The 144,179-nt window shown below is 48.5% G+C and overlaps 3 protein-coding genes and 1 pseudogene across 7 annotated transcripts in view; 3 read left to right on the top strand and 1 right to left on the bottom strand.

The window, feature by feature from the left end:
- Nucleotides 1–25,528, bottom strand: part of yrk (Yes-related kinase) — a 108,377-nt gene extending 82,849 nt beyond the window's left edge. Inside the window, exon 1 of one of the 2 annotated variants that reach the window (XM_078423303.1) lies at nt 25,461–25,528. The gene's annotated coding sequence lies outside the window, so the exon portion shown is untranslated. Of the gene's footprint in view, nt 1–25,321; nt 25,383–25,460 lie in introns of those variants that run through there. The other variant, XM_078423305.1, reaches the window with a different exon arrangement.
- Nucleotides 25,529–46,534: 21,006 nt separating this feature from the next.
- Nucleotides 46,535–68,845, top strand: LOC144606712 (digestive cysteine proteinase 1-like). Its single transcript, XM_078423026.1, has 11 exons — nt 46,535–46,589; nt 47,629–47,688; nt 54,420–54,512; nt 55,410–55,582; nt 56,481–56,721; nt 57,594–57,792; nt 60,289–60,482; nt 61,950–62,041; nt 65,177–65,338; nt 66,564–66,753; nt 68,485–68,845. The coding sequence occupies exons 1-11, from the start codon at nt 46,538–46,540 to the stop codon at nt 68,670–68,672; spliced, it is 1,644 nt and encodes a 547-aa protein (XP_078279152.1). The 5' UTR covers nt 46,535–46,537; the 3' UTR covers nt 68,673–68,845.
- Nucleotides 68,846–74,123: 5,278 nt separating this feature from the next.
- On the top strand, nt 74,124–105,510 carry LOC144606939 (digestive cysteine proteinase 2-like; annotated as a pseudogene). Its single transcript, XR_013549011.1, has 11 exons — nt 74,124–74,249; nt 81,392–81,451; nt 92,213–92,305; nt 92,976–93,148; nt 94,452–94,692; nt 95,864–96,062; nt 99,137–99,330; nt 100,925–101,016; nt 102,201–102,362; nt 104,241–104,430; nt 104,957–105,510. The product of XR_013549011.1 is annotated as a digestive cysteine proteinase 2-like (transcript).
- Nucleotides 105,511–109,960: 4,450 nt separating this feature from the next.
- Nucleotides 109,961–123,127, top strand: LOC144606836 (interleukin-10 receptor subunit beta-like). Of its 3 annotated transcripts, none has more exons than XM_078423246.1 (7): nt 109,961–110,093; nt 113,899–114,004; nt 114,947–115,122; nt 116,429–116,592; nt 117,594–117,753; nt 119,274–119,416; nt 121,612–123,127. In XM_078423246.1, exons 1-7 carry the CDS (start codon nt 110,024–110,026, stop codon nt 122,293–122,295), a joined length of 1,503 nt encoding a protein of 500 aa, XP_078279372.1. In that variant the 5' UTR covers nt 109,961–110,023; the 3' UTR covers nt 122,296–123,127. The 3 variants fall into 3 exon arrangements, with proteins under 3 accessions (XP_078279372.1, XP_078279371.1, XP_078279370.1); XM_078423245.1 differs by having other exon boundaries at nt 109,971–110,114; nt 117,597–117,753; XM_078423244.1 differs by having other exon boundaries at nt 109,971–110,114.
- The last annotated feature ends 21,052 nt before the right edge of the window (nt 123,128–144,179 follow it).

Below are 144,179 nucleotides of genomic sequence, written 5' to 3'. Positions count from 1 at the left end.
TGACCTTGATCGTTGTTGCAACAGTGAACTCCACCTCTGTACGACCACAATAACGTGACCCAACCTCTCCCCTAGTGCCCCCTGACCCACAGCCACCTCACCCCTAGTGCCCCCTGACCCACTGCCACCTCACCCCTAGTGCCCCCTGACCCACTGCCACCTCACCCCCAGTGCCCCCTGACCCACTGCCACCTCACCCCTAGTGCCCCCTGACCCACAGTCACCTCACCCCTAGTGCCCCCTGACCCACTGCCACCTCACCCCTAGTGCCCCCTGACCCACTGCCACCTCACCCCTAGTGCCCCCTGACCCACTGCCACCTCACCCCTAGTGCCCCCTGGCCCACAGTCACCTCTCATCCAACATAGACCCAACCATCTCACAGTGACCCAACTTCTCCCTTAGTGCCCCCTGGCCCACTGCCACCTCACCCCTAGTGCCCCCTGACCCACTGCCACCTCTCCCCTAGTGCCCCCTGGCCCACTGCCACCTCACCCCTAGTGCCCCCTGACCCACTGCCACCTCTCCCCTAGTGCCCCCTGCCACCTCACCCCTAGTGCCCCCTGACCCACTGCCACCTCACCCCTAGTGCCCCCTGACCCACAGCCACCTCTCATCCAACATAGAAACATGTTGAACACAGAGACCCACAAATTGAACAGAGAAATATAAAGAGTTCAGAGAGGGCAGGAAGTGGTTTGGAAGATCAGAGGAGTAAACAGGAAGTATTTCCTTCCCCAGCAGAGAGGCCAATAGTTAAAGGTCAGAAATTTAAAGATTAAAGAAACATAATCAAATGCCAGATTTAATCAGCAATTGAAAGGGCTTCCGAGGTCCAGTGGAGATAGACATTATCACACTCTTGGTGAGATCTTGGTGGGATCTTGGTGAGATCTTGGTGGGATCTTGGTGGGAGCCAGCGCTGCCGTCGCAGCTGCAGCTTGCCTTCAGTCCGTCTGTCTTTTGTGTTTTTTGTTGTTTTTGTATGAATTTGTATGAATTGTAGTTTTAATATGGTGTAGTGTTTGTATGTTATGTGGGGGGGAGGGGGTGGGAGGGAACGGGAACTGTAAAAAATTCTCTCTCCCGAACGGAGACGCGAACTTTGTTTCTGTGTCGTGTCTCCGTTCCCAATGCGGCCTACCACCGGCCATGCACCTGGGACCACCTGGGGCCCACCTACCACCGGCCATGCACCTGGGACCACCTGGGGCCCACCTACCACCGGCCATGCACCTGGGACCACCTGGGGCCCACCTACCACCGGCCATGCACCTGGGACCGGCGGGCTCCACCTACCACCGGTCTTGCACCTGGGACCACCTGGGGCCCACCTACCACCGGCCATGCACCTGGGACCACCTGGGGCCCACCTACCACCGGCCATGCACCTGGGACCACCTGGGGCCCACCTACCACCGGCCATGCACCTGGGACCACCTGGGGCCCACCTACCACCGGCCATGCACCTGGGACCACCTGGGGCCCACCTACCACCGGCCATGCACCTGGGACCGGCGGGCTCCACCTACCACCGGTCTTGCACCTGGGACCACCTGGGGCCCACCTACCACCGGCCATGCACCTGGGACCACCTGGGGCCCACCTACCACCGGCCATGCACCTGGGACCGGCGGGCTCCACCTACCACCGGCCATGCACCTGGGACCGGCGGGCTCCACCTACCACCGGCCATGCACCTGGGACCACCTGGGGCCCACCTACCACCGGCCATGCACCTGGGACCACCTGGGGCCCACCTACCACCGGCCATGCACCTGGGACCACCTGGGGCCCACCTACCACCGGCCATGCACCTGGGACCACCTGGGGCCCACCTACCACCGGCCATGCACCTGGGACCACCTGGGGCCCACCTACCACCGGCCATGCACCTGGGACCACCTGGGGCCCACCTACCACCGGCCATGCACCTGGGACCGGCGGGCTCCACCTACCACCGGCCATGCACCTGGGACCAGCGGGCTCCACCTACCACCGGCCATGCACCTGGGACCGGCGGGCTCCACCTACCACCGGCCATGCACCTGGGACCGGCGGGCTCCACCTACCACCGGCCATGCACCTGGGACCGGCGGGCTCCACCTACCACCGGCCATGCACCTGGGACCGGCGAGCTCCACCTACCACCGGCCATGCACCTGGGACCGGCAGGCTCCACCTACCACCGGCCATGCACCTGGGACCACCTGGGGCCCACGGCCCGGACTCACCACCTGCGGCGCTGGCTGCCTGCGGATGCTGTGGGAGCGGCTGCGACTCGTCTCCGGAGGCTCCGGCGTGGGCCGCGTGGATGTCGGAAGCCCACAGGCCCCTGGGTGGGGGCCGACATCGGGAGCTCCGGCAGCGGCAGAGGCAGCGTGTTCGCCCGCCCCGAATCGCGGGGCTTGGGTCGGTCCGCCGCGGACCTTTCACCGTCCGGCGCGGCCTGGAATAGGCCGTGGACCTTTCACCGCCCAGCGGGCGCTCCAATGTCGGGAGCCCCGACCGCCCCGACGTGGCAAGTTCAACAGCCTGACCTCTGGAGAAGACGGCAGGGGAAGAGAAAAGACATTGTGGCCTTCCATCACAGTCAGGAGGGACTGGAGGAAACTCACTGTGATGGATGTTTCTTTTGTTTGGTGTTAGTGTATGATTGTATGTGTTATTGCATTTTTATTGATTATTCTTATTGGTCTTAGTGTTTAACTGCGGGTAATGTTTCATTTCACTACACATTTATGTGTATGTGACAAATAAACCACTATTGACTATTGACTATTGACTCTGGTGGGGAGCCAAGTCCTACAAGGGGGCTGACCTGGAGAAAGGGATTAACCTCGTGTTTATCCTTCGTCATAGAGCCATACAACAGTCTTCAGTCCTTGTCTATGTCGACCAACTTTAATTTAGTTTAGTTCAGAGATGCAGCGTGGGAACAGGCCCTTCGGCCCATCGAGTCCTTGCTGACCAGTGATCAACACCGTACACTAGCACTATCCTACACACAAGGGACAATTTACACTTTTTAACCGAAGCCATTCAACCTATAAACTTGTACGTCTTTGGTGTGTGGAAGGAAACCGGGGCACCCGAGGGAAACCCACGCAGGTCACGGGGAGAACGTACAAACTCCGTACAGACAGTGCCCGCAGTAAGGATCGAACCGGGTCTCTGGTGCTGTGAGGCAGCAACTCTACCGCAGCGTCACCGTGTCACCCTCTGTGGCTAGACCGAGTTACCTGCATTTCCCTCTAAACCCTTCCTATCCATATATCAGCCCAAATGTCTATAGCTTCCTCTGGCAGCTTGGCCAGATATATCATATATATACAGCCGGAAACAGGCCTTTTCGGCCCTCCAAGTCCGTGCCGCCCAGCGATCCCCGTACATTAACACTATCCTACACCCACTAGGGACAATTTTTACATTTACCCAGCCAATTAACCTACATACCTGTACGTCTTTGGAGTGTGGGAGGAAACCGAAGATCTCGGAGAAAACCCACGCAGGTCACGGGGAGAACGTACAAACTCCTTACAGTGCAGCACCCGTAGTCAGGATCGAACCTGAGTCTCCGGCGCTGCATTCGCTGTAAAGCAGCAACTCTACCGCTGCGCTACCGTTAGATTACCCTCTGTGTAAAATCATTGCTTTCGAGCTCCCCCTTAAATCTCGACCCCTCTCACCTTAAGCCCGTGCCCTCTAGTTTTAGAATCCTCTACCCTGGGGACAAGACTTTATCCGTGCCCCTCGTGATCTTGTACACCTCAATAAGGTCACCACTCAGCCTCCTAGGGTGCAAAGAATAAACTCCCAGCCTATCCAACCTCAAAAAGTCAAGTAAAAAAGAAAGTAAGCTCCTTGCCTTTTTCCCCACTCCCTAGTGCTTGCTGTCTCACACTAGCCTCTGTTTACGCAAGAATCCATTTCAAAATTCTCACCCTTTGTTGCAAATATCTCTGTGGTTTTTATCTAGAATATCTAGCTCTGAGGCTCTATGAGGCACTGGTCAGGCCACATTTGGAGTATTGTGAGCAGTTTTGGGCCCCATATCTGAGGAAGGATGTGCTGGCTCTGGAGAGGGTCCAGAGGAGGTTCACGAGAAGGAGTGGGTTAACTCATCATGAGTGTTTGTCGGCAGTGGGCCTGTACTCGCTGGAGTTTAGAAGGATGAGGGGGGACCTCATTGAAACCTATCGAATGGTGAAAGGCCTTGATAGAGTGGATGTGGAGAGGATGTTTCCACCAGTAGGAGAGTCTAGGACCAGAGGGCGCAGCATAATAAAAGGACGTTCCTTTAGAAAGGAGATGAGGAGGAACTTCTTTAGCCACAGGGTGGTGAATCTGTGGAATTCATTGCTATAGACGGCTGTGGAGGCCAAGTCAAGGGGTATTTTTAAGGTGCAGATTGATAGACTCTTGATTAGTGCGGGTGTCAGGGGTTATGAGAGGGGACAGGAGAATGGGGTTGAAATGGAATGTCAGATCAGCCATGATTCAATGGCGGGGTGAACTCGGTGGGCTGAATGGCCTAATTCTGCTCCTATAACATGAACAAATGGGTGGAATCAGCAGTTCTGAAGACAAGACCGTCAACATTGCCTTCCAGCCAGAAGTATAAGACCAGCCCAAATCCTTAAAGAAACTGAATGAGTTTTAAGCCGAGATCAGCAACTATCACCATCAGTGGGAGAACAGTGAATAAATTGGATGAATTGTAACAGTAAGCAGTGATAGTGTAAGAAAATAACTGCAGATGCTGGTATGTAGGTTAATTGGCTGGGTAAATGTAAAAATTGTCCCTAGTGGGTGTAGGATAGTGTTAATGTACGGGGATCGCTGGGCGGCACGGACTTGGTGGGCCGAAAAGGCCTGTTTCCGGCTGTATATATATGATATATGATATGATATGATATTAAATCGAAGGTATTTATTCACAAAATGCTGGAGTAACTCAGCAGGTCAGGCAGCATCTCGGGAGGGTCTCGACCCGAAACGTCACCCATTCCTTCTCTCCTGAGATGCTGCCTGACCTGCTGAGTTACTCCAGCATTTTGTGAGTAAGCGGTGATATATTCATTGTACCTCCCACCTAGTGGTTGCCAACTTCCTCACTCCCAAATACGGGACAAGGTGACAACACCCAGCCAGCGGCCACGTGCTGCCATTCCACCAATGGCGGCCGCCCAGCCCACATAATAAAAGGACCTTGTCCTGTATTTGGGAGTGAGGAAGTTGGCAACCCTACTAATACGGGACAAGGGCAGTCCCGTACGGGGACAAACCAATTTAGCCCAAAATACGGGATGTCCCGGTTAATACGGGACGGTTGGCGACCCTAGTCCCACCTCACTCACCCAGAACCTGACTCGAACTCCAGTCACTCAGGCAGACCACACTAGAGCCTCTGGCCCTGGCTCACAGCTCCACAATAACTGCAGTCACTGTGTGGGCAGCCACGTCGTGAAGAATGGCTCCATTCATCGCACCCCACACACACACACACACACACACACACACACCTCCCCATCCAAGCATGCCGAAGCTCCTCCGAGCTGCCTGTGCCTTCCAGCTGTGCAAGTGTGGACGTGAAACACATCTGTATCTCAGCAACAAAGGAGCAGTCACACCCCATCACCCTCCAAATCTGGCTGTCCCCCCCCCCCCCCCCCCCCCCCCCCCCCGGGTCTCAGTCCATAAGTTACTCGGCCCATCTAGTCCACCCCGCCATTCAATCACGGCTGATCTATCTTTCCCTCCTAACCCCATTCTCCTGCCTTCTCCCCATAACCCCTGACACCCGAACTAATCAAGAATCTATCTATCTCTGCCTTATAATATACATTGACGGCCCCCACAGCCGTCTGTGGCATATAGACATCGAGTAATACAGCATGGACACAGACCCTTCGGCCCAACTCACCTATGCCGTCCACATTCTACATTGTCAACAGGAGGGCGGTCCAGTGAAGGATTTACAGCAGAATCCTTCACAAGGCAAAGCCTGCTCATCATTCAGATGGGAGCTAGAGTCATACAGTGCTACAGAACAACTGGCCCTTCGGCCCACTTTGCCCATGCTGACCAAGCTTAGTTTAGAGATACTGCGTGGACACAGGCCCTGACCAACTCTTAAAACTCTACTCCTGCAGCAACATTTCTCGTTACCTTACACTAAACATTATTCCCTTATCGTATTTCTATGCACTGCAAATGGCTTGATTGTAATCATGCATTGTCTTTCCGCTGGCTGGTTAGCACACAAAAGCTTTTCACTGTACCTCGGTACACGTGACAATACACTAGACGGAAAGTGATCCTGGAGTGGGACTTGAACTCACAACCTACTGAAGCTCCGAGCAACTTGTCCAGCCCAATGTTAGCTGCATGAAGGTGGAACTCGGGGAACATTCAGAACAGTTTCCTTCCCCTTCTGCTGCGCGTGACAATAATGAACCTGAACCTGAATCTGAGTGAATGAGAGACAGGTGGGAAGGTGGGCGACTCCTGCCCCTGGTATCTCATGATAAACACCAAGACCTGGAGTAACTCAGCGGGTCAGGCAGCATCTCTGGAGAACATGGATAGGTGACGTTTCACAGAGTGCTGGAGTAACTCAGCAGGACAGGCAGCGTCTGTGGAGAACATGGATAGGTGACATTTCATAGAGTGCTGGAGGAACTCAGCGGGTCAGGCAGCATCTGTGGAGAACATGGATAGGTGATGTTTCACAGAGTGCTGGAGTAACTCAGCAGGTCAGGCAGCATCTGTGGAGAACATGGATAGGTGACGTTTCACAGAGTGCTGGAGTAACTCAGCGGGTCAGGCAGCCGCTCTGGAGAACATTTAGAATTTTCCCGAAGCCAATTAACCTACAACGTCTTTGGAGTGTGGGAGGAAACCGGAGCGCCCGGAGAAAACCCACGCAGGCCACGGGGAGAACGTGCAAACTCCGTACAGACAGCACCCGCAGTCAGGATGGAACCCGGGTCTCCAGCGCTGTGAGGCAGCAGCTCTACCCGCTGTGCCACTGAGCCGGTTAGAATGGATTTGACAGACTTCAGCTGGAAGGTCACGTTAAAGGATCGTGTTCCAAGCTGTGCTGGAAATGCAGTAAAATCAAATCAGCTCTTTGTAAACATTTCCTTTGATGACATACACACAGGAACTCTCCTTCTAGCAGGATGCACATGGTTCCAGATGGGGGAGATTAACGTTCTCTTTAGTCCCAGTGACCATCAGGCTGTTGAACGTTGCCCAACACTGAACGCAGCAACCGTGATCTAACACGGACTGTGCCTTCGGTTCCACTACCGACCTGTGGTTACCTGGTATTCCGGTTATTGATTTATTGAATCGTTGATTATTGTACGTTTATCGGTGTTATTGTGTTTAAGCTGCAGCAAGTTAAAAATTTCAAGGTTCCACAGATGGTACATTAGACAATTAAACACTCTTCACTCATGAAGTTAAAACATGATTTGGTAAATTTTAGTTTAGAGAAAAAAGGGTGGAAACATGCCTTTGGCCTATCGAGTCCACACCGACCATCGATCCAAAACCTTGAGTCCGAGTCGGAAGAAGGGTCCCAACACGAAACATCATCTATCATTTTCTCCAGAGATACTGCCTGACTCACTGAATTACTCCAGCAAATTGTGTCTATTTAGTTTAGAGATACAGCACAAAAGCCAGGCCCTTTGGCCCACCGAGCCCACGCATTCCCTATGCACTAGTACAATCCTACACACCAGCAACAACTTACACACAGAGGGTGGTGGGTGTATGGAACGAGCTGCCAGAGGTAGTTGATGCAGGGACTATCACAACGTTTGAGAAACATTTGGACAGGTACATGGATAGGACAGGTTTGGACGGATATGGGGCAAACGCAGGCAGTGGGACTGGTGTAGATGGGGCATGTTGGTCGGTGTGGGCAGGTTGGGACTAGTGTAGATGGGGCATGTTGGTCGGTGTGGGCAGGTTGGGACTGGTGTAGATGGGGCATGTTGGCCGGTGTGGGCAGGTGGGACTAGTGTAGATGGGGCATGTTGGCCGGTGTGGGCAGGTTGGGACTAGTGTAGATGGGGCATGTTGGCCGGTGTGGGCAGGTGGGACTGGTGTAGATGGGGCATGTTGGCCGGTGTGGGCAGGTGGGACTGGTGTAGATGGGGCATGTTGGCCGGTGTGGGCAGGTGGGACTGGTGTAGATGGGGCATGTTGGCCGGTGTGGGCAGGTTGGGCCAGCTTCCGCACTGTAAAACTTTATGAAAGTGATACAGTGATAAGCACTGGGTCATCGCTACCCTGAGCAGTGAAGCTTGTCACCAAGGGATGAGCTCAGCATGATCCCCACTCACTCACGTAGCAAGCATCCGTTCTCAGGCTAAACTCAACACTTCCTTCCATAACCACACTGGCCTTCAGCCACCAGCACACAGAATCTACACACAAGGATCTGCAGATGCTGAGTTACAAATGAAAGGCACAAAGTGCTCGAGTAACTCAGCGGGTCAGGCAGCATCTGTGGAGAACATGGATAGGTGACGTTTCACAGAGTGCTGGAGTAACTCAGCGGGTCAGGCAGCATCTGTGGAGAACATGGATAGGTGACGTTTCAGGTCGGGACACTTCTTTCAGATACTCGAACACGCTGGTCTCGTAGTTCAGACAACCTGGCACTGATTTAAGACCACTCCAGACATTGGGAGTTGAAGCTAAATACCTCACCTTGGACACTGAGCTGCCTGCTGAGTGTTGGCCATGCCATCGTCCACGATTCCGATCCCCGTCTCCACAAGTTACTCTGCGAATCCGACCACTCCTCAGCCAGAAGTGCGTGTGGCAAGTCTAAGTGCGTCTGTCAAGAAGTGCGTGTGGCAAGTCTAAGTAAAGTCCAGCTCCAACTCTAACCACGTTACCGACAGCTGTCGCTAACACATCCTTGGCTGTTTAGGTCAGGAGGCAGCAGAACTGCGAGTCCATCGTGGTTTGCATCAGAAGCATCATCACTAGGAGTGGCAGGAAGCAGTTCATGCCCCTGCTGCCTCCACTGTTAGTTAATAAGATGCAGCTGATGTGATTCTCAGCCACTCTGCCTTCCTCCCCTTCCCCTGTGACCTCGCACTCCCCCGCGAGCAAGAATCCATCTGCCTCTGCTCCAAAAGATTCAAAGGCTCGGCTCCACGGTCCCACAGTGGGAGAGTTGCAGGAATCACGGAATTGCTGGCTGAGGAACCTTCACCTCATCTCCATCTTGTAGAGCCTGACCCTTTTCTTTTTAAACAGGGGTCACTAGTTAGAGCCACAGCCTCACACAGCACAAAAACAGGCCCTTCGGCCCAATGCTGACTATCCAAGCTGGTCCCCTTTGCCTGTGTTTGTCTCCAATCCCTCTAAACCTTTCAGTCATACAGGGAGATTTAGTTTAGATTAGCTTATTATTGTCACGTGTACCGAGGTACAGTGAAAGACTAAACATGATAAATGTCCATCCAGCGGGGCATATTGTCAAGATGGTGAGGTGGGATTGTTCAACGTTGCTTTATTTGTCACATGTTCTCAGTACAGGTGACAATAATAAGCTAAACTAAACTAAACCCCCCTCATGTAAACAAACCCATGTGGACCCTCGTAAAACAACCACAGATGAAATGTGTAGTAAGGAACGGCAGATGCTGGATTAAACCAAAGATATGCACAAAAGTAACCTGCCTATATTCTATATTCCTGGCTCATTTGTTCTATATCTCCCTATATCACCCTCTATATCTTTCATTCCCCTCTCTCCTGACTCTCAGACTGAAGGGTCTCGACCGGAAACATCACCTATCCATGTTCTCCACAGATGCTGCCTGACCTGCTGAGTTACTCCAGCACTCTGTGAAACGTCACCTATCCATGTTCTCCACAGATGCTGCCTGACCCGCTGAGTTACTCCAGCACTCTGTGAAACGTCACCTATCCATGTTCTCCACAGATGCTGCCTGACCCGCTGAGTTACTCCAGCACTCTGTGTCGACCCGTGGGATGATCTTGTTTCCGGTGTCGTGGTTGGAACAGAGAGATTGACGATCTGTTGCTCAAATGGTTGGAACACAATTTCAATTTGCAATTAAATGCCGGAAGAAATGTTTTTCTGCTTGCATCAGCTCAATGAATAGGAATGTTCAAAATGACTTTTCATCATGAACCAGAGTTTAATGTCGTTTATTATTATTGTCACGTGGAATTAGACACAGAGAGAAGCTTTGTCCATGTGCCACCCAGTCACATCATACCATCCTCGAGCACAATCTCGCCATTCACAAGTCTGACAGATAGTGCAAAGAGGAAAATACCACAGTGCAGGACACTGTGTATTATATCATTACAGTTACCCAGACAAAGTGCAGCGTTTGTAATAAAGGTAGGTTGGAAGATTACACCCTAGCTTATGGGAGGACCATGGTGGTCTGATAACAGCAGGCATGAAGAAGTTCCTGAATCTACTGATGTTCCTGCATCCCCTCTCTCTCTCTCTCTCTCTCTATCCCTCCCCCAATCTAGTTACCGTACTAGTCTCACTCTCGTCCCGTTAAGTTTCACTGTCTGTGTAAGTCGTTATCATCTACCCCTCAGCCAACAATGGACCATTGTGGGCCCCAACTTACCTTGATCATCATTGCTTTTTGCATCTCTTTCATTCATTTATCCAATGTACGGTCTATGCCTCTCATTTCCATCGCCCCTGACTCTCAGTCTGAAGAAGGGTCTCGACCTGAAACGTCACCTATTCCTTTTCTCCAGAGATGCCTCCTGACCCACTGAGTTACTCCAGCTGTTAGTGTATATCTTCAGATAATGATAATGGAAGAGAAAATGTGTGCCCCCGCCCTTACACACGACAGCAAGCTGCTGTCCGGGGGGGTCTGAGATGTCCACATGTGCAGGGGTAGCGATTGCTCTGTGGCAGTGGCCTGCTGCAGACCGCAGTAGACAGCAGATCACGGCTATGTAGTTTCCTCACAAGATTAATACAGATTAGGAGCAGTGGGCAGGTCATTGCAGTTGATTGATTGTGAAAGTATTTACATCCTACCCCCCCCCCACACCGGGCCATCTGCAACACCTTGTAATATAGCATGCAGCTGCCTGCTGTCCAGTGACTACAGACATAGTCCTGGAGACATGGGGCAAGCAGTGTGGGAAGAGGCCCTTCGGCCCAACTTGCCCACACCGACCAACATGCCTCATCTACACTCGTCCCACCTAACTGCATTTGGCCCATATCCCTCTAAACCTGTCCTATCCGTGTACCTGTCCAATTGCTTCTTAAATGCTGTCTCAACTACCTCCTCTGGCAGCTCGTTCCATTCACCCACCACCCTCTGTGTGAAAACATTACCCCTCAGATTCCTGTAAAATCTTTCCCCCTTCATCTTAATCCTATCAGCAAACCATCCAACACAACATAGTTAACTCAACAACGCATTAACCCTCTCCTCTCCACACTAAACCGAATGTTGTCTACTTTTTTTGTTTGTGAAGAACTTGGATGGTACAGTGAGTCAGCAGGTAAAGCCACTGGTTCAATCCCCATCTCCAACGTTGTCTGTGTGGAGTCTCCCGTGACCGCGCGTGTTTCGTCCGCGTGCTCTTGCCCACCCCTCCCCTCTCTTCATATCGACTATTTCTTCTCTACTCCCTCAGTCTAGATTTTAGATTTATTTTTAGATTTAGAGATACAGCGCAGAAACAGGCCCTTCGGCCCACCGGGTCCGTGCCGCCCGGCGATCCCCGCACACTAACACTATCCTACACCCACTAGGGACAATTTTTACATTTGCCCAGCCAATTAACCTACAAACCTATACGTCTTTAGATGAAGGATCTCGTCCTAAATTGTACATCGTCTTTCTACTGACTGGTTGGCACGCAACAAAAAGCTTTTCACTGTACCTCACGACATGTGACAATAAACTAAACTCATACAAAACGTTGACTGTCCATTTCTCTCCAAAGACGTGGCCTGTCCTTTGTGAGTTACAACAGCATTTTTTGCAACATTATTTCATTACCTTTTGTCTAGAAAGAAATAGATCTTGCCGAAAATAAAGTATCAGCTTCATTCTATTTAAAGATAGAACCGAGTTGCTTCTGCTTGCTGAGTCCTGCATCCCTATGGTGATGCACAGAGCAGAGATGGGTCTATTTCATCTGTTCTACTGAAGTCAAGTCAAGTCAAGTCAACTTTATTTGGCACATGCACATACAAGATGTGCAGTGAAATGAAAGTGGCAATGCCTGCGGATTGTGCTAAACTACAAAACACAATAGAAAAACATTTTTAACACAAAAAATAAATTAATACAGTAAATTAAATGGTGATATGAGAGTTAACAGTCCTGATGGCCTGTGGGAAGAAACTCCGTCTCATCCTCTCTGTTTTCACAGCGTGACAGCGGAGGCGTTTGCCTGACCGTAGCAGCTGGAACAGTCCGTTGCTGGGGTGGTAGGGGTCCCCCATAATGTTGCTGGCTCTGGACCTGCTCACAAAGACCTGGTTGGACGTGTTACCTCCTAAACCTCTTGGATTTCAGCACCTTCTCCCCTCAGCCACTTCATGGGCTTGTTGTTGTAATAAAATAATAATGCAAAGTGCATCCAGTTTGGAATGAGGTGGGCTACCTTCAGGTGGAAACAAGTGAGTGGAACTCTCCAAACAACTCGCTGGAAGGAACAGCTACGCAAGGGGAACGGAAGAGGAGACAATCACCTGGCTCTCTTAGATGTTCCATAGAACGCGGACATCAACCCAAGGAATATGTCCAACTCATGCTGTAAGTGTCCACAGACCAGACCAAGTATCTCCACCTGGGCCAATGGCCAGCCAAGTCTCCCCTGCAATGTCCATTGGAAATCTTCTTGGCAAAACCATCGTGGTGACTTTATCGTGGAGTCAAGGGTCAAGGGCCAAGCATCAAGGGTCAGCAGTCAAGATTCAAGAGTCAGAGTTCAAGAGTCATAAGGTATAGGAGTAGAATTAGGCCATTCGGCCCATCAAGTCTACTCTGCCATTCAATCATGGCTGATCAATTCAATCATGGCATAAACCCCATACTCCTGCCTCCTCCCCATAACCTCTGACAGCCGAACTAATCAAGGGCCAAGACTCTTGGTCAAGTGACAATCTGAATTTCTCCAACAAGCCCTTCCCAACTTGCCCTTGAGAACATGGAGGTGAGGCACCTTCTGAACACTGTAGTCTTCCCCACGAAGGTGCCAACAGTGGCCAGCGATTTGGACAACGCTCTCTGCCTTCCTCGGCCATTTCAGTGCAGGTTTACAGTCCCAGAAACGCCAAGCTGTCTATGTTGAACAAAAAGGCTTGAAAGCTGAATTGACAGCAAGGATGATGTACAGCAGTCACCACCAACAGACATGTTCCACTTGCAATGTGAACCGTGCAGGAGGTGCGTTTACAAAAGGCCCTGTTGGGTTTGTATTATATTTACACTTGCACCAAGTACAATGTACCAGGTTTTACAAACCACACACGATTAGTTTCAAGAGTTCCCGCACTACAATTGTACGAAACTCACCAGTGCCAATTGCTTCCGGTACCACCAGCCCCCAACTAAACTGCAGCTGAGAAGTGGCATTTTGCGCATTTGTACAATTATATAAAAGCTTCCGATCCGCCCACACGACAACTACGCCCAATCTCTCACCGGGAAAGACGTGCAGATAAATTCCACCAACTGCAGTTACTAGGTTTGGATGTTGCAAGTTACTGAACCGACAGCCCAGGATGTGTGGGAAGGAACCATCGAAAATAGACACTAAATGCTGGAGTAACTCAGCGGGTCAGGCAGCATCTCTGGATGACACCCATTCCTTCTCTCCAGAGATGCTGCCTGTCCCGCTGAGTTACTCCAGCATTTGGTGTCTGTCAGCAACCTAGTGTCCTGGGCTGAATGACTTGATAGTTGAATAATTGCAGTGACCAGAAACAACCAAAAAACCTTTTCTAAAAACCAAGACTGTTCACCCCCATCGCCTGCAGGAGAAACGCCACTGTTCTTGCCCTTGGTGGGGTGCATCCAACAAAGACAGACACAAAATGCTGGAGTAACTCAGCATCTCTGGAGAGAAGGAATGGGTGATGTTTCGGGTCGAGACCCTTCTTCAGACTGAGTCAGGGAAGAGGGAGTCGCAGAGATAAGGAAGGACAAGGTGTGAAAACGCCTACTTCACTGTATCGAACTCTGACCCATAGTCATATAGTTGATGAGCAAGGGATGGACCATACGTTCTAGGAGCAGAATTGGGCCATTCGGCCCATCAAGTCTACTCCACCATTAAATCATGGCTGATCAATCTTTCCCTCTCAACCCCATTCTCCTGCCTTCTCCCCATAACCCCTGACACCCGCACTGATTAACAATCTGTCAATCTCCGCCTTAAAAATATCCACTGACTCGGCCTCCATAGACATCTGTTTCAATGAATCCCACAGATTCACCACCCTCCGACTACAGAACTTCCTCCTCATCTCCTTTCTAAAAGTATGTCCTTTAATTCTGAGGCTGTGCCCTCTGGCCCTGGACTCTCCCACTAGTGGAAACATCCTCTCCACATCCTCTCTATCCAGGCCGCTCACTATTCTGTACGTTTCAATGAGGTCCCCCCTCATCCTTCTAAACTCCAGCGAGTACAGGCCCAGTGCCGACAAAGTTCAAGGGAAAGTAGACAGGGGCAAGAAATATCAGCCGCTCAGTAACAATCTCAGCTTCACTAACTGGGATGAGTTAGTGAATCAACCGTCTGCACTCTGACAGGTTGCATCATGGCCTTGTTCAGTAACTCGAACACGAGTGGCAGACACAGTGGTGCAGCGGGTAGAGCTGCTGCCTCACAGCGCCAGGGACCCGGGTTTCACCCTGACTACGGGTGCTGTCTGTATTGAGTTTGTACGTTCTCCCCGTGACCATGTGGGTTTTCTCTGGGTGCCTCTGGTTTCATCCCACACTCCAAAGACGTACATGTTTGTAGGTTAGTTGGCTTCGGTAAAATTGTAACTTATCCCTAGGGTGTGGGGGACAATCGTTGGTCGGCGTGGACTCGGTGGGCCGAAGGGCCTGTTTCCTGCTGTAACGGCGTGAGGGCAACGCCATGAGGGGGGAGGGGAAGAACAATGGAGGACCCGGCCTGGGGGTGGGGGGACTGCCGTGAGCGGGGAGGTGGGGGGGAACAATGGACAATAGGTGAGGGGGGGGGGGCAAAGAACAATGGGGACCCAGCGTGGGGGGGGGGGGGACTGCTGGGGGGCGGGGGACAAAAGGGGGGGGGCCGGCATCTTCTGTAACTTTGTCAGTGCCGTAGGTGGCTGCTATCTGTATACATTGTGTATGCAAGTAAAGAATTTCACTGTGCCTAGTCACACGAGGCAATAAAGTAATCCTATTCCTATTCCTAACTCTAAAGTTTAAAGATAGGTGGATATAGGTGGTTGTGGTTTTTGATTGTCAGATGGTTGGACAAAGGCCAGAGATGCTATTGCTATTGAGGGCGTGCAGCGTAGGTTCACTAGGTTAATTCCCGGAATGGCAGGACTGTCGTATGTTGAAAGACTGGAGTGACTAGGTTTGTATACACTGGAATTTAGAAGGATGAGAGATCTTATCGAAGCATACACGATCATTAAGGAGTTGGACACGTTAGAGGCAGGAAACATGTTCCCAATGTTGGGGGAGTCCAGAACCAGGGGCCACAGTTTAAGAATAAGGGGTAGGCCATTTAGAACGGAGATGAGGAAAAACATTTTCAGTTGTAAATCTGTGGAATTCTCTGCCTCAGAAGGCAGTGGAGGCCAATTCTCTGAATGTATTCAAGAGAGAGTTAGATAGAGCTCTTAAGAATAGCAGAGTCAGGGGGGTATGGGGAGAAGGCAGGAACGGGGTACTGATTGAGAATGATCAGCCATGATCACATTGAATGGTGGTGCTGGCTCGAAGGGCCGAATGGCCTCCTCCTGCACCTATTGTTTATTGAAGAGACAAAATATGTGAGATAAGGATTAAAGAGGTGCGAAATGTGAAGCCAGAGGGGAGTAAGTGTAGGGGGGAGAGGACAGGGGGTTGATGGGCAAAAGCCCTGAAGATAGACACCAAGTTCTGGAGTAACTCAGCGGGTCAGGCAGCATCACTGGAGAAAAGGAACGGGTGACGTTTCGGATCGAGGTCCTTCTTCAGACTCTGATCAAAGCCCTGACATGCTCTTTGTAATCATGATGTTCATAGTTTAGTTTAGAGATACAGTGTGAAAACAGGCCCTTCGGCCCACCGTGTTCGCGCCGACCAGCGTTCCCTGCACACTAACACTATCCTACACACACTAGGGACAATTTACAATTATAGCTAAGCCAATTAACCTACAGGAAAAAAAACTGCAGATGCTGGTTGAAATTGAAGGTAGACACAAAAAGCTGGAGTAAGTCAGCGGGACAGGCAGCATCTCTGGAGAGAAGGAATGGGTGGCATTTCGGGTCGAGACCCTTCTTCAGATTAATTAACCTACAAACCTGTACGTCTTCGGAATGTGGGAGGAAACCCACGCAGGTCACGGGGAGAACATACAAACTCCGTACAGACAAACACTAGGGATCAGGATTGGCTAGAGTGCAAGAAAAATAATTTCATACCCCTGGTGAAGGGAGCGAAACCGTGGGGAAAGATTCACGGTCGTCAGTGTCGGAAGCACAGCTTCGTCAGTCTGGAGGGCAGAGCACGTTAGCAGAGGGATTACAATTCAGATAAAATGTCTCTTTGAAATGGTGTTAGACGACGCAATTTAAATGGTAATGACTACTCATTTTTCATTTGTCACTTGCCCCACGCACACATCCACGCCGGCAACAGAAGGCAGACAGTAAACGGGATGTGCAACACCATGAGCAAGAATATCAAACAGCTCTGCACAAATACTGCCATTATGGAACGCGATTGTCCAGAGCATCAGACTAGGATGCAACCTGCTGCTTTTGCAGAAATGAAGTGTCAACAAAGCATTGCTCATCAGAGTGGAGAGGTCATCGTGCAGCTCGGTCACTTTGGCCAGGCTATGTTTGGAGCGTTGCGTGCAGTTCTGGTCGCTCTATTACAAGGAGGGCCATTCAGCCCATCAAGTCTACTCCACCATTCAATCACAGTGGATATATCTCTCCCTCTCAACCCCATTCTCCTCCCCATAACTCCTGACACCCGCACTAACGCTGCCTGGGATTAGAGGGCATCAGCTATAAGGAGAGGTTTTTTCTGGAGCTTTGAAGGCCGAGAGGAGACCTAATGGAAATATATTAAATTATGAGAAGCATAGATAAGCTCAGATCTTTTTGTCCCCGGCATGGAAATGACAATAGACAATGGGTGCAGGAGTAGGCCATTCGGCCCTTCGAGCCAGCACCACCATTCAATGTGATCATGGCTGATCATTCTCAATCAGTACCCCGTTCCTGCCTTCTCCCCATACCCCCTGACTCCGCTATCCTTAAGAGCTTTGTCTGGCTCTCTCTTGAATACTAGACTAGAGGGCATGGATTTAAGATGAGATGGGGAAAGTTTAAAGAGGATGAGCGAGGCAAGTTTTGTTTTTACACAGAGGGTGGTAGGGGTCTGGAACGCGCTGCCAGGGGGGGGATGGAGGCAGGTAGGGGATAGTGGTGTTGAAGAGGCTTTAGGGTCGGCATATGGATATACGGGGAATTGACACATGGATGATGTGCAGGCAGAGGAGATTAGGTTAACTTAGCATCACCTTCGGCAAAGACATTGTGGGCCGAAGGGCCTGTTCCTGTGCTGTGCCGTTCCATGTTCTATATTTTAGTTTAAGTTTTTAGTTTAGTTTAGAGATGCAGTGCGGAAACAGGCCCTTCGGCCCACCGTGTCTACTCCGCCCAGCGATCCCCGCACACTAACACTATCCTACACACACTGGGGACAGTTTTTACATTTACCAAGCCAATTAACCTACAAACCTGCACGTCTTTGGAGTGTGGGAGGAACCGGAACGGAGAAAACCCACGCAGGTCACGGGGAGGACTTGCAGACTCCGTACAGACAGCACCCGTAGTCGGGATCGAACTCTGGTCTTTGGCGCTGCAAGCGATGCAAGGCAGCAACTCTACCGCTGCGCCACCGTGCCGCCCTATATGTTCCATGTATGTTCCATGTTCTACTTTGTTCTACGGTCTGTGTGTTATACTGGCCGGTGATCAAAGGGTGAGTAACAGCGAGGAATAACAGCTCCACTCAGCTGTATTGCAAGTGGACACGGCTCCCCGACTTGAATAAAACCCAAAGCCCATTGCAAATTGCTTGGTTTTATTTTCCTGTTTTCTTAACACAAAGACGGCAGCCTAAATGGTGCCACGAGTGGTGAGGATGGCTTTTGGTACGCTGGCCTTAATCAGTCAGGAAGTTGAGCGTAGAAGTGGAGATGTGATGTTACAGTTGTATAGGGCGCTGGTGTGGCAGGGTTTGGAGTATTGTGTTCATATTTGGTCACACTGCCGTGGGAAAGATGCCATCAGGCTGGAAAGAGTGCAGAGAAGATTTACAAGGATGTTGCCAGGTCTCGAGGGCCTGAGCTACAGGGAGAGGTTGGGCAGGCAAGGACTTTATTCCTTGGAGCGCAGGAGGTTGACAGATGATCTTATAGACAGTGAGGGGAACAGACAGGGTGAATGCACAGATTCTTTTACCCAGAGTAGGGGAATCAAGAAGTAGAAGGGTTAGGTTTAAGGTGAAGGATAATGATATAATTGGAATCTGATGGGCAACTTTTTGAAACAGAGGGTGGTGGGTGTAGGGAACAAACTGCCAGAGAAAGTAGATGAGCTAGGTACGATCACAACATTTGAAAGACATTTCAACAAGTTGGACACAAAGTATGGGGAGAAGGCAGGAACGGGGTACTGATTGAGAATGATCAGCCATGATCACATTGAATGGCGGTGCTGGCTCGAAGGGCCGACTGGCCTCCTCCTGCACCTATTGTCTATTGTCTATTGTCTAAAAATAGACACAAAATGCTGGAGTAACTCAGCGGGACAGGCAGCATCTCTGGAGAGAAAGAATGGGTGACGTTTCGGGTCGAGACCCTTCTTCAGATTGAGAGAAGAGTTTCGACCTGAAACGTCTCCCATTCCTTCTCTCCAGAGATGCTGCCTGTCCCGCTGAGTTACTCCAGCATTTTGTGTCTATCTTCAGTTTAAACCAGCATCTGCAGTTCCTTCCCTATACATTGGGTTGATGGGACATGTTGGCTGGTATGGACAAGTTGGGTCTAAGGGCCAATTTCCACACTGCAAGACTCCGTAACTCTCTATAGCAGGAACAGAACAAGGGAATTCTCACTTGCTGTGGCTTTACAGGCTGCTAAACGCAATAACACAGAGATAAATATACAACTGTCAGTAATACTTGAATGTGGAGTCACAGGTAGTTGGGGCAGTCAAAAAGGCTTTTGGCACATTGGCCTGCATCAGTCATGGCATTGAGTACAGAAAAGTTGGGAGGTCATGTTGCAGTTGTACAAGATGTTGGTTGGTGAGGCCGCATTTAGACTATTGTGGATGTTGTCAAGCTGGAGAGGGTACCGAAAAGATTTACGAGGATGTTGCCAGGACTCGAGGGTCTGAGTTTTTTGGGAGAGGTTGAGTAGGCTGGGACTCTATTCTTTGGAGGATGAGGGGTGAACTTTTAGAGGTGTGAAAAAATAATGAGAGGAATAGATCGGGTAGATATACAGAGTATGTTGCCCAGAGTAGGGGAATCGAGGACCAGAGGACACAGGTTTAAGGTGAAGGGGAAAAGATTTAATAGGAATCTGAGGGGTAACTTTTTCACACAGAGGTTCGTGGGTGTATGGAACGAGCTGCCAGATGAGGTAGTTGAGGAAGGGATTATCATAACGTTTAAGAAACAGTTACTCCAAAGACGTACAGGTATGTAGGTTAATTGGCTGGGTAAATGTTAAAAAAAAAATTGTCCCTAGTGGGTGTAGGATAGTGTTAATGTACGGGGATCACTGGGCGGCACGGACTTGGTGGGCCGAAAAGGCCTGTTTCCGGCTGTATATATATGATATGATATGATATGAGTTAGACAGGTACATGGATAGGACAGGTTTGGAGGGATATGGGCTGAATGCAGACAGGTAGGACTAGTATAGATGGGACATGTTGGGCAAATTGGGCCGAGGGGCCTGTTTCCACGCTGTATGACTATGACTCCAATACAATAATAATAATCAGTGGTGCTCGGTAAGAGAGAAAGTTGAGAACCCAGAGAGTTGTGAATCTGTGGAATTCTCTGCCACAGAAGGCAGTGGAGGCCAATTCACTGGATGTTTTCAAGAGAGTGTTCGATATAGCTCTTAGGGATAATGGAATCAAAGGATATGGGGAGAAAGCAGGAATGGGGTACTGATTGTGGATGATCAGCCATGATCACAGTGAATGGCGGTGCTGGCTCAAAGGGCCGACTGGCCTCGTCCTGCACTGTTGTCTATGTTTCTATGTTACTGCAGGTACAGCCGTGTTGCCTCTGCTGATGGTCACTGAGCTGGCCAGGCAGGGGTTAAAGCGTCATCCCCTCCCCTCCCCCCCCCCCGATGGTGCATGTCTGCCTAGCCCCAGGCTGCTGCATCTTGAACACGTTTATGTTCGAGCATTATCTCACTCCTGACAGGATGCACTGCCACTTCCCGTGATTCACTGGAGCCAAACCACAACCAGCCTAGCTCCCCGCTCCCCTCCGCTGCCATTAGTGCCCGACCTGCCTCCATGCCTCTTACCACAGTGACAGGTCTCGCTTCACACGACAGCAGCCAACACCACCCCTTCAGTGTTAGTTTAGAGATACAGCGCGGAAACAGGCCCATCAGCCCACCGAGTCCGCACCGACCAACGATCCCCGCACACTAACACTATCCCACACACACTAGGAACTATTTACAATCATACCAAGCCAATTAACCTACAAACCTGCACGTTTTTGGAGTGTGGGAGGAAACCAAAGATCTCGGAGGAAATCCGTGCAGGTCACGGGGAGAACGTACAAACTCCGTACAGACAGCACCCGTAGTGGGGATTGAACCCGGATATCTGGCGCTGTAGGAGTGGCCAGGCAGCAACTCTACCGCTGCGCCACCGTGCCACCCTTCTGCCACCCCAGGTCATGCAACTGGCAGGACCAGCTAAGCAACACCTTACAGCTGATAACACATCTTATAAAGGTGTATAAAATCATGAGAGGGATTGATCAGGTAGATGCACACAGTCTCTTGCCCAGAGTAGGGGAATCGAGGACCAGAGGACATAGGTTTAAGGGGAAGGGGAAAAGATTTAATAGGAATCGGAGGGATAACCTTTTCACACAAAGGGCTGTGGGTGCATGGAATGAGCTGCCGGAGGAGGTAGTTGAGGCAGGGACTAACGCAACGTTTAAGAAACAGTTAGACAGGTACATGGATAAGACAGGTTTGGAGGGATATGGGCCAAACACAGGCAGGTGGGACTAGTGTAGCTGGGACATATTGGCCGGTGTGGGCAAGTTGGGCTGAAGGGCCTACCTCTACAGTGTATCACTCTATGGCTCTATCTATCAGACAACAGGAACTGCTGATGTTGAGATTTGGTATAGAACACAGAGTGCTGGAGTAACTCAGCGGGTCGGGCAGCATCTGTGGAGAACATGGATAGGTGACGTTTCACAGAGTGCTGGAGTAACTCAGCGGGTCAGGCAGCATCTGTGGAGAACATGGATAGGTGGCATTTCGGATAAGCAGACCTCCCTTCCATTGACTCCGTCTACACCTCACGCTGCCTCGGCAAGGCCAGCAGCATAATCAAGGACCAGTCTCACCCCGGCCACTCCCTTCTCTCCCACCAGGCAAAAGGTACAGAAGTGTGAAAATGCACACCTCCAGATTCAGGGACAATTTCTTCCCGGCTGTTATCAGGCAACTGAACCACCCTATTACCAACTAGAGAGCGGTCCCGAACTTCAATCTGCCTCATTGGTGACCCTCGGACAATCCTTAATTGGACCTTACCTTGCACCAAACATTATTCCCTTATCGTGTATCTATAAAATATGAACGGCTCAATTGTAATCAGGTATTGTCTTTCCGCTGACTGGTTAGCACGCAACAAAAACTTCTCACTGTACCTTCTGCCACAGAGGGCAGTGGAGGCCAATTCACTGGATGAATTTAAAAGAGAGTTAGAGAGAGTTCTAGGGGCTAGTGGAATCAAGGGGTATGGGGAGAATGCAGGCATGGGTTACTGATTGTGGATGATCAGCCATGATCACAATGAATGGCGGTGCTGGCTCGAAGGGCCAAATGCCCTCCTCCTGCACCTATTTTCTATGTTTCTATGTACCTCGGTACACGTGACAATAAACTAAACTCAAACTCTTGTTCTTATCTATGATTGAGCTTATCTCAGTTTGACTTTCCTGTTTTGAATGCAAAACAAAGGTTTTCACGGTGCCTGGGTGCACAGGGTACAAGTGACAATCAAGCAACATAATTGTCATCATTAAGCCACCGCTGGCTCACTGACTGGAGGATGAGACTCGCACGGAACATCAATTGGATTCTCCATCAACCCAATGAGATTGTTACTGTGAAACTCCAGCTCCACAGGCCCACAAACGCATTCACACACAAGTAGAAGGTAGACACAAAATGCTGGAGTAACTCAGCGGGTCAGACAGTATCTCGGGACAAAGTCCCGTCCCGCTCCCGCCCCCTCCCCTGACAGCAGTCTGAAGAAGGGTCTCGACCCGAAACGTCACCCGTTCCTTCTCTCCCGAGATGCTGCCTGACCCACTGAGTTACTCCAGCACTTTGTGTCTACCTTCGATCTTAACCAGCATCTGCAGTTTTTTTTCCTTAACACACAAATAAATAAACAACAATCAACAATACAATAAATCAATAATCAGTAATGCTAGGTAACCAGGCCATAATAATAACACAAAAACTAAAGTGCACAGTTGAAACAAAACAAGGTCCATCTAGAACAGAGATCATGGAACAATACCCGCCCCGTAGACCGAGTGGGTGGAAGGGCTTTGGAAATGGCGTTAAAACATGGTGGGGCCCACAAGTGTAAATATGCAAGAAGAATATCACTGTGCAGTTACACACCTGACAAATAAATCACCACAGAACATTCAACACCAAATAACAAGAACATTTACAAAGTCTCCTTGAATAAACAGTGGTGCCACATTGTGCACCCGGAACAACAGGAGGCCTTGCAGCCCATCTGCTTTGTGCTAGCCCTCATTGAACATTTCCCCCAAAACACCCTCTTCCTCTCTCCTTGCTGAAACCTATTCTCCAACACGTGCCCGCAACTCCAAGTTTACTCGTTTCGCCACCGGTCGACAGCAGCCACCCAACCAACCAGCACCTGTCTGAGATGTCTAGAGTCCTTAGTCCATCTCAGGCAGGACTTAGCACCTGGACAGAGTGGATGTGGAGAGGATGTTTCCACTAGTGGGAGAGTCTAGTCCATAGGGCACAGCCTCAGAATTAAAGGACGTTCCTTTAGGAAGATGAAGAGGAATTTCTTTGGTCAGAGGGTGGTGAATCTGTGGGATTCTTTGCCACAGACGGCTGTGGAGGCCAAGTCAATGGATATTTTTAAGGCAGAGATAAATGGATTTTTGATTAGTACGGGTGTCAAGGGTTACGGGGAGAAGGCAGGAGAATGGGGTTGAGAGAGGGAGAGATAGATCAGCCATGATTGAATGGCGGACTAGACGTGATGGGCCAAATGGCCTAATTGTGCTCTTGTCACACGAGTCTTATGAACATGCAAACTCCACACAGGCAGCACCCAAGTTGGATATTGAACCTGGATCTGTGAAGCAGTGGTACTAACCGCTGCACTGCTCGAGAGTGAGACTCTGGTTACTCAGAATTGGGAAGCGTTCAGGAAGCCACTGAGCAGATCCCATCTCCAGCACTGGATCATGTTGAGGGCTAGCAGATACGGATGGAGGAATGGCCCTCCTCTCAGACAGCCCAGCCTGTCCCACTAAGCTCCCACCCACCTGCCCAGGGTTCTGCAAGTCACCATTCCCCTCAGACCCCACTCAACCCCAGATACACTCAACGTGCTGGAGAGGTTCAGACCCAAACCGTCCCTCCACGGATGCTGACCGACCACTGAGTTATTCCAGCACTTTGTGTCCACCTTCAGCATGAACCAGCGTCTGCAGTTAGATCTTTGTTCCTCCCTCACAACCGAGATACTTCCTTGGGTGGTGGAGCTGCTGCCTCACTGCTCCAGCTGTTCAACCCCCACCTCTGCTGCTGTCTGTGTGGAGTTTGCAAGAGGCAAGGGAATCCTACGCATCCGGAAATCAGATTTTGGGGGGGGAGGGGGAGGGGGGGGGGGGGGGGGGAGAGAGGCAGTTGGTGGGCTTGAGAGATAATGAGAGCTGGGGGAATAAGGGGGGGGGGGAGATCACAGGGGTAGAGATTGGAGCAGGCGGGTCAGGTTGGGTGGTCTGGGAGGAGGCCATTCCCCCATCTCTCTCTGCTTGCCCTCAACACGATCCTGTGGTGGAGATGGGGTTGATCTGTGGGCGAGCATTGGCTCGATGGGCCGATTGTCCTCTTTCTTTGGGGAGGGGAGCTGGGTTTTATGGGGGGGGGAGGGATTGGTGATGGGCCGGGGCTGTGGTCGGTCACCGGGTAACAGGGGGCAATGTATCCCCACTTTGCGGATTGTGGGTGTGAATTGGGGGGGGATGGGTGTGAATGGCCTGGGGGGTGGGGATGGAGGAGGGGGGGGTGTGGAGGGGGGGTTGGAGGAGGAGGAGGTGGAGGGGGGATGGGTGTGAATGGCCTGGGGGGTGGAGAGAGGGGGGGGGTTGGGGTGAGGGTGAGGGTGTGGGGGGTGGGAGTGAATGGAGGGATTGGGGGGGTTGGGGGAGGTTGGGAAGGGGGGGGGGGGGGAGGTTGGGAAGGGGGGGGGGGGGAGGTTGGGAAGGGGGGGGGGGGGAGGTTGGGAAGGGGGGGAGGGAGACCCGGAGCCTCCAGTGTTCTCCCCGCTCCCCGACCCGGTGGGTCCCGGTCCCGGTGGGTCCCGGCGCGGGGAGAGCGAGGGCCGGTTCCCACAACCTGGAGCTGCCGCCCGTCCCGTCCCGGCCCGGCCCGTCCCGTCCCCCGCCCGGTGGGGTAACCTCGGCCCCTGGCCCGGTTTGCCGGCACCGGGAGCGGGGATGGAGGGAGAGAGAGAGAGACTCACCCGCCACCGACACCGACACCGACACCGACACCACACGGGACCAGAGGCGACAGGGCGGAGACACAGAGAGAGAGAGAGAGAGTCACAGACACAGAGAGAGAGAGAGTCACACAGAGAGAGAGAGAGAGACGGGACTCACCGCGCCGTGTCCGTGTCCGCGATGGAGCTCACAGCCCAATGACTCATCCCCACACAGCGCCCTTCGGCCCACCCTCTCCCTGCTAGCCCACACCCACATCCCCCTTAACCCTTCCTGTCCACATCTCTTGTTAAAGTCATAATGCATTCAAGAGAGAGCTGGATGGAGCTCTTAAGGATAGCGGAGTCAGGGGGTATGGGGAGAAGGCAGGAACGGGGTACTGATTGAGAATGATCAGCCATGATCACATTGAATGGCGGTGCGTACAGGCTCGAAGGGCCGAGTGGCCTCCTCCTGCACCTATTGTCTATACCCGTTTCTCTCGCTCCCTCCGGCAGCTCGTCCCAGACACGGGTCAGACCGGCAGGGTTGGTTGGTTGGTTGGAGGGACTGAGTGTGTCGGAAGGAACTGCAGGTGCTGGTTTAAACTGAAGGTAGACACAGAGTGCTGGAGTAACTCAGGCAGCATCTGTGGAGAGAAGGAATGGGTGACGTTTCGATCTGAAGGAGGTTCTCACCCATCCCTTCTCTCCACAGATGCTGCCCGACCCGCTGAGTTACTCCAGCTTTATTGGGATTGTAATTATCATTAATTTATTAGCCAAGTATGTAAAAACCTACAAGGAATTTGATTTCCTTCTCCCATCGCTTCTCTTCGCTGAGTTAAGGATAGCGGAGTCAGGGGGTATGGGGAGAAGGCAGGACAGGGTACTGATTGAGAATGATCAGCCATGATCACATTGAATGGCGGTGCAGGCTCGAAGGGCCGAATGGCCTCCTCCTGCACCTATTGTCTATTGAGTTACTCCAGCATTTTGTGTCTACCTTCGATTTGAACCAACATCTGCAGCTTTTTTTCCCTAGAATTAGATTTTGCCACACACAGCCAAAAAAAGCACCAAGACACACAACTAACTACACCACCCTTTGTGTGAAAACGTCACCCCCTCAGATTCCTAGTAAATTCTTTTCCCCTTCCACCTTGAACCTATGTCGTCTGGTCCTCCATTCACCTACTTTGGCCAAGAGACTCTGTGCATCTACGGTCATTAATTTACTAGACCAAGTGGACCCCGTTGGCCCCAAACCTCTCCTGCATTGGTGCAGCACCCTCTCCTCCCCACTTCCGCCCTCCCCCTCCGCCTTCCTCCTCCCTTCCTCCCCCCCTCATTTCCTCCCCCCCCCTCCTCCCCCCCTCCTCCCTTCCTCCTCCCGCCCCTCCCTTCCTCCCCCCTTCCCCTCCCCCTTCCCCTCCCCCTTTCCCCTCCCCCGTCCCCGTCCCCCTTCCCCTTTCCCTTCCACCCCCTCCCTCCCCACTCCATCCTCCTCAACCCCCCCCCCCCTTATCCTCCCTCCTCTCCCCCCTCCCTCTTTCCCCCCCTCCCTCCCCAGGAGATAGATTTAAACTTTAAAATGTGAGTAACATTAAAAATATGACACCGATTTCAATGAAACTTCCTCCATTGGCACCAAAGGGACGACGGTGAGTAAGGTGGGCCTAACATTGGCACCAAAGGGACGACGGTGAGTAAGGTGGGCCTAACATTGGCACCAAAGGGACGACGGTGAGTAAGGTGGGCCTAACATTGTCGCGCTGTCATGCATCGCTTTGGCTTGTCGTTCAGGAGACAAACAAACGAACAAACGAGAGTTTTAGTGCATAGATTGTAATATTGTTTATTGAATATTTATTTGCAATTAATTACATTATTGGGCTAAGTCGCAACACGTGAAAATGTAATTGTTTCGTTGCCGATACAAATGACAATTAAACATTTTAATTCTTCACCTCCACTCATCTCCAATACAACCAGTAAACTGAGGCAGGGAATAAATGTGGAAATTACTGTGTCGTTGAACAAATGTGCCATTTGATTCAAGATGGCGCCCAACCCAGGTGCCTCTTGTGTGCTGGGCCCATAATGGATCTGCAATCACGCAATACAATCGCTCCCCTCTTAAACCTCTACCCCCGACAGCAGCGTTTCCAAATAACGTTATCCCCTTTATCCTGTATCTGTGACCAGCTTGATTGTAATCATGTATAGTCTTCCCGCTGACTGGTTACAAGGTAACAAAAGCTTTTTGCTGTACCTCGGTACATGTGACAATAAACTAAATGAACTAACTAACTAGAAGGGTCTCGACCCGAAACGTCACCCATTCCTTCTCTCCACAGATACTGCCTGACCTGCTGAGTTACTCCAGCACTTTGTGAAACGTCACCCATTCCTTCCCTCCACAGATACTGCCTGACCCGCTGAGTTACTCCAGCATTTCGTGTCTACCTTCGATTGTAACGAGCTAACTAAGTGTGTTGCACCTGCCTTGACAGTGGTAAACACAAGGGTTGTTTGGCACGTTTGGCTCTGCTGCCCCACAGCTCCAGTGATCTAGGTCCAGTCCTGACCTCTGGTGCTGTCTGTGTGGAGTCTGAACCCTCTCCTGCAATGTCTGTGTTCCTCCAGCTACACCAGTTTCCACCCACATCACAAAGATGTATGAGTTGGTTAAATGGCCACACCAGGGACAATTTTACATTTCTCCCAAACCAATTAACCTGAAAACCTGTCCGTCTTTGGAGTGTGGGAGGAAACCGGAGCACCCGGACAAAACCCACGCAGGTCACGGGGAGAACGTACAAACTCCGTACAGACAGCACCCGTGGTCAGGATCGAACCCCGGGTCTCTGGCGCTGTGAGGCAGCAGCTCCACCTGCTGCACCACCGTGCCGACCTAAATATGAAAGTTTTTGTCTACATCAAAAGCACAGGTTGCAACAAAACTTATAGGAGATTGAGTAAACAATATCGATCCCTCGGTACAGAGGGACCTGGCGACAACGATGCATTTTGCCACGATCCGCATTTAAAATAATTTGTCATTGTTAACAGTTCCGTTCAGAAGAACAATATATCAGGCAGTGTACCTCCAAGAATAATCTGCAATGGTCCAAAAAAATTAAATGGACGATCAATAAATTGTTTATTGGCATCTCTTGTCACTCAGGGGAATTGTGTGGCATTTCCCTGCGGTTCCAAACAAATTATTTCTGGCTTCTCCAGTGTCGATCACTTTCAATGTTATGGTTTCTTTGTTTTCAATATTACTGGTAGTATTGTTTGCCAACATGGAGTTGTAAGGGACAGATATTTCAAAAGTGTATTTAAAGGGAGATTGGTTGGTTTGGTTTTGGGGAGAAGGCAGGAGAATGGGGTCGAGGGGAAAGAGAGATCAGTTTAGTTTATTGTCACGTGTGCCGAGGTACAGTGAAAAGCTTTTGTTGCGTGCTAACCGCCTTGATCAGCCATGATTGAATGGCGGAGTAGACTCGATGGGCTGAATGGCCTAATTCTGCTCCTATGGAATGATGGTCTAGGGTCTTTGGGACAATTTACATTTATACCAAGCCAATTAACCTACAGATCTGTACAGCTCTGGAGTGTGGGAGGAAACCGAAGATCTCGGAGAACGTACAAACTCAGTTTGTCCTGTAATATTACAGTAAACAGGTATTGGACAATCACAGTGCACAGATATTGCCAAATATGCCACACAGGGCAAGCTTGGTTTCGTTATGTGTATCCATTTCCTCATTTGGTCTTTGCTGTTGAGCAGAACGAGTTGAACGTCATTAAAATCCAACTGCCTCAGTGCAAGGTCCATCAAGAGGTGATGTTGCAATAGACAATAGACAATAGGTGCAGGAGGAGGCCATTCGGCCCTTCGAGCCAGCACCACCATTCAATGTGATCATGGCTGATCATTCTCAATCAGTACCCCGTTCCTGCCTTCTCCCCATACCCCCTGACTCCGCTATCCTTAAGAGCTCTATCTAGCTCTCTCTTGAATGCATTCAGAGAATTGGCCTCCACTGCCTTCTGAGGCAGAGAATTCCACAGATTTTCTAACCAAATCACCTGTGAGAATGCACCAGGAAAGTAGTTCCTAACACAAGCGGAAAGCATTAGGAGAAGGGTCTTGACCCAAAACGTCACCCATTCCATCTCTCCAGAGATGCTGCCTGTCCCGCTGAGTTACTCCAGCTTTTTGTGTCAATCTTCAGTTTGAACCAGCATCTGCAGTTCCTTCTCACACACGGAAACATTACATTTGCACAACAAGCAGTGTGAATGTGTTGCCTTCTGTGAATGACCACGTTACTGCCTTCAGTACCTGTGGCTTGGTGTCTGGCTGCTGGGCTGCTTAGTCACAGAGGCATACAGCAGTGAAACAGGCCCTTCGGCCCAACTTGCCCACACCGACCAACATGCCCATCTACACTAGTCCCACCTAGTCATAGTCATAGAGGCATACAGCAGGGAAACAGGCCCTTCGGCCCAACTTGCCCACACCGACCAACATGTCCCATCCACACTAGTTCCACCTACCTGCAATTGGCCCATATTCCTCTAATTCTGTCCTATCCATGTGCCTGTCTAAATGTTTCTTAATCGTTGTGATACTCCCTGCCTCAACTACGTCCAGGGAGGCATGGTGGCGCAGCGGGTAGAGCTGCTGCCTCACAGCGCCGGTGACCTGTGTTCGATCCTGACTACGGGTGCTGTTTGTTTGGAGTTTGTACGTTCTCCCTGTGACCACGTGGGGCTTTCTCCGGGTGCAATAAAGATTGTACATTGCTCCCATCGTGTAGGATAGTGTTAGTGTACAGGGATCGCTGGTTGGCCCAAACCCAGTGGGCCGAAAGGGCCTGTTTCCGAGCTACATCTCTATACTAAACTAAACGAAACCTCCTCTGGCAGCTCATTCTATTCACCTACCACCCTTAGTATGAAAAAGTTACCCCTCAGGTTCCTATGAATCCTGATTCCATTAGCTGAAGGAATAAACCATTAATTGCCATTGCCAGTGAACACTGCTACCTCTACAAGGGAATATTGCTGTGGGTAGGGTTGCCAACTTCCTTACTCCCAAATACGGGACAAAGGGTGACGTCACCGCCCCGCGCCCCACGTGCCCTCACCCAGCCAGCGGCCACGTGCTCCCGCTCCACCAATGGCGGCCGCACGGGCGCGGGGCGGTGACGTCACACTTTGTCCCATATTTGGGAGTGAGGAAGTTGGCAACCCTGCTAATACGAGACAAGGGCGGTCCCGTATGGGACAAAGCAATTTAGCCCAAAACACGGGATGTCCCGGCTAATATGGGACAGTTGGCGACCCTGCTGTAGATAATCTAGGGGGAGAATTCAGGCTGCGTTTCTGACCTGTAAATTAAGACGGTATAATTTGTCTGGAAACAGAGTGATTTCTATCAGTCCCAGGGACTCATGTATTGCACTGCTAACTCGAAGATAGACACAAAATGCTGGAGTAACTCAGCAGGTCAGGCAGCATCTCTGGAGAGAAGGAATTGGTGACGTTTGGGGTCGAGACCCTTCCTCAGTTCCTTCCGCCTGGTTGTGTATGGATTCATGACCTCAATTGCAGCCATTGTGTGCATTTAGTGTGGAAAAGGAAGGGGAAAAGATTGAGGAAAGATCTATTATTGCCACATGTGCAGCCCAGTCAAATCATACTGTACCTGGGTACAATCACGCCACACAGCAGATGGTACTTTAGTTTAGTTTAGAGATAGACAATAGACAATAGACAATAGGTGCAGGAGTAGGCCATTCAGCCCTTCGAGCCAGCACCGCCATTCAATGCGATCATGGCTGATCACTCTCAATCAGTACCCCGTTCCTGCCTTCTCCCCATACCTCCTCACTCCGCTATCCTTAAGAGCTCTATCCAGCTCTCTCTTGAAAGCATCCAATGAACTGGCCTCCACTGCCTTCTGAGGCAGAGAATTCCACACCTTCACCACTCTCTGACTGAAAAGTTCTTCCTCATCTCCGTTCTAAATGGCCTACCCCTTATCCTTAAACTGTGGGCCCTTGTTCTGGACTCCCCCAACATTGGGAACATGTTTCCTGCCTCTAATGTGTCCAATCCCCTAATTATCTTATATGTTTCAATAAGATCCCCCCTCATCCTTCTAAATTCCAGTGTATACAAGCCCAATCGCTCCAGCCTTTCAACATACGACAATCCCGCCATTCCGGGAATTAATCTAGTGAACCTACGCTGCACGCCCTCCATAGCAAGAATATCCTTCCTCAAATTTGGAGACCAAAACTGCACACAGTACTCCAGGTGCGGTCTCACCAGGGCCCGGTACAACTGTAGAAGGACCTCTTTGCTCCTATACTCAACTCCTCTTGTTATGAAGGCCAACATTCCATTGGCTTTCTTCACTGCCTGCTGAACCTGCATGCTTCCTTTCATTGACTGATGCACTAGGACACCCAGATCTCGTTGAACTCCCCCTCCTCCTAACTTGACACCATTCAGATAATAATCTGCCTTTCTATTCTTACTTCCAAAGTGAATAACCTCACACTTATCTACATTAAACTGCATCTGCCATGTATCCGCCCACTCACACAACCTGTCCAAGTCACCCTGCAGCCTTATTGCATCTTCCTCACAATTCACACTACCCCCAAGCTTAGTATCATCTGCAAATTTGCTAATGGTACTTTTAATCCCTTCGTCTAAGTCATTAAGAGATATAGCACGGAAACAGGCCCTTCAGCCCGCCAAGTCCATGCCGACCAGCGATCACCCCTTCACACTAGCTATATGTTATTCCAACTTTACATCCAACCCACTCTACACTCTGGTATTTCTCTCTTAATGCGGCACGGTGGCATAGCGGTAGAGTTGCTGCCTCGCAGCACCAGAGACCCAGGTTCGATCCTGGCCACGGGTGCTGTCTGTACAGAGTTTGTACGTTCTCCCTGTGACCGCTCCGGTTTCCTCCCACACTCCAAAGACGTACAGGATGTAGATGAATTGGCTTCGGAAAAATTGTCCCTCATGTGCAGGATAGTGCTAGCTTACAGGACTCGGTGGGCTGAAGGGCCTGTTTCCACGCTGTGTCTCTGAACTGAAAAACGAAACTATAACTTTTTGATATCCTTCCTTGATGCTGAAGCTTGTATTCAGCTATTTTTGATACACCGACTGATTCAGACGCACCATGTGATAAAGGCCGTTGTACTGAATTCTCATATTCTCCACTCTGTGGTTACTGTGAACAAATGATACGTCCTTTATCTTTACTTCAAACATCCTCAAATTCGTTACCAAAAAAACTATAAAAAGAAAAGTGAAGTAGAACAGAATAGCTGATAGGGCAGGAAGGTGGTCTTAAAAAGTAACTTCGCAGCAGCCTGCAATTGTGCGGCACGGTGGCGCAGCGGGTAGAGCTGCTGCTTCACAGCACCAGAGACCCGGGTTCCATCCTGACTACAAGTGCTGTCTGTACGAAGTTTGTACGTTCTCCCCATGACCACGTGGGTTTTCTCCGGGTGCTCCGGTTTCCTCCCAAGCTCCAAAGTTTTGTAGGTTAATTGGCTTCGGTAAAATTACAAACAATCTCCAGTGTGTTGGACAGTGCTAGTGTACAGGGTGACCGCTGGTCGGCACAGACTTGGTGGGCCGAAGGGCCTGTTTCGATGCTGTATCTCTAAACTAAGCTAGCCAAAGATAGGAGATTGGTCGGGAGCTTTTTTTGAGACGTCTGGAAGCATCAAAAGGTTCTACAGAGATGCAACTCCCCTTTACAAAAGATGAGGAGAAACTTTTTGTATTTGGATGTTGTAGGTAGAAGGTCACATTCCTATGTGGACACCAAAGGCAACTGAGCCGAATACCAGCAGAGAATTAAAACACACAGCAGCGACAGCATCTCATGTTTCATGCTGGTGATCTGTGCCGGATGTCTAGAGTCAAATAAAGTCTAAAGCTCTTGGAACATAAAGTGCGCTCACTGGGAATGAGAAACACTGAGGACATCAGCCATTCTCTACTGGGAGAGAAGTCCACTTCACATTTTGAGATCCGCGATCCTGTATCAGAACTGGACATACAGTCATAGATGTACACATCACAGAAACAGGCCCTGTAGGTCACCTTGTCCAATGCTGACAAGTTCCCATACTGGGCAACCGTACTAATCAAGAATCTATCTATCTCTGCCTGGGGCAGTAGATAAAAAAGTTTGATAGCATGTAATAATAATAATAATAATAATACATTTTATTTATATAGCGCTTTTCATATACTCAAAGACGCTTTACAGAGATTTTGAGAACATAGGGAAATTAATAAATAGATAAATAAGTAAATAAATAAATGAACAGAGAAAGGAGACAGAAGGTGAGGTGACCTTCAGTGGTTGAAGGCAGTACTGAACAGGTGAGACTTCAGTGATGTTTTGAATGTGGTGAGTGTGGGGGAGTCTCTAACGGTTTGGGGTAGTGAGTTCCATAGGGTGGGAGCAGCGATGGAGAAAGCCCTGTCCCCCCAGGATCTGAGTTTAGTCCGGATGTGGGGGGATAGGAGATTGGCAGTGGCAGAGCGGAGGGTGCAGGTGGGAGTGTGCCTGTGGAGGAGGTCGGTCAGGTAGGATGGGGCCAGGTTATGGAGGGCTTTGTAGGTTATGAGGAGGATTTTGTACTGGATTCTCTGGTGGATGGGGAGCTAGTGGAGTTTATAAAGGACGGGGGTGATATGGTCACGGATCGAGGTGTGTGTGTGTGTGAGTAGACGGGCAGCGGAGTTTTGAATGTATTGAAGTTTATTGATGATTTTTGAGGGTGCGCCATAGAGGAGGCTGTTGCAGTAGTCCAGACGGGAGGTGATGAAGGCGTGGATGAGGGTTTCTGCAGCTGTGGAGGAGAGGGATGGACGGAGACGGGCAATGTTTTTGAGGTGGAAGAAGGTTGTCTTTGTGATGTGTTTGATGTGTTTGTCGAAGGAGAGGGTTTGATCAAGGATGATTCCAAGATTCCGGATGTGAGGTGAGGTGGATACTGGGAGACCATCAATGTTGAGGATGAAGTTTTGGGTGGATTTGGTGAGCATTTTTGGACCAATGATGATGATTTCAGATTTGTTGCAATTGAGTTTGAGGAAGTTTGATTGAAGCCAAGATTTTATTTCAGTAATGCAGTTTGTCAGTGTAGAGTGTGTGGTGGGGGAAATTGACTTGGTGGAGGTGAGGAGCTGGATATCATCGGCGAAGCAGTGGAAGTTGAGACCATGACGGCGGATTAATTGACCAAGGGGGAACAGGTAGAGGATGAAGAGGAGGGGGCCAAGGACTGAGCCTTGGGGGACACCTTGGGGGAGGGGAGCGGTGGGGGATTTACAGTTGTTAATGGAGATGAATTGGTGTCTGTCAGAGAGGTAAGATTTAAACCAGGATAGGGCTGTGCCGGTGATGTTAAGGGAGGTTTACCACCAGATTCAAGGCCAGCTTCTCTCCCCCCCCCCCCCCCCCCCCCCCACTGTTTTCAGACTACTGAATGCTCTTCCCATAAGCTAGGGTGTATTCCCAATCTTCCAACCTACCTCATTGGGGACCTAGGACTTTTTTTTAATCTGCACTTTCCCCAAGAAAGTAATGCTGTAACTCTACAACCTGCCCTCTGGTATTTTTCTCTCTGTACTTACTCTGTACTCTGTGCTCTGTGGCATGTCTGTACTCTTATATACGGCATGATTTGGCTAGACAGCGCGTAAACAAACCTGTTCACAGTAGATGAGCACAATAATAATGCAATAACAATGTCAGAAATAGTGTGGAGGAGGTAAGATCTCGTTTCCAAAAGGACCAAGTGACAACGAATGAGTAAGATTGTAATCGGAGTGAGAAATGAGCAGTTTGTGCTGACTCCTCTCACAAATGACTTTCCCCTTTGTTTGACTTTAGTATCTGTTTTCCGTGCCTTCGGTACATTTGCTTGCAACTACTTTGCCAGTTTCCAACATACACTTCTGCAAATAGGTTTCCTCTGAAAGATCTTCACACTTGCAAAACCAATTTATTTCTTCCACACAGACACATAAAAAGCAGAAACAAACTGCATGTGAAGTCAGCTGAGAACGTGTACAGTCTGACAAAATTTGCAATTTCTGCAGTTGTACAGGGCCCTGGTGAGATCACATCTGGAGTATTATGTGCAGTTTTGGTCTCCTAATTTGAGGAAGGACATCCTTGCTATTGAGGCAGTGCAGTGCAGGTTCACCAGGTTAATCCCCGGGATGGCGGGACTGTCATATGAGAAAAGATCGGAAAGACTAGGCTTGTATTCACTGGAGTTTAGAAGGATGAGAGGGAATCTAATAGAAATGTACAAAATTATAAAAGGACTGGACAAGCTAGATGCAGGAAAAATGTTCCCAATGTTGGGGGAGTCCAGAACCAGGGGCCACAGTCTGAGAATAAAGGGGAGGCCATTTAAAAATGAGATGAAAAAAAAATGTTTTCACCCGGAGAGTTTTGAATTTGTGGAATTCTCTGCCACAGAAGGCAGTGGAGGCCAATTCACTGGATGAATTTAAAGGAGAGTTAGGGGCTAGCGGAATCAAGGGATATGGGGAGAAGGCAGGCACGGGTTACTGATTGTGGGTGATCAGCCATGATCACAATGAACGACGGTGCTGGCTCGAAGGGCCAAATGGCCTCCTCCTGCACCTATTGTCTATGTTTCTATGTAAAGTGTTTCTATGTTCCACCCCTGGCAGCGTGTTCCAGGCTCCCACCACCCTCTGTGTAAAAAACGTATCCCCACACATCTCCTTTAAACTTTGCCCCTCTCACCTTTCAGCTATGCCCCCTGATCTAATCATTCACCCACCACCCTGGGAAAAGTCAGCCAGTATTCTGACTACAGAATACCCGATCTATACCTCCCCTAATTCTATGTAAGAAACCTTTAGATAGTTCCTCTGTCCCTCTCTTCCCCTCCCCCTTCCCAGTTCTCCCTCTATCTTCCCGTCTCCACCTATATCCTTCCTTTGTCCCGCCCCCCCTGACATCAGTCTGAAGAAGGGTCTCGACCCGAAACGTTACCCGTTCCTTCTCTCCCGAGATGCTGCCTGACGTGCTGAGTTACTCCAGCATTTTGTGAATATATCCCCTAATTCTATATTCATCTATCAACTCTCTCCTCAAACTCTGACATTCCAGAGAGAATATTCCAAGTTTTCCCATCCTCTCCTTGTGGCTGGTCTCCTCCAATCTAAAAATACCCTCAAAACAAAGATTGGGAATTGTATAGGAAGGAACTGCAGGTGCCGGTTTAAACCGAAGATGGTAAAAAGACTCAGGAGAGAAGGAATGGGTACCATATCCAGGTAAAAAGACTCTTTGCATTCACCCTATCTATTCCCCTCATGATTTTATTCACCTCAATAAGTTCACAGCTTAGCCTCCTGCACTTTAAGGAATAAAGTCCTAGCTTTCTAAAGCTCTCCCTGTTCTTCAGGCCCTTGAGACATGGCAACATCCTCGTAAATCTCTGCATTCTTTCCAGCTTAATGATATATTTCCTATCGCATGGTGACCAAAACTGAACACAATACTCCAAGATAGACACAAAATGCTGGAGTAACTCAGCGGGTCAGGCAGCATCTCTGGAGAGAAGGAATGGGTGATGTTTTGGGTCGAGACCCTTCTTCAGAATTGTTGATGCTTTTTGTATGTTGTAAACTTACAAGTGATGCAATATTAATTCACTGCTTCCACAGCATGTCAGTGTTTGATAGAGGTTGAATGAGAAGTGGTTGTGGCTGCTGCTAGAGTTGTGGTGGCCTGGTACCACTGCAGAGGGCGGGCAGAGTTTCTGGATGTGTGTTCATGCTGTCACACTGCCCTCTGTTGGGTGACTTTTTTCTCATCAAAATAAATTTTATCCAGGATACAAAATATGTACAGAACTAGAACTGTGCAAAATTCCTCCGACATTCTTCACGGCTACACATGCACTCGTTAGCGTTTCCCCAAAAACATAATTATACCCTTGCCGATTGTAGACACAAAATGCTGGAGTAACTCAGCAGGACAGGCAGCATCTCAGGAGAGAAGGAATGGGTGACGTTTGAAGAAGGGTCTCGACCCATTCCTTCTCTCCTGAGATGCTGCATGACCTGCTGAGTTACTCCAGCATTTTGTGAATAAATACCTTCGATTTGGACCAGCATCTGCAGTTATTTCCTGACCCAAAATGCTGGAGTAACTCAGCGGGACAGGCAGCATCTCAGGAGTGAAGGAATGGGTGGACATTTTGCGTCGACCCTTCTTCAGACTGAGTTACTCCAGCACTTTGTGTCTATCTTTGATTTAAAACAGCATCTGCAGTTCCTTCATCCCGACCCTTGAATGTCTAGTAGCAGAAGGACACTAGACTGTGGTCCTCCCCCACTGAGCCTTGTCGTTGGCTGCACTGTGCCTCAGCAAGCACTCCTGCAGTCTGTAGCGAGCCAGTTGGCAACATTCCCCCATCAGTCTAGGGCCTTGTAGCAGTTCATTCTAGATGCCCATTGCTCTCTGTGTGAAGCAATGCTCCCTCATCCCCTCTCACCCTCTTCCCTGTCACGCTATGACCGAGCGCACTACAACAACGCGCTGCTTTACCTCACATCAAACTATCAGATCGTTCAGACCTGCCTGACCGGACTGATGAGACTGGGTGAAATGTTCCATCAGACTGGCACTTTTCAGCAGCGTAGCTCCTTCACGGAGTGTCAGTCAGTACTAGTTCAGTTTAGAGATACAGCGCGGAAACAGGCCCTTCGGCCCACCGAGTCTACGCCGACCAGCGATCCCCGCACACTAACACTATCCCACACACACTAGGGACCATATATATTTATACCGAGCCAAATAACTTACAAACCTCAAACACTGCACAGATAGGACCTATAGTTAGGATCAAACCGTGGTCTGTAAGGCAGCACGGTGGCGCAGCGGTAGAGTTGCTGCCTTACAGCGAATGCAGCGCCGGAGACTCAGGTTCGATCCTGACTACGGGCGCCGTCTGTACGGAGTTTGTACGCTCTCCCCGTGACCTACGAGAGTTTTTTCCGAGATCTTCGGTTTCCTCCCACACTCCAAAGATGTAAAGATGTACAGGTTTGTAGGTTAATTGGCTTGGTAAATGTAAAAATTGGTCCCAGTGGGTATAGGATAGTGTTAATGTGCGGGGTCACACGTCGGTGCAGACCCGGTGGGCCGAAGGGCCTGTTTCCGTGCTATATCTCTAAACTCTACCGCTGTGCCACCATGCCACCCTGCTATGTATGTCATGGGACGTTATTTGTCACATACACCGAGATACAGTGAAAATCATTTTGCGTACTGTTCAGTTCAAGTATCACTATACATAAGCACTTAGATGCATCTTAGATAAGCATCTCAGATACAGTACACATGTATAGCTGTAGTATGGATGGGTGACGTTTTAGGTCGAGACCCTTCTTTGGAAGAACTTTCCTGACACCATGTTCTCCAGAGATGCTTCCTGACCCGCTGAGTTGCTCCAGCACTCTGTGAAACGTCACCTATCCATGTTCTCCACAGATGCTGCCTGACCCGCTGAGTTACTCCAGCACTTTGTTCTTTTGTGTAAACCAGCATCTGCAGTTCCTTGTTTCTAAACTTATTCCTGGATCAGATCAGCTACTGAAATCTTTCATGAGATAAACGTAGCTCGTCTCCAGATTTATAACGTGCTAAACGAAGCAAGTAGGCGTCTGCATTTTGACTCAAAGAATCCTTCCAACTTTGAATCAATCCAACCTTTACATAACCAACCACCAAATGCCCACCCCTTCTCACAGTGCCAGGAACATAGAACATAGCCCAGTACAGCACAGGAACAGGCCCTTTGGCCCACAATGTCTGTGCTGAACAAGATGCCAAGTTGAACTAATTTCCTCTGTGTTCTCCATATCCCTGTTTTCCCTGGATATCCATGCTTTAGATTATTAGAGATACAACACAGAAACAGGCCCTTCGGCCCACCAAATCCACACCGACCAGTGATCCTCACACACTTACACTATCCTACACTCACCGACCAGTGATCCTCGCACACTTACATTATCCTACACACACCAAGGACAATTTACAATTTTACCAAAGCCAATTAACCTACAAACATGTATGTATTTGGAGTGTGGGAGGAAACCGGAGCACCCGGAGAAAACCCACGCCGTCACGGGGAGAACGTACAAACTCCATACAGACAGCGCCTGTAGTCAGGATGGAACCCGGGTCTCTGGCGCTGTGAGGCAGCAACTCTACCGCTGCGCCACTGTGCCACCATATCTAAAAGCCACGTTCTGTGAGGAGAGGCGAGATGAGAGGAGAAGGTGGGTGGGAATCTGAGGACATGTGCAGAGCGTTTAACTTCTGCAATGATCCAAACTCCACCTGCCAAAGCCGCAACATAACATCACGTTAAGCAATGCCTTGCTGCTGATTCCTGCCGCATCAATACATCAGCAAAGTAAATCCGGGCGTGAAAATCACCCTTCCCACTCGGCAAAGTGGAAAACTGCAGCAGCTGGAAATCCTAATTTAGAACAGAGAATGATAGAAGCAGTCAGTAGATTATGTTCATTGGTCATAGGAACAGAATTAGGCCATTCGGCCCATTGAGTCTACTCAACCATTCACCTGACCCTTTCTCCCCCAGTCTCCCTCCTTCTCCCCATAACCCCTGACACCAATACTACTCAAGAATCTGTCAATCTCCGCCTTAGAAATACCCATTGACTTGGCCTCCACAGCCTCCTGTGGCAATGAATTCCACAGATACACCAGACTCTAGCTGAAGAAACTTCTCCTCATCTCCTTTCTAAAGGGTACATCCTTTTATTGTGAGGCTGTGCCCTCTGGTTCTAGACTCTCCCCCTAGTGGGCGACATCTTTGACCCTGGGGTAGTAAACATCTCACACTCTAGGAGAGTGGCTGCCTGTGTTTACTCTCTCAGATACGGCACCTGCCTTCTGCACCAGTTAGTGCTGATACAACGGCTTCAAAATAGAAAATATCCCGGGGTGAAATGCCTTCGATTTGACTGAAGTTTGATGCAGCAAATGGGTGTAAGTGAGTAATGACAGGTAAGCCAGTGACGGAGTAAACGCCAAGCCAAAATGCCCGTTCACGGGTCCAGGCAGCGGGCAGCCCAGGGTTCTACCCGAGTCCACTGCCTGCCCCTTTCCCGGGCTTGTAACTATCTGTTTATCATCCTGCCCCCACCCTCCATGTTCTCCAGAGATGCTGCCCGACCCGCTGAGTTACTCCAGCACTCTGTGAAACGTCACCTATCCATGTTCTCCACAGATGCTGCCTGACCCGCTGAGTTACTCCGGCACTCTGTGAAACGTCACCGATCCATGTTCTCCACAGATGCTGCCTGACCCTCTGAGTTACTCCGGCACTCTGTGAAACGTCACCTTTCCATGTTCTCCAGAGATGCTGCCCGACCCGCTGAGTTACTCCAGCACTTTGTGTCTTTCCTTGGTAAACCAGCACCTGCAGATCCTTGTTTCTAGGCCAAAAGTTGTTTTATATTTTTTATTGTCCTTTAGTAACGTTTGTTAGTGCTGCACTGAGATCTCGTTAACCTTGATGCTGTTTAGCCCTTTCCAAAGCTGCCTATCTCAGGGTCAGGACAGTGGGGCATTTTGATAAGATGTGCTCTATTCAATGTAACATTATCACATATAAATAAAGATAACAAGACATGGCAGCTCCTGCCAACAAGAGGAAGTGTCTTGATTTTTGTGCATAGTTCTTTTCATTTTAGACTTGCAGAAATGAAGTATAATTTAAGCATTTTTTATTGGGTGATTCTTTGGACTTGAGAGAGACAGCGCGGAAACAGGCCCTTCGGCCCACCGAGTCCGTGCTGACCAATAGTCACCAATAATCAGAGACAACTTACAATTTTACCGAAGCCAATTAGAACACAATTAGAATACAAACCAGCACCTCTTTGGAGTGTGGGAGGAAACCGGAGCACCCGGAGAAAACCCACGCAGGTCATGGGGGGAGCGTGAGAACTCCGTACAGACAGCGCCCGTAGTCAGGATCGAACCCGGTTCTCTGGCGCTGTGAGGCAGCAGCTCTACCCGCTGTGCCACCGTGCCGCCCGTTAATGTGTTGATGGTTTCTGGGCTCAGCTGAGCAATGTTTTGAACATTCTTAGAGTCATTGAGTGACACAGTGTGGAAACAGGCCCTTTATCTCTCTCTCCAGACGCTGCCCGACATGCTGAGTGTTTCTAACATTCAGTTTTCCTTTAATTTAAAATAAAGTTCATGGAATGAGGAACAAACTTGTTTATTTTTAAAATGGAGATGATGAGCTGTTGTGTTTATCATTACAGGTGTGGTGTGAGCTTTAATCTTATAATAAGGTGTAAGGTGGTGACACAATAATCGGTGGGAGGGGAACTCCAGAGAGTGGGCTGGTTTGGTCAGCTGCTTCTAACCTGGGAAGACCTTTCTGTCAGGACATCCATCCACATCCTTGGTGCAATATTCTCTGTGCCTGCACTGTTGCTTCAGAGTCATACAACATGGAAACAGGCCCTTCGGCCCAACTCTCCCACACCGGCCAACACATCCCAGCTACACTAGTCCCATCTGCCTGCATTTGGCCCATATCCCTCCAAAACCTGTCCTATCCATGTACCTGTCTAACTGTTTCTTAAATGTTGGGATTGTCCCAGCCTTAACTACCTCCTCCGGCAGCTCGCTCCATACACCCACCACCCTCTGAGTGAAAAAGTTACCCCTCAGATTCCTGTTAAATCTTTTCACCTTCACCTTAAACCAATGTCCTCTGGCCCTCCATTCACCTACTCTGGGCAAGAGACCCTGTGCGTCTACCCGATCTATTGGAGGGATCTTGTGGAGGGTGATGGCACAGTGGTCCCTGGCACCTTCTGAGCGATGCTCCTCACCGCTGGGGACAAGGCTCCCATCATCACACGTAGCCTGACTAACGACCATGAAACAAGAGCAAAGAGCAGTAACAGGCCCTTCAGCCCACCATGCAAACCTGCACTTCACCCCTCTACATGTAAGGAAGGAACCATGTTCACATGCATGGAGTTGAGATGAATGAGGGGGGACATCATTGAAACGTACCGAATAGCGAAAGGCTTGCATAGAGTGGATGTGGAGAGGATGTTTCCACTAGTGGGGGAGTCTAGGACCAGAGGGCACAGCCTCAGAATTAAAGGACGTTCCTTTAGGAAACATAGAACATAGAAACATAGAAAATAGGTGCAGGAATAGGCCATTCGGCCCTTCGAGCCTGCACCGCCATTCAATATGATCATGGCTGATCATCCAACTCAGTATCCCGTACCTGCCTTCTCTCCATACCCCCTGATCCCTTTAGCCACAAGGGCCACATCTAACTCCCTCTTAAATATAGCCAATGAACTGACCTCAACTACCTTCTGTGGCAAAGAATTCCACATTCACCACTCTGTGAGAAAAAAAACGTTCTCATCTCGGTCCTAAAAGACTTCCCCCTTATCCTTAAACTGTGACCCCTTGTTCTGGACTTCCCCAATAACGGGAACAATCTTCCTGCATCTAGCCTGTCCAACCCTTAAGAATTTTGTAAGTTTCTATAAGATCCCCCCTCAATCTTCTAGGAGATGAGGAGGAATTTCTTCAGTCAGAGGGTGGTGAATCTGTGGAATTCTTTGCCACAGACGGCCGTGGAGACCAAGTCAATGGATATTTTTAATGCAGAGATAAATAGATTATTGATTAGTGCGGGTGTCAGGGGTTACAGGGAGAAGGCAGGAGAATGGGGTTGAGAGGGAAAGGTAGAACAGCGTTGTCTGAATGGCAGAATAGACTTGATGGGCCGAATGGCCTAATTCTGCTCCTAGAACTTATGACCTTATGACATATAGACCACCAAGTGTACGCCAGCTCCCACAGATGCTGCCCGACCTGTTCTTCCACGACTAAAACCCAAAGCATTATTATTCAATGATTCTCTGATTTGCCGTTCCAATTTCCTTTCGCAACTCCTTGTTGTTTCCACATTCACTGGTCTAACAAGTCATAAGTCCCAGAACATAACTACATCATGTGGAAATATTTCACCTGCCATTACTTGCTCCCAATTTTAAATACAACCATAAGTCATCGGAGCAGAATTAGGCCATTCGGCCCATCGAGTTTACCCCACCATCCAATCATGGCTGTTCCATTTTTCCGTTTCTAAACCCCAGTCTTGTCCCCATAACCTTTAACGCCCGTACTAATCAGGTTTGAAAAGACCACGCGCCTTTGAAATGAAAGCTTCTTGTATTTGGTGTCTTTGTGTTTTAGTTTTAAGAATCTGTCAACATCCACCTCAGAAATGCCTCATGACCTAAAGTACCTAATGACTTCCCCACCGCCTCTGCTGATGAATTCCTCCAGTCTCAATGATTCACCACCCTCTGGCTGAAGACATTCCTCCTCACCTTTGTTCTCTCCGCTGTGCATTATCCTCCCCAGTGCTGTACGTTTTACAAAGGAGGTGAGGAGGAATTTCTTTAGTCAGGGGGTGGTGAATCTGTGGAACTCATCACCACAGAGGGCTGTGGAGGCCAAGGCAGTGGATAGTTTTAAGGCAGAGATAGACAGATAGATTCTTGATTAGAACAGGTGTCAGGGGTTTTGGGACGAAAGCAGGAAAATGGGATTAGGAGGCAGAGATCAGCCATGATTGGATCAACACTCACAGTCTTTTGCCTCAGGATAGAGGATTGTACAACTAAAGGGCGTAGGTTTAAGGTGAGAGGGGAGAGAATTAAGAGGGAACTCAGGGGCACCTTTCTCACCCAGAGGGTAGTCCGTCTCTGGAACGAGCTGCCAGAGGAAGCTGTACAAGTGCATACAACTATAACTTTAAAAGATATTTGGACAGATATATGGATAGGAAGGGCTAAGAGGGTGTGGGCCAAATGCTAGCCCAGTATGCTAACCTGGTCAGCATGGACAAGGTGGGCCGAAGGGACTCTTTCCGTGATGTACATACACCTTGATGACTCGATGATTCTAATAGGTACCTCCTGAAATGTCTGCAATTGTAGCATTAGGGATTTTTTAAAGAATATAATTTTGTATCTTAGTTTAGTTTGGTGATAAATCAAACAAGGTTAAGCTTGGCATGTAGGAAGGAACTGCAGATACTGGTTTACACCGAAGATAGACACAAAATGCTGGAGTAACTCAGCGGGACAGGCAGCATCTCTGGAGAGAAGGAATGGGTGACGTTTTAGGTTAAGACCCTTCTTCAGACTTGTTGCACATGTGGACTCCTGGTATGTCGGCAAGACCAAGCACAGGCTCGCCGATCGTTTCGCTGAACACCTCCAAAAATGTTGGAGTAACTCAGCAACCCGTTCCTTCTCTCCAGAGATGCTGCCTGTCCCGCTGAGTTACTCCAGCGCTTTGTGTCTATGCAAGGTTTAGTTTGGAATAGGTCAGAAGCTTTGCTTACCTTCGATGGTTGTTATTTTGGACGTATTTGAGATTAACTGAGTGAGGGAAGAAGGCTATGGTCTAGTGTCAGCAATCTTTATCTCCACAGACTAAACACAGTGAGATGCTGAACAATGTCACGAACAATCTGGGCAGAATATAAAACATAATTCATTAAAAGAGCATGGAAACGGTTAAAGTATAAAACACTGGGGAATGAAATGTAGTTGGCAACATTCGGTTCAGATCACTTTACTAAGGTACAGTGAAAAGCTTTTGTTGCGTGCTAACCAGCCAGCGGAAAGACAATACGTGATTACAATCGACATATTTACAGTGTACAGATACATGATAAGCGAATAACGTTTAGTGCAAGGTTTCAGTTAAAGTAATGTTGCTGCAGGAGTTGAGATTTAAGAGTGATTGTAATATGTGATTTAGATCTGCGTCAGGCAGAGATGAATGTGTTTGGAAACACAAGAGACTGCAGTTACTGGAATCTGGAGCAAAAACCAAAGTGCTGGAGGAACTTGGGCAGCATCTGTGGAGGGGGTAGACAGGTGACGTCTCAATAGACAATAGACAATAGGTGCAGGAGGAGGCCATTCGGCCCTTCGAGCCAGCACTGCCATTCAATGTGATCATGGCTGATCATTCTCAATCAGTACCCCGTTCCTGCCTTCTCCCCATACCCCCTGACTCCGCTATCTTTAAGAGCTCTATCCAGCTCTCTCTTGAATGCATTCAGAGAATTGGCCTCCACTGCCTTCTGAGGCAGAGAATTCCACAGATTCACAACTCTCTGACTGAAAAAGTTTTTCCTCATCTCAGTTCTAAATGGCCGACCCCTTATTCTTAAACTGTGGCCCCTTGTTCTGGACTCCCCCAACATTGGGAACATGTTTCCTGCCTCTAACGTGTCCAACCCCTTAATAATCTCATACGTTTCGATAAGATCTCCTCTCATCCTTCTAAAAGTCTCATGTCAGGACCCTTCTTTAGATCCAACCTGAAGCATCACCTGCTCGTTCCTTCCAGGTACATGATAGGGAAGGTTTAGAGGGACATGGGCCAAACTCAGGTAACTGGGACGAGATTATTGGAGCATTGTGGTCAGCATGAACCATCGGGCCGAAGGGCCTGTTTCTGGGCCTGTACCTCAGTACACTTGACAACAAACTAAAGTAAAGTTAACTAACACAAAGTGCTGGAGGAATTCAGCGGGTCAGTCAGCATCTGTGGAGGGGGTAGACAGGCTCAGAGTGTCTTGCAGCATCTGTGGAGGGGGTGGACAGGCTCAGAGGGTCGGGCAGCATCTGTGGAGGGGGTGGACAGGGTCAGAGGGTTGGGCAGCATCTGTGGAGGGGGTGGACAGGGTCAGAGGGTTGGGCAGCATCTGTGGAGGGGGTGGACAGGCTCAGAGGGTCTTGCAGCATCTGTGGAGGGGGTGGACAGGCTCAGAGGGTCTTGTAGCATCTGTGGATAGGCGATGTTTCGGGTCCGGACCCTCTGCACACTGGGTGAATGCAGGGCAGCCACGGGCAGGTGGAAGGGTGTGGGCTAGGTGCGGCGGGACCGGCTGAGCGGCCGCCTCCCTGCGGTGGGGGCGGGCACGGATTGGCAGCCCGGGGTGTGAAGGGGCGGCCCCCGGGGAGCCAGCGATCCTCACCCGCCCCGCAGCGCCCAGAGTCGGGCAGTGAGAGGCGATGCGGCCGGCGGCGCTCATGGGAGCGCATCTCCTGCTCAACGCAGCCACAGGTACCGCTACACCTGGAGAGGGGAGAGGGAGGGAGGAGAGGGGGGGGGGAGAGAGATGGATGGAGGGAGGGAGAGAGAGGGAGAGAGGGAGAGAGAGAGGGTGAGAGAGAGAGAAGGTGAGAGGGAGAGAGGGAGAGAGGGAGGGAGAGAGAGAGGGAGGGAGGGAGAGAGAGAAGGTGAGAGGGAGGGAGAGAGAGGGAGAGAGAGAAGGTGAGAGGGAGGTAGAGAGAGGGTGAGGGAGGGAGAGAGAGCAGGTGAGAGGGAGGGAGAGAGAGAAGGTGAGAGGGAGGTAGAGAGAGGGATGGGCGAGGGGACAAGAGCGCTTGACGAACCCTCTTCCAAAAGTGTAGGAACCGGCATGTTTGTGGAGCAGTGATTTAGAGATTAGAGTTAGAGTTTAGAATTAGAGTTCATGGTTTAGAGTTAGTCACCCCGGGGGAGAGGGGCTGAACGGTCTCATGTACAATCCCCCATCCCCGGGAGTTGAGGGAGCGCAGTCTAACCCCGGCCTGATGTTCAGGGTTTAGTCTCCACAGACGCTGTTCCTCCAGCACTTTGTGTTTCGCTCCAGATTACTTGTGTCCAATACCCTCGGCCCCTCGGCCCAAGTGGGGCTGGGATAGTAACCAGACCCGGCCTGTCCACCCCCCCCCAGGGCAAGGGATAACGCAATATATTGATCCTAAATGACCACTCTACCTTGTTGTCCTGTGTAGCAAGGAACTGCAGATGCCGGTTTAAGCCGAAGATAGACACAAAGTGCTGGAGTAACTCAGCGGGTCGGGCAGCATCTGTGGAGAGAAGGAATGGGTGATTTTGCGGGTCGAGACCCTTCAGACTGAAGACTGAAGAAGGGTCTCGCCCCGAAACGTCACCTATCCATGTTCTCCACAGATGCTGCCTGACCCGCTGAGTTACTCCAGCACTTTGTATCTACATAACCAGCGTCTGCAGTTCCCTCCTACACAATGCAACAGATTGATTCTACATCGCCCTCTCCATCGCTGTAACTTGTGTTTGCATTTATTTCCCGCGCCAGCTCTCGCAATCAAGACGTGGACGCTGCCGCCGACCTTCCCAGACGTGTACCATGTGTCAGGTAGGAGCTGGGGCGGCCAGGTGCCCACACTCTGCCTCACACCTGCCCATCACACCTGCCCATCACACCTGCCCATCACACCTGCCCACCACACCTGCCCATCACACCTGCCCACCACACCTGCCCATCACGCCTGCCCATCACACCTGCCCATCACACCTGCCCATCACACCTGCCCATCACACCTGCCCACCACACCTGCCCATCACGCCTGCCCATCACACCTGCCCATCACGCCTGCCCATCATGCCTGCCCCTCACACCTGCCCATCACACCTGCCCATCACCCCATCACACCTGCCCATCTCACCTGCCCCTCACACCTGCCCATCACACTCTGCGCATCTCACCTGCCCATCTCACCTGCCCATCACACCTGCCCAACACCCCATCACACCTGCCCATCACACCTGCCCATCACACCCTGCCCACCACACCTGCCCATCACCCCATCTCACCTGCCCATCTCACCTGCCCATCACACCTGCCCCTCACACCTGCCCATCACACCTGCCCACCACACCTGCCCACCACACCTGCCCACCACACCTGCCCATCACACCTGCCCATCACACCTGCCCACCACACCTGCCCTTCACACCTGCCCACCACACCTGCCCATCACACCTGCCCATCACACCTGCCCATCACACCCTGCGCATCTCACCTGCCCATCACACCTGCCCATCACACCTGCCCATCACACCCTGCCCACCACACCTGCCCATCACACCTGCCCATCACACCCTGCGCATCTCACCTGCCCACCACACCTGCCCATCACACCTGCCCATCACCCCATCACACCTGCCCATCACCCCATCACACCTGCCCATCACCCCATCACACCTGCCCATCACCCCATCACACCTGCCCATCACCCCATCACACCTGCCCATCACCCCATCACACCTGCCCATCACACCTGCCCATCACACCTGCCCATCACACCTGCCCATCACACCTGCCCATCACACCTGCCCATCTCACCTGCCCATCTCACCTATAGGAACGTCCTTTAATTCTGAGGCTGTGCCCTCTGGTCCTAGACTCTCCCACTGGTGGATACATCCTCTCCACATCCACTCTATCCATGACTGTCACTATTCTGGAAGTTTCAATGTGGTCCCTCCTCATCCTTCTAAACTCCAACGAGTACAGGCCCAGTGCTTACAATCCTCATCAAATGTTCACCATGTGCTTATCACCTTCCCCTCAGTTAACAATGTACCATTCTACATTTCCTTATCGTCGCTTGCTTTGATCTCTCGTTTTCACACCTTACCCTACTAGTAAGAGAGTTTCCCTCTCCCCTGCCTCTCAGTCTGAAGAAGGGTCTCAACCCGAAACGTCACCCTTCTCTCCAGAGATGCTGCCTGTCCCGCTGAGTTACTCCAGCACTTTGTGTTTATCTTTGGTGCTTACAGCAGTTCTGTTCAAGTTGCAATTGGTGGCCGGTGATAGCACAGGCCGATGGACCGACAGGGCCACGGTGGGTCGAAGGGCCTGTCCAATGCTGCATCACACCTTAGGCTGATACCACAGTAAGATGTAAGAGGCTTTTGGATAGGCAGATGGATATGCAGGAATGGAGGGATATGGATCACGTGCAGGCAGGTAAGAGATGATCTTGGCACCCAGAGAGTTGTGAATGTGTGGGATTCTCTGCCACAGAGGGCAGTGGAGGACAATTCACTGGATGTATTTAAGAGAGAGTTAGATAAAGCTCCAAGGGCTAGTGGAATCAAGGGATATGGGGAGAAGGCAGGCACGGGTTACTGATTGTGGATGATCAGCCATGATCACAATGGATGGCAGTGCTGGATTAAAGGGCCGAATGGCCTCCTCCTGCACCTATGTTCTGTGTTTCTATGTTCAGCAAGGACATTGTGGGCCGAAGGGCCTGTTCCTGTACCGTACTGTTCTATGTAGGGAGGAACTGCAGATGCTGGTTTAAAATAAAGATAGATACAAGAAGTTGGAGTAACTCAGCGGGACAGGCTGCATCTCTGGAGAGAAGGAACGGGTAACGTTTTGGGTCGAGACCCTTCTTCAGATGCTCAATGCTGTATGTTCTGTACCGCACAGATACTGCCCCTTCAGCCCAATTCATCTATGCTCATATGATCATGTGATAAGAGCAGAATTAGGCCATTCGGCCCATCTAATCTACTCCGCCATTCAATCATGGCTGATCTATCTCTCACTCCTAACCCCATTCTCCTGCCTTCTCCCCATAACCCCTGACACCCGCACTAATCAAGAATCTGTCAATCTCTGCCTTAAAGATATATGTTGTCCAAGATGCTCCATCATGCTTGTCCCATTTGGCCCCATTGGCTCCATATCCCTCTAAACCTTTCCAATCTATGTGCTTGATTCTAGGAAGTCCACTTTACCTCCCTCTCCAGACGCTGCCCGACATGCTGAGTGTTTCCAACATTCCGTTTTCCTTTCATTTAAAATAAAGTTCATGGAATGAGGAACAAATTTGTTTTGTTTTTAATGGAGATGATGAGCTCTTGTGTTTATCATTACAGGTGTGGTGTGAGCTTTAATCTTATAATAAGGTGTAAGGTGGTGACACAATAATCGGTGGGAGGGGAACTCCAGAGAGTGGGCTGCTAAACTTTTGGCAAGGAGATTGGCAGAATATTTACCGAAGCTGGTTAAAGAGGACCAAACTGGATTTGTCAAAAAAAGGAAAATATCTGATAATGTAGCAAGATTTATAAGTATTTTACATTTAGCACAGAAAAGAAAGGAATTGAGCGTAGCAGTTGCTTTAGATGCTGAAAAGGCGTTTGACAGGTTAGAATGGGATTTTTTATTTAAAGTATTAGAGAAGTACGGATTAGGAAATGGTTTCATTAACTGGGTAAAAGCTCTTTATAAACAACCTAAAGCCAAAGTGGTGACAAATGGCCAATCTTCTCAATCATTTAATTTGGAAAGATCTAGTAGACAGGGATGTCCCTTGTCACCGGCTTTATTTGTATTGGCCATTGAACCTCTGGCAGAGCTAATAAGATCAGATTTAGACATTGAAGGATTTAAAGTGAATCAGGAAAATCACAAAATTACTTTATTTGCAGATGATGTTTTAATTTGTCTTACTAGACCATTGGAATCCTTAAGAAAATTATATTTCAGACTGGAAGAATATGGGAAAGTATCAGGATATAAAATGAATAAAGATAAAACTGAAATAATGCCTCTTTCTGAAGGTAATTATGATCAATGTAAAAGAGAAAGTCAGTTTAAATGGAAAAAAGAAGGCATGAAGTACTTAGGGGTTAAAGTAGATAACAAGTTAAATAATCTGTATAAACTAAATTATAAACCACTAATTAAAAAAATTGAGGAGGACTTGAAGAAATGGATGAATCTTCCAATTACATTGCTAGGGAGAGTGAACTGTATTAAGATGAATATTTTTCCGAGGTTACAGTATTTATTTCAAACACTGCCTATACCTTTACCAAATAATTTTTTTCAAGAATTGAATAAAATTGTGTGAAATTTTCTTTGGAAAGGTAAAATGCCAAGAGTGTCTATGGAAAAATTAACATGGAAATTTGAATTAGGTGGACTGCAATTACCAAATTTTAAAAATTACTATCTGGCAGCACAAATGAGTTTTATTTCATCCTTTTATCAAGAGGGTGGAAAAACAGCATGGGTTAAAATTGAAATGGATAAAATAAAAGAACTATGCCCAGAAGAATTTATCTATAAATGGGAAGCGAAGCTATTAGTTAAGGATCAAGAGTCACCTTTGCTAAAACATTTAATTAATATATTGTTGAAAACAGTTAAAACTAATGATAAAAGATTTTTTCTAACAGCTAAAACTCCATTAGTAAAAAATAGATTACTGCCGTTTGCTTGGAATAATCAAATATTACAAGTCTGGGAACAGAAGGGTATTAAACATATGGGAGATTGCTACGAAGGAAATAATTTTTTGACATTTTGTCAATTGAGAAACAAATATCAAATTCCAGGGAATAGTATTTTTTTCTATTATCAATTACAATCTTTTTTAAGGGAAAAGTTAGGTAATTCAATGTTTTTATTTCAAATTAAAGGAATTGAATCCCTGATTCAGGGCAATTATATCTTCAATGTTTAAATTGTTACAAAAATCTAGTCCAAAGACAGGAATTCAAAAATCAAGACAAAGATGGGAAACAGATCTGAATATTAGCATTGATGAACCAAGTTGGGAAAGATTGTGTTTAGAAAGTATGAAAAATACTATTAATGTGAGATATAGTTTAGTACAATACAATTTTTTACATCAACTATATTTAACTCCGAAAAAATTAAACAATTTAAATCCAAATTTACCTGAAATTTGTTTTAGATGCAACCAGGATGTGGGTACTTTTTTACACTCCACATGGGCATGTCCTAAGGTAACTCCTTTTTGGAAAGACCTAAAAAACTTTTTGGAACAATTGATGAATAAGACCATACCATTGGATTCAAGGCTGTTTTTATTGGGAGATACTAAAGGAATATTACCAAGATTAATTTTAGATAAATATCAGGAAAGATTTCTCAAAATAGCAATAGCAATAGCAAAAAAATGTGTGGCGGTCACTTGGAAAGATCACAATGAAATAAGAATTGCAAGATGGTATGCAGAAATGCGTAGTTGTATCCCATTAGAAAAAGCTACTTATAATCTGAGAAATAAATATGATTTCTTTTTGAAACTTTGGAACCCATTCACTTTAAAACTAGGATTAAGAATTGGAAATATTTAATTTCAGGATTGTTTTGATACCCCTAAAAAGAATTTAATAAGAAATTAGCCGGAAGTGTTTCCTTCTTGTCTCCAGGTTTCCTTCTTTCTTTCTTTCTTTCTTTCTTTCTTTCTTTCTTTCTTTCTTTCTTTCCTTTTTTAAATTTTTATTTCTTTATTTTTCTTCTTCTCCTTTTTCCTCTTTTTTTCTAACTGGGGGGTGGGGGGGGGGGGAGGGGGGTTGTGGGTGGGGAGATAATACAGAACAATACAGGTATAATCGAATTTAAAATGTATAATCGAATTTATAATGTAGGTACCATCGCGCACTATGAGTTCATACATGTATTTGTAAAATTAAAAAATAAAAATAAAAATCGGTGGGAGGGGAACTCCAGAGAGTTGCTGCCTTGTTGCATTGGGCTGGTTGGTCAGCTGCTTCTAACCTAGGAAGACCTTTCTGTCAGGACATCCATCCACACCTTTGGTGCAACATTCTCTGTGCCTGGACTGGTGCTTTAGAGTCATACAACATGGAAACAGGCCCTTCAGCCCAACCTGCCCACACCAGCCAACCAGCTACACCACCTGCCTGCATTTGCCCATATCCCATCCAAACCTGTCCTTTCCACATACCTGTCTAATTGTTTCTGTCTAATTTGCCTCAACCACCTCCTCCGGCAGCTCATTCCATACATTCACCACCCTCTGTGTGAAAATGTTACCCCTCAGATTCCTATTAAATCTTTTCCCCTTCACTTTAAACCTATGTCACCTGGTCCATGATTCACCTACTCTGGGCAAGAGACTCTGTGCATCTACCCGATCTATTCCTCTTTATCTACATCGTTTTTCCCACTTACATTTAACTTTATACTCATTAGAATGGTAGTGGGAACATGCTGGTGTTTGGGGCTCCCAACATTGGTAGTGGGAACATGCTGGTGTGTGGGGCTCCCAACAATGGTAGTGGGAACATGCTGGTGTTTGGGGCTCCCAACAATGGTAGTGGGAACATGCTGGTGTTTGGGGCTCCCAACAATGGTAGTGGGAACATGCTGGTGTTTGGGGCTCCCAACAATGGTAGTGGGAACATGCTGGTGTTTGGGGCTCCCAACAATGGTAGTGGGAACATGCTGGTGTGTGGGGCTCCCAACTTCCTACATGTTTTGTTTAGTTCTAGTTTAATTTATTATTGTCACAATAAACTTTTTGTTGTTGCGTGCTATCCAGTCACCAGAAAGATTATAAATAATAACAATCAAACCGCCCACAGTGTACAGATAGAGGATACTTTTTAATCTTTATTCAATACTTTGTATTGGATATCGACCCGAAACGTCACCTATCCATGTTCTCCACAGATGCTGCCTGACCTGCTGAGTTACTCCAGCACTCTGTGAAACGCCACCTATCCATGTTCTCCACAGATGCTGCCTGACCCGCTGAGTTACTCCAGCACTCTGTGAAACGTCACCTATCCATGTTCTCCACAGATGCTGCCTGACCCCGCTGAGTTACTCCAGCATTTTGTGTCTACCTTCGATTTAAACCAGCACCTGCAGTTCTTTCTGACACATGGTTTCTATTTTTCCACAATAAAATATGCTTGGTTAAATATCAGTTCAGTTCCGTTCAGTTTATTGTCACGTGTACCGAGGTACAGTGAAAAGCTTGTGTTGTGTGCTAACCAGCCAGTGGAAAGACAACGCATGATTACAATCCAGCCATTTACAGTGTGCAGATACATGATAAGGGAATAATGTTCAGTGCCAGGTAAAGCCAGCAAAGTCTGATCAAGGATAGTCCGAGGGTCACCAATGTGGTAGATAGTAGTTCAGCACTGCTCTCTGGTTGTGGTGGGATGGTTCAGTTGCCTGATAATATGAATCTACATTGAGATGTGCAGGAGGTTCCGTGTTTACTGGTTGCAAGCGAGGTTTGTTTCCGTGTGTATTATGTGGAATTCTGTTCCCAGGAATCTTCTCGCTGCCGTTCGCCGAGATTGAGGAGCCGTTTGAAGCCTGGTACAACCTGTCTGGGAATGTCAGCCGCATCGAGTACTACCACGGTACGGATCGAGTCCCATCCATCACATGCTGTCGAGCGCTGTCGAGCGCTGTCGAGCGCTGTCGAGCGCGGCTAGGGGGCAAATGCGCACATTTATCAGACGACGCTTTATGCTTGCGACATCTTTCAGTTCGAGTTTGAGTTGAGTTTATTGTCACGTGTACCGAGGTACAGTGAAAAGCTTTTGTTGCGTGCTAACCAGTCAGCGCAAAGACAACACATGATTACAATCGAGCCGTCCACAGTATACAGATACATGATAAGGGAATAACGTTTAGTGCAAGGTCAAGCCAGCAAAGTCCGATCAAAGATAGTCCGAGGGTCACCAATGAGGTAGATAGTAGTTCAGCACTGCTCTCTGGTTGTGGTAGGATGGTTCAGTTGCCTGATAACAGCTGGGAAGAAACTGTCCCTGAATCTGGAGGTGTGCGTTTACACACTTCTGTACCTCTTGCCCGATGGGAGAGGGGAGAAGAATTTTCAGACTGTTGGCGGCAATGTGGCACAGCGGTGGAGTTGCTGCCTTACAGCACCAGAGACCCGGGCTGGAACCTGACTACGGGTGCTGTCTGTAGGGAGTTTGCACGTTCTCCCCGTGATCTGCGTGGGTTTTCCCCGGGATCTCCGGTTTTCTCCCACACTTCAAAGACGTGCAGGTTTGTGTAGGTTAATTGGCTTGGTGTAATTGTAAATTGTCCCTGGAGTGTGAATAGTGATAGTTAGTGTCCAGGGATCGCTGGTCAGCGTGGACTTGGTGGCAGGGAAATGAGGGAAATAAGGAGAAGGGGAATGGGACAGACGAGATGGCTGTACAGAGAGACTACATGGGCCCGATGGGCCAAATGGCCTTTTCTTGTATCTGAACTTGGAGTAACGAGGATTCTTCACAATTTGCCAGGTCAGGTCATTACACTGCAGCATGGGTTTGAACAACCAGCTGGAATAAGTTACAAGATTTCACCGGAGACCACAGAAACCGACACAAACGTTATCAAGTGTTTCCAAGTGAATGGAACCATTGACGATCCCATCCTTCCTCAGCCTGTCTTTCCGGATCTGGAAGATTTTAAGGTAAGAAACGTTAACCCTGACCATGTTTTAGAATCCAGGCGAAGGAGCCACGATGGCCCAGTGGGGAGTGGGCTTTTTCCGGTTTCCTCCCACACTCAAAGACGGACAGGTTTGTAGATTAATCAGCTTCAGTAAAATGATCCGTCGTGTGTGGGGCCTGATTCCGTCTCTAGACTAAACTAAATGGGACCTGTCCGGTATGTCACCTTGGTTAACACGGACCAGGTGGGCCGATGGGTCAGTCTGAAGAAGGGTCTCGACCCGAAACGTCACCCATTCCTTCTCCCCACAGATGCTGCCTGACCAGCTGAGTTACTCCAGCATTTTGTGGCTGTCTTCGAAGAGTGTGTTTCCGTGCTTTACCTCTAAAACAAACTAAACATAGAAACATAGAAACATAGAAAATAGGTGCAGGAGTAGGCCATTCGGCCCTTCGAGCCTGCACCGCCATTCAATATGATCATGGCTGATCATCCAACAGTATTCCGTACCTGCCTTCTCTCCATACACCCTGATCCCTTTAGCCACAAGGGCCACATCTAACTCCCTCATAAATATAGCCAATGAACTGGCCTCAACTACCTTTTGTGGCAGAGAATTCAACAGATTCACCACTCTCTGTGTGAAAAAAAACTTTCTCATCTCGGTCCTAAAAGACTTCCCCCTTATCCTTAAACTGTGACCCCTTGTTCTGGACTTCCCCAACATCGGGAACAATCTTCCTGCATCTAGCCTGTCCAACCCCTTAAGAATTTTGTAAGTTTCTATAAGATCCCCCCTCAATCTTCTAAATTCCAGCGAGTACAAGCCGAGTCTATCCAGTCTAAACTACTTGGTCCGCATGGACAAGATGGGCCGAAGGGCCAGTTTCCGTGACCTATGACGATTTGTCTTTCAGTTCATAAAGGAGGAGGATTATCGCGGTCATCACTGCTCGGTGTGGCAGCAGATTTTTTACGTGAATAAGAAAAAGAACAAGTACACTCTGTGGGTGTACAACTCCACTCTGGGCCCCGTGCCCTTGCGCTATGAGATGGAGGGCTATAACACTCTGCTCTCCTCACACTACGACAAGTATCAGGTGGACTATCACACCGTCAGCTACCAGCTAGACCCCAGTGTGTTCCAGCTGCCTGAAGGTAAATCCTGCTGCTGCCCATCCAGATGTGGGTCTGTCCAGATGTGTCATAGAGTCACAGCGTGGAAACATGCCCCTTGGCCCAACTTGCCCACATCGACCAACATGCCCCATTTACACTAGTCTCACCAGCCTGCGTTTGCCCCTCCAAACCTGTCCTATCCATGTACCTGTCCAAACGTTGGGATAATCCCTGCCTCAACTATCTCCTCCGGCAGCACGTTCCATACACCCACCACCCTTTTTCGTGAAAAAGTTACCCTTCAGGTTCCTATTAAATCTTTCCCCCTCACCTTAAACCCATGTCCTTTGGTTCTTGATTCCCCTACTCTGGACAAGAGACTTGGTGCATCTACTCAGTCTATTCCCCTCATGATTTTACACACCTCTATAAGATCACCCCTCATCCTCCTGTGCTCTAAGGAATAGAGTCCCAGCCTACTCAACCTGTAGCTCAAGCTTTCGAGTCCTGGCAACATCCTCATAAATCTTCTCTGTATCCTTTCCAACTTGACAACATCTTTCTTATTACATGGTGCCCAGAACTGAACAAATGATTGAATGATACTTTACAGTCACACAATACTCTAAATGTGGCCTCACCAACGTTTTGTACAACTGCAACACGACCTCCCAAGTTCGATACTCAACACTCTGACTGATGCAGACCAATGTGCCAAAAGCCATTTTGACCACCCTTTCTACCTGTGACGCCACCTTCAAGGAGCTGTGAGCCTGCGATTTCATGTGCGTGGGGGGGGGGGGGGGGGGGGGGGGGGGGGGGGGGTGGGGGTTTAATGGTGGAGGTTCCTGCTCACGGAGAATGCCGTTTGCCCGCGGTGAGGCTCACTGTGTCCCGTCTGTTTGTTCCAGGCATGACCTGTCGGGGGTTCTCTGGCCCAGCCGTGGAGCACCGAATCCTGGTCAACCCCATGGAAGGTTTGGTGGGCACTGGCCAGGAGGACAGGACCCATCACGTCTTCCGGCATTACAAGGAGACGTTTGGGTGGGAGGATGAGGAGGGCGAGTCGGAGCAGGAGAACAGAAGGACCACATTCACCCACAACATGAGGTAAAGCTGGGCGGGGAGTCTCGGAAACCCTTCCCTCTGCGAGGTCCAGTGGGCTGAAACGTATAAGATTATTAAGAGGTTGGACACGTTAGAGGCAGGAAACATGTTCCCAATGTTGGGGGAGTCCAGAACAAGGGGCCACAGTTTAAGAATAAGGGGTAGGCCATTTAGAACGAAGATGAGGAAGAACTTTTTCAGTCAGAGAGTGGTGAAGGTGTGGAATTCTCTGCCTCAGAAGGCAGTGGAGGCCAGTTCGTTGGATGCTTTCAAGAGAGAGCTGGATGGAGCTCTTAGGGATGGCGGAGTCAGGGGGTATGGGGAGAAGGCAGGAACGGGGTACTGATTGAGAGTGATCAGCCATGATCGCATTGAATGGCGGTGCTGGTTCGAAGGGCTGAATGGCCTACTCCTGCACCTATTGTCTATTGTCTATTGTCTATTGTCTCCTGGGACACGCCCTTACTCCAAAGCAAGCAAAGCACAAGGACTTTGTGCGCCGTACTGCACAGAAACAGGCCCTTCGGCCCAAAACATCCATCCTCACCAACATACCCCATCTAAGCTACACCCACCAGCCCCCATTTGCCCCATATCCCTCTAAGCTCTTCCTATCCATGTATCTGTCCGAGTATATTTTAAATGCAGTTATTGTCCCTGCCTCCACTACCTCCTCTGGCAGCTCGGTCCATACACCCACCACTCTTTGTGTGAAAGGTTGCCCCTCGGGTTCATATTAAACTTTGCCCCGTTCATCTTAAACCTTTGTCCTCTGGTTCTTGAATCCCTTACCGAGGTTAACATCACCCACAATGAAGTCCCCCTGGCAGTTCCGTTTAGTTTATTGTCACGTGTACGGAGGTACAGTGAAAAGCTTTTGTTAACCTGTGCTAACCTGATTACAATCGAGCGAGCCATTTACAGTGCACAGATACATGACAAGGGAATAACGTTCAGTGCAAGGTAAAACCAGTAAGATCTGATCAAAGATCGTCTGAGGGTCGTCAATGAGATAGATAGTAGTTCAGCACTGCTCTCTGGTTGTGGCAGGATGGTTCAGTTGCCTGATAACAGCCGGGAAGAAATCAGCAATAATGGAGTAACAATAATGGATCCCCTCAATGTCTTTGGGTGAGAGCTCAGTTTAACTTCTGATCCTGAAGTTAGGAGCCTGAAAACCGTGACCTCAAGGTTCACGAACAGCTTCTTCCCAACAACCATCAGGTTCCTGAACACCACACAACACTGACCTCAGTAACTGTGATCTAACACGGAGAAACAAACAACTACAGATGCTGGTTAATACACAAAAGGACACAAAGTACTGGAGTAACTCAGCGGGTCAGGCAGCATCTGTGGAGAACATGGATAGGTGACGTTTCACAGAGTGCTGGAGTAACTCAGCGGGTCAGGCAGCATCTGTGGAGAACATGGATAGGTGACGTTTCACAGAGTGCTGGAGTAACTCAGTGGGTCAGGCAGCATCTGTGGGGAACATGGATAGGTGACGTTTCACAGAGTGCTGGAGTAACTCAGTGGGTCAGGCAGCATCTGTGGGGAACATGGATAGGGGAGGTTCATCACTTTTGTAAGATAAAGACTTACAATGAAAGTGAAAAGATAAAGACTTTCCACAAAAAAAAGACCTTAAGGCAAAACACAATACAAGCTCATTATAATACATAGAATTTATTGCAATCTTTTCTATGCAATTGAAAATTTTAGTGAAAAACTGTTGATGTAATTTTAGTTCACAATTGTTGCAAACTATGCAATTGAACTGTTGATGACATGTTGACTGGTCTCTGTTATGAAACCACTTGCAGGTTTAATTTAGTTTAGTTTAGCGATACAACGCGGAAACAGTCCCTTTGGCCCACCGAGTCCGCGCCGACCAGCGATCCCCGCACGCTAACACTATCCTACACACTAAGGACAATTTACATTTATACCAAGCCAATTAACCTACAAACCTGTACTTCTTTGGCGTGCGTGAGGAAACCGAAGATCTTGGAGAAAACCCACGCAGGTCACGGGGAGAACGTACAAACTCTATACAGACAGCACCCGTAGTCAGGGTCGAACCTGGGTCTCTGGCGCTGTGAGGCAGCAACTCTACCACTGCACCACCGTGCCCTAGTGGAATGGAGTTTACAGATGTAGGAAGTGTAGGAAGGAACTACAGATGCTGGTTTAAACCGAAGATGGACACAAAAAGCTGGAGTGACTCAGTGGGACAGGCAGCATCTCTGGAGACAATAGGTGACATTTCGGGTCGAATCTGAAGAAGGGTCTTGACCTGAAATGTCACCCATTCCTTCTCTCTAGAGATGATATCCCACTGAGTTACTCCAGCTTTTTGAGTTGAGTTGTTTCACTAAATATCTGTTTTTATCAATTCTCTCCTTAAGAAGAGACCAGTTCCCATTGGCAGAGGGAGGGAGCTCGTCTCAGTCTTTGTATCCACTGTTCTTTCAGTCGGGTTTAATTTGTTTTAAGGTACATCCACTCGAGAAACCGGGCACAGTTGTCGTATAAAATGGGAGTCAACCACCTTGCTGACCGGACTGATCAAGAGATGGCGGCCATGAGAGGAAGGCTGAAGGGATCGTCACTCAACAACGGGAACCCCTTTCCCGCGCAGCGCTACACGTCCGTGGTTCTCCCCCCGAGTGTGGACTGGAGACTCTATGGTACGTGGGGCGGTTTGAGAACAGGGAAGGTCCTTCACAGGTTGAAAATCTCTGGTGCGGCATTCTCCAGTTATAGTTTAATTTATTGTCACGTGTACCGAGGTACCGTGAAAAGCTTGTGTTGCGTGCTAACCAGTCAGCGGAAAGACAATACATGATTACAATCGAGCCGTCCACAACGTACAGTTTCGGTGCTCTGAAACCCATGTGGTCTCGCATGTTTTGGATCATAAAAACATAGACAATAGGTGCTGGTGCAGGCCATTCAGCCCTTCGAGCCAGCACTGCCATTCAATGCGATCATGGCTGATCATCAAAATCAGTACCTCGTTCCTGCCTTCTCCCCATATCCCTTGATTCCATTAGCCCTAAGAGCTAAATCTAATTCTCTCTTGAATACATAAGATCATGATAGAAACCTGTTCTAATCAACTAATATCAACTTTTAAAAATGTTGTTATAGTACCTGCCTCAAATATTTCCTTTGTCAGCTCGTTCTGTACACCCACCCACCACCCTCTGTGTGATAATATTGTCCCACTGGTTCCTATTAAATATTTCCTCTTTCACCTCTAGTTCTTGATTCCCATATCCAGGTAAAAAGACTCTTTGCATTCACCCTATCTATTCCCCTCATGATTTTATTCACCTCAATAAGTTCACAGCTTAGCCTCCTGCACTTTAAGGAATAAAGTCCTAGCTTTCTAAAGCTCTCCCTGTTCTTCAGGCCCTTGAGACATGGCAACATCCTCGTAAATCTCTGCATTCTTTCCAGCTTAATGATATATTTCCTATCGCATGGTGACCAAAACTGAACACAATACTCCAAGATAGACACAAAATGCTGGAGTAACTCAGCGGGTCAGGCAGCATCTCTGGAGAGAAGGAATGGGTGACATTTTGGGTCAAGACCCTTCTTCAGATTCCAACTGTGGCCCCCCAATCATCTTGTACATCTATAACATAATGTCCCAACCTCTAGGCTCAAGACCCTGACTGATGAAGCCCAGCGTGCCAAAGGTCTTTGTCCTCACCCTGTCTACTTGTGACGCCACTTTCAGGGTACCATGTACCTGCATTCCTAGATTCCTCTGGTCCACGACACTCCCCCAGGGCCCCACTGTTGAAGTCATGCATGGTTTAACTTCCAATACTTTGATAGTGTAAGAAAATAACTGCAGATGCTGGTACAAATCGAAGGTATTTATTCACAAAATGCTGGAGTAATTCAGCAGGTCAGGCAGCATCTTGGGAGAGAAGGAATGGGCGACGTTTCGGGTCAAGACCCTTCTTCAGACTGAAGAAGGGTCTCGACTCAAAATGACCTGCTGAGTTACTCCAGCATTTTGTGAATAAATGAGTCCAATACTTTGATAAATTCATTAGAACAATTCATCGAAGAACTTTCAATCTGTTTGAAGTTAGTGTGAATATAAATGCTAATGTGGAACTCTATACTTCCCTCAGGAGCAGTGACGCCGGTCAAAGACCAAGCCATGTGTGGTTCCTGCTGGAGTTTTGGGGCAACTGGTGCTTTGGAAGGTGCCCTCTTCCTTAAGGTGAGACATGGAACATAGAACAGTACAAAATGGGAACAGGCCCTTCGGCCCACAATGTCCATGCCAAACATAATGCCAAGTAAAATACTGAACTGTGCCTGCACGTGATCCATCTCCCTCCATTCCCTGCATATCCATCTGCCTATCTAGAAGCATCTTAAACGCCACTATCGTATCGGCCTCCACCACCACCCCTGGCAGTGCGTTCCAGGACTCCATTGCTCTTTGTGTAAACACAAAACGTTCCCCCTATATCTCCGATAAACATTGCCCTTTCACCTTGCATTTGGAAGATAAGTGCAGCACAGTGGCACAGCAGTAGAGACCCAGGGTCGATCCTGACCACGGGTGCTGTCTGTGTGGAGTTTGTACGTTCTCCCTACGACCACGTGGGTTTTCTCCGGGTGCTCCGGTTTTCCTCCCACGCTCCAAAGAAGTGCAGGTTTGTAGGTTAATTGGCTTAGGTAAAAATTGTAAATTGTCCATAGTGTGTGTAGGTAGCATCATGCTTGTGTATGGGGATCGCTGGTTGGCATGGACTTTGTGTATCTACACTAACCTAGACTGTGGAACAGCATCCCACTCCCAATCAGAACTGCCCCCTCCATCGACTCCTTTAAGTCCAGGCTCAAAACCTACTTCTACTCCCTAGTGTTTGAGGCCCTCTGAGGGGGCGCTGTGAACTGTTTATGTATGTGTTATTAGGTTTGTGTGCTATTGTATGGTTTTTTTTGTACCTGCACTGATGTACAGCACTTTGGTCAACGTGAGTTGTGTTTAAATGTGCCATACAAATAAAATTGACTTGACTTGGCTTGACTAACCTAAATGAAGCATGCTTGTGAAATAGACACTGGGTGCTGACAGTTTCCCATCTGTGTGTAGGGATAGGGAAGGTCCAGAGATCCAGAGCTTCTCCATCTCCCGACAGAGTTCGCAGCAGGCGGGTGGGGGAAGCGAAACCTGCCCCTGATCAAAGGCTGTGAAACATTAAAGGGGCTTTGTTCATCTCTAGACAGCCTCAGAGGCTTGTGTAGTGAGAGCGCTTCACCACAGAAACCCAACAGATGAAAGGAGAGGAAATGTCAAGCCGTCTCGTCAGATGTGTGGGTGCAGTGAGGTACAAGGACAATGACAATCTTGCTCCCAGCATCACGGGCACAGAAATATACATCACACAATGTCTGCAAAACAGTGACAAGAACAAGTATATAAAGCAAGGCATGAGTGCAAAGCACAATTAGTGAACAAGTGGGCGTTGGTGCCAGAGGTCGTGATGTTCCGTTGCTGAGGTGGGACTAGGTCGTGTGGTTGAGTTCATGAAGCTGGTGGTTGCAGGAGAGTATCTGTTGCTGAACCTGGTGGTGTGGGACTTCAGGCTGCTGTACCTCCTGCCCGACGGTCGCAGTGAGAGGCGGGCACGGCACGGCCAGGACGGTGGGCATCCTCGATGGAAGATGCCGCCTTGTTGAGGCAGTGCCCGGTGGCAATGCTGTCGATGGAGGGGAGGGCAGTGCCAGTGATGGACCGGGCTGAGTCCACCACTCTGCAGCTTCTTGTGTTGTTAAAGGAGAAACTGCCGCGGAACGCAGAAGGATGAGAGGGGATCTTATCGAAACGTATAAGATTATTAAGGGGTTGGACACGTTAGAGGCAGGAAACATGTTCCCAATGTTGGGGGAGTCCAGAACAAGGGGCCACAGTTTAAGAATAAGGGGTAGGCCATTTAGAGCTGAGATGAGGAAAAACCTTTTCAGTCAGAGAGTTGTGAATCTGTGGAATTCTCTGCCTCAGAAGGCAGTGGAGGCCAATTCTCTGAATGCATTCAAGAGAGAGATGGATAGAGCTCTTAAGGATAGCGGAGTCAGGGGGTATGGGGAGAAGGCAGGAACGGGGTACTGATTGAGAATGATCAGTCATGATCACATTGAATGGCGGTGCTGGCTCGAAGGGCCGAATGGCCTCCTCCTGCACCTATTGTCTATTGTCTATTAACACTAAAACAAGGTGGGAACGTGAGAAATGGAAGTATTGAATGACCATTCAGGCCCACCTGGTGAAAATTCCACAGATCCACCACTCTCTGAAGGTGCAACCTTCTCCTCTCTGTCCTATGGTCAACACTTGAAAGAATGAAGTGTTGGACCTCTGGACATTGGGACCTGTCTTCTGCTCAGTGTGAGATGACAATAAGAACCTGTCAGGGTCGATCTTCCTGCGGTTTGCCTAAGGTTCAACGTTAGCTTTTCTTATTTTTGGAGAAATCTTGGCCCACCGAGTCTGTGCTGACCAGTAATCACCCCTTCCACTAGCACTATCCCACACGCACTGACTAGGGACAATTTACAGTTTTCACCAAGCCAATTAACCGACAAACCTGGGATGTGGGAGGAAACCGGAGCATCCACACAGGTCATGGGGAGAACGTACAAACTCCATACAGACAGCACCTGTGGTCAGGATCGAACCCGGGTCTCTGGCGCTGTGAGGCAGCAACTCTACCGCTGCGCCACCGTTCTGCACCACCCCAATGCTTAATGTGTAGGAAGAAACTGCAGGTGCTGGTTTAAAACGAAGATAGACACAAAATGCTGGAGTAACTCAGCGGGACAGGCAGCATCTCTGGAGCTAAGGAATGGGTGACCCTTTCTCGGGTCGAGACTCTTTGGGTTGAGTCTGAAGAAGGGTCTCAACCCGAAGCGTCACCCATTCCTTCTCTCCAGAGATGCTGCCTGTCCCGCTGAGTTACTCCAACATTTTGTGTCTGCCCAATGTTTGATGTTGACTCTGGGACACTGTGGCATGTACGTAGGGTGGCCAACTTCCTCGCTCCCAAATACGGGACAAGGTGATGTCATTGTCCGGCCCGGGCGGCCGCCATTGGTGGAGCGGGAGCACGTGGCCGCTGGCTGGGTGAGGTCATGTGGGGCGCGGGGCGGTGACGTCACCCTTTGTCCCATATTTGGGAGTGAGGAAGTTGGCAACCCTACTAATACGGGACAAGGGCGGTCCCGTACGGGAATAACCAATTTAGTCCAAAATACGGTACGTCCCGGCTAATACGGGACAGTTGGCAACCCTAGATGTACTGTATCTCCAAACATGGCCGAACATGACATCTTGCTCTTGTTTCAGACAGGATATCTCATCCCTCTCTCCCAACAAATGCTGGTCGACTGCACCTGGGGCTTTGGGAACTACGCCTGTGATGGCGGGCTGGAGTGGCAAACCTTCGAATGGATCCTTAAGCACGGGGGGATCGCCGACTCTGAGTCCTACGGACCCTACATGGGCCAGGTCAGTACCGAGCGAGGCTCACAGCCCCCCTCACCACACTGTGTAGTGGGAAACCATCCTGACCCGCTGGGTTACTCCAGCACGCTGTGTTCAGTTTGTTGTTGTTTATATCTTATTTCCAACATGTAAAACAATTTTAAAAAACCAAAATGAAATGAACGATAAACCTATACACAACTCAATGAATATATTCTCATAAACAACACAAATTAACTCTTACATGTTCGAAACGGAGTAGGAGGTATATCATTATTTATTACTACCCCTTCTCCACTACTCATCAATTCATTCACAAACTTTATCTCATCTACACACACATATATATATATATATATATCACAAAATACTGGAGTAACTCAGCGGGACAGGCAGCATCTCAGGAGAGAAGGAATGGGTGACGTTTCGGGTCGAGACCCTTCTTCAGTCTGAAGAATTATGTTATAGATGTACAAGATGATTGTGGGGCCACACATTAGACTGATGTGTATATGTATATATACATATACACATACACAAACATATATATATACATGCAGACAGATATCCATACATATGCCACATATATACATACATATATACACATATGGGCACACGTGCAAACATACACATATGCAGTTTATAAACAATTATCCAAATTCTATGTACAATGCAAATATCACATTGTGTCCATACACTAAAACGTGACCATCATCACAGCCCTTCCTCATTCTTATACCTCTGGCAAATATTTATTTTGTACATCTTCTTGAACTGAGTAATGTTTGTGCTTTGCTTGAGCTCCACATCCAAATCATTCCACAATTTCATTTTGGAGATACAGAGTGGATAAAGGCCCCTTCGGCCCACCAGGTCGACGCCGACCCGCGATCAACCCTACACCAGTTCTATCATACGCACTAGGGATAATTTACAGAAGCCAATTAACCTACAAACCTACGCGTCTTTAGAATGTTTGGAGGAAACCGGAGCACCCGGTGAAAACCCACGCAGGTCACGGGGAGAATGTAAACTCCCTACAGACAGTGCCCGTAGTCAGCATCGAACCTGGGCCTCCGGCGCTGTGAGGCAGCAGCTCTACCCCTGCTCCACCGTGCTGCCCCTTTGTGTCTTTTTCTGTAAACCAGCGTCTGCAGTTCTTTAAGGTCCATCTGCAGTTTGGTTTTATTTTTGATGATCTCTGCACTTTAATGCGTTTCAGTTTCCTCAGCTTGCGATTTATTTTTAGAATGGATTCTGCCACTATAACCAGTCCACGCTGATTGCAAAGATGAAGAGCTACACAATGGTGACTTCAGGAGACACTGAGGCCTTAAAGGTGGCCATCTTTAAACAGGGCCCCGTGGTTGTTGGCATCGATGCGTCACACAAGTCGTTCCGTTTTTACAGCAATGGCGTTTACTACGAGCCAGACTGTGGTGGGTATTCAATGTTCACATCGATGCACGCACGTTTGCAATGGTTGCTTTGTTGCTTTGCACTCCATAAGACTTTGGTTCGGCTGCATTTGGAGTATTTGGAGTATGGAATATTTGGAGTGTGCAGTTCTGGCCGCTCCATTAGAGGGAGGATGTGGAGGCTTTGGAGAGGAGGTTTACCAGAATGCTGCCTAGATTAGAGGGTAATAGTTACAGGGAGAGGTTGCACAGACTTGGATTGTTTTCCCTGGAGTGGCAGAGGTTGAGGAGGGGCCTGATGGCAGTATATAAAATGATGAATGGCGTTGATAGGGTAGACAGTCAGAACCCTTTTCCCCAGGGTGGAGATGTCAAAGACTAGAGGGCAGAGCTTTAAGGTCAGAGGGGAAAGTTTAAAGGAGATGTGTGGGGCAGGTTTTATTACACAGAGGGTGGTGGGGGCCTGGGACGTGCTGCCAGAGTTGGTGGTGGAGGCAGATACGATAGTGGCGTTTAAGAGGCTTTTTGGATGGGCACATGGATGAGCAGGAAATGGAGGGATATGGATTGTGTGTAGGCAGATGAGATCAGCTTATCTTAGCATCATGTGTAGGAACAGAACTGCAGATGCTGGTTAAAATCGAAGGTAGTCAGAAAATGCTGGAGTAACTCAGCGGGTCAGGCAGCATCTCGGGAGAGAAGGAATGGGTGACGTTTCGGCAGACTGAAGAAGGGTCTCAACCTGAAACGTCACCCATTCCTTCTCTCCCGAGATGCTGCCTGACCCGCTGAGTTACTCCAGCGTTTTGTGTCTATCTTAGCATCATGTCCGGTACAGACATTGTGGGCCGAAGGGCCTATTCTCATGCTGTACTGTTCTTTGTTAATAAGTATGTGCATTAAAATAAGTGAAACTTTTTTTTCAAACATGGTAAATGATTTTTGAACGTCGCTTTGTGGGATTAGGGCAGGGCAGGGCAAGGCCACATTGCTTTGAGAAGGTAGTTGTGAGCTGCCACCTTCATCCACTGCATTGTTTCTGGTGATGGTGCTTGTACTGGGCTGGTGGGGAGGGAGTTTATGTTTGAACATAATTATCAAGGTGCAATGGAAAGGCTTTCTATACATGACATGAGTCACAGAGTTGTACAGCACGGAAACAGGCCCTTCGGCCCACCTTGTCCACACTGACCATGTTGGCATACTGGGCTAGTCCCATTTGCTAGCATTTCACCCATATTCCTCTAAACAACTTCCTACCATATATCTGTTCAAATGTCTTTTAAAAATTGTAATTATATCCATAGCTTCCTGTCGTATAGTTCAGTTTAGTTTAGAGTTACAGTGCGGTAAAAGGCCCTGCAGTCCACCGAGTGCGTGCCGACCAGCGATCTCTCTACACAAACACTATCCTACACACGCGAAGGACAAATTACAATTTTACCAAAACAAACTAACCTGATTTTGAGTGCGGGAGGAAACTGGAGCACCCGGAGAAAACCCATGGGGCCACTGAGAGAAGGTACAAACTCAGACAGTACAGCACCCATAGTCAGGAATGAACCTGGGTCTTGGCAGGTTGGTCTGGAAGGCAGCAACGTTACCGCTGCACCACTGGTGCTGTTTCCTCTGGCAGCTCGTTCCAGATGCAGAGCACCCTTGGCTATTCTTTGGAAGCAGGTTTATGGAGGGTGGGTGAGAACAGGGACATTGCACTGAAGCCATTGAATGTTGTGATGTTGCTGTCTTCAGGGAACGGGCTGGAGGATTTGGATCATGCTGTGCTTGCCGTTGGCTATGGGACCCTCAATGGTCAGCCGTATTGGCTCATCAAGAACTCCTGGTCGACCTACTGGGGCAACGATGGGTATGTACTGATGGCCATGAGAGACAACAACTGTGGAGTTGCCACCGGAGCAACCTTTGTCACCCTGGAGTAGCTTTGTGTTGGCCAACCTCGCCCACCCCAGGATTCAGTTCCTCTGCTGATTCTTGCAACAGCCTGGAAATTGTTACCTCAAAATCTCTGGGCAAATGCAAAACCGTAATGAGATGCCTTATAAAGTCCAAATTTGATTAGTATTCCTGCTTTAGTTGGACTGGTGAACATCACACGCCAGCTTGTAAACTTTACCGCCTCTAATGGAAGGATTTCCAACCTGGAGAATGGAAAAGGAGAGGGAGTGTGGTCATGCTGAAGCAAGAACGGACTCTTCACACATCATGTTACTGCCTTAATAAATCATTGTGAAATCTTCCTCAAATTCATCTGTTTCTGTGTGGATCTGTCCTCAATGGTTGAATGATTGAGATTTGATTGATTGATAGAAACTTTATTATCACAAATGATAGACACAAAGTGCTGGAGTAACTCAGCGGGTCAGGCTGCATCTGTGGAGAACATGGATAGGTGACGTTTCACAGAGTGCTGGAGTAACTCAGCGGGTCAGGCAGCATCTGTGGAGAACATGGATAGGTGACGTTTCACAGAGTGCTGGAGTAACTCAGCGGGTCAGGCAGCATCTCTGGAGAGAAGGAATGGGTGACGTTTCGGGTCGAGATCCTTCTTCAGTCACCCATTCCTTCTCTGCCTGTCCCGCTGAGTTACTCCAGCACGTTGTGTCTATCTTTGGTATAAACCAGCATCTGCAGTTCCTTCCTACACTTTATTAACACATGTGGCATGTCATGGTGAAACCTGTTGTTTTGTATTCCATTGGCAAGGATGCAGAGTCGTCACCTATGGGGAGCTGACAGTTCCAATGTGCTCATTATTGTTCCCAACCGTCCCTCTTTACTCTCGGTGCCCCCCCCCACCCCCCCACCCCCCCCCCCCCCAACCCCCCCCCCACCCCCCCCCCCCCAACCCCCCCCCACCCCCCCCATGCCGGGTCCATATGCTCTCTCGCTGAGTAACTCCAGCATTTTGTGTCACCTTACACTTCCTTATCTATGTGTCTCCCTCTCCCCTGACATCAGTCTGAAGAAGGGTCTCGACCCGAAACGTCACCCATTTCTTCTCTCCACAGATGCTGCCTGACCCACTGAGTTACTCCAGCACTCTGTGAAACGTCACCTATCCATGTTCGCCACAGATGCTGCCTGACCCACTGAGTTACTCCAGCACGCTGTGAAACGTCACCTATCCATGTTCGCCACAGATGCTGCCTGACCCACTGAGTTACTCCATCACTCTGTGAAACGTCACCTATCCATGTTCTCCACAGATGCCGCCTGACCCGCTGAGTTACTCCAGCATTTTATGTCTATCTTCGGTTTAAACCAGCATCTGCAGTTCCTTCCTACAAATACAAGTGATAAATGGTCCTCTATTATCAAAGTACAGGACAGTGAAATTCCTCATTTTGTACACAGTTCAGCAAAGTATTATTGTACATAAACATAATCCTAGATTAAGTACTAAGTGTATAGAATTAGCCCACTGGGACCATATAGTCCCTCAGGTCCGGTCCGTATGCTCGGTGTCCTGGAGCGGGGCACGGTCCAGGCGAGCCCCAGGCTGCTGCAGGGCCTACAGCCGTCTGTTAAACAACCTCAGTTTGTGGTAAACACAGCAGTGCAACAGATACTCATTTACAAAGGAAGTCAAAGGGGGGGCCTGTATTTAATATTCTCCATTGAATACTGCAGAAGATAGACAATAGACAATAGGTGCAGGAGGAGGCCATTCGGCCCTTCGAGCCAGCACCGCCATTCAATGTGATCATGGCTGATCATTCTCAATCAGTACCCCGTTCCTGCCTTCTCCCCATAACCCCCTGACTCCGCTATCCTTAAGAGCTCTATCCAGCTCTCTCTTGAATGCATTCAGAGAATTGGCCTCCACTGCCTTCTGAGGTGTTTGTTTGCAGAGTAAGCATCCGCCAATGATTGTCGTCAGGAAACGGCAACAGAACCAGTCTTGGTTTACTTCATTGTCACGTGTACCGAGCTACAGTGAAAAGCATTTGCTGCGAGCTATCCAGTCAGCAGAAAGACAATACATGATTACATTCAATCCATCCACAGAGTAGATACAGGATAAGGCAATAACGTTTAGTGCAAGTCAAAGTGCCATAAAGTCCGATCAAAGATAGTACAAGGGCCGTGTCAAGGACTGTGGCCCACTCCCACGCCAGCTTCTCACCTGATTCTTAAATGGTGCCTTTTAATGTAACAGAATGCCCCAATATGTTTCATATGGACAGCTCAGCCTGACTGCAGTCACACCCCATTTCAACTCCCCTCTTCATTCCCACACTGACCTGTCTATCCCTGCCCATCTCCATTGCCCAGGCCATTCACACACCCTCTAACCACCTTGGAGGAACAGCATCTCATGTTTCGCATGGGCAGCTTACAGCCCAGCGGTATGAATATTGATTTCTCTAACTTCAAGTAACCCCTTGTCACTTCCTCTTTCTCCATCCTTGCCCCAACCAAGTCGCACCAGCTTCTCGTTTTCACCCAACAGTTAACAATGGCCAGTTTCTTTTATCATCGTTACTTTTTTGCAAATCTGTCATTCATTATTCTACATCATCGTCTATATCTCTCGTTTCCCTTTTCCCTGAAGAAGGGTCCCGACCCGAAACGTCACCTATTCGTTTTCTCCAGAGATGCTGTCTGTCCCGCAGTCACTCCAGCTTCTTGTGTCTATTTTCAGTTTAAACCAGCATCTGCAGTTCCTTCCCACACAGTCTACAATACAATACAATACAATACAATATATCTTTATTGTCATTGTACAGGGGTACGAGATTGGGAATGCGCCTCCCATACGATGCAATAATTTAGTTAATTTAAACAACAGCAACCCAACAAAACAAATTGTAACAGTTTTAAGACAGAATAAAGTGCAAGTAGATCTGTGCCGGTTCGCTGTGCGATGTGACCATCCGGCTCAGCAGGACCGGTTCATAGCAGCTATGGCCCTGGGGATGAAGTTGTTCCTGAGTCTGGAGGTGCAGGCGTAGAAGGCCTTGTATCGTCTGCCCGATGTCACTTATTCCACCCATCGGTCAAGAGTCAAGTCAAGAGTGTTATATTGTCAGACGTCCCAATACGGAACAGTGAAACTCTCCCTTGTCTCCCCTCCCCTCCCTCTGCTGCATCCAACTATCACGTGCCAGGCTTTGGGGTCAGTTTCAAGAGCCTGATGGTTGTTGGGAAGAAGCTGTTCTTGAACCTGGAGCTCACGGTTTTCAGGCTCCTTGTACCTTCTTCCCGATGGTAGCAGCGAGATGGGAGTGTGGCCAGGGTGGTGTGGGTCAGTGAGAGTGTGGCCAGGGTGGTGTGGGTCAGTGAGAGTGTGGCCAGGGTGGTGTGGGTCAGTGAGAGTGTGGCCAGGGTGGTGTGGGTCAGTGAGAGTGTGGCCAGGGTGGTGTGGGTCTGGCTGCCTTTTAGAGGCAGCGCCTCCTGTAGATCCCTTCGATGGTGGGGAGGTCAGTACCTGTGATGGACCGGGCAGTGTCCACCACATCCTGCTATCTAGTTAGCTCCTGGATGTTGGAAGCAGGCAGTGACCCAACCTGTCAGTGTGGCAGGGAATGAGGAGGCAACTATAGGGGAGCAATTCATCAGGGCTGAAACATTGGGTGAGACTGCATTGTCATAGAGTCATGCAGTCATACAGCATGGGACAGGCCCATTCGGCCCAGCTTGCCCACACTGGTCAACATGCCTCACCTAGTCCCACCTGCCCACACTGGCCAACATGCCTCATCTACACTAGTCCCACCTGCCTGCATGTGGCCCATATCCCTGTACACTTCTCCTATCCATGTACCTGTCTAAATGTTTCTTCAACGTTGCGATGGCCAGCTGTTGGATCTAGAGGGAACTGTGGCACAGCAACAGTGCAGAGCAATGCATCCTGCAGCTCTGTGACCGACCGCACTGGGAATATAAATAGGAAATACAAAGCATGCTGGAGGCTCTGGATGTGGTATGAACAAACACATCAAATGGAGCTTGTGTTTCGGTGTTCAAAGACAGGTAGCAATGGCAAAGTGTTGCAGCGTTCCTTGTATTCAAGAGAGAGTCAGATTTAGCTCTTAGAGCTAACGGAATCAAGGGATATGGGGAGAAAGCAGGAACGGGGCACTGATTGTGAATGATCAGCCGTGATCATATTGAATGGTGGTGCTGGCTCGAAGGGCCGAATGGCCAACACCTGACCTAGTTTCTATGTTTCTATGTACTGCACGGTGCTGCTCTGCCGGGCCCAGCCTGCAGGGGGCAGCGGGGTTTGCAGAAAGTTGCAGATATTTCAGAGTGCTGGAGTAACTCAGCGGGTCAGGCAGCATCTGTGGAGAACATGGATGGGTGACGTTTCACAGAGTGCTGGAGTAACTCAGCGGGTCAGGCAGCATCTGTGGAGAACATGGATAGGTGACGTTTTGGGTCAAGACACATTGGTCTTGACCAGAAACGTCACCTATCCATGTTATAGACTATAGACAATAGGTGCAGGAGTAGGCCATTCGGCCCTTCGAGCCAGCAGCGCCATTCAATGTGATCATGGCTGATCATTCTCAATCAGTACCCCGTTCTCCAGGGATAGACACAAAACTCAGCGGGTCAGGCAGCAGCTTTGGAGAGAAGGAATGTCAAGTTAAGTCAAGTCAATTTTAGTTGTAAAACACATTTAAAAACAACCCACGTTGACCAAAGTGCTGTACATCAGTTTTTTAGATTTTAGATTTAGAGATACAGCGCAGAAACAGGCCCTTCGGCCCACCGGGTCCGTGCCGCCCAGCGATCCCTGCACACTAACACTATCCTACACCCACTAGGAACAATTTTATATTTACCAAGCCAATTAACCTACAAACCTGTACGTCTTTGGAGTGTGGGAGGAAACCGAAGATCTGGGAGAAAACCAACGCAGGTCACGGGGAGAACGTACAAACTCCGTACAGACGGCGCCCGTAGTCAGGATCAAGCCTGAGTCTCCGGCGCTGCATTCGCTGTAAGGCAGCAACTCTACCGCTGCGCCACCGTGCCGTTCAGGTACTAAGAAACGAACATACAATGGCACACAAACATAACAGCACATACATAAACAATTCACAGCACCCCCTCAGAGGGCCTCAAACGCTAGGGAGTAGAAATAGGTTCTGAGCCTGGACTTAAAGGAGTGGATGGAGGGGGGCAGTTCTGATGGGGAGGGGGGATGCTGTTCCACAGTCTAGGAGCTGGAGTATGGAGATGGAGTCGGTGGAGGGGGCAGTTCTGATGGGGAGGGGGGTGACGTTTCGGGTCGAGACCCTCCTCCAGGGCGACTTGAAGGTCACTCTTTGTCCCCGCAGCTCTGCGACCCTCCGGCACTCTGCTCTTTGCTGCGGGCAGCGCCTGCAGTTCCCGGCAGGGGCGGGATTGGCAATGCAATGGGCGGAGCGGCGGCTGGGTGGGTGGGTGTCGGCGCGGCGGTGACACCCACTGGGTGACGGGACATTCACGTTGCGGAGGCGGCATGCGCGGCTGGATTGTTACGTTGCTCAGCTGCTGGGCAGGTACTGGGGACACACACGGGGACACGGACACCTGGGGGACAGGTGGTGGGGTCGGGACACCTGGAGAGGGGAGGGGGCAGGTGGTGGGGTCGGGACACCTGGAGAGAGAGGGGGGGTACTGGGACCGGGACACCTGGAGAGGGGGGGGGGGTACTGGGACCGGGACACGGGACACGGGACACGGACACCTGGAGAGGGGGGGGGGGAGAGGGGGGCAGGTACTGGGACCGGGACACCTGGGGGGCAGGTGGTGGGGTCGGGACACCTGGAGAGGGGAGGGGGGGGTACTGGGACCGGGACACGGGACACGGGACACGGACACCTGGAGAGGGGGGGGGGGGGGGAGAGGGGGGCAGGTACTGGGACCGGGACACCTGGGGGGCAGGTGGTGGGGCAGGGACACCTGGAGAGAGAGGGGGAGTACTGGGACCGGGACACGGGACACGGACACCTGGAGAGGGGGGGAAAGGGGGGCAGGTACTGGGACCGGGACACCTGGAGAGAGGGGGGGGGGGGGGGGTACTGGGGACACACACAGAGACACGGACACCTGGAGAGGGTGGGGGCAGGTGGTGGGGTCGGGACACCTGGAGAGGAGGGGGAGAGGGGGGCAGGTGGTGGGACCGGGACCGGTAACGGGACACCTGCAGAGCGGGCACCGGGTGGGAGAGCCGGCAGGGCACGGACAGGGAGCGGGGACGAGCGGGCGGGGGAGGTGGGAGGTGAGGTCTAGCTACAGGTGCAGAGGGAGGCACTGAGGACAGGTGGAGAGCTGTGGAGATGGGGGATGGGTGAGGACAGGTGAGGGGTGTAGTGTGAGGGGGGGGGGGTGACAGTTTCAGGGAGGGAGGTGGGGAGGAGAGGGGGGAAGGGATCAGGTCGTGGGGAAGACGTGGGGCAGGGTAGATTCCCTCCAGGAATGTGCTAGGTTCATTATTGTCACCTGTACTGAGGTACAGTGAACATCTCTGTTGCATGTGTTATCCAGGCAGATCATCCCAAACACAAGTCCAATGGCCAGTGCAAAACAAACATAGAGTGTAGTATGTGGTGTACCAGCTACAGGGAAAGTGCAGATTTTGTAAAAGTGCAAGGGCCACAACAAGGTAGATTGGAGGCTGGGGGAGTCGCATTGGCTAAAGTCTAAACATTCTGTTTGAAGATAGCTCTTCTGCTGTCAATACGTAATTTACGTTCAACCTGTCAAAATGAACACATTTACTGGCCACCATTACTGGCAAGTTTAGACTTGCTGGTCGTGTTCATGTCAATTATTTTTAAAAACACATTGAAACCAAAGGCGGATTGTAGCTGGGATTATTCTGGCTTGTTTTGCTATTGTGTTTGAAGGACATCTGTTGAGATTGGACGTTCTCTCGTGACAGGATCTCAGTTGGTGTGCAGGGCGGTCAGTTTAGTTTAGACATACAACATGGAAAGAGGTTCTTCAGCCCTCCGAGTCCACACCGACCATCGATCACCCTAGTTCTACGTTATCCCACTTTCTTAACCACTCTCTACACACTAGGAGCAATTTACACAGGGCCAATTATCCTACAAACCCGCACGTCTTTGGAATGTGGGAGGAAACCGGAGCACCCGGAGGAAACCCCCGCAGTCACAGGGAGAACATGCGAACTCCACACAGACCACACATGAGGTCAGGATGGAACCTGGGTCTCTGGTGCTGTGAGGCAGCAGTTCTACCCGCTGCACCACCGGGCTGTCTGGACCTGAGGCCTACTTAGGCCCTTTGGACTTCATTGCGCCTTTTGTATCTGATGGAACACTATAGGACTTTATTCCTTGAAGCGCAGGAGGATGATAGGAATCGGTTGGGTAAATGCATGGTCTTTTACCCTGAGTAGGGGAATCGAGAACCAGGGGACTTGGGTTTAAGGTGAGGGGGGAAAGATTTAACAGGAACCTGAGGGGCAACGTTTTCACACAAAGGATGGTGCGTGTATGGATGGAGCTGTTGGAGGAGGTAGTTGAGGCAAGTACCATGCAACATCTAAGTAACATTTACACAGGTACATGGATAGAACAGGCTTGGTGGGATATGGACCAAACGCAGGCAGGTGGGACCAGTGTAGATGGGACATAGAAACATAGAAACATCGAAAATAGGTGCAGGAGTAGGCCATTCGGTCCTTCGAGCCTGCACCGCCATTCAATATGATCATGGCTGATCATTCAGCTCAGTAGCCTGTACCTGCCTTCTCTCCATACCCCCTGATCCCTTTAGCAAAAAGGGCCACATCTAACTCCCTCTTAAATATAGCCAATGAACTGGCCTCAACTACCTTCTGTGGCAGAGAATTCCACAGACTCACCACTCTCTGTGTGAAGAAATGTTTTCTCATCTCGGTCCTAAAAGACTTCCCCCTTATCCTTAAGCTGTGACCCCTGGTTCTGGACTCCCCCAACATCGGGAACAATTTTCCCGCATCTAGCCTCTCCAACCCCTTAAGAATTTTATATGTTTCTATAAGATCCCCCCTCAGTCTTCTAAATTCCAGCGAGTACAAGCCCAGTCTATCTAGTCTTTCCTCATATGTAAGTCCCGCCATCCCAGGGATCAATCTGGTGAACCTTCTCTGTACTCCCTCTAAGGCAAGAACGTCTTTCCTCAGGTTAGGAGACCAAAACTGCACACAATACTCCAGGTGCGGTCTCACCAAGGCCCTGTACAACTGCAGCAGAACCTCCCTGCTCCTAAACTCAAATCCTCTTGCTATGAATGCCAACATACCATTCGCTTTCTTCACTGCCTGCTGCACCTGCACGCTTGCTTTCAATGACTGGTGCACCATGACACCCAGGTCACGTTGCATCTCCCCTTCTCCCAATCGGTCACCATTCAGGTAATACTCTGCTTTCCTGTTCTTGCCGCCAAAGTGGATAACCTCACATTTATCCACATTATATTGCATCTGCCATGCATTTGCCCACTCACCTAATCTATCCAAGTCACTCTGCAGCCTCCTAGCATCCTCCTCGCAGCTAACACTGCCACCCAGCTTCGTGTCATCCGCAAACTTAGAGATGTTGCATTCAATTCCCTCGTCCAAATCATTAATATACACTGTAAATAACTGGGGTCCCAGCACTGAGCCTTGCGGTACCCCACTAGTCACTGCCTGCCATTCCGAAAAGGACCCGTTTATTCCTACTCTTTGCTTCCTGTCCGCCAACCAATTTTCTATCCACCTCAACACTGAACCCTCAATACCGTGTGCTTTAAGTTTGTACACCAATCTCCTATGTGGGACCTTGTCGAAGGCCTTCTGAAAGTCCAGATATAACACATCGACTGGTTCTCCCTTATCCACTCTACTAGTTAAATCCACGAAAAATTCTATAAGATTCGTCAGACATGATTTGCCTTTGGTAAATCCATGCTGACTTTGTCCGATGATTTCTCCACTTTCCAAATGTGATGCTATCACATCTTTAATAACTGACTCTAGCATTTTCCCCACTACCGATGTTAGGCTACCTGGTCTATAATTCCCCGTTTTCTCTCTCCCTCCCTTTTTAAACAGTGGGGTTACATTAGCTACCCTCCAGTCCTCAGGAACTACTCCAGAATCTAAAGAGTTTTGAAAAATTATCACTAATGCATCCACAATTTCTGAGGCTACTTCCTTAAGCACTCTGGGATGCAGCCTATCTGGCCCTGGGGATTTATCTGCCTTTAATCCATTTAATTTACCTAACACCACTTCCCGACTAACCTGGATTTCCCTCAGTTCCTCCATCTCTTTAGACCCCTGGTCCCCCGCTATTTCCGGCAGACGGTTTATGTCTTCCTTAGTGAAGACAGAACCAAAGTATTTGTTCAATTGGTCTGCCATCTCCTTGTTCCCTATGATCAATTCACCTGTTTCCGACTGCAAGGGACCTACATTTGCCTTAACTAATCTTTTTCTCTTGACATATTTATAAAAGTTTTTGCAGTCTGTTTTTATGTTCCTTGTCAGTTTTCCCTCATAATCTATTTTCCCTTTCCTAATTAAGCCCTTTGTCCTCCTCTGCTGGACTCTGAATTTCTCCCAGTCCTCTGGTATGCTACTTTTTCTGGCTAATCTGTATGCTTCATCTTTTGTTTTAATACTATCCTTGATTTCCCTTGTTAGCCACGGATGCACTACCTTTCCTGGTTTGTTCTTTTGCCAAACTGGGATGAACACTTGTTGTAGTTCATCCTTGCGACCTTTAAATGCCTTCCATTGCATGTCCACCGTCAACCCTTTCAGCATCAATCGCCAGTCTATCTTGGACAATTCACGCCTCATACCCTCAAAGTTACCTTTCTTTAAGTTCAGAACACTTGTTTCTGTATCGACTTTGTCACTCTCCATCCTAATGAAGAACTCTACCATATTATGATCACTCTTGCCCAAGGGGCCTCGCACAACAAGACTGCTAACTAACCCTTCCTCATTACTCAATACCCAGTCTAGAATGGCCTGTTCTCTCGTTGGTTCCTCGACATGTTGGTTTAGAAAACCATCTCTCAAACATTCCAAGAAATCCTCTTCCTCAGCACCCCTGCCAGTTTGGTTCACCCAATCTATATGTAGATTGAAGTCACCCATTATAACTGCTGTGCCTTTAGTGCATGCATTTCTAATTTCCTGCTTGATGCCATCCCCAACCTCCCTACTGCTGTTAGGTGGCCTGTACACAACTCCCACTAGCGTTTTCTGCCCCTTAGTGTTTCGTAGCTCTACCCATATCGATTCTACTTCCTCCAAGCTAATGTCCTTCCTTTCCACTGCTTTAATCTCCTCTCTAACCAGTAACGCTACCCCACCTCCTTTTCCTTTCTGTCTATCCCGCCTGAATATAGAATATCCCTGGATGTTGAGCTCCCAGCCTTGGTCACCCTGGAGCCATGTCTCCGTAATCCCAACTATATCATAATCATTAATAACTATCTCCACATTTAATTCATCCACCTTATTACGTATACTCCTTGCATTGAGACACAAAGCCTTCAGGCTTGTTTTTACAACTCTCTTACCCCTTGTACGATTATGTTGAAAAGTGGCCCTTTTTGATTTTTGCCCTGGATTTGTCTGCCTGCCACTTTTACTTTTCACCTTGCTACCTGTTGCTTCTACCCTCATTTTGCACCCCTCTGTCTCTCTGCTCCTGATCCCATCCCCCTGCCACATTAGTTTAAATCCTCCCTGACAGCACTAGCAAACACTCCCCCTAGGACATTGGTTCCATTCCAGCTCAGGTGCAGACCGTCCTGTTTGTACTGGTCCCACCTCTCCCAGAACTGGTTCCAATGTCCTAAAAATTTGAATCCCTCCCCCTTGCACCATTTTTCAAGCCACGTATTCATATGAAATATCCTCCTATTCCTACTCTGACTAGCACGTGGCACTGGTAGTAATCCAGAGATTATTACCTTTGAGGTCCTACTTTTTAGTTTATTTCCTAGCTCTCTAAATTCACCTTGTAGGACCTCATCCCGTTTTTTACCTAAATCGTTGGTGCCAACGTGCACCACGACAACTGGCTGCTCACCCTCCCCCTTCAGAATGTCCTGCAGCCGCTCAGAGATATCCCTGACCCTTGCACCAGGGAGGCCACATACCATCCTGGAGTCTCGTTTGCGGCCGCAGAAACGCCTATCTGGTCAGTGTGGGCAAGTTGGGCCGAAGGGCCTGTTTCCACGCTGTATCACTCTATGACTTGGTGGTGTGAATATATTAGCTGTTTAATTATGTTATGTCATTGCTAAATGACAACATTAATAAAGATAATTGAATTTCAGTCTTAATCTCACTTAATGAACTCGAGGTTCAGAAAGCCCAAACTTGCTGATTTGAGAAACCCGGCTTTATTTTGCATGGCTTTGGATAAAATTGAACATTGAACGTTGATGTAACCCAGTCCAAATCAGCAAGTTTGGACCCTGTTCCTGTTTCCAATCAAATTGCACCAGTTGGGAAATGCAACTGTCCGCTTCCTATCGTAGTCTCTTGTCTCAACACCCCGTGATACAACGCGGTCCATGTGATAATGTCCCTCCTCGAGCAACCATGTGATAACCTCCATGTGATAACTTCCCTCCTGGAGCAACCCCCTTTCAGAGCAGTGCAGGGGAAATGTGATCCACCACCTCTAGTTTTGCTGTCCTTTATTCCATCGAAACCCTTCACAAATCGGCACGGTGGAGCAGCGGTAGAGTTGCTGCCTCACAGCGCCAAAGACTCGGGTTCAATTCTGACTACGGGTGCTGTCTGGACGGAGTTTATACGTTCTACCCGTGTGGGTTTTCCCCGGGTGCTCCGTTTTCCTCCCACACCCCAAAGATGTGCAGGTTTGTAGGTTAATCAGCTGGTAAAATTGTAAATAGTCCCTAGTGTGTGTAGGATAGTGTTAGTGTGCGGGGATCATTGGTCGGCACGGACTCGATGGGCCGAAGAGCCTGTTTCTGCACTGTATCTCTAAACCAAAAAACTAAAGAACTCTGTGTAAATCTCCTTGCAGAAACAGTGGCCTGGGGTTGTTGGTCATACGGCACTCCTGGCCCGGGAGAACGTGACGTTGGGCTGAAGATGGGCTGGCAGGTGACAACTCTGGCTAAACCATAGTCTCACCCCATGCTGGTCCTCCCAACCTTTCTCCAGAGATGCTGCCTGACCCGCTGAGTTACTCCAGCACTCTGTGAAATGTCACCTATCCATGTTCTCCAGAGATGCTGCCTGACCCACTGAGTTACTCCAGCACTCTGTGAAACGTCACCTATCCATGTTCTCCACAGGTGCTGCCTGACCCGCTGAGTTACTCCAGCACTTTGTGCCCTTTTGCACACTAGTTCTATGTTATTCCACTTTCTCATCCATTCCTTACAAACGAGGGGCAATTTACAATTAACCAACAAACTCGCACGTCTTTAGGATGTGGGAGGAAACCGGAGCATCCGGAGAAAACCCAAATGGTCACAGAGAGAAGGTGCAAACTCCACACAGACGGAACCCGTAGTCAGGATGGAAGCCGTGTCTCTGGGCTGCCCTGCCGCCTGTGTGCTGGGATTTCTGGGCAAACCTGTGTCATTGAAATATTTGGTGACCACACTGTAAATGTACATTTCTAACTCGAGTATTTGTTTTCAGCCGTGCTCGATGCAAAGCCCGACAAGCTTCCTTCATTTGGGGACATTTACCATGTTTCAGGTATGGTGCATGCTTTTTAAATAACATGAGTTTTGCAAACAGCATCCCATTATGTGAAAAAAGATGGCACTGCACACAGAGGAGATTTCAGCAACACTTTCCCAGTGAGAAGCACAATAAGGACAGTATGGCAGTGCCTTGGGACTGGCTGGGGGAAGGAGTGGAGTCTTGTTGTTGCTGTCTGTATCCAGTCAGTCGTCAGAGGTTGTTTCTAGTTTAGAAATACAGTGCGGGAACAGGCCCTTCGGCCCACCGAGTCCGCGCCGACCAGCGATCATCCCGTACACTAGTCTACTTTAGTGATACAGTGCAGAAACAGGCCCTGCGGCCCACCACGTCTGCTCCGAACTGCGATCTCCGCACACTAACACCACCCTACATGCACCAGGGACAGTTTAATTACACCAGGACAATTAGCTTACAGACCTTTGGGACTTTGGAGTGTGGGAGGAAACACGAGCACCTGGAGAAAACCCACACGGGTCACGGGTAGAACGTACAAACTACGTACAGACAGCACCCGCAGTCATGATGGAACCCGGGTCTCTGGTGCTGTGAGGCAGCAACTCTACCGCTGCGCCACCCAATGGTACCTGACAACCACTCTGTTTCACAATATGAAATGTATTGTACAGATTTGGGTGGCCAAAATATGCTGGATATTGGTGATTCTTTTAGGAATTCAGTTCATCCTTGGTTGCTCGTGGTCTATGACTGGTACACAGTGACAGCTTGGGAGGAAGGTACAAACTGTGGCTGGGGCTCAGTGCCAGTGTGTGAGAATGAGCTGCCACTGGACGTTTAGAACACAATGAATGAAAATCAGTCAAACCGTCACCTATCCACATTCTCCAGAGATGCTGCCTGACCCGCTGAGTTACTCCAGCACTCTGTGAAACGTCACCCATCCATGTTCTCCACAGATGCTGCCTGACCCGCTGAGTTACTCCAGCACTCTGTGAAACGTCACCTATCCATGTTCTCCACAGATGCTGCCTGACCCGCTGAGTTACTCCAGCACTTTGTGAAACGTCACCCATCCATGTTCTCCACAGATGCTGCCTGACCCGCTGCCTACTCCAGCACTTTGTTTCTATGCGAGGAAGCAGAGTTGGATACAGATACGTGCAGCACCTCCCTCAATCATGATGAAGGGTCTTCGATCTGAAACATTAACTGTTTCTCATTCCACAGATACGGGAGACCCTGCATTGGAGCACGTGGGTGGTATCATTTCCCCAGTAAATTGTCCTTATTGCAACTTACTCTCACAGGAAGGCACTTCATTTAAGCACGTGTCAGTAATGCGACTTGAAAGAAGAAATAAATACACAACGTTCTGGTGTAGCTCCAGCATTTAGTTACTCCAGCACCTTGTGTCTTTTATTTTGTAAACCAGCATCTGCAGTTCCTCATATCCTGAGAAACGAACTAGTAGGTACTTTTTTCCACCACATAAATTCTCAGGGCAAATTTTATTCTGTATCGCAAATTTTGGGGAGTGAGTTTTTTTTTAATAGAGATACAGATTTAGAGATATAGCGCGGAAACAGGCCCTTCGGCCCACCAGGTCCGTGCCGCCCAGCGATCCCCGCACACTAACACTATCCCACACACACTAGGGACAATTTTTTACATTTACCCAGTTAATTAACCTACAAACCTGTACGTCTTTGGAGTGTGGGAGGAAACCGAAGATCTCGGAGAAAACCCACGCAGGTCACGGGGAGAACGTACAAACTCCGTACAGACGGCGCCCGTAGTCAGGATCAAACCTGAGTCTCCGGCGCTGCATTTGCTGTAAGGCAGCAACTCTACCGCTGCGCCACTGTGCCGCCCTATTAATAATAATAATAATAATAAACATTTATTTTTTATAGCGCTTTTCCAAATGCTCAAAGACGCTTTACAAAAACAGTCAAGACATAAAAACAAACAGACAATTAATTCTGAAGATTGAATATCCTTAACCCTGTTGGATTGTATCCAGCGTTTTCTGTCTTCCGGTCAAATGTCCAACATTTGCAGTTCATTGGCAATGATATACACAACAAAGCTGGAGTAACAGTAGAGTAACCAGGAGTAACTGGAGTAACCAGTAGCTGGAGTAACAGGAGAGTAACCAGGAGTAACTGGAGTAACCAGTAGCTGGAGTAACAGGAGAGTAACCAGGAGTAACTGGAGTAACCAGTAGCTGGAGTAACAGTAGAGTAACCAGGAGTAACTGGAGTAACCAGTAGCTGGAGTAACAGTAGAGTAACCAGGAGTAACTGGAGTAACCAGTAGCTGGAGTAACAGTAGGTTACTGCAGCTTTTTGTGTCTATTTTTGGTTTCAACCAGCATCTGCAGTTCCTTGCTACACAGTTCATTGGCAAACACTGACTCAGTTCCATTCATCTGCAGATGTCTTAATCATTACACACCTTATCTCCATTGTGTGGGCACGCTCAAGTGACCAAATCGAACGATCACAAACACAAACATGAAGTTCTTGCAGCACGATTGTATCGTTATGCAAATATTCAAATATGCAGCCTATCTGGCCCTGGGGATTTATCTGCCTTTAATCCATTTAATTTACCTAACACCACTTCCCGACTAACCTGGATTTCCCTCAGTTCCTCCATCTCTTTAGACCCCTGGTCCCCCACTATTTCCGGCAGACGGTTTATGTCTTCCTTAGTGAAGACAGAACCAAAGTATTTGTTCAATTGGTCTGCCATCTCCTTGTTCCCTATGATCAATTCACCTGTTTCCGACTGCAAGGGACCTACATTTGCCTTAAGTAATCTTTTTCTCTTGACATATTTATAAAAGCTTTTGCAATCTGTTTTTATGTTCCTTGCCAGTTTTCCCTCATAATCTATTTTCCCTTCCCTAATTAAGCCCTTTGTCCTCCTCTGCTGGACTCTGAATTTCTCCCAGTCCTCTGGTATGCTACTTTTTATGGCTAATCTGTATGCTTCATCTTTTGTTTTAATACTATCCTTGATTTCCCTTGTTAGCCACGGATGCACTACCTTTCCTGGTTTGTTCTTTTGCCAAACTGGGATGAACACTTGTTGTAGTTTGTAGTTCATCCATGCGACCTTTAAATGCCTTCCATTGCATGTCCACTGTCAACCCTTTCAGCATCAATCACCAGTCTATCTTGGACAATTCACGCCTCATACCCTCAAAGTTACCTTTCTTTAAGTTCAGAACACTTGTTTCTGTATCGACTTTGTCACTCTCCATCCTAATGAAGAACTCTACCATATTATGATCACTCTTGCCCAAGGGGCCTCGCACAACAAGACTGCTAACTAACCCTTCCTCATTACTCAATACCCAGTCTAGAATGGCCTGTTCTCTCGTTGGTTCCTCGACATGTTGGTTTAGAAAACCATCTCTCAAACATTCCAAGAAATCCTCTTCCTCAGCACCCCTGCCAATTTGGTTCACCCAATCTATATGTAGATTGAAGTCACCCATTATAACTGCTGCGCCTTTAGTGCATGCATTTCTAATTTCCTGCTTGATGCCATCCCCAACCTCCCTACTGCTGTTAGGTGGCCTGTACACAACTCCCACTAGCGTTTTCTGCCCCTTAGTGTTTCGTAGCTCTACCCATATCGATTCCACTTCCTCCAAGCTAATGTCCTTCCTTTCCACTGCTTTAATCTCCTCTCTAACCAGTAATGCTACCCCACCTCCTTTTCCTTTCTGTCTATCCCGCCTGAATATAGAATATCCCTGGATGTTGAGCTCCCAGCCTTGGTCACCCTGGAGCCATGTCTCCGTAATCCCAACTATATCATAATCATTAATAATTATCTCCACATTTAATTCATCCACCTTATTACGTATACTCCTTGCATTGAGACACAAAGCCTTCAGGCTTGTTTTTACAACTCTCTTACCCCTTGTACGATTATGTTGAAAAGTGGCCCTTTTTGATTTTTGCCCTGGATTTGTCTGCCTACCACTTTTACTTTTCACCTTGCTACCTGTTGCTTCTACCCTCATTTTACACCCCTCTGTCTCTCTGCTCCAGCTCCCATCCCCCTGCCACATTAGTTTAAATCCTCCCTGACAGCACTAGCAAACACTCCCCCTAGGACATTGGTTCCATTCCAGCTCAGGTGCAGACCGTCCTGTTTGTACTGGTCCCACCTCTCCCAGAACTGGTTCCAATGTCCTAAAAATTTGAATCCCTCCCCCTTGCACCATTTTTCAAGCCACGTATTCATATGAAATATCCTCCTATTCCTACTCAAGTCAAGTCAAGTCAAGTCAAATTTATTTGTCACATACACATACTCGATGTGCAGTGAAATGAAAGTGGCAATGCCTGCGGGTTGTGCACGTGCACTAGCACGTGGCACTGGTAGTAATCCAGAGATTATTACCTTTGAGGTCCTACTTTTTAGTTTATCTCCTAGCTCTCTAAATTCACCTTGTAGGACCTCATCCCGATTTTTACCTAAATCGTTGGTGCCAACGTGCACCACGACAACTGGCTGCTCACCCTCCCCCTTCAGAATGTCCTGCAGCCGCTCAGAGATATCCCTGACCCTTGCACCAGGGAGGCAACATACCATCCTGGAGTCTCGTTTGCGGCCGCAGAAACGCCTATCTATTCCCCTTACAATTGAATCCCCTATCACTATAGCCCTTCCACTCTTTTTCCTCCCCTCTTTTGCCACAGAGCCACCCACGGTGCCATGAACTTGGCTGCTGCTGCCTTCCCCTGATGAGGCATCTCCCCCAACAGTATCCAAAATGGCATATCTGTTTAGGAGGGAGATGACCGCATCGGTAGTGGGGAAAATGCTAGTGCCAGTTATTAAAGATGTGATAGCATTACATTTGGAAAGTGGAGAAATCATCGGACAAAGTCAGCATGGATTTACCAAAGGCAAATCATGTCTGACGAATCTTATAGAATTTTTCGAGGATGTAACTAATAGAGTGGATAAGGGAGAACCAGTCCATGTGTTATATCTGGACTTTCAGAAGGCCTTCGACAAGGTCCCACATAGGAGATTGGTGTACAAACTTAAAGCACACGGTATTGAGGGTTCAGTGTTGAGGTGGATAGAAAATTGGTTGGCGGACAGGAAGCAAAGAGTAGGAATAAACGGGTCCTTTTCGGAATGGCAGGCAGTGACTAGTGGGGTAACGCAAGGCTCAGTGCTGGGACCCCAGTTATTTACAGTGTATATTAATGATTTGGACGAGGGAATTGAATGCAACATCTCTAAGTTTGCGGATGACACGAAGCTGGGTGGCAGTGTTAGCTGCGAGGAGGATGCTAGGAGGCTGCAGAGTGACTTGGATAGATTAGGCGAGTGGGCAAATGCATGGCAGATGCAATATAATGTGGATAAATGTGAGGTTATCCACTTTGGCGGCAAGAACAGGAAAGCAGAGTATTACCTGAATGGTGACCGATTGGGAGAAGGGGAGATGCAACGTGACCTGGGTGTCATGGTGCACCAGTCATTGAAAGCAAGCATGCAGGTGCAGCAGGCAGTGAAGAAAGCGAATGGTATGTTGGCATTCATAGCAAGAGGATTTGAGTTTAGGAGCAGGGAGGTTCTGCTGCAGTTGTACAGGGCCTTGGTGAGACCGCACCTGGAGTATTGTGGTCTCCTAACCTGAGGAAAGACGTTCTTGCCTTAGAGGGAGTACAGAGAAGGTTCACCAGATTGATCCCTGGGATGGCGGGACTTACATATGAGGAAAGACTAGATAGACTGGGCTTGTACTCGCTGGAATTTAGAAGACTGAGGGGGGATCTTATAGAAACATATAAAATTCTTAAGGGGTTGGAGAGGCTAGATGCGGGAAGATTGTTCCCGATGTTGGGGGAGTCCAGAACCAGGGGTCACAGCTTAAGGATAAGGGGGAAGTCTTTTAGGACCGAGATGAGAAAACATTTCTTCACACAGAGAGTGGTGAGTCTGTGGAATTCTCTGCCACAGAAGGTAGTTGAGGCCAGTTCATTGGCTATATTTAAGAGGGAGTTAGATGTGGCCCTTTTTGCTAAAGGGATCAGAGGGTATGGAGAGAAGGCAGGTACAGGATACTGAGCTGAATGATCAGCCATGATCATATTGAATGGCGGTGCAGGCTCGAAGGGCTGAATGGCCTACTCCTGCACCTATTTTCTATGTTTCTAAATGGCATTGTCTGAACGCAAATTAAAACAATGTATGGGCTGGTGAAAGTCTACAAAGTTACACAACCTTATTCCAATGTTATCACCACGGTGGGGTAACTTGATTAGTAAAGGTTCAGGTTAATTTGTACGGGTGTCAGGGCTTAGAAGGCAGGAGAATGGGGTTGAGAGAGAAAGATAGATCAGCCATGATTGAATGGCAGAGTAGACCTGATGGGCCGAATGGCCTAATTCTGCTCCTAGAACTTATAACCTTATCTTATTCCAATGTGGCACCAGTACCTTAACCTCTCTGCCCGTCCTGTCCCAGTACCTTCGCCAGTCAAAACACAAAGTGCTGGAGGAACTCTGTGGGTCAGGCAGCATCTGTGGAGGGAATGAACAGACGATATTTCGGGTTGGACCTTCGTAATACCGATTGAACTACGGGGTGAGGGAAAAAGCTGAAAGAGACCAATTTATTCTTCCCTGCAGTCTCTTTGACACTTTATTCCAGCTGCAGTCTTGAATATTTTGCTGGTGGATTGAATTTATTGGGTCAACCATAAGTTCAGATTCTTCCCAATTTAAATCTTTACCTAACAACCACTGTACAAGCGCATCATTTAACTTCTGACTCTCCTCCCGACAATCAATTCTTCCCTCAACTCTAAACCAGTCTGATGAAGGGTCCCAACACGAAAAGCTGTCTGCCCATTCCTTCCACAGATGCTGCTGGACCTGCTGGGTTCCTCCACCACTTTGTATTTTGCTCAAGATTCCACGCTCGGCAGTGACTCCATTTTAGCCAGTCACCTCACTCAGGTCACCTCACTCAGGTCACCTCACTCAGGTCACCTCACTCAGGTCACCTCACTCAGGTCACCCCACTCAGGTCACCTCACTCAGGTCACCTCACTCAGGTCACCTCACTCAGGTCACCTCACTCAGGTCACCTCACTCAGGTCACCTCACTCAGGTCACCTCACTCAGGTCACCCCACTCAGGTCACCTCACTCAGGTCACCTCACTCAGGTCACCTCACTCAGCTGTGGAGATAGTGGATCAGGATAGACAGGAAAACTATTCCACCCAACCCCAAGTGTGAAAGGAGTCACAAGGAACTGCAGATGCTGGTTGACGAAAACAAGGCAAAGTGTTGGGGTAACTACCCACGTTCTTTCTCCAGAGATGTTGCCTGACCCGCTGAGTTACTCCAACACTCTGTCCTGTTTTTCTCCCAAAGTGAAAGGGTATTTTGATAGGAATACAAATCTGACACATGCTGGAATTTTCATTGAGAAACAAGGAACTACAGATACTGGTTTGCAACAAAAAAAAGACACAAACTGCTGGAGTAACTCAGCGGGTCAGGCAGCATCTGTGGAGAACATGGATAGGTGACATTTCACAGAGTGCTGGAGTAACTCAGCGGGTCAGGCAGCATCTGTGGAGAACATGGATAGGTGACGTTTGGGTTTGAGACGATATACAGCATTTTGTATCTATCTTTGGTTTAAACCAGCATCTACAGTTCCTACACATTCCCTCTAAACCTTTCCTATCCCTTTAACCGTCTAAGAAGTGTAAGAAAATAACTGCAGATGCTGGTACAAGTCAATGGTCTTCATTCACAAAAAGCTGGAGTAACTCAGCAGGTCAGGCAGCATCTCAGGAGAGAAGGAATGGGCGACGTTTCGGGTCGAGACCCTTCTTCAGACTGAATGTTATAACCGTCTAAATGTTATTTATAAATTGATGAGAATGTCGTTTGATGTTTTGTGCTCAGGATTCCAATATCTGCCGCCTCAGGTGGTTTTGCTGTGTTTTGTTTTGTCGAATCTATATCCAACTCTGCTTCCTGGCAGTTTCCCTTTCACCTGACGTGGTGGGTGAATCCCGTTAGGCTGAGTGGGAAGGGAATTAAGGTCAGAAGGAATAGGAGCAGAATTAGGCCATTCGGCCCATCAAGTCTACTCCGCCATTCAATCTTGGCTGATCTATCTCTCCCTCCTAACCCCATTCTCCTGCCTTCTCCCCATAACCTCTGACACCCGCACTGATCAACAATCTGTCTATCTCTGCCTTAACACTATGCACTGAGACCGCAGGTGATGTTAAACGCAGTTTGGAATGGGAACTGTCTTGGCCGCGAGAGTACAACCAGGGCTTCTCCAGCTCAGTTCCCAACGCTCCCTGATGGGCGACCAGACCCATGCTGCACTGCAATGTGAGGCTTGATCTGAAATAGCAGAGTGGTTCCAACAGCTGCCCATCACCACTGACCTTCACTGCTAACGTTGCAAAACAGACTGTGATTGTTTCACAACCAGCCTGTGGAGTGTGGCAATGAAACGCAATAGTGTCGATGTGATCCTCAACGTTCCTTTGTCAGCGGGGAAATATCAGAGGAGATTTGCTGGACTGATTTATTAGCCCTGCGTAGAGGATCCTGAGGATGTGGGGGGAGGCCTAGTTTTCTAATATCAAGATGATGGGGGCCTGGAATGCACTGCCTGAGGTGTTGGTGGAGGCAGATACCATGGTGGTATTTACAGAGCGTTTAGCTAGGCACATGGATATGCAGGTGTCATGTTCACCACAAACTTTGCTCTATGGTACATTATTCTAAGTAGAGTATTATGTGTTTTGCAGAAGGCTGTGGAGGCCAAGTCAATGGATATATTTAAGGCGGAGATTGACAGATTATTACGGGTGTCAGGGGTTATGGGGAGAAGGCAGGAGAATGGGGTTAGGAGGGGGAGATAGATCAGCCATGATTGAATGGCAGAGTAGACCTGATGGGCCGAATGGCCTAATTCTCATCCAATCACTTATGAATTTATGAATTGAAGTTTTTGGTCATCTAAGTTCATTTCCTTCCACGTGCAAAGCCTTATCGCACAATCCCCCCACCCACACAACATTTAACTGCTGAGCCAGCTTTAGATTTCCCACTGCAGAGTAGAAACATTAGAGAAGCATCAGTCATTGTGTCAAAGTGCATGTGGCTCAGAGCAGCACGGAACAGGCATGTTTACAGAACAGCTCAGGGAGTCTTGCTTCAGAGATAAGTTGTGGGAACTGCTGCAACAGCAAATCTATGTGGTCGTTTAGTAATGAGCACATGATTTATTGTAGAACAATTATGAGACTGGATTTGAGGAAATGAAATGTTTTGCAATGTTATCTTGAGATTTGGGGCTGAATAGGATTTGTTTTCCAATGTTGCTTTTACATCTCACTTGTAAGTTAGGTGGAAAATTGTTGCCTATGATGACTGAGCATTTTCCCTTGTGAACCATAGATGTACGTAAGGATAAATGCAGCTCCAACACATCGACCCCGTTCATATAAAATCTAATAGAGGTCTGCATGGGTCTCCTCCCACATGGGTCTCCTCCCACATGGGTCTCCTCCCACATCACAAGGTATGCTGCTTTACTTTAGTCTACAGCGTGCAGGGCTCGGAGCCAAGGACACATGGAAGTGTTTTAAATGGATGCTAAGTGGGCCATTCTGCCCATGGGGGTCCATACTAACCCCTAGCACAGCAATCGCAGCAGTCCCATTCCTCTTTCCCTCATTTCCCAGTCAGTTCTACAACTTCTCTCGAATGTCCACCAATGCCTTCTCAAGTCAACAAGTCAAGTCAACTTTACTTGTCACATACATATACAAGATGTGCAGTGAAATGAAAGTGGCAATGCCTGCGGATTGTGCTAAACTACAAAACACAATAGAAATTTTATTTTTTAACACAAAAAATAAATTAATACAGTAAATTAAATGAGTCGCTGGTGATATGAGAGTTAACAGTCCTGATGGCCTGTGGGAAGAAACTCCGTCTCATCCTCTCTGTTTTCACAGCGTGACAGCGGAGGCGTTTGCTTCTTTGACCATTTTACCCTCGCTGGGTAAATGTACACTGGCTGTTTGATCTACTAACTGCATGTCTTTGGGATGTGGGAGGCACCCGAGCATTCGGGGGAAATCCACGCTGTCACCGGGGGAATGAAAGGTTTTGAACAGGTAGCACCAGAGGTCAGGACTGAACCCTGGTCGCTGGGGCTGTGAGAACACTGCATTACCTGTTGAAAGACACAAACAATTGGAGTAACTCAGGAGTCGGACAGCATCTGTAGAGAGAAGGAGCAGGTGACGTTCCGGGTCGAGACCCTTCTTCAGTTTTGATTCTGATGAAGGATCTCGACCCAAAACTTCCTACAGGTTTGTAGGTTAATTGGCTTCGGTAAAATTGTAAACAGTCCCTACTGTATAGGAGAGTGCTAGTGTACAGTAGAGAGCTGGTTGGCATGAACTCAGTGGGCCGAAGGGCCTGTTTCCATGCTGTATCTCTAAAATCAAAAGTCCAAACACACACTTCTATCATTTTCAGGAACATTTTAAGTCAGAGTTCCCAATTCACAGACTTGCTGCACCTTGGCAACATGCTACCGTGGGGAAGAAGGTACAGGAGCCTGAAAGCCATGACCTCCAGGTTCAGGAACAGCTCGATATATACCATGCACCACCTGGCCGTGTGCCCGTCACTTACTTTGACAATGAAATCCGTTGATGTATTGTGGCTAAATGTTGCGTTCCCTGCTTGCAGGAATTCTGTCACTGCCCTACACCGAGATTGAAGAACCATTTGAAGCTTGGTACAACCTGTCGGGCAACGTCAGTCGTATCGAGTACTATAACGGTATGGTTTTTATACTCTGGAAGTTACTGTGAATCAACACACTGATATTTCAGTCATTGAGAGTTTGTTTGGAATAAAATATGTTTTATAATTGTGTTGGATCGGGTTCCTGTCCTAGTGGGAAGCATTGTGTAGGTAGTTCATGACCTGAGCTCATGGTGCTTTGTCATTTGGCATTGGCCAACATTAGCATTGGAGAAACAGCTCCTTGTGTTTCACTTGGGTCACTTACAACCCACTGGTATGAATATTAATTTCTCCAACTTCAAGTAACCCCTGCTTTCCCTCTCTCTCTCTCTCTCCATCCCTCCCTCACCCTAGCGCTCCGAATAGTTTCACTGTCCTGATTAATTCTACTGATTGTAAGCCTCGTTGTCACCTTCCCCTCTGCTAACAATGAACCATTCTACATTTCCTTGATCAGCTGCTGCTTTGATCTTTCGTTTTCACACCTGGCCCTTCCATATCTCTAGTCTTCCTCTCCCCTGAGTCTGAAGAAGGGTCCCCCACTGAACGCATTTGACAATTTCAATTTGCAATTTCATTTGACAATTCATTTTATTTCATTTGTCAATTCATTTGACAATTTCATTTTGAACAATTTCATTTTGAATTTGTCAATTCATTTGACATTTTCATTCATTTGACGATTTCATTTGCAATTTCACAGGTCAGGTTGTGACACTACAGAACGCATTTGAAAAGCCGGCTGGAAAAAGTTACAAAATCTCCCCGGAAACCACTGAAACCGAGATAAACGTTATCAAATGTTTCCAAGTGAACGGTACTGATGATGACCCCATCGTTCCACAGTCCGTGTTTCCCGACTTGGAAGGTTTTCAGGTAAAGAGATGATCGCAGGCTGAGGATTTACATGGAGTAGCACTGGGAAGTTTGGGCTTCCATACCTAACCATGCATTCAAAACACAATACCTCTCAGATAGAGATAGATCAGCCATGATTGAATGGTGGAGTAGACTTGGTAGGCCAAATGACCTAATTCTGCTCCTGTAACTTATGACTTGATGGATACGTGACTGCCTACCACTGTCTTAGTTTTGTACATATCTAGCTTTTGTTGAAAATGGTTGATTGATTGATAATTATCACATGTAACATGTCAGAGTGAAATTCTTTTTTCGTATTCCATACACAAAGTTTGCAATTGACACAGGAGACTGCAGGTGCTGGAGTGTGGAGCAAAACACAAAGTGTGGGAGGAACTCGGTGGGTCAGGCAGCCTCTGCGGAGGGAATGAACAAACAACATTTCAAGTCTGAAGAAGGGTCCCGACCCGAAACGTTTTTTGGTCCATTCCCTCCACAGATACTGCTGAGTTCCTCCAGCACTTTGTGTCATTTTGTATATCAACTAGCACCTGCAGTTCTTTCTTTCTACACTTTGCTCAAGTTTGTAGGTTCTAGGAGCAGAACTAGGCCATTCGGCCCATCCTCATCCCCACCATTCAATCATGGCTGATCTATCTTTTCCTCTCAACCCCATTCTCTTGCCTTCTCCCATAACCCCTGACACACGCACTAATCAAGAATCTGTTAATCTTCAGTCTTAAAAATATCCACTGACTTGGCCTCCACAGCTGTCTGTGGCAATGAATTCCACAGATTCACCACCCTCTGACTAAAGAAATTCGACCTCATCTCCTTTCTAAAGGTACGTCCTTTAATTCTGAGGCTGTGACCTCTGGTCCTAGACTCTCCCACTAGTGGAAACATCCACTCCACATCCACTCTATCCAGGTCTTTCACTAGACTCTTAACTTTCAATGAAGTCCCCCTCAAGATTCCAGTTTCCAGTCTCTGGATTTTACAAGTACTCCGAATGCTTCTAATTCCTGTTTTGGATGCTGCCCAGTAATGCTGTTTATCAATAAATCAGTTCAGTTTAAAGGGAGGGCAGAAATCGTCAAGTGAATTGATGCTGAGCCGCTGGGAAAAATCAAACCGTGGATCATTGGAGTTTCACTATATTTAGCGCGTGACTGGGATGAATCCTGGGGAATAACTTCCTCTTCGATGGTGACCGATCTTCAACAGTCCCAACGGAATCTGCATCGGGGATTACCAGATGGCCTTTAGCCAAAGAAGAAAAATCAGAACCTCATTTAAAATGTTCCTCATGTTGTAGCTGGTGAAGGAGGAGGACTGGAAGGGGCGGCGCTGTGATGTGTGGCAGAAGGTTGTTTTTGAGGATAAGAAGAAGAACACGTACACCTTGTGGGTGGCCAACTCCACCAACGGCCCGGTCCCTGTCCACTATGAAATGAAGGGTTACAACACGCTGTTTGGATCACACTATGACAAGTATGAAGTCGACTATAAAGATCTGGACCGTAACGTGGACCCAAGCATTTTCAAACTTCCTAAAGGTAAGACATCTGGTCGGTAGTTTAGCTTCGTTTAGAGACACAGTGTGGAATCAGGCCCTTTGGCCCACCGAGTCTGTGCTGACCAGTGATTCCCTGTACACTAATACTATCCTACGCACACTAGGGACAATTTACCAAAGCCAATTAGCTTTCAAACCTGCTCGTCTTTGGCTGTTCTACAGCATAAGTGATCAACACCATGTACGATTATATTTGTTTGCTGCTTTAGCTTCTAAAAGAAAGCTCGGATAGAATAGTAATCATGAGATTGTTGTGTGAACACAGTGTGATAATACGAATATCACTGTACCTTAATTGGTACACGTGACTAATAAAAGACCTTTGAAACACAAACGCAAAATGCTCAGCCGGTCAGCACAGTGGTGCAGTAATATAAATTGGACCACCAGCCAGAGTAATATAACTTGCTCGTTAGCCAAGCAAACCACTGCCTTGGGGGGTAACTGGGAAAGGGCAATAGGGGGATGGCATGCCTGTGACACCCACATTCTCAGAATTAAAAATTTAGAGATACAGAGATACTTTAAACTTTTAGACTTTCGAGATACAGCAAGGAAACAGGCACGTCAGGCTACGATTGCTCATACACTAGCACTATCCTACACACACACACACACAAGGGACAATTTACAATTTGCAGAAGCCAATTAAACTACACGTCTTTGGAGTGTGGGAGGAAACCAAAGCACTCGGGGAAACCCCACGCAGACACGGGGAGGATGTACAAACTCCGTACAGACGGCTCCCGTAGTCAGGGTCGAACCGGGTCTCTGGGGCTGTGAGGCAGCCACTCTACCGATGCGCCACCCAAAGAACTCAGCTCCACCGGGACTCGAACCCAGAACCTTTGAATTGCTTCAACCATTGGAAGTCCAATGCACGATCCATTCTAGCACGGACCCCCTAACTTTACGAGACTATTGGATCAGTACCCATTTTTAAGCTCAATTCACATCTAGCAATGATGTGCAGGAAGGGACTGCAGATGCTGGTTTACACCAAAGATAGACACAAAGTGCTGGAGTAACTAAGCGGGTCAGGCAGCATCTGTGGAGCAATGGAATAAGTGACGTTTCAGGTCGAGACCGTTCTTCAGCAATGATGTGTGGTACTGGGAGACTTTGGTTGTAATTCCTTGTTCATTTTCCAGGCATGACTTGTGAGGGTTTCCCTGGACCTGGGGTGGAACACAGAATCCTGGCCAATCCCATTGAAGATCTAGTCAACATGGACAATGAAGACAGGGCTCATAATGTCTTCCAGCATTACAAGGAGAAGTTTGGGAGGGAATACATGGAGGGTGATGTGGAGCATGAAGTTAGAAAGACCACGTTCACTCACAACATGAGGTAAAGTTGCTCCTCATTCTACATTACCAAAGATATCACTCTATGTTTAGCCTTTGTTTCAGCGATCTGCGTCTGAGCAGATTGGGTGCATTGCTACTATTTTGCTGCTATCGATAGTAATGTGAGGAACTGCAGAAGACAGATACACAGGTTGGAATAACTCAGCGGGTCACGCAGCATCTCCGGATAAAAGGAATAGGTGACATCACCTATTCTTTTTCTCCAGAGAAGCTGCTTAACCTGCTGTTACTGCAGCTCTATGTGTCTCTCTATCGAAGGTAATGTTCATTTAAACTTTAAATTTTAACGGTACGAGTGTTTTTTTAAAATTACGGTTGCCTTTTCTAACCAGAAGTTAATACCCTCATCCAACTGAACATTATTTGTAGGAATGTTTAATTGAAATTTAAATTGGATTTCTAAATTAAATGGCTTGGAGGGTGACAAAAATCTGATTCAGTGAGTTGTTCGCAATGAAAGCACAACTTCAGCAAGTTGAAGGTGCCCATGAATTGCTTCTCCCGTCTAAACAAAACAGAAAAATGGACCATTGACTGTTTGTTTTAGTCAATATCTCATCAATGGACAAATCTCCAACACAAGGAAAAATAATCATTCCTAATAAAATCATAAGACTATCTTGGTATTCGGTAAATCGCCCGATCCACATCGAACCTTTCTGAAAAGTAACTTCATTGTGCATGACGAGGTAACTCGATGAAGTGTATTTGGTCTAAACCCAAAGTGGCAGCTTTCTGCCCTGAGCTGAGAAGCTTTTGCGATTTGATGTGGGAATCAACATCAAAATTGTGAAATAGCATTGAGGAGGAATTTCTTTAGTCAGAGGGTGGTGAATCTGGGGAATTCATTGCCACACGAGGCTGTGGAGGCCAAGTCAGTGGATATTTTTAAGGCAGAGATAGATAGATTCTTCATTAGTACGGGTGTCAGGGGTTATGGGGAGAGGGCAGGAGAATGGGGTTGAGAGGGAGAGACAGGTCAGCCATGATTGAATGGTGGAGTAGACTTGATGGGCTAATTCTGCACCTATCACTTATGAACAAATGTACATCCATTTTTAAGTAATTTGCAAGACATTTTTATATGTCCTAATGCTGCATTGTAGTGTACACTCTCCATCCCACCCCACGTTGAGACACAGTAGGAGGTGGAGACCATGTTCCATCAGAGACCTCCCTCCACTCTGTGATCTGGGAACACTGAGACATCTCATCGACTGGATGGGTTGACCGGTGAGAGGCTCAGGTTTATGGTGAGGGACTCTCCATTGGGCAGTTGGAAGATGGAGAGTTCAGCAGTTGCTGAGGGACCTCACCAACCATCCACCTTCCAACCTGAGAGGGTAACGAGTGCAGACCGTTACAGCAGTGACAGGGGGTCAGATGATTGACCCGTCTGTGATGTACATAGTAACGAGGTAAATAGGTGCAGGAGTAGGCCATTCAGCCCTTTGAGCCAGCACCGCCATTCAATATAATCATGGCTAATCATCCACAATCAGTACCCCGTTCCTGCTTTCTCCCCATATTCCTTGATACCATTAGCCATAAGAACTATATCTAACTCTCTCTTGAATACATCCAGTGAATTGGCCTCCACTGCCTTCTGTGGCAAAGAATTCCATAGATTAACAACTCTCTGGGTGAAAACGTTTTTCCTCATCTCAGTCCTGAATGGCCTACCCCTTATTCTTAAACTGTGGCCCCTGGTTCTGGACTCCCCCAACATTGGGAACATGTTTCCTGCATTTAGCTGTCAAATCCCTTAATTTTATATGTTTCTATAAGATTCCCTCTCATTGAAACATATAAGATTATTAAGGGATTGGACACGCTAGAGGCAGGAAACATGTTCCCAATTTTGGGGGACTCCAGAACCAGGAGCCACAGTTTAAGAATAAGGGGTAGGCCATTTAGAACGGAGATGAGGAAAAACCTTTTCACTCAGCGAGTTGTAAATCTGTGGAATTCTCTGCCAATTCTCTGGATGCTTTCAAGAGAGAGCTAGATAGAGCTCTTAATGATAGTGGAGTCAGGGGGTATGGGGAGAGGGCATGAACGGGGTACTGATTGTGACTGATCAGCCATGATCACATTGAAGGGCGGTGCTGGCTCGAAGGGCCGAATGGCCTACTACCTGCACCTATTGTCTATTGTTTATCCTAAATTCCAGTGAATATAAGCCCGGTCGACCCGTTCTTTAATGGAGAAAGTGACCCAGAGCTGCTGCCATTAGACGTTAGGAGCACCTTCACCAGAAGGCCTGAGATAATTGGAGAAAGTGTCTCACCTTCACCTTCTCTAGGGAAACTGGAAATGGGCAATGAATGCCGGCCTTGACGGCAATGCCCCAATCAATTAGAAAACACATCATTGAAAGAGAAGCAGGAGTCCTCTTGGTGCTGGAGCTGATTATTTCTATTCACTTTTTCTGAGGATTTTGGAAAACCTGGACCCTGCTCTGCATTTTTTATGCAGGTGGAATCTTTAAATTTCATATTAGTAGGTTGTGCACAGGATGATAGTTGTCCACTTGGGTTTAGTTTATTTTAATGTCAAGTGTACAGAGGTACAGTGAAAAGCTTTGTTGTTGCGTGCTATCCAGCCCACAGAAAGACTATACATGATTACAATTGAGCCGTCCACAACGTACAGATACAGAGTAAAGGGAATAACGTGTAGTGCAAGATAAAGTGCAGTAAAGTTGGATCAAAGATAGTCCGAGGGTCTCCAATGAGAGAGTTGGGAGGTCATGACCGCTCTCTAGTTGGTGATAGGATGGTTCAGTTGCCTGATAACAGCTGGGAAGAAATTGTTCCTGGATCTGGAGGTGTGTGTTGTCACACTTCTGTACCTCTTGCCTGATGGCAGAGGGGAGAAGAGTGAGGCTGATCCTTGATCATGCTGGTGACCTTGGCCATTAAGATTAAATCAATCATCTTTGCCTCTTGAACAGATGAGTGCAAGAAAACAGAATTGATTTGATATAAACTAACTTGTGTCAGACTTCTAGCTATAAAATAGTTTCACCTAAAATCTGTATTTTCTTTCCAGGTATGTCCATTCTATGAATCGGCAAAACCTGACCTTCAAACTGGCGATCAACCACTTTGCTGACAGGACTGGAGAAGAGATGACTGCTATCAGGGGAAGGTTGAAGAGAACCACACCAAACAGAGGACAGCCCTTCCCCGCATACCAATACGAATATGTACAGCTGCCGCCCAGCATGGATTGGAGACTGTATGGTATGTATCTACCTGAGCCCTGCACAGGTGGGCCCACCTGAGCCTCGCACAGGTGCATCCGCCCGAGCCCCACACAGCTGGATTCACCTGAGCCCCGCACAGCAAATGTGTAGGCTTCCAAGATGGCGCCCAATCTAGGCGACTATTTGCGTGCTAGCCATAGAAGCAAATCTACAATCACGTATTACACCCTTAAATCTCTACTCCTACAGCAACATTTCTTGAAGGTTATTCCTTTATCATGTATCTGTACACTGTGAATGGCTCGGTTTTCATTCCGCTGATTGGATAGCATGCAACAAAAGCTTTTCACTGTATCTTGGTACATGTGACAAATAAACTAAACTGAAACTTAAACTGAACTGGATGGGATGTAACTTCCTGACCCCGCACAGCTGTGACAATAATCATAAGTTAAACTAAACTGAGGATTTGAGTGTAGGAGTAAAGAGGTCCTTCTGCAGTTGTACAGGGCCCTGGTGAGACCACATCTGGAGTATTGTGTGCAGTTATGGTCTCCTAGTTTGAGGAAGGACGTCCTTGCTATTGGGGTTGTGCAGCGTAGGTTCACGAGGTTAATCCCCGGGATGGAGGGACTGTCATATGAGGAAAGATTGGAAAGACTGGGCTTGCATTCACTGAAATTTAGAAGGATGAGGGGGGATCTTATAAAAACGTATAAAATTATAAAAGGACTGGACAAGCTAGATGCAGGGGAAATGTTCCCAATGTTGGGGGAGTCCAGAACCAGGGGCCACAGTCTAAGAATAATGGGGAGGCCATTTAAAACTGAGATGAGAATTTAAAAAATTCACCCAGAGAGTTGTGAATTTGTGGAGTTCTCTGCCACAGAGGGCAGTGGAGGCCAATTCACTGGATTAATTTAAAAGAGAGATAGATAGAGCTCTTGGGGCTAGTGGAATCAAGGGATATGGGGAGAAGGCAGGCACGGGTTACTGATTGTGGATGATCAGCCATGATCACAATGAATGGCGGTGCTGGCTCAAAGGGCCAAATGGCCTCCTCCTGCACCTATTTTCTATCTTTTCTATGTAAAGCAGTAAAAGCAGTTTATTATCTGGGATGGTGATATTCTGGCAGTAACAGAGATGCTGCTAATGGAAAGGGTTCTAAATTTGCCTGGAAATGTATTTAGGAAAGGAAGGGGGTTGCTCAAACAGAATCTGGCAATGTTGGAGGGAGGAGTGCCTAAATTTGTTAAGATGCAACCTACTTGGTTATGGTTGGTTTTGTATAGTATTGTTGCCGTTTACTGGGCGATACAGTGGCCCAGCGTCAGAGACTCTGGTTCGATCCTGACTACGGGTGCTGTCTGTACGGAGTTTGTACGTTCTCCCCATGACCTGCGTGGGTTTTCTCTGGGCGCTCCGGTTTCCTCCCACACTCCAAAGACGTACAGGTTTGTAGGCTAATTGGTTTGGTAGAATTGTAAATTGTCCCTAGTGTATGTAGGATAGTGTTAGTGTGCAGGAATCGATGGTCGGCGCGGACTCGGTAGGCCGAAGGGCCTATTTCCGCGCTTTATCTCTAAACTAAACTGAATGATAATGATGTGCTTTTTGTACCTCCCCAGGTGCTGTGACCCCGGTGAAAGATCAAGCTGTCTGTGGCTCGTGCTGGAGCTTCAGCTCCACCGGTGCGGTAGAAGGGGCATTCTTCCTGAAGGCAAGTGATGGTCATCCTGGAAATATCTCCTTGGGTTGTCCCTGGGAACGGGGGGGTGTCTCATCCACCCCAGTTCGGAAGGGCCGAATGGACTCTGCCTTGGGTGTGGCAGCAGTGGTTGATAGGGTGGTGCGTTCTGGTGGTGGTCACTTTGATGGGGACGTGGGGGGGACGTTGGGGGGGCGTGGAGGGGCGCGGAGGGGCGCGGAGGGGCGCGGGGACGGATCTGATAGAAACTTACCGAATAGTGAAAGGCCTGGATTGAGTGGATGTGGAGAGAATGTTTCCACTTGTGGGAGAGTCTAGGACCAGAGGCCATAGCCTCAGAATAAAAGGACGTACCTTTAGAAAGGAGATGAGAAAGAATTTTTTGCCACCCTTAATTGGAATCCATTCATTAAATCCATCCATCCATTAAAAGGTATTGGAATGAAGATATTAGCTTATCTGTTAATTTGTTAAACTGCTTTTTAGATTATCCTTTTGATACCTGTTAAGGTATTAAAAGAATGATCTTGAAAGCTGTTTAACAAATCGTTCTTGCAAAGAAACGGGATATCCCAGTTTGTTGCTACTTGATGTAGGGATATGTAAAACTAAATCCCTGAAATACATTAATTGGGCTCCATTATAGTAAAAACTATTGGAGAGAAAATCTCCTTGGTCGTGATGGTCATTGGTAACAGCCAGCAGACAATGTGTGAACTGAACGGCAGTAATGGTTATACACACTCAAATATACTGTGGCATATTTTGAAATCCCCTGAGGACGTGAATCCAAGTATTCATTTATGACCATAATTTTCCATTTAGTTTTCTTTAGAGAGACAGCATGGAAACAGGCCTTCAGTCCACTGAGTCCACACCGACCTGTTCACTCATCCAATCCTACACACTAGGGACAATTTACAGAGGCCAATTAATCTACAAACCTGCACATCCATGGAATGTGGGGGGAAACTGGAGCACCCAGAGAAAACCCACACGGGCACGAGGAGAACGTACGAACTCCGTAAAGACAGCACCCGTAGTCGGGATCAAACCCAGGTCTCTGGCGCTGTGAGGCAGCAACTCTACCGCTGCGCCACTGTGCTGCCGTGTGGTTGAGTTGTTTTGTTATTTTTGTGATCGCTGATACCTTTGCTGTAAGCTTCACCTTACACTTGGACTGTTTGTGTCTGCAGACAGGATACTTAATCCCACTGTCGCAACAGATGTTGATGGATTGTTCCTGGGGATTTGGAAACAACGCTTGCGATGGGGGAGAGGAATGGCGTGCATTTGAGTGGATCCTGAAACATGGTGGCATTTCAACCACAGAGTCATACGGTTCTTACTTGGGACAGGTCAGTTTCAAGAGGTGACCTGCTGAGATGTGTTTTCTTCCAGGTTGCATTGCATCCCAACTCAAAACTGCATTTTACCATTGGGAAATCATATTGGTGGTTTGGTCTGAACTCCTAACTGTTAGTGATCATGCAAAACGGAAATAATGTTGATGGGAAAGATTTGCACTTGCACTTAAGATTGATAAGCAAGGGTGTTGGGAGAAATTCTGAGCTTATTTTAGCTTCAAGATCCTAAATAGTCATACAATTATTACAAATAAAAGTACAGTAGTGGGAAAGAACTGCAGATACTGTTTTAAATCGAAGGAAGACATAAAATGCTGGAGTAACTCAGCAGGACAGGCAGCATCTCTGGAAAGAAGGAATGGGAGACGTTTCAGGTCGAGCCTCTTCTTCAGACAATAAAGTAGTCTTTGTCCAGAAATCAACACTAATCAGTTAATAAAATAGATAAATATCAGATGGAATATAATCCTGAAAAAGGTGGGGTGTTACACTTTAGATGGACACACAATGCTGGTGTGACACAGCGGGACAGGCAGCATCTCTGGAGAGAAAGAATGGGTGACGTTTCAGCAGATCAACATGATGAAGGAAGGCCCCGAGGAAGGACTGGGACACAGAAGGACCTTGCTGTACTTGTCCAAGAACCCTGAAGGTGGCAGTGTAGATAGACAAGGCAATGAAGAAGGCCAGCGAGGCACTTGCCTCAGTTAGCTGGGGCACTGTAGATGTGCACTGAGATTCCCCTACAGCTTTCATGAAACATTAGCTGGGCTATTAGGAGATTCTTTGGGATATTGAGTACTGGAGGAACTCGGCATGTCAGGCAGCATCCATGGAGGAAATGGACAGGCGATATTTTGGGTCAGGTCCCTTCTACAGACTGAAGCTTGGGGTGGCTGCTGTTTGTTGGAAGTGGGGACCAGTTGTGGAATCTGCTGAGGAAGGTGAAATGTGAACCATTGAGAGAGATGAAGGATAGATGGAACCAGGTGAGGGAGGAGATCCAGTGTGTGGACAGTAGAGGAATGCCAGTGGAAGGGATGGGAATGGGAAAAGGATCAAAAAGGCAAGAACTGGTGGGCTGGAAGGAGAAAGGGGAATACAGAAGATGAGGGCTACCTGAAATTGGAGAAGTGCCTGAAACTTCCTTGGATTCTTTGCTTCAGAATCGTGGTTTAAGAGTTAAGAGAGAGTCGAGTGTTTTATTGCCGTATGTACCGAAACGGGACAATTAAATTCTTACTTGCATTAGGATTAGACTTGCTTGGACTTCCAAACTAAGTTGGTTCTGCAAAGGTGCACTATGCAAGCACATTGATCAGAACCACACATTAAAATATATATCTACTGATATCTACTCGGATGTATTTTAACTAAAAAGGGAAAAAAAACAGCAGGCATGAGAAACTTGAAGGTAACAAAGTTTTAGAAATGCGCAATCAATGCAGTAACACGTGGAGAGAGGCAGTGTTAATGTTTCAGCTTTAGAATCTTTAATTGCAATTTTAATTAATTTTATCACAAATTTGAAAAGGTGGATGATAAACCTTAAGTCTTATATTAGTGGCGATACCTATTTTTTGTGAATTTCTGATCATATTTTGAAATTCATTGGTCGGTCAAGTGTTTTATTGTCATACATGTCCCGACACGGACAATTAAATTCTTACTTGCAACAGCACCACAGATATGTAAACATGGTAAACATGGACACCATATGAAGAATAATATATTCCTTTATTTGTTCCACACCGGGGAAATTTACAAAGAGAAGAATATATAAAAGCAAACAAACAATATTGAGCAAAGACAAAAATGTTTTTTTTCTTTGGTATTTATTGTGAACTTGCTGTTTTCACTCTGTTCCAGAATGGCTTCTGCCACTATAACCAGTCCACAGTGATCGCAAAGTTGAAATACTACACCAACGTCACTTCAGGAGATAGTAAAGCTTTAAAAATTGCCATCTTTAAAAATGGCCCTGTAGCTGTTGGCATCGACGCATCCCACAAGTCGTTCCGGTTTTACAGCAACGGGGTTTACTACGAGCCACAATGCAGTAAGTATTTGCCTTTCGCTTGATGCAGGTGAAGGAAAACTATTTTCCTTGTGCTTGAATGTTAAATCCATCGCTAGTCCTACAACCACAGTTCGACACAAAGAGTAACTCAGCAGGTCAGGCAGCATCTCTGGAGACAAGGAATGGGTGATGTTTCTGGTCGGGACCCTCCTTCAGGCTGATTGCAGGGGGAGCGGGGAAAAAAGGCTGGGAGAAAAGAGGGGGCCGGGCAACATGGTCCACAACAGATGATCTCAGGTGAGGGAGTTCCCTGATAGGCAGATTGTTAGTCAAATATAAATATATACTTGCAAATTGTGAAGTTAGTTCATGGATTTTTGGTGGAAGTGGCAGCTTGTCTTGCTGAGTTACTTTAGCATTTTGTGTCTAGCTTTGGTGTAAACCAGCATCTGCAGTTCCTTCCAACACCACCTCCAAGTTGAACTTTTACTTGAATCTCGCGGCAATATTTAGAAAGTTTAACTTTACTGGATTGGGATAACTTAACATAATGTCGCCATTTTAGAAAACCAACTGGACGATCTGGATCATGCTGTGCTTGCTGTTGGTTACGGAACACTTGATGGTGAAGCATACTGGCTCGTTAAAAACTCCTGGTCAACGTACTGGGGCAATGATGGATATGTCCTGATGTCCATGAAACACAATAACTGTGGAGTTGCTACTGATCCAACATACATCACTCTTGAATGAGTGCTCATCAACGCACAACTATGATTCACTTTTATTTTCGTGGTTTCGCATTTTTGGTGCAACAAGCTTTAATTGTTTAAAATTTGCACTGAAATTCAAAATATATAAATACACTTATCAAGGCGACGGAGATTTAATCAATATATTAATTTGATTACTGTGACTTGCTTTGCTGTGGTAATTTAGGATTAGACTGGCTTTAGTTTTTAAGCACTGGCCTATTGAAATGTTAACATTAGTACAAAAAATATTTAACAATTGAATTAGAATTAATATTGAATGTTTAATGTTTAAATATTTTCTGGATTACAGCTGGGCCTGGTTTATTGTTCATTTTATTGTACTCTACTTTGAATTTTAACATTTGAACTAACTTTGGAATGTATATGCACATTCAAATGCAATAAAGTCAACTTTGAAACTTTGCAAAATTTAATATTTTCTTTAACGTACCTGAAGACTTCACCTTTTCGTTTATTGAACAGGATATTAAAGCACATACAATTTCTTAGAGGGCTCAAGATTTGATGCTGACTTTCGATTCACTGACCTAAGTTATTTCGTCTTTTTTAAAACATATGCCATGGTGTAACTTGCTCATGCCAAATCCTACCAACTCCCTGAAGACTACACTTTACCAAATTAAAATGTGCCAACTTTCTAGCTTTGTTATGGGGTAGGCAAATATCCTAAAACCTAGTATCAGTCTAATACTCGATCAATAGTAGTTGGTGGATCAATGAACTTTCTGCTGCGTTCCAAAGACTGGTTCAAACCATAACACCAAACTTTTCTTCCGACATAATTAATTGTGGTGCAAAAAAGCTCTAATAATCTACTCTCAACTACTCAGAACTCAAACAGTTCAAATATGTAGGAAGGAACAGTCCGAAGAAGGGTCTCGACCTGAAACATCACCCATTCCTTCTCTCCAGAGATTCTGCCTGTCCCACTGAGTTACTCCAGCATTTTGTGTCCAACAGTTCAACATCTGCCTTACCGTGCCACTGGTGCATTAAAAAATACCACCAGATTCTTCCCCTGCTGTTATTGGGCTCTTGATCCCACCTCTCATAAGGTAAGGATATATTCCTGATCTTCCAATTACCTCCTTGCACTTTTGTTTGTCTGCACTTTCTCTCCAGTGTAACATTATACTCTGCACTTTGTTTATTTTCTCTATTGCACTGTGTTGCATTCGTGTATAGTATGTATAGTCTGAAGAAGGGTCCTGACCTGAAACTTTACCCATCCTTGTTCTCCAGAAATGCTCCCTGACCCGCTGAGTTACTCCAGCACTTTGTGTCCATCTATAGTATGATTTGCCTGGATTGTATACAACGTTGTTCACAGTATCTCAATACATCACCACTGTCTTTAGACTCACGAGGAAATTTATTATACTACCTTGTAACACATGAAACGGTAAGTTAAAGGTATGGTGGAATATTATTTTTTATAACACCCAATAGGCCTGAAAACCAACTGTCTAGTGCAAGGCATGCCAGATTATGGGAGTTTTACTTAAAAACAGAAAACCATAGGAAAATAAGTGCTGTAGGCCATTTAGCCCTTTGAGCCAGCACTGCTATTCAATATGATCATGGCTGATGATCTAAAATCAGTACCCCGTTCCTGCTTTTTCCCCATATCCCTTGATATCCCTTTAACGCTCCCTCACCTTTCTAGGGTACAGGCTTCGGCCATGCTTCCACTTGGAGCATCTCGTGGACGAAGTTTTTTGTTTAACAAGGGTCTCGACCCGAAATGTCTCCCATTCCTTCTATCCAAAGATGCTGCATGTCCCACTGAGTTACTCCCAACATTTTGTGTCTATTTTTAATTTAAGACTCAGTTTAAGACTAAGCACATCTCCAGGTTCAGGGACAGTTTCTTCCCAGCTGTTATCAGGCGAGTGAACCATCCTCTCACCAACTAGAGAGCAGTCCCGAACTACTATCAACCTCATTGGAGACACTCAGACTATCTTTGATCGGACTTTGCTGGATTTAACTTGCATTGAACATTATTCCCTTCTGGCTCGATTGTAATCATATACAGTCTGCTGACTGGTTAGCACGCAACAAAAGCTTTTCACTGTACCTCGGTACACGTGACAATAAACTGAACTGAGTTTGGCCTGAAGAATGGTCTTGGCCCGAAACATCACGCATTCCTTCTCTCCAGAGATGCTGATGTTACTCCAGCATTTTGTGTCTATCTTTGGTTTAAACCAGCATCTGCAGTTCCTTCCCACACTCAACTGAGTCTGGGGTGGCAGCATGTCATGGGCCATGTTTTGAGTTTAAGACTAAGTTTGGGATGGTGAGGCTCCTGGTTTGGGACTAGGCCCGGCCTGTTGCCCAGCAACTGAGTTTAATTAGGTTAGTACTAGGTTAATTCCCGGAATGGCAGGACTGTCGTATGTTGAAAGACTGGAGCGACTAGGCTTGTATACACTGGAATTTAGAAGGATGAGAGGGGATCTTATCGAAATTTATAAGATTACTAGCACAAGTGTGCCCGTTGGGCCCGTCCTCGTAGGGTTTCCATTGTAACCGGGAGGGGAGTGGGGGGGAGGAAAGGGGGAAGGGGAGGGGGGGATGGTGGAAGGGGGGGAGGGGGGAGGGAGGGGAGATGGGGGGGAGGGGGGAGAGAGGGGGGGATGGGAGGGGGGAGAGAGGGGAGGGGGGAGGGAGAGGGGGGGAGGGGGTAGGGGGGAGGGGAGGGAGGGGGGAGGGAGGGGAGGGGGGAAGGGGGGAGGGGGGAAGGGGGAAGGGGGGAGGGAAGGGAGGGAGGGAGGAGGACCTCCCCTTTTCCCAGTACCCATCTGTCCCCGTTGGGCCCGTCCTCGTAGGGTTTCCATTGTAACCGGGAGGCGGAGGGGGAGGGAGGCAGGAGGGAGGTGTGGAGGGAGGAGGGGAGGGAAAGGGGGGAGGGGGGAAGGGGGGGAGGGAGGGGGATCTCCCCTTTTCCCAGTACCCCTCTTTCCCCGTTAGCCCGTCCTCGTAGGGTTTCCATTGTAACCGGGAGGAGGGGAGGGGGAGGGAGGGAGGTGTGGAGGGAGGAGGGGAGGGGGAGGGGGAGGGGAGGGGGGAGGGGGGAAGGGGGGAGGGAGAGGGGAGGGAGGGGGGAGGGAGGGGGGAGGGGGAGGGAGGGGGGAGGGGGAGGGGAGGGGGGAGGGGGGAAGGGGGGAGGGAAGGGGGGGAGGGAGGGGGGAGGGAGGGGGGAGGGAGGGGGGAGGGGGAGGGGGGGGGGAAGGGGGGAGGGAAGGGGGGGAGGGAGGGGGGAGGGAGGAGGGGAGGGGGAGGGGGAGGGGAGGGGGGAGGGGGGAAGGGGGGAGGGAGAGGGGAGGGAGGGGGTAGGGGAGAGGAGGAGGGAGGGGGGGAGGGAGGGGAGGGGAGGGGGGAAGGGGGGAGGGAAGGGGGGGAGGGAGGAGGACCTCCCCTTTTCCCAGTACCCCTCTGTCCCCGTTGGGCCCGTCCTCGTAGGGCTTCCATTGTAACCGGGAGGCAGAGGGGGAGGGAGGCAGGAGGGAGGTGTGGAGGGAGGAGGGGAGGGAAAGGGGGGAAGGGGAGGGGGGAAGGGGGGAGGGAGGGGGATCTCCCCTTTTCCCAGTACCCCTCTTTCCCCGTTGGGCTCGTCCTCGTAGGGTTTCCATTGTAACCGGGAGGGGAGTGGGGGGGAGGGAAGGGAGGAGGGAGGTGTGGAGGGGGGAGGGGAGAGGGAGGGAGGGGGGAAGGGGGAGGGGAGAGGGAGGGAGGGGGGAAGGGGGAGGGGAGAGGGAGGGAGGGGGGAAGGGGGAGGGGAGAGGGAGGGAGGGGGGAGGGGAGAGGGGAGAGGGGGGAGGGGGGAGGGGAGAGGGGGGAGGGGGGAGGGGAGAGGGGAGAGGGGAGAGGGGAGAGGGAGGGAGGGGGGAGGGGGGAGGGGGGAGGGGAGAGGGGAGAGGGGGGAGGGGAGAGGGGGGAGGGGAGAGGGGGGAGGGGGGAGGGGAGAGGGGGGAGGGGAGAGGGGAGAGGGGAGCGACTAGGCTTGTATACACTGGAATTTAGAAGGATGAGAGGGGATCTTATCGAAACGTATAAGATTATTAAGGGGTTGGACACGTTAGAGGCAGGAAACATGTTCCCAATGTTGGGGGAGTCCAGAACAAGGGGCCACAGTTTAAGAATAAGGGGTAGACCATTTAGAACGGAGATGAGGAAAAACATTTTCAGTCAGAGAGTTGTGAATCTGTGGAATTCTCTGCCTCAGAAGGCAGTGGAGGCCAATTCTCTGAATGCATTCAAGAGAGAGCTAGATAGAGCTCTTAAGGATAGCGGAGTGAGGGGGTATGGGGAGAAGGCAGGAACGGGGTACTGATTGGGAATGATCAGCCATGATCACATTGAATGGCGGTGCTGGCTCGAAGGGCAGAATGGCCTCCTCCTGCACCCATTGTCTATCGTTTATTGGGGTGGCAGCATGTCATGGGCCAGGTTTTGAGTTTAAGACTAAGTTTGAGATGGTGAGGCTCTTGGTTTGGGACTAGGCCCGGCCCGTTGCCCAGTAACGGCGGCCGCCCCCGCCGCCAGTGACGCGGCACGCTGGCGCCCGCCCCCGCCGCCAGTGACGCGGCACGCTGGCGCCCGCCCCCGCCGCCAGTGACGCGGCACGCTGGCGCCCGCTCCCGCCGCCAGTGACGCGGCACGCTGGCGCCCGCTCCCGCCGCCAGTGACGCGGCACGCTGGCGCCCGCCCCCGCCGCCAGTGACGCGGCACGCTGGCGCCCGCGTACGCGACAGGGTGGAGTTGGGTGAAGCTGTCGGCGGCGGCGGCGGGGGGCGATGATGATGATGAGCGGTGATGGCGGCGGCGGCGGGCGGCAATGAGCTGCCGGGATGGCGGCGCCGGGCGCGGGCACCAGCCTCATCTTCTCCCTTTCCTGCCTCCTCGGCCATCACGCACTCGGTACCGCGCTGCGGGCTGTTGGTAACGCGGGGGGGAACCCGAGACAGGGGGGGGGAGCATGACGGGAGGGGGGGGAGGGGAAGGGAGCATGACGGGGGGGGTAGAGGGGAGGGGGGGAGGGAGCATGACGGGGGGGGTAGAGGGGAGGGGGGGAGGGAGCATGACGGGGGGGGTAGAGGGGAGGGGGGGAGGGAGCATGACGGGGGGGGAGGGGAAGGGAGCATGACGGGGGGGGAGGGGAAGGGAGCATGACGGGGGGGGAGGGGAAGGGAGCATGACGGGGGGGGAGGGGAAGGGAGCATGACGGGGGGGGTAGAGGGGAGGGGGGGGAGGGAGCATGAGGGGAGGGGGGGAGGGGAAGGGAGCATGACGGGGGGGGAGGGGAAGGGAGCATGACGGGGGGGGGAGGGGAAGGGAGCATGACGGGGGGGGAGGGGAAGGGAGCATGACGGGGGGGGGAGGGGAAGGGAGCATGACGGGGGGGAGGAGGGGAAGGGAGCATGACGGGGGGGGGTAGAGGGGAGGGGGGGTAGAGGGGAGGGGGGTAGAGGGGGGGGGTAGAGGGGAAACGGAGGGAGGACTGGGGATGGGGACGGGGTTGAGGGGAGTGGGAGGGAGTATGGAGATGGGAGGGAGACGGGGTAGACGGGAGCACATGTAGGAAGGAACTGCAGATGCTGGTTTACGCCGAAGATAGACACAAAGTGCTGGAGTAACTCAGTGGGACAGGAGGCATCTCTGGAGGGAAGGAATGGGTGACGTTTCGGGTCGAGACCCTGCTGCAGACTCAGTTGAGGGGATCACTGTAGATGGGGAGGGGAGGGAGAGAGTATGTAGATGGGAGGGAGTAAGGGGGAGACAGGGAGTAGAGAGGGGAGCAGAGGAGCACTGCAAGAGTTATAATGAGATGGGAGATGGAGTGCAGGGGAACACTGCAGGAGGGGCGATGAGCCACTACAGGAGGAGAGGAATGCTATTGGGGATTGCAGTGAGGTGGGAGCACAGCAGTGAGGTGGGAGCACAGCAGAGGGGAGGGAGGGAGAGAGAGATTGACGTGGGAGAATTGCAGGTGGGTGGAGGGATTGCAGATGGGAGGAGGGAGGGGAGAGAGAAGGGGATTGCAGGGACTTGTATTGTATGGGGAAGAGTGCTGCAGGAGGAGGAGGAGGAGGGGGGGGGGGTTGGAACAGGCATTGCATTAGGTAGGGGGTATGGGAGTCTGAGGGAGACTGCAGGGGGAAGGTGGTGGTTCTGGTGAGGGGGAGCATGTTGATGTGGAGGGGGGTGGGAGTATTAGAGAGGTGTGGTCTCTACAAGGGGAGGGGGTGTGTGGTTTACTGGGCTGACTAAGTAGGTTACAGCAGATGGAGCTGCTGCCTCACCTCAAGAGACCCGGGTTCGATCCTAACTTTGGGAGCTATATTTGTAGAGTTTGCATGTTCTCCCTGTAACTCATGTTGGTGCTCTGGTTTCCTCCCACATCCCAGAGATGTTAATTTGAAGCCGTGAAATTATCTCTTGGTGTGTTTCAGTGGCAAATATTAGTTGATGTGCACTTTAGAGATGTGTACTTTAGAGATGTGCACAGGAGAATTGCAGGCAACTGGTACACACCAGATGGTGTTAAAATAAATAATGTGCTGGAGTGGGTTGAGCAGCAGGTGTGGCTGGGAAAGGGGTTGTCAGGGTCTCCAATAAAAACCCTGCATCACGATCGTGGGTCGAAACGTCCACAACTCCTTTCCCTCTACAGATGCTGCTCAACCGGATGAGCTCCACCAATCAATGTATATTGTTGCAGATTTCAGCATCTGCAGCCTTTGTGAGCTTGTGGGTGGTGAGTTACGAGAAAGATTGAGAAGGGCTTTGAAGCCTTGTTTGTCGTCAGGTTACAATGAGATTACATCTGTTGTGGCTTCCGTGATTCGGGTCATATCATCAATAACAGACAGGATGTGTAGATTGTCTCTATTGAAAGATTGCATTTTTCTGCTTGTTAATTTCCAAAATAAGTTCTAAGTAATTCACTAGTTCCCCATCGAAATTGCTTTATAACCAATAGACAATAGGTGCAGGAGGAGGCCATTCAGCCCTTCAAGCCAGCACTGCCATTCAATGTGATCATGGCTGATCATTCACAATCAGTACCCCGTTCCTGCCTTCTCCCCATACCCCATACAATTTGGCCAAACTAATAGAAATGTCATTCCCTAATTCATTATTCGTGTTATATCGCGTTTGTGTTTTGGACACAAGCTTTGCTGGAGAACTACCTGTACACAGGATCATTATCTGAGGTGAATACTTATTAGGCCACAGCTACAACACCGTGTCATCTTGCCGACCCTTTGGGTCAATGTTGACTTGCATCTCCTCCAGTTTTCTGGATTCTGAAATAGCTGAAGGTTAGGTCATAAGTGATAGGAGTAGAGGTAGGCCATTCGGCCCATCAAGTCTACTCCGCCATTCAATCATGGCTGATCTATCTCTCCCTCTTAACCCCATTCTCCTGGCTTCTCCCCATAATCTCCGACATCTGTACTAATCAAAAATCTACCTATCTCTGCCTTAAAAATATCCACTGACGGCCTCTATAGCCTTCTGTGGCAAAGAATTCCGCCCTCTGACTAAAATTTCTCCTCATCTCCTTCCTAAAAGAATGGCCTTTAATTCTAAGGCTATGACTTCTAGTCCTAGACTCTCCCACTAGTGGAAACATCCTCTCCACATCTACTCTATCCAAGCCTTTCACTATTCTGTATGTTTCAATCAGGCCCCCGCTCATTCTTCTAAGCTCCAGTGAGTACAAGCCCAGTGCCGACATATGCTGATCACAGGTTAACCCACTCATTCCTGGGATCATTCCTGTAAACGTCTGGACCATCTCCAGAGCCAGCACATCCTCAGATATGGGGCCCAAAACTGCTTACAACATTCCAAATGCTGCCTGACCAGCGCCCTACAGAGCCTCCGCATTACATCCCTGTTTTTTTGTATACAAGCCCTCTTAAAATACAATTCGAGGATCTAGGAGTACAGGTTCGTAGGTTCTTGGGTGACATTTGCAGGTTCTGGCATAACTGAGGTAGCTTAGGTTAGTTTAGTTTAGAGATGCAGCATGGGAACAGGTCCTTCAGCCGGCTGTGGCCACACAGACCAGCGATCTCCCATTCACACTAGTTCTTTGTTATCCCACTTTCGCATCCTACACATTAGGGGTCATTTCCAGAGCACAATTAACCTATAAACTTTGGAATGTGGGAGGAAATCAGAGTATCTGGAGGAAACCCACGCGGTCGCAGGGAGAACATGCAAACTTCACACAGATAGCGCCCGAGGTCAGGATCGAACCCTGGCGCTGTGAGGCAGTAGTTCTGTCGCTGCTCCGCTGTGGTGTTGAGTGGGTTGTTTGGAATATTGTAGAAAACATTTAAAGTGGGCTTGTGCAGTCTGAGAGGGTGGTGGAGGCAATTAGAGTGACAGGGTTCAGATGAAATGTTTAAAAATCATTCTAATCTCGCAGATTCTAAGGCTTCAATAATCTGAATAATCTAAGGCTTCAATAATCTGAATTTCAGCAATATTTTGGTCGGTGTAAAAATTGTCGGACTTCAACGTCAGTGATGCCTTAAGTATTACAAAACATATGGCAAATAACATATAACGTTAAATTGGGGAAAAGATCTTTCTAATATTAAACATATCCAGACATACTTGAATGAACGTGATGTGGTATGGAATAATTTTGTAATGTAATTGAAGTGTATACTGGGCACTCAGTAATATCTCTTTTACTTGTTCTCAGGTAGCCTACCACCTCCTCAAAATGTAAATTTGAGTTCTAAGAACTTCAGCCTTTTTTTAACCTGGGTGCCTGCAGAACATTCTCCTGAAATCTTTTACTTGGCAGGGTGATTAAATATTTTGATTTCCCTTTTAATTTGTTTCTGGTGTGCAGATGAACTGTCCAGTGCTCTGTAACAATGGACCCAATGCCTGAATTGTACATGCTTTATTAAGAGAACTTTGGAGGGTAAGCGTGGGAGCTAGCAGCAAGCGAGAAGGAGGTCCTCTGATAGTTCAAGTTCAAAAACACTTTATTTGTCCCCGTGGGGCAATTTACAAAGGCACGTAGAGCAGTACAAAAACTATTGGGGGGGGGGGGGGGGGGTTAGCAGGGTGAGCAGTGGGACAGGGGTGGTTGGGAGTTGAGGAGCTGAACAGCCTTGGGGACAAAGGTTGCCCTTCTCCTCTGTGTCTCACAGCCTGGGCAGTGAAGCCGGCGTCCTGAGGGGGAGCCACTCAAATGCAGAGAACCGGAAATGCTCCGCCACTTCAATCCACAAGGTGCCTGCTCTGCCCACAACTCCCATCACAAACACTCTTCTGGCTGGACACAGTTTAGTTTAGTAACTACGTTCAACACTGTCCAGCAATCCCCTTCAATAATACCCCACCCATTAGCTTAAGCCATCATTGTAAAATGGATGAAGCACCTACATTCAGCAAGAATCAGTGCAACAATTAGCCAGATGGGTCAAAATCCATAAGGAAATTAATTGCCTGTGGAGTTTGAACTAGTCAGTATTTTTTCCCCAGGGTGGAAATGTCAAAGCCTGGAGAACAGAGCTTTCAGGTGAGAGAGGCAAAGTTTAAAGGTGATTCAAAAGACAATTGGACATGTGCGTGGATAGTAAAGGTTCAGAGGGGTATGGGCCAAATGGGGGGAAATGGGACGAGCTTAATTGGCACATCTTGGCCAGCATGGACGATTTGGGTCGAAGGGCCTGCTTCCATGCTGTATCTTTCAATCAATCAACTGGAAACCTGTTGTTACCTTTGTGTTATTTCAGGCGCGGCAGAGTTTGGCGGCGTGCCCCCAATTGTAGCGACCCATCTGGAGAGGGCTGCGATCTCACCTGCACCATCGAAAGCTGCTATGAGGATTATCTAGTCAAAGTTGGAAGCCGAGGTCCTGGGCCCTCCACTAATTGGAGTCTGTCCAGATATTTTAATCCATTTCAAGACAGTGGGTATTTTTATCCACATTTTATCGATTTGTATATTTCCACAGGAATTATTTTAAGAGGACACTTTGAACCAAAGTTTACGTCATATTTTCTATTCATATTGGGGATGTAGGCATTACTGAGAAACATTTATTGAACTTCCTAAATGTAGTGGTTTTCTGGGCCATTGCAAATGAAGGGCACATTAATGGAGGTCTGACCATTCCACACAATTGATTCCTTTAGCCATTGTTTACAGTCGACTATTATTGAAGTTACCTTTCTATTCCATTGATTTAATTATTTGAATTTAATATTCTCAGCTGTCCAGAGGCCATTGTGAGTTGGTTACAGAACAGTTGTGCAGATGTTTTGCTGCTAGTTTGGCAGTTTAATCAGTGGTGGCAAATCCAGATACCTGTTTCTGTTATCTAGCTACTTCAAATTTCTTCCAAAAGGTCTCAACCTTCAAGTCAAGAATCCATGAGGAAGAAGAATTCCAAGGATTGTAGGAAATGTAGAAATATGGAACTGCAGATGCTAATTTTGCAAAAAGGACACAGAGTGCTGGAGAGACTCAGGGGGTCAGGCAGCGTCTGGAGAACGTGGATAGGTGACGATTTGGATGGGGACCCTTCTTCACCCATCTGTATTCTCTGGAGATGCTACCTGACCCGCTGAGTTACTCTTGAGTCATTTCAGTGTCTTGATTTTTGACGTTTGCTTTAGAGGCAAAAAATCAGAATATTTTCAATCCCTCTTCTCCATTTCGCGGCTCAACATAAATGGTAAATACATTTTTATTTTGAAGTCGGATATTTGATGTCCTGCCTATATTTAGAGTTCTGGTCAATCCATCCAGAAAATAAATAGGAGCAATCGTGCCCTTATCCTGCATCCGCCAACTAGTACCACCAACTCGCTCTGCTCGATCTAAATTATAGAGTGATACAATGTGGAAACAGGCCCAACTCGCCCACACTGGCCAACAATATCCCAGCTGCACTAGTCCCACTTGCCTGCACTTGGTCCATATCCCTCCAAACCTGTCTATCCATGTACCTGTTTAACTGTTTCTTAAACGATGGGATTGTCCCAGCCTCAGCTACCTCCTCTGACAGCTTGTTCCATACACCCACCACCCTTTGATTGAAAAAGTTACCCCATCGGATTCCTATTCCAATAATCGGCTTGCTCCACCTAAAGTGGCATAAGTTGAATTTAGTTGCTTGTTTAAGAAGATAAACATAAAACTGCGATATTCGTGTTCACCTACCGTGTTAGTAACATGCAACAAAGATAATCCGTACTTTGTTTCTTCTGAAGTTGATCTCGGTGCTCCTCAGCTGAAAGTGGATCTGAAAGAACAATCTGTGTTGGTGCACCTTAAGGTTAAGTTGGCAGTTTGCAAAGAGAAGGTGTTGGGAGCCTGTCTGCTTGATAACCTGAGCTACGACGTGAAGTTCTGGAATGCGGATGAACGTGTCACAGTACGTATGTGTAGAGTTGTACAGCACAGAAATGGTCCTTCCGCCCAACTTGTCCATGCTGAGCCTATTGCCTAACTATGCTAAGACCATTAGCCCACATTAGACCTGTATCTCCTCCCTTTTTCATTTAAACACCTGTCCAGATAACCACCACACTCTAAGAAACTTGTCCCTCAGATAAATAGGACGTAACACAATATGACTAGGAACATTCCCTTCAGCCCACTGTGTCTGTACCCGACCATGATGTCAATTTAGATCATCCTACCTGCCAGCACACGGTCCACATCTCTCCATTCCCTGCCTCTTATGTATCTGTCTAAATGTCTCTTAGCTAATCCTATTGTATCTGCTTCCAACGCCTCCACCGGCAAGGCGATCCAAGTACCTGCCGCTCTGTGTAAAAACAAAACTTGCCTCCCTCATCTCCTTTAAATCCCCCCCCCCTCTGCGTTGTCTTCTAGCTGAGCTCTCTCATATTGATATTTCCACCCCGGGTAAAACACCGACTGTCTACCCTATCTTCCCCTCATCCTCCACCCTTCCTAACAATCCCTACTTGTCCAGCCTTCCCTTACAGCTCATATATGGCATGCTGGTGAACACCTGCATCCTCTCCAAAGCCACCACATCCTTCCTGACATGCAGTGAGTGGATCTGCATGTAATACTTCTGCCGTGAGGGAGGGAGAGAGAGAGGGTCCACAGGAATTCGATGAACATCAGCTTTTTTTAATTCAGTGATTGAAAGTCGTAATCTTTTTTTTAGTACTGATGAGTTTTTATTGGTGCTGGGTGTCAGGTTATGGGGAGAAGGCAGGAGAATGGGGTTGAGAGGGAGAGATCGATCATTCATGATTGAATGACAAAGTAGACTTGATGGGCCGAAAGGCCTAATTCTGCTCCTATCACTTATGAACTTATGAAATGTTAACAGTAATATGTGCTTTCAATTTAACTTTCAGAGATAAAAATTTATGATATTCATGTTTTAATTTTTAGCAGAAGCCAATTGAACAAAGCACAGCGGAGAAGGTTATGGAAATTCAGAAGACTCAGTTGTATGGCAGTAATATTTGTGTATCTGCCAGGTCTGTTTACAAGAATACTTACAAAAAGAGCAATTTCTCTGAGCCCCTTTGTCTCAGTTTCGAGGCCAAAGGTAAGTTTGTGGAACTGGGGTGTGGATTTGTATGGTAATGTGATTCTTGATGTTCTGTTTATTTCTGTTCTCACATTTCAACTAATTGGAAGTATGTGCTCCCACACCTGTTTTAATACCGAAGATCAGTTTAGTGATGGGAGAAGCGAGAAGAAGGAGTGGCCAGAGTGCGACTCCTTCTTGATTATGGTGCTGGCCTTGCCGAGGCAGCGTGAGGTATAAATGGAGTCAATAGAAGGGAGCTTGGTTTGTGTGATGGTCTGGGCTGCATCCACAATTCACTGCAATTTCTTGCGGTCTTGGGTGGAGCTGTTCCCAAACCAAGCTGTGATGCATCCTGATAAAATGCTTTCTATGGTGCATCTGTAGAAGCTGGTGAGAGTTGTAGGGGACACGCAGAACTTCCTCAGCCTTCTAAGGAAGTAGAGGTACCGGTGTAACCTATGCACTTGGAGATAAGTACAAAGCTCTGGAATTATTTTCTGGTGCTCTTCCTCTTTCAAACATCACTGAATGCTTACTCAAAGGTCAAGACTTTAATATAAGAAAATAACTGCAGATGCTGGTACAAATCGATTTATTCACAAAATGCTGGAGTAACTCAGCAGGACAGGCAGCATCTCGGGAGAGAAGGAATGGGTGACGTTTCGGGTCGAGACCCTTCTTCAGACTGAAGAAGGGTCTCGACCCGAAACGTCACCCATTCATTCTCTCCCGAGATGCTGCCTGACCTGCTGAGTTACTCCAGCATTTTGTGAATAAATCAAGACTTTAATACATTTATAAATAATAATAATAACAAATAATACATTTAAAATACAAAAAAAATTATCAACTTGGAATGTTAGAACTGGGGAAAGATTTTCCCCAGAGTGGAAATGTCAAAGACTAGAGAGCATGGGTTTAATAGTAGAATAGAATAGAATGGAATAGAGTAGAATGGAATAGAATGGCCTTTGTTGTCATCCAAAAACATTACATTACCCACAGTCAACAAAGAGAAGCAATAAAACCCACAATCAAAAACCAACATAAAACAAACAAAAAAAACGTCCATCTCAGTGAGTCTCCTCCAGTCATCTCCTCACTGTGATGGAGTAACTCAGCGGGACAGGCAGCATCTCTGGAGGGAATGAGTGGGTGACGTTTCCGGTCGAGACCCTTCTTCAGACTGGTTAGGGATAAGGGAAACGAGAGGTAAAGATGCTGATGTAAAGATGAAGAACATGTAGTGGGAGAGCTGGAAGGATCACAGAGGGGAGCAGCAAGGGAGGATGTTGCAGGGGTCATCGGAGACAGAAGGAGACCTTCAAAGTAGACACACCTTGAGCAGGTTTCACAGTGCAGCTGGGACATGTTGGCCGGTGTGGACAAGTTGGGCTGAAGGGCCTGTTTCCACCTGCATCACTATGACTAACTAGTGTGGACATTTTTCAGCTTGTTCCTGTGTTGTTTGTCCTGCTCTGTTTATAGAAATAAAGTTAAGCGTCAAGCATTTTAACGTTACCTTTTTCATTCAGGAGCGCACCTGTTGATGGCTGTTATCGTAGTGGGCTCTCTGCTGGCGTGTGTGCTGGGAATATTCATTGTGATTCCTTTAGCTGTGACCAAAATGAGAGATATCACCTCGGTTCCATCAGGACTGAAGATGCCAGAAGCATTGGTTTGTAAAACTGACTAATATACTTTTAATCTCTGTCATTTGATAACAACAACTTGCTTCTTAATAAGAAAAATAATATATTTGTAGAACAGGGATTTTTTGGCTGATTTGTCATCTGCATCCTGGTGGAAGTGCAGAACAGATCAGGCAGGTGCTTTAAACTTTAGAGACACAGCGCGGAAACAGGCCCTTCGGCCCACCAAGACTAGCACTACTCTTTCACAATTTACAATTTTACCGAAGCCCATTAATCGACAAACCTGTGTATCTTTGGTGTGGGAGGAAACCGGAGCACCCAGGGAAAACCCACATGGTCACAGGGAGAGCGTACAAACTCTGTATAGACAGCACCTAGGATCGAGCCTGGGTCTCTGGCGCTGTGAGGCAGCAACTCTACCGCTGCGCCACCGTGCCGCTCCACCGGAGCTGTGGAGAGAGAAGTATTTCAAAGTTGATAGATACACAAGAAACTGCAGATGTTGGAATCTTAGATAGAAAAACATAGAAACATAGAAAATAGGTGCAGGAGGAGGCCATTTGGCCCTTCGAGCCAGCACCGCCATTCAATGTGATCATGGCTAATCATCCACAATCAGTAACCCGTGCCTGCCTTCTCCCCATATCCCTTGATTCCACTAGCCCCTAGAGCTCTATCTAACTGTCTTAAATCCATCCAGTGATTTGGCTTCCACTGCCTTCAGCAGCAGAGAATTCCACAAATTCACAACTCTCTGGGTGAAAAAGTTAACACAAAACTTAAGCAAAACACAAAGTGCTGGAGGAACTCAGTGGGTCAGGAGGTGCCTGGAGGGAATGTACCGAACGTTGTCTGTCCACGTCCTCCACAGATGCCACCTGACTCACCCAGCTCCTCCAGCACTTTGCTTTCATTGTTGATGATGTTTTATCAAAACTAACATAACTCTCTCCAACTAACGATCCAAACCAACTCTAGCTACTCTCTTCAAAGTTGCTCTTGGACCTCGCGTGCATCAATAGCCATGATTTTAATTTTTATTCGGATTTCCGGCATGCAGTTTTGTGTTAGACTTTAGATTATCATTTCCAAGCCCTGATGATTAAAAAAGAGATGAAAAAAGTTTGGACCAAAACTGAAGGCCTGTGTTAGGATGTGCAGGAAGGAACTGCAGGTGCTGGTTTAAATCGAAGATAGGCACAAAATGCTGGAGTAACTCAGCGGGACAGGCAGCATCTCAGGGATGCTGCTTGTTCACTGAGTTACTCCAGCATTTTGTGCCTGTGTTAGAATGACAGGTTGGTGAGATTCAGTGACAGAAATGGCAGTGGGGTGTGATGAAGAAGGTGAAAAACAAAGGCATATCCGGGGATGTTTGGCATGGCAGTTAGATAGAGCGGATAGATAGAAGGGTTTTAGCCTGCTGACATTTATCAGCCCTTATCAGTCAAGGATTGAAGCACCCCAACCTGAAACGTCACCCATCGATGTTCTCCAGAGATGCTGCCTGACCCGCTGAGTTACTCCAGCACTCTGAAACGTCACCTATCCATGTTCTCCACAGATGCTGCCTGACCCGCTGAGTTATCCAGCACTCTGAAACGTCACCTATCCATGTTCTCCACAGATGCTGCCTGACCCGCTGAGTTACTCCAGCACTCTGTGAAACGTCACCTATCCATGTTCTCCACAGATGCTGCCTGACCCGCTGAGTTACTCCAGCACTCTGTGCCTATAATTGGGTATAGAAGTTGGGACATGACGTCACCATTTTACAAGATGTCAATGTTGGGCCGCACTTGGAGTATTGTGCACATTTTGGTCTCCATGCTATAGGAAAGATGCCATTAAGCTGGAAAAAGGCGCAGAAGAGATTTGCAAGGATGTTGCCAGGGTACAAGGACCTGAGCTGTAGGGAGTGGTTGGGCAGGCAAGAACTTTATTCTGGAGCATAGAAGGCTGAGGGGTGATCTTATGGAGGTGTATAAATTCATAAGGGGAAGAGATAGCGTCAATGCATAAGAGCCTAACCCTAACCCTAATGCATAAGAGCCTAACCCTAATGCATAAGAGCCCTTTTCCAAGTCTACTTATTTAATAATAGCATATACAGTTAAAAATAAAATTATTCTGCAGTGTTTCAATAATCTAGTAAATTGATGTGCTTTTATAAAATCCATTTGAACCATCTTTTACTAAACAACTTTTCTTTTATTAGGATTTCATAAATAAAATATCTTTTATCCAAATGGAATATTACCAACCTGTTGATTGCAGTCTGTTAAATGTTATTCGCTGTAACGCAAGTGGAGAAACAATTGAAGAGAAAGCTGCCCGTGAAAGAACAGTTGCTGGGGAAGATATTGCCACTCGTGCCATGGGTGGTCTGGACTCTTCCAGTGAGAGTGAGGGGGACTTAGAATGTTTGGATTACACCGAGAATCGCTGGATTCCAGACGGAATGATCTTTGGCAGAGATGATGATAGACTTGATGATCATTTCTACCAGAGAGCCAACACAGACCCATATCGAAAAACAGATTGCTCTTCCATGTCCATTCATGCTGCGTTGGATATCCAGAGGCAGGGCTCTGGGTGTTCTGATCACCCCGCACCTCAGACTAAATCATGCAGTGATGTTGCCAGCCCTTACAGTGTGAACTCTGAGTTGCTGAACTGCAGCGACCTCCATGACAGTATTAATGTGCTGGAGCCCAGTGATCAGGGCAGTGATGATGACATCCCTTTGACTTCTGTGAAGCTGCTGACTTGTAACGGAGAGATTGATGATGGTGATGACTTGTTGCCTTATAACCCACCCGTGCCTGATCATGACTTGAACTCACGGGACAAGGTAGCCTGGGAGATTGGCTCCAATCCTACTTGCCTCTATGGTATGTAGGGAAAGTATTTTACTACCGAGATACAGTGCAGAAACAAGCCCTTCAGCCCGCCAAGTCCACGCCGCCATGCAATGGCTCTGTATGCCAGCACCATCCTACACAACTTTACCCAAGCCAATTAACCTACAAACTTGCACATCTTTAGAGTGTGGGAGAAAACGTACAAGTGTACAAACTCCGTACAGACCGTAGTCAGGATCCAACCCGGGTCTCTGGCGCTGTAAGGCAGCAACTACCTCTGCGCCACCATGCTGCCTAAATGTTTCTTGAGCATTTTGTATTCTGTCAGGAATTTTGGATTCACAAAATACTTGTCGGTGCAGGAATCGTGAACAAAACACAAACTGCTGGAGAAACTCAGCGAGTCAGGCAGCATCTGTAGAAGGATTGGGTAGAGGGGAGATGAAGGAAGGGACCAGAACCATAAACGTCCTATGTTTCCCTCCCCCCAACCCCACCACAGAGGCTGCCTGAGCCGCTGAGTTCCTCCTGTAGTTATAGCAACTTGGAACTCCCTCCAAAGCCCAGTTGATTTCTCTATTGCAGTTATTGAATTAGTGGCATCTTTTTACTCGGAAGTATTAAGGGAGGAGGGGCAGTTGTGCCCAGGTGGGGTGTGCCTGCATCAGCCAGGAATGGTGTCAAGGCACACGGCCTCACTCTCCCTGGTAGCCTGATCGGCTTTTAATCAGAGTATTATAACATGTAACATTACCCGGTATTTATTTTAAATGTGAAAGTTTGCACTGAAGTATTGTACAAAAATCAGTGTTTTACAATCTAGGTATACTCGTGTGTTACCATGTTTTTTTAAACTTTTTTAAAAATAAAAGGGCATTTCTAGAAAATCTGGTCATTGTGGCTTTTTTGATTTCTGTAGATTACATGAGGCTTTATTTTTATTAGTATACTAGCGAAGAGGGCCCGTTGGGCCCATTCCCACCCCTCCCATTCTCTCCTCCCCCAAGCCCAATTTTACTCTCCCCACACCCCCCCTTTCCCCATGACCTCCCCTTTTCCCAGTATCCCCATTTCCCCCACCACCAAGCCCCCTCCGGACGACCCCTGTTGTCCCCCTCCCCAGTCCCCATTCTCAGACCCCGCCACCATTCTCTCCCCCTTTGGGCCCATTCCCACACCCCCCATTCTCTTCTCCCCCAACCCCAATCTTATTCTCCCCACACCCCCCCTTTCCCCACGACCTCCCCTTTTCCCAGTACCCCTATTCCCCCCACCACCAAGCCCCCTCCAGACGACCCCTGTTGTCCCCCTCCCCAGACCCCGCCACCATTCTCTCTCCCCCAGACACACTCTTACTCTCCCCCCTTTCCCCAGCACATCCCTTTCCCCTACTCTCTCTTGCCCCCAGCACCAACAGGTCCGGGGGGGGGGGGGGGGGTAGCGGAGAGATGGTCTCCCGGGTGTGGGAGAGAGGAGAGAAGCAAAGGGAGAGAGGAGCACATACACACAGCAGCTCCACGCTGAAAGCCTTCAATAAATCAGTAGGAGGGGGGTTGCGCGAGCTTTTTGACGTCACACGCTGAAGGCAATTGAAAAAACGGCTGATTTTTTTTTTATTACTAAAACCTCTGTAACTTAAAAAATACGCGCCACGGTTGACCGTTTCTGCCGAAATCAACCGAAATAACTGAGAAAAAAAAGTCTTGACTTTTAAACCTCTGTAACTTAACAAATATACGACTGAATTAAATAAAAACATCATTTTCGGGAAGCGTCCAGCGGTGCGATTAAGGCGGTGCAAAAATCGTGGCGCTACGGTTCACCGTTTTGCCGAAATCAGCGAAATCGCAGACATACACACGCTGAAAACTAAATCCGCACCACAGTGCCCCCCTTCTGTAAAACCTTCGATAAATCAGGGGGGGCAGCGCTTTAAAACCTCTATAACTTAAAAAATATACGACCGAATTAAATAAAAATATCATTTTCCAGCAGCTGTCCGCGTGGTGATTAAGGCGGTGCAAAAATCGTGGCGCTACGGTTCACCGTTTTGCCGAAATCAGCGAAATCACATATACATACATATATATTAACAAGATCTGACTTTTAATAAGATAGATTCAAATCTAAGTTGCAACTATTAAATTCTTCCTAACTTTTGGAGCAAGACACCTTTTAATAACATAGAGTCATGCAGTGTGGAAACAGGCTCTGTGACCCACCTGCCCACACTGACCAACATGCCCCATCCACACTAGTTCCACCTGCCTGCTTTTGGCCCATATCCCTCTAAACCTGTCCTATCCATGTACCTGTCTAAATGCCTCTTAAACTTTGCCATAGTACCTGTCTCAACTACCTCCCCTGGCAGCACGTTCCATACACCCACCAGCCTTTGTGTAAAAAAAAATGTTATCCCTCAGGTTTCTATTACACCCCACCCCCCCCTCACCTTAAACCGATGTCCTCTGCTTCTCGATTCCCCTACTCTGGGTAAAAGACTGTACTTTTCCCTGATCTATTCCTCTCATGATTTTGTACACCTCTATAAGATCACCTCCTCATCTTCCTGCGCTCCAGGGAATAAAGTCCCAGCCTGTCCAACTTCTCCCTGTAGCTCAGGCCCACGGATCCTGGCAACATCCTCAAATCTTCTCTGCACCCTTTCCACCTTGACAACATGGTGACCTAAACTGAACGCAATACTCTAAATGCGGCCTCACCAATGTCTGATATAATTGCAACATGACCTTCCAACTTCTATCCTCCCCGATAGACACATTGACCCTGATTGACGTTTTGGGTTGAGACTCTTCTTTAGACTTCCATACCCCCTCAAATACTTTGCAGTCAATAAAATACTTCAGGTGTAAGTGCTATTTTAATGTGGACATTATAGCAGCTAGTTTGAACATAGCAATTTTCCAAAAATGACAATTTGACACAGACCACATAGACCTCTGAATCTTACCGAATGGTGAAGCGCCTGGAAAGAGTGGATGTGGACAGGAGTGCCTGACTGCACAGATCTACAACTCCCTGAAGGTGGCAGTACCAGGTGGATAAGGTGGTAAAGAAGGTGCATCTGGTGTCCAGTGGAGAGACATTGGGATATTATAGCACAGCTTTGGCCAGTCCAGAATGATTTATGTTGCAGCTCTGGTCATCACACAATCAGAAAGAAGTGATGTACGAGGATGTTGCCAGGACTAGAGGGTCTGACGCGGAGGGAACGGTCTCTGCGGAAAGCAGAAAGGGGTGGAGATGGGAAGATGTGGCCAGTAGTGGGATCCCGTTGGAGGCGGTGAAAGTATTGGAGGATTATATGCTGTATGCGACGGCTGATGGTGTGGAAGGTGAGGACAAGGGGAACTCTGTCCTTGTTATGAATGGGGGGAGGAGGAGCAAGAACGGAGCTGCGGGATATCGAGGAGACCCTAGTGAGAGCCTCATCTATAATGATGTGAGATGTCGAGGAGACCCTAGTGAGAGCCTCATCTGGTCATCATACAATCAGAAAGAAGTGATGTACGAGGATGTTGCCATGATCACATTGAATGGCGGTGCTGGCTCGAAGGGCCGAATGGCCTACTCCTGCACCTATTGTCTATTGTCATCTATAATGGTATGAGATGTCGAGGAGTCCCTAGTGAGAGCCTCATCTATAATACTCTTTACACCACCTGTTGTAATGTGTATGGGTTGGTTGTACTGGATGGTACTCAAAATACCTTATTTAATTGCATTTCGGTACACATGACAATATAAATCAATACCAATACCTGTATTCTGGTCCAAGTCATTTATATATTGTGAGCAGATTTGGGCCCCGTATCAGAGGAAGGGTGTGCTGGTGTTGGAGAGAGTCCAGAGAAGGTTTAGGGGAAGTGGTCTCCAAGTTCACAGCAAGTGTGTGTCTCTCACTGAGCAGGAGGACTCTTGCAACGACCGTTACAAACAACGTCTAAGACCAAGGAGATGTGACGTGAGATGTTGCCAGGATGTGGTGGTTTGTGAGCCTGGGTTAAACTGGGTTAACCCACATCCTGTGTTCCAGTGAGAGGTTCAGAGTGGAACATAAGGCACATTATACAAAGCTCCACACAGCAGCTGCAAACTCAGCACATCGAGGGGATTTTGCTTTGCAGTTAAGCATAAGTCTGCAAGATAAAAGCCAGATACATCTTACAGAGGTGCAGAGAATCATGAGGGGAATTTGATGGGATGAATGCACATAGTATTTGAATCAAGAAATAGTCTACATAGTTTAAGGTGAGAGGGGAAAAATCCAAGACCTATCCATGTTCTCCAGACATGCTTCCCAACCCATTGAGTAACTCCAGCACTTTGTATCAAAATTTAATAAGTGGTTGAGATACAACTTTTTCACACAGAGGGTGGTGGGTGTATAGAGTGAGCTGCCAGAGGAGGTATTTGAGGCACGCACTGTAATGACATTTAAAAGATATTTCGACAGGTACATAGATTGGAAAGGTTTAAAGAGATCTGGGTCGGAAGCGGGCAGGTGGGAGTAGGTCAGAAAGGGCACCTTAGTCGGCCTGGGCAATATGGGCTGAAGGTAGGGTTGCCAACTATCTCGCGCCCAAATTCGGGGCAGGGTGACGTCACCGCCACGCGCCCCACGTGACCTCACCCAGCCAGCGGCCACGTGCTCCCGCTCCATTGGTGGCGGCCGCCCGGGCCGGGAGGCGGGTTGCTACGCAACCTCCGTTAGGCGAACACACTCCATTAGCCTACACTGTCCTGGCCGACAGCGGCCCGCGGGCCTAATACGGGACAAGGGAGGTCCCGTACGGGACAAACCAATTTAGCCGAAAGTACGGGATGTCCTGGCTAATAAGGGACAGTTGGCAACCCTAGCTGAAGGGCCTGTTTCTCTGCCATATATCGCTGTTACAGAGCAAATCTTCCTTTACAAGCATCACGAGAAAGCAAATTATATTTTCAGGAAGTGGGTGTTGCTAAATTAAATATCTTGCAGCATATAGGTCCAGAATGTAGAATAAAGTGTATGTTGTGGGAGTGAGGAGGAGAATTGTTTGTGCTTTTTCCACTGCTTTTGATCTTGTACATGGAGACAGATTTCTCGAGTTATTGGGTTATTAGTGTGTAATCCTCCCATGGTACTTGTGATCACAAGCACAGAGTCTCTTGCCCATAGCAGGGGAATCGAGAACCAGAGAACTTAGGTTTAAGGTGAAGGGGAAAAGATTTAATAGGAATCTGAGGGGTAACGTTCTCACACAATGGATGGTAGGTTTATGGAACGAGCTGCCGGAGGAGGTAGTTGAGGCAGTGACTATTGCAACGTTTAAGAAACAATTAGACAGGTACATGGTTAGGACAGGTTTAAAGGGATATGGGCCAAACGCAGGCAGGTGGGACTAGTGTCACGTTGGTCAGTGTGGGCAAGTTAGGCCGAAGGATCTGTTTCTGTGCTGTATCACTCTATGACTGTATGACTCTATAACTTTATCAATGCAAATCTTTCAGCTGAGAATGTCCACCTTTGCATGTGTTAGAAACCAGTCTGAAGAAGGGTCTCGACCCAAAACGTCACCCATTCCTTCTCTCCTGAGATGCTGCCTGACCTGCTGAGTTACTCCAGCATTTTGTGAAATAAATACCTTCGATTTATACTAGCATCTGCAGTTATTTTCTTAGAAACCGTCAGATTATCTTTAATCGGACTTTACTGGACTTTCTCTTACATTAAACGTTATACTCTTCATTATGTATCTGGACACTGTGGACGTATTGATTGTAATCATGTATAGTCTTTCCACTGGAAACCACGCAACAAAAAAGCTTTTCACTGAACCTCGCAATACGTGACAATAATATAGTAGACTAAACTGAGGAACAATTGGTAAACAGTACTGAGCTTCTGTTCATCCTGTCCTGTGCATTACTCCTGCAGTAAACACCCTGCCAGTTTGCTAAATATCTGGGACTAGCACGGTGGCTCAGTTGGTCGGGACAGTGCCTCACAGCGCCAGAGACCCAGGTTCGACCCTGACCTCGGGTGCTGTCTGTGTGGAGTTTGCACGTTCTCCACGTGACTGTGTGGGTTTCCTCTGGGTGCTCCAATTTCCTCCCACATCCTAACAACGTGCGGGTTTGTAGGTTAATAGGCCCTCTGTAAATTGCCCCTGGTGTGTAGGGAGTGGATGAGAAAGTGGGATAACATGGACATCAATGGTCAGCAAGGACTAGGTGGGCCAAAGGGCCTGTTTCCGTGCTATATCTTTCAATCGATCAATGTCAGATTTTCTGGTTTTATTTCAATTATACGGCCTGTGTCACTTCCTCTTTGTCTAAACCCTCGTACGTATTACAAATATGGGATTCAAAGATCTAAGGTCTTTTATTGTCACGTGTACCAATTAAGGTACAGTGATATGCGAATTAGCGATTGTGGTTCTATTTCACAGTAAATCTCATTCACAATTGACATCAGCTTGGTTATACCTGCATGCATCACTGACCATGGAACAGGCCCTTCGGCCCATAATGTCTGTGCTGGACTCATCTCCTCTGCCTGCACGTGATCCATATACCTCCATTCCCTGCATATTCCTGTGGTCTATTCAAGGTTCTCGATGAATTTTCTTGCAACTAGAATTCCTGCCACATCCATCAGTGAAAACAACTGCTGGAGTCTGAAGAAGGGTCCTGACCTGAAACGTCACCTATCCATGTTCTCCACAGATGCTGCCTGACCCGCTGAGTTACTCCAGCACTTTGTGTCTTTTTTTGTAAACCAGCATCTGCAGTTCCTTAGAAACACACAAAATACTGGAGTATCTCAGTGGGAAAGGAAGCATCGAACCTCCGTGAGGGGGGGCAGGGGGAAGAACCATGGGGACCCGGTGTGGGGGGCCGCCGTGAGGGAGGGGCGGGGGGAAAACAAAGGAGGAGCTGGCGGGGATACTTCGTAAGCGCCCTCTATGTGGTGACTATTTACATACCTTGGGTATGCCAGCAAAGAATCTCACTCTGCCTTGTCACTAGGGGTTGCCAACTATCTCACTCCCAAATACGGGACAAGGTGACGTCACCGCCCCACGCCCCACGTGACCTCACCCAGCCAGCGGCCACGTGCTCCCACTCCACCAACAATGGCGGCCGCCCGGGCCGGGAGGCGGGTTGCTATGCAACCTCCATTAGGCGAACACACTCCGTTAGCCTACACTGTCCCGGCCGACAGCGGCCCGCGGGCCTAATACGGGACAAGGGCGGTCCCGTACGGGACAAACCAATTTAGCCCAAAATACGGGATGTCCCGGCTAGTACGGGACAGTTGGCGACACTAGGGTGACAGGTAACAGGTGAACACAGGTAGGGAGGTTGGTTGTTGGACAATAGCCAGCCGCAGTTCCTTGTTTCTACACTTTGCAAATTGCCCAGGGATTGCCTCAGCTCCCCAGTGAAGGGTGTGTTTAGACAGAACTAATTATACGTCAGACCCCACCTTTCTCAAACTGCTCACCATAGTGATCATTTTTTAAATGAGTTGATGAATGTAATCAGACCGGTCTCCAATCTGGAACACAGGGCAAGTCTCCTCCCCAACCAGGAAGTCTACTGAGTTCAAGGTGATTGATCAGAGCGTACAAACAGGAGCCTGCCCGAACAGGTGGGACGTATGTGGCCTGCGATCAAAGAAAGACTTTCACAAATGCTGGGGTATTGCTCACCTTCCTGGTTACTGAAGCCGGCAGCTTCCTGCCGTTCACAATCCACCTTGGAATTGCTGCATTAAGTCAAGTCCCTGTCTCTGGTGTACTTACGTGAAAGCAAGTGAGTTTCCCACCATGTACCTCACCTGGATTCCAGTACTGATCTCCGCTATTGCAGGTGAGTACCGACTTAAACATGTTTCACAACAAGTTGAGTTCCAAATTCAATTGAATTGATGGTTTCAATGGTTTCTTTATTGTTTTAGTTTAGTTTAGTTTAGAGATACAGTGTGGAAACTGGCCCTTCAGCCCACCGAGTCCATGCCGACCAGCAATCCCCGCACACTAACACAGTTCCGTACACTAGGAACAATTTACATGTACACCAAGCCAATTAACCTACAAACCTGTACGCCTTTGGAGTGTGGGAAGAAACCGACTGACCCCTGACATACAGACCAGACACCTCATCTCCACATCCCATCTGCCCAGCATCTCGCCCAGACCACACCAACCCTTTCCTGTCTGTGTACCTGAACAAAAGTCTTTTGAAATGTTGTTATTATCCCTGCCTCAATTACCTCCTCAGGCAGCTTGTTCCATACACCCACCACCCTCTGTGTGAAGAAATTGCCCCTATTTGCCCATGGTTCCTATTAAATCTTTCTCCTCTCACCTTAAATTAAACGTTATTCCCTTCCCATGTATCTGTACACTGTGGACGGCTAAATTGTAATCACATATTGTCTTTCCGCTGACTGGTTAGCACGCAACAAAAGCTTTTCACTGTACCTCGGTACACGTGACAATAAACATCACTATGTCCTCTGACCTATGTGGTGTAGGTTAACTGCTTTCTGAGTCCATTGCAACGTTCAAATATGCAGTTTGCTTCAATTCCACACTTGTTTGGAGGGAGACAGTGGGTCAGTACCAGAGGTTGGTGAAGGTGGGTGTCATTCAACCTGTTTTCTATTTTCAGGCTGCTTTGCAGTGACGATGGTTCCCAAACCCATCCACGTGATGATCAATTCCAGCAACTTCGATTCCATTCTCCACTGGGCGTCACAAGGCCCCAGAGACTCCATGTATGATGTCGATTACCAGATGTAAGTCCCATTTACACATCTACCTTCAGTTGCAGGAATATCCCAGTCTGAAGAATAGTCCCGACTTGTAACGTCACCTCTCCGTGTCCTCCAGAGATGGAACTACAGATGTTGATTTAAACTGAAGATAGACATAAAGTGTTGGAGGAACTCAATGGGTCAGAAAGCATCTCTGGAGAAAAGAAATAGGTGACGTTTTAGATGGAGACCCTTCTTCAGACTGCCTTGGAGAGAGCAGGAGCATTTTTTCAAAGTAGACGTACTTAGAGGGGATTTCGCAGTGGAGCAGACAGAACGTGTAGGTAGGAAATGCAGATGCTGGTTTAAACACAAAAAGCTGGAGTAACTCAGCGGGTCAGACAGCATCTCTGGAGAAAAGGAATAGGTGACGTTTCGGGTCGAGACCCTCCTTCAGATCCTCCAGAGATGCTGCTGAGTTACTCCAGCACTTGCAAGATTGCAGCATCTGCAGTTCCTCATGTCCAATGCTTCCCAGAGTGTTGAGATACTGTATTTCTCCACTAACACCAGCATAGTTTACACCAGCCCCTGTCACACTGTTACACCAGCCCCCTGTGTTCAGTTACCTGTACAGGCTCAGTGAAGTAACGCCTTGATTTCACTCACCACCACTCCCCCCTCACCACTGCTCCTCCCACCCTTACCCTCCTCCAACCTAACGAGCCAATCTAACCCAGGAGTGTTTGAAGAAGGGTCTCAACCCGAAACGTCACCTATCCATGTTCCCCACAGATGCTGCCTGACCCGCTGAGTTACTCCAGCACTCTGTGAAACGTCACCTATCCATGTTCTCCGCAGATGCTGCCTGACCCGCTAAGTTACTCCAGCACTCTGTGAAACGTCACCTATCCATGTTCTCCACAGATGCTGCCTGACCCGCTGAGTTACTCCAGCACTCTGTGAAACGTCACCTATCCATGTTCTCCACAGATGCTGCCTGACCCACTGAGTTACTCCAGCACTTTGTGCCTATCTCCGGTGTAAACCAGCATCTGCAGTTCCTTCCTCCGCACCAGGAGTGTTTAATGCTGATTAAAGCACCTTGCATGCCAATGCCACCTAACTGTGCTGCCCTGCAGGGCATTGAGCAGTTTGCATGGCAATGCCACCTCACTGTGCTGCCCTGCAGGGTGTTCAGCAGTTTGCATGGCAATGCCACCTAACTGTGCTGCCCTGCAGGGCATTGAGCAGTTTGCATGGCAATGCCACCTCACTGTGCTGCCCTGCAGGGTGTTCAGCAGTTTGCATGGCAATGCCACCTCACTGTGCTGCCCTGCAGGGTGTTCAGCAGTTTGCATGGCAATGCCACCTCACTGTGCTGCCCTGCAGGGTGTTCAGCAGTTTGCATGGCAATGCCACCTCACTGTGCTGCCCTGCAGGGCGTTCAGCAGTTTGCAGGGCGTGGAAGGCCACTGTTGGTTTCATGAATGCCCCGTTCCTTTTTCAGTTACGGTGAGGCATGGGTGCGTAAGGCGGAGTGTTACCGCACCTCCGAACACCGCTGTGATTTAACCGGGGAATTTGCCCAGGAGTCCAACTGGTATTATGCCAGAGTGAGGACAGTGTGGCAGGCCAGCGAGTCGGCGTGGACCCTATCAGAACGCTTCTGCCCTTTGGACAAGAGTGAGTATCCTTCCCCTGCATTGGGTAACCAGCGGTCATCAATGCTTTCTCTTGGTCACCACTGGAGCTGAGACAATGAGAGGCCAGGCCAGTGAAACAGTGGAACCAGTGACACCCACCTCCACCTAGAACAGGGAACAGTACAGCACAGGAGCAGGCCCTTGGGCCCACAATGTTCGGGCCCAACACAATGCCAAGATAAACTAATCTCCACTGCCTGCACATGATCCATATCCTTCCACTCTCTGCACTGTCCCTATCTAAAAGCCACAAATGCCACTGTTGTCTCAGGTTCCACCACCATCTCTGCCAGTGTGTCCCTTTGTGTAAAAAAAACTTGACACACACAACTCCTTTAAACTTGCCCTCTCTGATCTTAAACCCATGCCCTTTAGTCTTTGACATTGCCATCCTGGGCAAACGTACAAACTCCGTACAGACAGCACCCGTAGTCAGGATGGAACCCGGGTCTCTGGCGCTGTGAGGCAGCAGCTCTACCCGCTGCACCACCGCGCCGCCACTATCTCTTCACTTGAACGTCCTCACGAACTCACTCTGTACGATATTTAATAAATGACTTTCCAAACGGAACTCTCTCTGATGGGAATGTTGAACTGAAAGGAACCAGTCATTTCCTCATTTCCCCTGCCCTGAAATGTAAACATTCCAGTCTAATCTCCGGTTAATATTAAACCTATATCGCCTATTCTAGAGAGCAGAAGTCACATCACATGTTTTACAATATGCCTTGCGTATCAAAACCTCAGTCGTTTCCAACTTTCCTCTCTGTGTCAGAAGTCAGAACTGTTATTGGTGATAATTTCCTCCCATAAAATCACATCTTCTACCCTAATCCTGGTGGAACTCATCGCCACAGACGGCTGTGGAGGTCAAGTCCATGGATATGTTTAAGGCAGATAGATTCTTGATTAGTGCGGGTGTCAGGGGTTATGGGGAGAAGGCAGGAGAATGGGGTTAGGAGGGAGAGATAGATCAGCCATGATTGAATGGTGGACAAGACTTGATGGGCCTATCACTTATCACCTTTATGTTTCTCTGGAAGCAAACAGGGGGGGTGTCCTAGAATTGGGGTGTGCAATCCATCCCCCACCTTCCTTCAGTTTAGTTTATTGTCATGTGTACCGAGCGAGGTACAGTGAAAAGCTTTTTTGTTGCGTGCTAACCAGTCAGCAGAAAGACCACACATGATTACAATCGAGCCGTCCACAGTGTACAGATACTGCATGATAAAGGGAATAACATTCAGTGCAAGATAAAGTCCAGTAAAGTCCGATTGAACATAGTCCAAGGATAGACACAAAAAGCTGGAGTAACTCAGCAGGACAGGCAGCATCTCTGGAGAGAAGGAATGGATGACGTTTCAGGTCGAGACCATTCTTCAGTCGTCTGAAGACGGGTCTCAACCCGAAACATCATCCATTCCTTCTCTCCAGAGATGCTGCCTGTCCTGCTGAGTTACTCCAGCTTTTTGTGTCTATCTTCAGTTTAAACCAGCACCTGCAGTTCCTTCCAACACGCATAGTCCGAGGGTCTCCAATGAGGTAGATGGGAGGTCAGGACCGCTCTCTAGTTGGTGGTAGGGTGGTTCAGTTGCCTGATAACAGCCGGGAAGAAACTGTCCCTGAATCTGGAGGTGTGCGTTTTCACACTTCTGTACCTCTTGCCTGATGGGCGAGGGGAGAAGAGGGAGTGGCCGGGGTGAGACTGGTCCTTGATTATGCTGCTGGCCTTGCCGAGGCAGCGTGAGGTGTAGATGGAGTTAGCGGAAGGGAGGTTGGTTTGTGTGATGGTCTGGGCTGCGTCCACAATTCTCTGTAATTCCTTTTCCAAAGATAAATTTTACTCAGAATAAAAAAATATATACAAAACTTCTTCATAAATTTTCCGTGTCTGTACATTCAATAATTTTAATTTAGTTTAGAGATACAGCTCGGAAACAGGCCCTTTCAGCCCATTATCCTACACCCACTGGGGACAATTTTGACATTTACCAAGCCAATTAACCTACAAACCTGCACGTCTTTGAAGTGTGGGAGGAAACTGAAGATCTTGGAGAAAACCCACGCAGATCACAGGGAGAACGTACAAACTCCGTACAGACAGCACCCGTAGTCAGGATGGAACCCGGGTCTCTGGCGCTGTGAGGTAGCAACTCTACCGCTGCGCCACCGTGCCGCCCTAAACTGTCATTGCCAAAGGTCCCAGCCGATCCAATCTCTCTGTCCAACTCAAGCCCGCAAGCCCAAGTGACAACCTGGTCAATAGCCCACATTCTTTCCAGCTTGGCCAATCTTCAACAGTGTTTAGTGTAAATTAGTTTAGTTTGGTTTAGAGATACAGCACGGAAACAGTTTCTTCGGCCCACCGAGTCCGTCCGCGCCGACCAGCGATCCCCGCACACTACAACTATCCTCCGCACACAAGCTCTGTGAGGCAGCAACTCTACCGCTGCACCACCACCTTAAACCTGCTCCGTTTCTGCCTCTCTTTCAGCTGTTGTCGGACCCCCTGAGGTGAGGTTGGCGGTCCGAGCTCGATCCATCGACATCTGGGTGGAACCACCGACAGTCCACCCCAGAGACGGGCGGCAGCGTTCTATCGAAGACATCTTCTCCGTTGTTCAATATAATGTGCAGCTCAGTGAAGCTGCCACCAACAAAATGGTGAAGACAGCATCGCGTTCATTCAATTTAACACCAGTTTCCATAAAACAAAATAATTCACAAAATGAAGGCAAAAAGATTTAATTGGGGTAACTTTTTCACACAGAGTGTGGTGGGTGTGTGGAACGAGCTGCCGGAGAAAGTAGTTCAGGCTGGGACTATCCCAACATTTAAGAAACAGTTAGACAGGTACATGGATAGGACAGGTTTGGAAGGATATGGGCCAAGCGCAGGCAGGTGGGACTAGTGTAGCTGGGGCATACTGGCCGGTGTGGGCGAGTTGGGCTGAAGGGCCTATTTCCACGCTGTATCACTCTAGTTTTGAAAGTATGTATTATGTTTTTATTTTCAGGTCTTTGTTGCTTTAAATGACAATGGGAACTTCACAGTTGAATCTTTGGATCCCAGCACGGAATACTGTGGCACCGCAAAGCTGGTCTTAAAGAGAGATATCTTCTCAAAGGAGAGTCAGACAGCTGGGTTCTGTGGCCAGACAGAGAGAGGTGAGTGTGTCTGCAGGCTCAGATGGAAGGCTGGGTCTGTGGAGACAGACGCAACTGCAGATGCTGGAATCCCGAGCAAAACACACATGGCGGCACGGTGGCGCAGTGGGTAGAGCTGCTGCCTCACAGCGCCAGAGACCCGGGTTCGATCCTAACTACAGGTGCTGTCTGTACGGAGTTTGTACCTTCTCCCCGTGACCTGCGTGGGTTTTCTCCGGGTGCTCCGGTTTCCTCCCACACTCCAAAGATGTATAGGTTTATAGGTTAATTGACTTGGTTAAATAGTAAATTGTCCCGTGTGTGTGTGTGTGTGGAATAGTGTTAGTGTACGGGGATCGCTGGTCGGTGCGGACTCGGTGGGTTGAAGGGGCTGTTTCTGCGTTGTATCTCTGAACTAAACAATGTTACTCAGTGGGTCAGGCAGCATCTTCAGACAGAAGAAGGGACTTGACCTGAAACGTCGGCCATTCCTTCTCTCCACAGATGCTGCCTGTCCCGCTGAGTTACTCCAGCACTTTGTGTCTATCTTCAGTGAAAACCAGCATCTGCAGTTCCTTCCTAAAATTGGAGATTTCAGGCATGGATTAGGTTTGAGAGGGTCTGATAAATTCACTGACAGCTTGTCGGCTCCCAGTGAGAAAATGACAAGGGAGTCTCCTGTGATAATCTCAGCCCCAACTTGCCCTGTGCTGTGGATTCCTCACTAGCTCTTGGAGAACTAGGCCATGGTCTCAGTGCAGTGAAGGGAAAGTGTGGGGTTGATCAGTGGCCCTTGTTCATCCATGGTCTACCCTCAATCAAGGGGGGAGAGTCCTGCTTGTGTGAGCTTGGCCCCAATCCCTCTCTCATATATATCTTTTCAGATTTTTGTTTGCCTTAGATGTAACAGGAAATTCCACTGATGTATCTTTGGAAACCTCAATCCATTATGAAACTGTTGGTAGTGGAGCAGAAACGACCAGTGTAGTACTAGATCAAGATTCTGGAGGCTCAATGGTGCAGCAGGTAGAGCTGCTGCCTCACAGCGCCAGAGACCATGGTTCGATCCTGACTACCGGTGCTGTCTGTATGGTGTTTAGACGTTCTCCCCGTGACTGCGTGGGTTTTCTCCGGGTGCTCCGGTTTCCACCCACACTCCAAAGACATACAGGTTTGTAGGTTAATTGACTTGGTATAATTGTAAAATTGTCCCTAGTGTGTGTGGGATAGAGTTAGTGTGTGGGTGATCGTAGGTCGGCGTGGACTTGATGGGCCGAAGGGCCAGTTTCCACTCTGTATCTCTAACGTCTAAATCGTCTTGTTGTTCTACAGCGATTAATTGTGCTTTATGTTTTGCAGAGTGGACACTGATGATCGTTCTGCTGGTGACTGCGTTAGTGATGGTGGGAGTGCTGACCACAGGGACATTCGTCTGGGTGGCCCACAGTTACACCACGCTACACAGAACATTGCCCCACGCCCTGGTATGTCCACGCTCACAACATCAAACAGTGCAGCACAGGACAGGGGGAGGGGGGAGTGGGAGGTGTGGGGAGGGTGGAGAGGTGAGGGCTGAGGGGAGGGAGGAGGAGTGAGGGGAGGGTGGTGAGGTGAGGGAGGGGTGGGGAGTGGGGAGGGTGGAGAGGGAAGGGGGGTGAGGTGAGGGAGGGGTGGGGAGCGGGGAGGGTGGAGGGTGAGGGTGAGGGGAGGGAGGAGGGGGGAGGGGGATGAGGTGAGGGAGGGGTGGGGAGTGGGGAGGGTGGAGAGGGAAGGGGGGTGAGGTGAGGGAGGGGTGGGGAGCGGGGAGGGTGAGGGTGAGGGGAGGGAGGAGGGGGGAGGGGGGTGAGGGTGGGGAGTGGGGAGGGTGAGGGCTGAGGGGAGGGAGGAGGGGGGAGGTGGGAGCGGAGGAGGTGGGGAGGGGAGAGGCTAAGCTGCCATATGATGAGGCCGCCAGCCTTGTACCACCCCTGACCCAGCTACCCAGGTGCTGATGGATACTCACAGCTGTACGTGACCTGACATTCTCAGGCTAATATTTTTACAGCCGGGCCTAAACACAAGGACAGCTGCTGACAATCTTAACAACCAGCTATTAAAAACGTTTGATAACATAAATTGCCACTAATTCATTAAACTGCAGCATATTATCCCCGCATCACTGTGGCTTCATGGAATACTCGGCCAGCGTTGATCTAAACCAGTTACTAGATGGGCTTTAGCCTCTTGTGTGGGAGGGAGGAGATCACAGCTGCTAGTGCCAGCTCCAGCAGTGTTGTAAAGGAAGACACAGAGTGCTGGAGTAACTCAGCAGGTCAGGCAGCATCTGTGGAGAACATGGATAGGTGACGTTTCACAGAGTGCTGGAGTAACTCAGCGGGTCAGGCAGCATCTGTGGAGAACATGGATAGGTGACGTTTTGGGATGGGTCCCTTCTTCAGACTGGTTGTGTTGGGAGAAAGCTGAGGAGAGGTGGGGACAGGACAAAGCCTGGTGAGTGATAGGTGGAAGATGTTCTCGACCCGAAACGTCACCCATTCCTTTTCTCCAGAGATGCTGCCTGACCCGCTGAGTTACTCCAGCACTCTGTGCTTATCTTTGTATAAATCAGCACCTGCAGTTCTTTGTTTGCACAATTAACTTCCATTTTTAATTTCAGGATCTGGACAAGATCCTCATGAAGAAACATTCCTCAGTGAAACATTGCCTGCCCGGGCCACACCTGGTCACCAGCCAGAAGGACGAGTTCCACTTTGCACAGATTACTCACGTGCAGGACATTGGTCTCTTCAAAAGTCTTCCCCATGACAAGACAGAGATATTGATAGTGGGGGAGCTTGGTTTGGCCAGACTGCTGGGATCCTATGCACCTCAACACCACAGCAGGAGCCTTCAGCCCAGCGTGCCCACTGCCAGTCCTCGTGACCTTCAGACTGACCGCTCCTTGGGGCTGGTGGACAATGGGCGGTATTCATCATATTGCCCCCAACTCTGCCAGCATCGGTCAAACCCCCAGGCATCGGGTCAGGACGGTTCACCGACTCAGGCGGAAAAGTACACTGAGATTCTTCACACCTTGTCTCCCAGCGTAGCCGATGCAAGCAGAGACAGTCCGGCCAACACGCACTTCCCATTGACTGCAATGCAGCTGCCAAGAGACGGCCTTCCTCACAAGGTAGACAGGCAGATATCGTGCCAACGTCCTGATATGGAGATGGAGATACCACACACGATGGAAGGAAAACCAACACCACTTCTGTCATTGCTAGAGCACAATGGACATGCTGATTGGAAGAGGCAACCATTGGAAGTGTCTTCGTTGGAAGGGGAGGTCCAATCCTGCCCACTGTTGCTTCACTACAGACCACGGGTGTGGAAGGACACACTGCTGTCAACATCAGAGGATGAGCATGATGCCTGGAGGGTGCGGGGTGAAGGAGTGGATGAAGAGGGATCTGCCACCAATGTTCTACCATGTTACAGCCATTTATGCAGCCCCTTGTTGGGTCAATCCTCTGTCCAGGCCCAGCTGGTGCCCACCTGGGACGATGGATGCCAGGCCCAGCTGGTGCCCACCTGGGACGATGGATGCCAGGCCCAGCTGCCATTGTTGTTTTCATTACAAAGGGAAGGGCAGCCAGAGGTTTTACCGACAGGTCCTGCAGTTGAACAGAACACACTGCTTGCAGGCTGGGAAATACGAGTTCAGGCGGATGAATGAACAGGTTGGCCTTGCCCTGCGTGTGGACACTTCCAGTGATGTCCAGTCCTGACTCCCGCGATTGGTAAACCATTGGACAGGAGGATGGCAACTCCTGAAGATATCCAGTGAGTGGAGAAACCGCACTCTGACGTTGAAGTTGAACCTTTAGGACCCATTGTTGGTATTTCTGTCCCGAAACTGCCGATCCAGACTTTCCATCAAATATAAAATAATTTATTTATCTTCTCACGATGTAATAAATGATCACTACATGTTGGACTTTGAAATTGACCGGCTTTACCTTGCACTAAACATCATTCCCTTTATCCTGTATCTGCGCACTGTAAATGGTCTGATTGTAATCGTGTATTGTCTTTCCGCTGACTGGTTAGCACGCAACACAAGCTGTTCACTGTACCTCGCTCGGTACACGTGACAATAAACTCAACAATCCTGAGCCATGAAATGCTGAACCATGAAACCCAACTGGTGGGAGACTGTGGGAAGCGGAGTCTCTCTCTGAAAGACTGGAGTGTTGCAGCCACAAAGTGATTTATAACTAGTGTTGCCAACTGTCCCGTATTAGCCGGGACATCCTGTACTTTGGGATAAATTGGTTTGCCCCGTATGGGACCGCCCTTGTCCCGTATTAGGCCCGCGGGCCGCTGTCGGCCGGGACAGTGTAGGCTAACGGAGTGTGTTCGCCTAACGGAGGTTGCGTAACAACCCGCCTCCTGGCCCGGGCGGCCGCCATTGGTGGAGCGGGAGCACGTGGCCGCTGGCTGGGTGAGGTCACCTTGTCCTGTATTTGGGAGTGAGATAGTTGGTAACCCTATTTATAACTGGGACGGGGGTTATAAAGGACAGGTGTCCCAAAGCTCAAAGTCAGGATATTTTTACATTTTCTTCCAGCTCCCACTGATATGTTTCTGGTCAGGACGTTTTGCTTGACGTGCAGGCAATAGCCAGAGGACATCTTGATGCTGCCATGTTCATCACCAACCTGTCTGTAGAAGACACCAGCATCGAATAAAAATAGAAACCGCTGGAAATGCTCTGCAGGTCCGGCTGCCTCTGTGGAGAGAGAGAAGAGGTTGATGTCGAGTGGCAAGTTCACGTTGAGTTTGTCATCAGTGACCTCTCATCAGAGCTGAGAAAATACAGAAACCGAACACATTTTACGTTGCAGAGAAAGGGGACAAAGGCGGGAGACAGAGAGAGTGACACAGAACATGGAAGGGGACAAAGGCGGGAGACAGAGAGAGTGACACAGAACATGGAAGGGGACAAAGGCGGGAGACAGAGAGAGTGACACAGAACATGGAAGGGGACAAAGGCGGGAGACAGAGAGAGTGACACAGAACATGGAAGGGGACAAAGGCGGGAGACAGAGAGAGTGACACAGAACATGGAAGGGGACAAAGGCGGGAGACAGAGAGAGTGACACAGAAGTTGCCTGATAGTCTGCTGCATCCTGTCTCATTATATCTCACACTGTGATATATTTGATCTCCTTCTCCATTTTTTGTTCTTTCACCTCTTCCCGGCTGTCATCAGACCACTGAACACTCCTCCAACAAGCTAGTGGGTGGTCTCGATGTTCCAACCTGCCTCATTGTGGGCGGTGCACTTTTTTTCGGTAACTGTAACTATGTGGGGCTATATTCTGCACTCTTTGTACTACTCCCCTGTACTTGTAGAAACAAGAAACTGCAGATGCTGGTTTACACCAAACAACACAGAGTGCTGGAGTAACTCAGCGGGTCAGGCAGCATCTCTGGAGAACATGGAAGGTTGATGTTTTGAGTTGGGACACTTCTTCTGGAAGTCCGACCTGGGATTGCACCTACCCATGTTCTCCACAGATGCTGCCTGACCCACTAAGTTACTCCAGCACTCTGTGAAACGTCACCTATCCATGTTCTCCACAGATGCTGCCTGACCCACTGAGTTACTCCAGCACTCTGTGTCCTGTTGTGCTGGTGTATGGTTTGATTGTACTTGGGTATTACATGATTTAACTGGATAGCTCGCAAACAAAAGTTTTTCCCCGTACCTCGTACAACAGCACCAATGTTGACACCATCTCCAGACACACTGGACGAGGTTAGCCTATGATGAGCTTTTGTCAGCACTGGGCCTGTACTCGCTGGGGTTTAGAAGGATGAGGGGGGACCTCATTGAAACGTACAGAATAGTGAGCGGCCTGGATAGAGTGGATGTGGAGAGGATGTTTCCACTAGTGGGAGAGTCCAGGACCAGAGGGCACAGCCTCAGAATTAAAGGGCGTTCTTTTAGGAAGGAGATGAGGAGAAATTTCTTTAGTCAGAGGGTGGTGAATCTGTGGGATTCATTGCCGGAGACGGCTGTGGAGGCCAAGTCAGTAGATATTTTTAAGGCAGGAGAACAGGGAGATGGGGAGAAGGCAGAAGAACAGGGTTAGAGGGGAGAGATAGATCAGCCATGATTGAATGGTGGAGTAGACTTGATGGGCCGAATGGCATAATTCTACTACTATCACTTATGGACTTATGACCTTACACTACCTGTGATTAACCTGACTCCCACCCTCTCCCACACCTTTCCCACCCTCTCCCACCCCTTTCCCACCCTCTCCCACCCTCTCCCCCCCCTCACCCACCCTCTCCCCCCCCTCTCCCACCCTCTCCCACCCTCTCCCCCCCTCTCCCACCCTCTCGCCCTCTCCCAGCCACCACCAACTCCCTGTGTCATCCACCCTTTCCCCCCTCCCCCCCTCTCTCGCCCTCTCCCAGCCACCACCAACTCTCCCTGTGTCACCCACCCACCCACTCCCGCGCTCTGCTTGGCCCTGATTGACCGGTAACACTGATCTCCTTCCCTCTCCACAGATGCCCCTGAGCATTGCCTGCATTCTCTGCTTTATCTCAGCGTTTCAGCCTCTGCTGGATCTTGCTGTTGGTTCTATTTATTTTTAATCATCTTGTAATCATCTCCAAAGACGTACAGGTTTGTAGGTTAATTGGCTGGGTAAATGTAAAAATTGTCCCTAGTGGGTGTGGGATGGTGTTGGTGTGCGGGGATCGCTGGGCGGCACGGACTTGGAGGGCCGAAAAGGCCTGTTTCCGGCTGTATATATATGATATGATATGATATTGTAGCGACCATAGAGAATGGTCCGGGTCGTCGAACCCTCAGATTGGCCAGCAAGGTCACGTGTGAGCGCGACCGTAGGGATTGGTCCAGAGAGCGACATCGCTGATTGGCCAGCGTTGTCATGTGCGCTTTTGGCGCCCGAAATGTTCAGTTCGGAGAAGTCTTCGAAGAAGACAGTGAGTTTTTGATGGATGTCCTTTACCTTGTTGTTTAACCTTTGTATTCGAATATTGCTGCTGCAATAAACTTCTTCTACAACCAACAAGTTTCCGGACTCGCCATATTGGTGACCCCGACGTGATCTGGACGATCACCGACTATGCAGGAACACGACGCCTCGTTGTTGAATGCCGCGCCTGGCACACCGGAGTTAAGCGCGGTAAGCGTTCACCTTCCGTTGTTTTGGACACATTCACCGCAATCTTGGTTTGTCCACACCGAAGCCCAATTTCATATAAAGAACATATCGGCCGACTCGACGAAGTATTACTATCTCGTCAGCGCTCTATTACCGGAGACGACCACACGCGTGATGCGGTTCATCGTTAATCTGCCTGCGGAAAGCAAGTACGAGGCAATGAAGAAATTGTTACTACGAACCTTCGGGTTTAATAGGCATGATTGCGCTGAAAAACTTCTGCACCTACCGGACCTCGGAGATCGACGGCCGTCCGTTCTCATGGCCGAAATGATGATGCTAGCCGGTGAGCATACGGATTGCCTCATGTTCGAACAGGCATTCCGAGAGAAGCTTCCCGAGGATGTCCGACTGCTGCTCACGGATTGTTCTTTTAAGGACCCCGAAGCATATGCAGAGAAAGCGGACGCGCTCATAGCGGCTAAATCGAAGGCAAGCGGTTCGATCAACAAGGTCTCGACATCGGTGGCCACGCCACAGCGACATCAAGATGGCGCCGCGTCTCCCGCCAGTTCTCCGAAAGCCCGCCAAAAAGATCCGCACAAGCGCGGCTGGTGCTATTATCACCTACGATGGGGTAACGAATCCCGCAACTGTCGTTTGCCTTGTACCTTCGCGGGAAATGCCTCGGCCGATCGTACATAGGGGCAGTTGCGATTGGCCAGAACCGACGCCTCTACGTCCACGATCGATTCACGGACACAGAATTTTTGGTGGACACAGGAGCCATCGTCAGCATAGTGCCGCTGACCGACCTCGAAACCAGAACGGGTAAGACAGGTCCCACCCTCATCACGGTTAATGGCAGCCCCATTCGCACTTTCGGTATACGGAAGATGTCCCTTGTGTTAGGCCTCCGCACGTACGAATGGCCATTCATCATAGCCGACGTCAGACAAGCGATCCTAGGCGCAGATTTTCTCTGGGCTTTTTCACTGGTCCCTGATGTCCGCGGTAACGACCTCCGACCCTCCGCCAGCGAGGAGCCCGTCGCTCCGACAATCGCCTCCCCGCCCAGCCCTACTGTCCAGGCCGTCGTCGCGGCCC

Source organism: Rhinoraja longicauda, chromosome 27 (genome assembly GCF_053455715.1).
Source record: "Rhinoraja longicauda isolate Sanriku21f chromosome 27, sRhiLon1.1, whole genome shotgun sequence".
NCBI classification, from domain to species: Eukaryota; Metazoa; Chordata; class Chondrichthyes; order Rajiformes; family Arhynchobatidae; genus Rhinoraja; species Rhinoraja longicauda.
The sequence above is the reverse complement of the archived record's forward strand: the minus strand, read 5'-3'. Positions and strand labels throughout refer to the sequence as shown.

Bases quoted from the DNA above. Each gene is read 5' to 3' on its own strand.
- LOC144606712 (XM_078423026.1), top strand. From the start codon at position 46,538: ATGCGGCCGGCGGCGCTCATGGGAGCGCATCTCCTGCTCAACGCAGCC. The intron at 55,583-56,480 runs GTAAGAAACGTT...TTTGTCTTTCAG, and splicing joins CGGATCTGGAAGATTTTAAG to TTCATAAAGGAGGAGGATTA. The intron at 66,754-68,484 runs GTGGGTATTCAA...TGCTGTCTTCAG, and splicing joins TTACTACGAGCCAGACTGTG to GGAACGGGCTGGAGGATTTG.
- LOC144606836 (XM_078423244.1), top strand. From the start codon at position 110,024: ATGGCGGCGCCGGGCGCGGGCACCAGCCTCATCTTCTCCCTTTCCTGC. The intron at 110,115-113,898 runs GTAACGCGGGGG...ACTTGTTCTCAG, and splicing joins TACCGCGCTGCGGGCTGTTG to GTAGCCTACCACCTCCTCAA. The intron at 119,417-121,611 runs GTTTGTAAAACT...TTCTTTTATTAG, and splicing joins TGAAGATGCCAGAAGCATTG to GATTTCATAAATAAAATATC.